Source organism: Peromyscus eremicus, chromosome 11 (genome assembly GCF_949786415.1).
Source record: "Peromyscus eremicus chromosome 11, PerEre_H2_v1, whole genome shotgun sequence".
NCBI lineage: Eukaryota > Metazoa > Chordata > Mammalia > Rodentia > Cricetidae > Peromyscus > Peromyscus eremicus.
Genome location: NC_081427.1, coordinates 19,434,655 through 19,578,833, shown reverse-complemented (window position 1 = coordinate 19,578,833; position 144,179 = coordinate 19,434,655). Strand labels below are relative to the sequence as shown.

The 144,179-nt window shown below is 36.0% G+C and overlaps 1 protein-coding gene and 1 long non-coding RNA gene across 2 annotated transcripts; both read left to right on the top strand.

Moving 5' to 3' along the window:
• The first annotated feature begins 46,488 nt into the window (after positions 1-46,488).
• LOC131921998 (cadherin-10) lies at positions 46,489-98,503 on the top strand. Its single transcript, XM_059276734.1, has 11 exons — positions 46,489-46,554; positions 49,054-49,348; positions 51,112-51,231; positions 51,945-52,112; positions 70,106-70,293; positions 71,714-71,967; positions 77,449-77,585; positions 85,996-86,117; positions 92,505-92,613; positions 95,691-95,942; positions 97,651-98,503. The coding sequence occupies exons 1-11, from the start codon at positions 46,489-46,491 to the stop codon at positions 98,139-98,141; spliced, it is 2,202 nt and encodes a 733-aa protein (XP_059132717.1). The 3' UTR covers positions 98,142-98,503.
• A 3,585-nt stretch (positions 98,504-102,088) lies between these two features.
• Positions 102,089-108,761, top strand: LOC131921905 (uncharacterized). Its single transcript, XR_009382142.1, has 3 exons — positions 102,089-102,167; positions 104,952-105,002; positions 108,636-108,761. It is a non-coding gene; the product is annotated as an uncharacterized LOC131921905 (long non-coding RNA).
• Positions 108,762-144,179: the final 35,418 nt, after the last annotated feature.

Here is a 144,179-nt window from a genome sequence, read left to right as displayed (position 1 = left end):
TGTTTCTGTCCTTTTGCCCTGAGGACACTGCAGTGCAGTAAAGAATAGAATAAATGATTGTGTAATTCTCATTTTTCCTCATTGCAGAGAAAACATTTACTGTCCTACCATTAAATTATGAAGTTCCCTTCCTTCCTTCCTCCCTCCCTCCCTCTTTCCCTTCCCTTCCCTTCCCTTCCCTTCCCTTCCCTTCCCTTCCCTTCCCTTCCCTTCCCTTCCCTTCCCTTCCCTTCCCTTCCCTTCACTTTCACTTTCCCTTCCCTTTCTTTCCTCTTTCCCTTCCCTTCCCTTCCCTTCCCTTCCCTTCCCTTCCCTTCCCTTCCCTTCCCTTCCCTTTCCTTCCCTTCCCTTCCCTTCCCTTCCTCTTTCCCTTCCCTTCCCTTCCTCTTTCCCCTCCCCTCCCTCCCCTCCACTCCCCTTCCTCTTCCCCTTCTCCTTCCTTCCTTCCTTCCTTCCTTCCTTCCTTCCTTCCTTCCTTCTTTCCTTTCTTTCTTTCTTTTTATTGTGACAGGATCTCCCTAGATAACCCTGGCTGTCTTGGAACTCACTAAATAAGACCCTTCTGCACTGTTCCCAAGTTCTGGGAATAAAGGCATGCACTCCCACACCTGATAATAGTAACATTTTAAAACACTACTATATGATTTATCAGAATAAAGAATTACCTTTTAGTTTTAGTCTGTTTTGCTCATGAACAACCATGACATATTTCCCAGTATATTTCATGTATCTATTGAGGGATTTCAATTTCTTATTTTAATTTAGCCTGAAATTTCATTAAATAGCATTTCTTATTTGAAAAAAAGTATTAAGTTCTTAAAATATCGACGTTGGGAATGCTATTCTTTAACTTTTTAATTGTGAATTTGTAGTCATTCATTTTACATGAGACATCACTCACCATGATGTATTTTCTTTACTGTTCTTATTGGATTTAGATAGTAATTTACACTAGTTGCACAGAATTCTTTGGGTCTGTTACCAAGTTTTCATCCATATACACAGAAATATTGTGTGTGACAAATAATTATTAATGTGATGAGTGCTGAGCAGAATTCACAGCAGGATGTTGTGGGATGGAAATTTCAGATCCTTTTACAGATACAAGGATCCTCAAATTCCCTCTTGATTTGTGGATTTACTAAATTACATTTTTGGCAATTATTACATTTCAGGGCTTTTTTTTGTTGTTTTTTTGTTTTTTTGAGACAGGGTTTCTCTGTGTAGCTTTGTGCCTGTCCTGGAACTCACTCTGTAGCCTAAGCTGGCCTTGAACTCACAGAGATCCACCTGCCTCTGCCTCCCGAGTGCTGGGATTAAAGGCATGCGCCACCACCGCCTGGCTACATTTCAGTTTTTAACAAAACAACATAGGACAGAATCTCAAAGAGACATTTAAACGGAGCCTTTTACTGTATTAAGTTTTTTTTTTTTTTTTTTTTTGTGTGTGTGTGTGTGTGTGTGTAAAAGTTGTAATCATAGTATCTAAAGATCCTCTACACTGCATTTTTCCTCTCTCAACTTTTAATTACTTAGTTCATTTGTCACTAGTCATATACTAATGGGTATGTAGGTACCAACTAAATCTTATTAATTGTTTTACTTGCAGTTTTTTCCTTCCTTCTCATTTATCTGTTCTATGATCCCATAGGGAGAACATAGTATATTTAGCTGACCTGTATCCTTGGGTTCCTTTGGGATATGGTAGTTTCCCAAATTTCTGACTTTAATTACTTAGATATTGTCCAGGTTTACCAATGCCATCAGGTATTTTGGATGATATATATTATTGTTGTTGCTGGTGGTGGTGGTAGTGGTGGTTGAGGTGGTGGTGGTGTGTGTGTGTATATGTGAGCATGTGTGTGTGTGTGTGTGTGTGTGTGTGTGTGTGTGTGTGTTTGTGAATTTTTTCTGATGGATAGAGAGTTTGGTTCTAGGTCTGAGACCCAAGAGAACAAGAGATGAAGTCTCCTTCTTTGAACCTCATACCATGACATACACATGTAGGTTCATCGCTTGTTAGTGATGATGACTTTGAGAGCAGGCTAGGATTTTGTGAGACCACCAAATATATCTGTACCAAAATGAAATCCTGCAGTGATCAATATGTCTTCTACATTAAGATGCTATTGTCAAAGATTTAGCATTGCTCTCTAGTAGAAAGAAAAATATGAAAATGGAAACAGTTGGTAAATTGATATCATGAAGTATGCAGTCATAGAAAACAGCAAGAAAATTTGAGTGCTTTGTTCTTATGAAATAATAAATAAATAAATAAATAAATAAGTAAATAAAACAATAAACAAGAGCAGTTTAAATAGATTAATTTTCTTCCTAGACCATGACACAGAATGAGCATCTTTGTCATAGCAGGGTAAATTGTCACCCTCCTAGCTGAGTTCATTACTGTGAAATATCTCCAAGTTCTCCCTTAATAGGATGTGTTGTAGTGCTGTCATTTCCTCTGTGACATTTCATTCTTTTCTTCCGAGCCACCTTCTTCCCTGAGACAGTAAGTTTCCTTCACTGTTTCTTCTGTGGTGAAAGGGTTACAATTCTTCCCATGGTTACTGATTCCTCACAGAGATATATTTTCGTCGGAGGCACAGTTTACTTTTAATGATTTCATGGTCTTTGTTTTTGTTCAGTACATTTTCATCATTACTGTCTAACAGTCTCTTCCAATCTCATTTGTCCTAAAGTATGTGAAGTATCTATGAAAAATGTAAAAAAAAATCATGCATTTTAATATCTGTTCATGACATAAATTGTATGGTGTAGTCATGAGCGGATTTTTGAGAAAAGTGAAATAATTTGCAACTAAGAAAAATTATTTTTATTTCTGGAGTGTTGTCTACTGTATTGATAGCAACATGGCTTATGTTTTACATAGTTTCTCCACCTGATATGCTATGATAATCAATTTTTAAATGTGCTTGAATAACTAGTGTTATTTATGACAACCAAAATCTATTCCTGAAAAGATGCACAAAATATGGACTTCATATGCATATCTTTAACCTCTCAGCATTTCCCCCTGCCTTCTATTATGATTTCTAGCAACAAGTAAAAGCCTAATACTTTCCCTTTCTTCCAGTTTGGCAATAATGGCAGTGTTCCCAAGAAGCAGGAATCAACTGACGTTAAAACATTGTTTTGTCCATGTTCTGCCTTGAAGCAGTGGTGCTAAGGATAAATTGTTAAAGTTCTGAAACATGAGATAATCTTTGTTCTTACCTTTCAATAACCAATGTCAAGTACCAAAAATGAGAAAGCTATACACAGAAAAATTATATACATTTTCCCAATCTGGCCTCAGTGATTCAGTCTATGTAAAAGGCATAGAAGGATTGGAAGTAAGTCTCTTCGAGGTCTCAAAGGAAATAGTATCCCATGATCACAAAGGAACAGTGGTGGTCATATCTGCCATAAAAATAAATATCAGACTTCTAGATCGTTGATTTTACATGAGTAACATGATTCTGTGGCAGAGAGAAGTTAACCCAAGAGCTACTACTCTGCTTTTTCATGAAGAACTAATCTTTAAAAATATGCAAAGTGTGATAGTACCAGAATAAAGCCTAATGTTATCAATAATGATTTAAAAATACCCAGAAAACAAAAGCAGCATGTTTAATAATACCAAAAATATTTAAGTCATGCCGAGCAACAACAGGAACTAATAATAAAAAGATGAATCAATCCGTGGAAATCCATTCAGAATTTAAACATGGTACAATTAGCAGAGGATGTGGAAGATGAGCAGTGTCATCAACATAACAGAAAAATTAAGTATGATCACTGAACACCTGAATAGTATGCACCATTTTCCACATTTGGAAGCTATAATGTGTATAAAGAAAGGTAGAGAAGACATAATCATTGATTGATTGGATATTCTAGAAAGAAACAGCTTTTGAAGGTGGCGGAAATTATGCAAAATGAAACACAATGAAAATGCTTTAATTCTCTCTCAAATTGAAGTTTTTATCATTTACTTTTCTGCTCTAAAAGTTTATGAATTCAATTTAGCTATTGTGGTGTTGAATGCTACTTGCTTATTTTTTATGGTTTATCCTAAACATCACATTATGAACCACACCATTTATCAAAATGAAGTTGTCATGTGTAATATTATCTAGTGGAGGCAACAGAGAGTATTCCTGTTTTTCTTCCCCCATCTGAATAAAGTTTCAGACACTCTGTGTGCACACTGCTTGCTCGGACCCACATGTACTTACATCTTCTGTATTGATGCCTTTCACACTTCGCTGTCAATTAGGAATCATTCACTTCTCTTTTTCTATACTATCAATGCATTATTATTTTTTTTAAAAAATTACCTAATTATTTGTCCTCCCATTGAAGATATTGTATCTTTTCTGTGACAGTTATTTGATTGTTTTTTATGATTTTAGACCATGGTCCTTTGGTTTCTGGGTTTGCTCACACATTTAAATTTGCTTAAAACTGGTGACAGCCAAACTGCCGTCATGGATCCCAGCATCAGCTGTTGATCTTACAGTATTTATTAAACACAGCTATTTCTTTTTTTTTAATCTCTCGAGCATCACTAAAAGGGTGATTTTTTTTCACACCAATTGTATAGAATGAGTAATTGTTTTGCTTTTTTCATGGGAATGTGTGCTGGATTGTGGTGGGGGAGGGCGTGCACATATTAGCATGGGCATATGGAAGCCTAAGGTTGATACTGGGGATATTGGGAAAATCCACCCCCTTCCAGCTTTTTTATTTTTTATTTTGTTTTTATTTATTTATTTATTTTTTTTTTAAGGCAGCATCTCTTAGTTAAACCCAGAGCTCCCTCAGAGGCAGGGGGAGGGTCTTGGAACTGTCTCTACTGAATGTACCAGGCTCTGCTGACTACCCATGGGAGGCCTTACCTTCTTGTAGGAGGGAATGGGGGATGGGCCGGGGCTGAAGGCTGGAGGGCCAGGAGGAGGAATGAAGATAATCTGTGATTGGTATGTAAAATTAAAAAAAAAAAAAAATCCTTGCCGGGCGGTGGTGGTGCATGCCTTTAATCCTAGCACAGGGGAGGCAGAGGCAGGTGGATCTTTTTGAGTTCAAGGCCAGCCTGGTCTACAGAGCGAGATCCAGGAAAGGCGCAAAGCTTCACAGAGAAACCCTGTCTCTAAAAGCCAAAAAAAAAGAAAAGAAAATTCTTGATAAAATTTTTTTTATTCTTTTCAATGTAACATTAAATACAAAAATGTATTTAATGTTTCTATTAAGCAATGAAACTATTCATTTTGGTTTATATTTGTGTTTTTTGCCACAAAATATTGATGATGGTGGACACTTACACAATGTAGGAATTAAAGGCAACCGTCTATGCAGTCAAACATTCAATTATAAGTTTAGATTCTTCCTAATTTGTCTTGCAGTTGCTGGAAAATCTCACTGATAGTCTAGTCCAGTTTATGAGCTTCATATACAGTAAACTCTATGCAAGACAAAAGAAGCAAGAGAAATTACTTTTCCTGTGATACAACTTGCAGGAGGCACAACCTGAACTGTTTATGGCTCTCTTAGTATCTCAGGCATTGAAATCACGCCTGCAACCGGAACATCCAACTCTAGCACAGAAGATAGCTCTGTTGTAATGTCAGCAATGCACCTGGAACTGCAGTTATGACTTAACATGGTGTCTTTATACTCTTGTAGGTTCTTTGTTTCTAGTGGTCCCCTGTAAGGCTTTTATTTATATATAAATGTTTTGGCAAACTTTAATGTTTTTGAAAATTATCATTTTAATTCTGTGTATGTATCTATGGTTATGTGGGGCTATGTGCATATCAATAAAGGTACCCACAAAGGATAGAGTGTAATTCCAGATCAGATAATTATATGTGATTTTAAGCCACCTGGCTTGGGTTCTGGGAACCATATTTGGTCCTCTGCAAAAACAGTATGCATTCTTAATAACTCAGTCACTTCTCCAACCTAGAAATTTAATTTTTTGTAATATGCATAACCATTAGTGTAGAAAATTATAGAACAGACTGTGTCCTATCTATATGTCACAGATAACAGACACATGAAGTACCTAGTTTTTTTTTACCTTTTGTAGCTTTTATATTTCTCTGTCTCTCTGTGTCCCTTCTCTCTCTCTCTCTCTCTCTCTCTCTCTCTCTCTCTCTCTCTCTCTCTCTCTCTCTCTCTCTCTCTCTGTGTGTGTGTGTGTGTGTCTGTCTGTCTCTCTCTCTCTGTCTCTCTCAATGGTTACACCTTTCCAAAAGAAAATAAATACACATTTAGGTGAGCCCACATAGTTCAAAGCAATACTGTTCAAAGTTCAATTGGTCAAATTGAACTCTCTTAGCCCTTTCTAAGAGTTTCAATTCTGTATCTACTATCTTCTTTTCTTTCCTTGCACATCATTAAATATTCACAACATGATTATGGTCCTGAAATATTGCTGTTTTTTTTTTAAATCCCTTTCTGATGTTTTGAAAGAGATGAAGTGGAACTGCTTGTATATATCATCTTTTCACTGCTACATACTATTTACATTTGGGTCAATATATTTTAGCTATACATATGAACAAGCTTCAGTGCACAATTTCATAATGCACATAGGCTGTGACAATCACATGTAGCCTTGTTCCATGTACATCCCTAATCCCTGCAACCTCTATTACTCGCTGTTCTTCATTTAGACCAGTTTTGTTCACTTCCACATATGGGAGAGAATACCAATATTTGTCTTTATTTGGTTTAATTCGCTTAGAACAACGTTCTTTAGTTCCATCCAATTCATTGTAAATATCAAGATTTTGTTCTTCATAGCTGAATAATAACAGTGCATGTGTTTACCACTTTTCCTTTAATTCTTCATCTATGGGTATTTAGGTTATTCTGAAGAGTAACCCCACTAATTTTGAGTTTGCAAAAGCCTCATTATTTCTGACTTTATCTTTTTGCTTATAGTCACAGCAAGAGGATACTTAGATTTGGGGGTAAATCTATCCTTGGTTGTTAAGAAAAAAAAAGACCCTCTCCTTCTTTTTACTATTATTCTTTACTATCCAAAGGATTACTATGGATATCCAGAGAATGATTGAATCCACTTTTCTACTTCTACCCTATTAGTTTCCAGTTCTTTTTAAACTCCCTTTTAACTCCGATTTCTTGTCCAGTTATGAGATCCAAGATAGTCTTGGCTTTTCCTTACTATTGGCCATATTTTGCTGCTATTGTGGCGATCTGGTTTCTGTAGACTGGTTTTTTTGAAAAGATATGGATTTTTAATTTCCATTTTAAAAGCGTCCTTCCTTTCCATCCCTCCACTGGTACACTGTTTCCCTAAGTAGCCCAGCTGGCCTTGAACTCCTGTGACAGCTTCTCCAATGCTAAGATTCCAGGCATATAACATCACACCCTGTTCAGATATGGATTTTGAGCCAGAAATTTTTTACATAAATTTGAATATGCCTTTGTGGATTTAGTGCCTCCCTTTGTGTAATATAAATAGTGCTGTACCGGTGCCAACTCATGCCTATTTATAAAGAGACTATTATTACTCTTTCTATGCCAGCAGATGCCTTGGGGTAGTTTCAAGTTGAGTATGGCATAGCATTGATACCGCAGAAGTTGGAGAACACTGCAAATCTAATCTGCTACAAAAGAGCTACTTGGGCTTGTCAAACAATGTGTCCTTTGTCATTGCGTAGAATTGAAGTTAGAACTGAGGATGATGGTTTGGAGACTGTGTGGTGGCACGTTACAGAGACCCAGGGCATCTCTTCCACCTCCCCCCTTGCTTCTGCCCCTCTTCTAATCGTTTTATTCACTGCAGATCTTCAGGCCAAATCGGAGTTTCTTCTGAGTTATTTCCTTGTTCTAATACTGACCTTGACTCACTTCTTGATAATGATGCTTCCCTGGCTTCTGAGTTAAATTAATTTATTTTCTTGTCACATAATTCCTTAGTTATTCCTTACTCGGGGGCATTTTCTTACTGTTGACCCCTATGGCTTTTAGCATTAATCAATCTCTTCCTGGTTTAATTGAAGCTGTTCCTATTATTTCTGATATCCTGCAGTTCATTTTTCCCCTCGATTCCTTAAAAACCCTTCCCCTTATCTGTAGAGTCTTCAGTCCTCATCATCAGACTGACTGAAGATTCACTGAAGCATTTAAGCAGTGAATATTTTACCTTCTGTATGCCAGTCAAAGCTTACTACTGGCTTTCATATTATTAAGAATTTCACAATAAAGTGGGGTGGTGTTCTTTCCTCTCTCAAACATTTCAATTGGAATACTATTCATAATGAATCCCATGTTAAATAATATACAACCTCTAAAAGAAAGAATCCAGTAGTAGACACACTCTTTTACATTCAGGTTAAATTTGAAAACAAGATATCAGAAACAAGTCTCATCACGTTGTTAGGTCATAAGACCATGAGTCTTCCTCTCAGGAGCCTGTAGTCCCCTCACATTGCATAATACCACGAGCTGAGCCATTTCCTAAATCCATTTAGAAAATATAAAAATGATTTCAATTGCAAATTATTAACCAAAAATAACTTAATTTTGAGTACAAATACTTATGTTGTACCAAAGTATTCCATTAAAATGTGAAAATTTAAACTGTCAGAAACTTTCTCCACATAATCCTGAGAGGTTTTTTAAGTCAAGTTGCCATACTACACTGTGCTGAAACTTAATTATGCAGCCCAGTCTAAACTTAAATTCATGGCCATTCGTATATTGCAGCCTTCTAAGTCCTGGCATGGCCGGTGTGAGCCACCACATTTGTCTAGAGGTTTATTTAAATTCGGGGAATGGATTAGTACAAATTTCACAACTCTACATTTCTTGCAGTTCTCAAGTAATGTGCAATTGTATTTGTTTTACGTTATGCAACTTTTAAGTGTATGTTTGGGAATTACACAAAGATGTGGAAGAAGAGGTATATATGTCTGAAGTGGAAGGCGTTAGGACGCCATATAGTATGCACAGCATCAGCCACCTCCTGCTCTTTCTGCAGCTTAAACATCCTGTCAGAATGGTCATCTGTGGAAGTGAAGTCCTGAGGTCTCCACACCGTTACTTCCCTTGCTGTCTCCCAGCAGGTACTCTGTGAGACACAGCCCTGTGTGAAGCAGGCCTGGGAAACAGAGGACATTCTTAAGAGGATCTCATAGAGCTACAGCAATTTTCAGCCCTGCAAGGAAAATACGGGGCTATTAAATATGTGCAGAGATTTCTGTTTTTCACTAACAGCAAGTGTGAACTTAAGACCTTGATGAAGACTTATTCATGAGCATGATTTCAGTTCCCCATGCATGTAAGTGGAATTAGTGTAGTATATGGAACTTCTTTATTTATCTTTCTATATGTCCATTGCATTCTTTACCTCTGTGTTTGCACCACTCTGAGTTCCTAGCATATTGTTTTTCTTCTATTTTGAGAGCACTGATTTTAGTGTTTAGGGGTGTGTGTGTGTGTGTGTGTGTGTGTGTGTGTGTGTGTGTGTTATGCATCTCTACCCTGTGGCACTGTTTGTGTATACTTATCTCTTCATGTGTGTGTATGTGTGTTTTGTGTGTGTGTGTGTGTGTGTGTGTGTGTGTGTGTGTGTGTGTTGTGCATCTCAACCCATTGGCACTGTTTATGTGTTCTTATCTGCTCATGTGTGTGTGTGTGTGTGTGTGTGTGTATTGTGTATCTCTACCCATTGGCACTGTTTATGTGTTCTTATCTGCTTGTATTTGTGTGTGTGTGTGTGGTGCACAAGTGAAGGTTGCTCTCAGGTGTCTTCCTGAGTTGCTATCCACCTTATTTTTGAGACGAAGTCTCTTACTGAATCTGCACTGGCCAATTAGGCTGGACTGTCTTTCCAGAAAGCTCTAGGAATGACTTTGTCTCTGTCTCCTCGGTACTAGGATTACAGCATCAAGTGCTGCTCCTGGGTTTGTGTTGGCAGTGAAGAATCAGACTTGGTGTTACTTCTCACCTGGCAAGGACTTTCTCCACTGACTTATCCCCTTGCTCAATAGGAAGGGGGTGAAAGGAGACTTCTCTGTGGCTTAATTTCTAATTTCCAAATGCCTAGTAATGTTTTATGTGTTTCTTGTGGTTACTGGTTACTTGTTTCTCTTCCTTGAAGAAATGCCTACTATAGTTGTTTGCTTGGTTTTTAATTAGGCTACTTGTTTAAATTTCTTTCATTGTGAATGCTTTTATTTTTTATGAGTTGAGACTTTGTGCTCTCTGGGCTCAATATTTCTTTACAGAGGTAATATTCTTGCTATATTAACATTTTCCCTCTGGTTTCTAGTTTATTTTTTTATTATTTTATAATAACTTTACCTTAAAAACCATTTCCGTGAATTTCATAGTAAGAAACTAAATGTAAAAAATGCACATTACAGCAAACAATTTTTAAGATATCTTTCTATGTAGTAGACCCTGAGACCCATTGAACTCTTTGCACTGTAGCTAACGCTAAGTACTTATGGGGAAGTCATGTACTTTCTAGCTAGGTGTTTGGATGCAGTTCCATTTGAAACACCGCCACAATCTGTCATTCTATAACAACAGAAGACAAAGTGAAAGGGAAAAAAATACAGTTACAGAAATAAGGTTGTGTTTCTTAGTTGACTTGAAAGTCTGATAGAAATCTTATTAGAAACATTTCTAAGAATCCTTGTGCTGAACACAGTCAACTATAATCTTGCAAATGCTTGGATGGATTTTGACAGAGGCATTGTCCTTCACTCTTATGTTCGTGTATGGCACAACCTTACTACCTAGAAATTTACCTGTCATGCTGTCCAGGCAATCTACCTCCCTACAGGCAAAATCTTTCTGATTTCTCTCAACAAAATCAATATTCCATCACAGAAATGGGCTCATACAGCACCTGTTCTTTTGTATGAGGCTTATTATCTCAGCATTGGACTTTAGGGAAATGTAGGCCCTCCTAGGTGTCAGTGGTTCCTCCCTGTTTGCTGATGAAATCTCTTCAGTTCTGTTGCTTTATCACATTTCGTTAATTTTCCACTCCTGTTAATGCGCATTTTGGGTTTATATGTGTGCCATATTTAACAAATACATAAATGTTCAATTTGGGGTCATGGAATGTCTAGGTATTTGCTTAACTTAATTTTTTTTTAACTTTCTGAAATAAGTGTATGGAAAACTAACACTATCACCCTTAGCATATTAGGGCATCAAATGTTCAGTGATTGTGTTGATGTGCCAATTATTTCAAATTCACCTAAAAGGACTATAGTGGAGTTCCAAAATGTTCTGTATTTGCTTTTAGCTGGTGACTACGAATGCTCAGCTTCTTTAACATAGTAGCTCACTACAGCTGTCTAATGACTGTGTATCTCCTTATGTATTCTATTTCTAAGACTTCTTCACAACCTTTGCTGGGTTGCTAAGTTTTAAATGAGTCAGGAGAGTTAACATAGCAATTATATATGTGATTAGTATAAAAGTCTTAGTCACTTCATTTTTGTAGGAGAAAGTTTTAATTTTGAGGGTCATATACATATATAATCCTTTCATATACATATGTATGCATATGTACAATACTTTCATGTTGGTGCCTTTTGGCATGTTCTACAAATCTTCATTTACTTCAGTACAAGTAGATTATTCTTTGTGAATTGTTTCTAATTTCTCCTCTCTTGGCTGCTATAAATTACAGTTTCAACTTCTCCACATATACTCTGCATAATTTTTATGTACGGCATAATGTTTTTCATTGATTAATTTTCAGTGAAAAATTCCAAGAACACAAATAGTTCTTACAGTGTTTCTACAAATGTAAAAAAAGTTGACCTGTTGCTTTGGGAAATACCCAGATAGTCACACTTTAGTCAAAAGTTGATTGTCGATATATTCGAGGTCAAATTGAATTTAAGTAAGTACACAAACTGATTTACCAAAGGATAGTGTTGTTGTTGTTGCTGTGATTGCTTTCTCCTCCATCTCTTTTCCCTTCTTCTCGTGTCTTGTAACTAATTCTACATCTTTCCCATCTTCATGTGAATGTGGCTTCACCAAAATGTATCTCAGAAATATACTGGATTGTTATTAGATTTTAATAAATATAAAAATGAAAATAGAATGAATTAATACCCTCTATTTATTTTGTTAATCTTGCCCAAGAAAATAGACCAATTTGCCTAAATAACGGAAACTTGTTTTTTTCTTTTTTTTTTTTTTTCTTTTTTTGTCACTCCAAATACCACGTCAAGGTGTATTTGGTAAGTCTGTGGGAATGGCATTCTTTTTTCCTTGCTTACTGCTAGATAACTCCTCACATGTCTGTTCATTTTTACAAACACTTCAGTTCTGAACTTGTTAAAGAGAGATTAAATTAGACTCTCACTTTGAGGATTTAAAAAAAAATGACATTTTGGACCCAAATTTGGGTAAAGAAGCATCTTTAGCAGACGTGAAGTGATGCAGAGTTTCAGAACTTGAGCAAGGGATTGAAGGTCCTCGTACAGGTGTAATGAGATGTGCTGTAAACAGAAGAAATGTGCATATGTACTCCAATGTATAGTGTCTCAGTGTGAGAGTTGATGAGGAGCTAAGTGAAGATGGCATGATCCACAGCAGAGCTGAGTGAGAGAGACTGAAACATGCACATAAAAATGGCATCGCTTGAGAGCGGAGATGATGTTAGATATGGGATTTTTTTTTTTTTTACATACAGGAAGATTGATCAAGTAAATGTGTATGTTAAACATTTATCAAACTTATTTTTTTTGTAAATAAATAAGGAAGGAGGAAACGACAGTCATTTTTAAGGTCTTGCATAGCAACAGGAGATATTAGTGTGAGTTCTTACATTTTGTTATACCTATATTAAATATTAAAATGTATATTATATGCAAATACAAATCCTTCTTGATTGCTGGGACATGTGAAGTCCTAGTAGTAATCAATAGACTTGAATTCCCCGATCTTTTCTTCTAAGGACCATTTTTGACTAAGGAGATTGAGGGACGTTTTTGAAAGGATAATACCCCAAAAGAAGCAAGGGCTCTATAATACAAATTAGACTCACCACGTGCCAGAGAAGAAGGCACTCACAGGACAAAGGTAACTTAAGTACTATGAGCAAATCCATAGGATTTGAACATCAAAATAAATAATCCTGATGATGAATAATTATAGCTCATTGGAAAAGGCAGGCAGACCTTTTTTCATGAAGCTGTAATTCATTAACTGACTAATAGACTAAGAATTTTTAGGATGAATAAATGCTTATATACTTTCAATCTCACTTGAATATATGTTTTAAATGCACGTGTGAACTATGATCCTAGCAGTATGCAAGTCATAACTGAGAGGGCGAAGCAAGTATATTGGGAAAGATAGAAACTGGAACGTTTTGCCTGTTGACAGAACATAAGAACACTATGAAGTTTCTGTGATAATCTGTGTGTCTACAGAAACATCTCAATATGAGGAAACATCACCTCCAACTGAGGCAAATGCTATCATACAGTTAGGAAATGCTTATCATGTTTGCAAACTGTATGAATTTACAAGTCCAAGAAACACTGTTGCAGCTTCAAGGATGCTTAAAAGCGAAGAACACTAAGTGCACTTCATGATTTGAGATCATTAATTTTACAACAAAGGTTACTGGGGAATTCTAGGGATTTAAAAGTAGTCTGAGGGTAAGAATACAAAAAACTATTACATTAGTGATTCATGATGTATGTGTTGAGATTGTGTAAGATAATCCCTTATTTGTGGGAAATATTGAAGTTATTCAGGAATAGTTATGCGTTAAGGTCAAGGCTGCTTGTCAAATGGTGAAGGAAAACTGTTGTGAGGGACGTGAGGAGAAGGAGTAAGGTGGCATGAGGGAGCTAGACAGGGAGAGAGAGAGAGAGAGAGAGAGAGAGAGAGAGAGAGAGAGAGAGAGAGAGAGAACAAGTGCATGCAGTATGTGTGTATGTGTGCGTGTGCAAGTGTATGTGCCATTGTGCAGAGAACAAATGAGGATATCAAATGTTTTCCACTCTTGCTATCTTCCTAATTCTCTTAAGAGAGATAAAGGCTATTGCTGTCTTAGTTATGGTTTCCATTACTGTGATAAAACACTTTGACCAAAAGCAACATGGGGAGGAAAGGGTTCATCATTTCAGGTTGCAGTACCACAGTATAGTCCATCACTAAGAAAAATCAGGGCAGTGATTCAAACAGTTCAGGAACCTGAAGGCAGTAGCTGATTCAGAGACCATGGAAGAATAGTGCTTATTGTCTTGCTCTTTTGCCCAGTAATACCAGCCCAGGAGCAGCACAGCCCACAGTGATCTGGGCCCTGCCACATCTATCATCAGTCTAAAAAAATACACCATGGGCTTGCCCATATGCAAATTTGGTGGGAACGTTTTCTCTCTGTAGGTTCATCTTTCCAAATAACTCCAACTTGTGTGTCAAATTGACATGAAGCTGGTCAGTATATTCACTGACTCTAAAAAAAAAAAAAAAAAAAAAAAAAAAAAAAAAAAAAAAAAAAAAAAAAAAAAATCACCATAATGGCTAAGATGATTGGTCACTGAGTTCTTGTGACTCCTCAAAGTTAAGGATATAAGCTTGTTTGACCGTGCTCACACTGTTTCTGAGGGTTCTGGAGATTTGAACTCAGGTCCTAATACTTTCACAATAAGCACTTCTACTGACTGAGACATTTCTCCAGTTCCCTCAAAAAATTTTTTTCTTCTATGCCAGAGGAAAAATTTATTAGTGTTTAAAAGAAAAAAAATCCAAGACAGGAAATCAGAGGAGAGATGGAAAAGGATTCCTTCACATGGCAGTGGACAGCCACATAGAGGGGAGTAGACATTTAGAGAAAGAGGAAGAAAGCTCAGTGTGTTAGAATAAAACAAGGAGGCACACTTAAGTTCTGACTACTGCCAAAAAGAAAAGAGGAGAGAACAGAAAAATTGCACCTCTCAAAGGTGGGTTGTTGGTCAGCTTTCTACAGTCCCACATTGGGCACCAAAATGTTGTTGGTTGTTTTGCTCTTTGGAAAACCTATTATTCTGCTCCCAAATAAATCACAGGCAGAGGCTTATTCTTAATTATAAATGCCCTGCCTAAGCTTGGCTTGTTTCTTGCCAGCTTTTCTTAACTTAAATTATCCCATCTACCTTTGGCCTCAGAGATTTTATCTTTCTCTATTCCTCTGTATCATTCCTTTCCTTCTTACTCCATGTCTGTCTGTGCAGCTGAATGACAGGACCCTGAAGTCCTCTTCCTTCCTCTCTCGTTCCTTGATCTTTCTTCTCCCAGATTTCTCCTTCTATCTATTCTCCCTGCCTATTTCACCCTCCTCCCTTGCTATTGGCCATTCAGCTCTTTATTAGACCATAAGTGTTTTAGACAGGCAAAATATCACAGCTTCACAGTTAAACAAATGTAACGTAAACAAAAGTAACACACTTTAAAATAATGTTCTACAACAGTGGGCAGACCCAGTGAATCTCATGGCAACCTCATTTTGGGTTGCTTGGATTGTGCTAGGCGTCAAGAGTTCTAGGAGGGAAAAGTACAGTAGCTCATTGAAGGGATACTTATCCTACCTATCTCTTCATCAAGGGTTAAGGTGAGGCCTAAGCCTTGGCTAACAATTCCTCCTCTGAAGGGGTAATACAAAAGCCATTGAGGAGATGAATTAAAGTTGGGGAATAGAAACAATCCACTTATACAACAAAAATGTAGAGATCCAGCTTCAAAGTTGTTCACATGAAGGGAATATTAATGAGTGGGATAGAATTTCAGTGCCCGCACTAATGTACATCCAGTAGCTAGGAGTACACACTTTGGAGAGGCTAAGAAACCACAACCATTTGCTGGCATTCCTGGCTTGAGAACCAAGGGCATTTGGGGAATTTTTGATTTTGAGGTCCCAGTTCTAAGCTTCCTGTCAAGTTTCTGCCCCTGTGTCATTCTATCCTCTGAAAAGGTAATCCTAATTTTCATGGAACTGGGGCAATGGTTTTTAAACTGATCAGTAATTGGTATTTTGCTTAATTTTTTCTAATGATATAGTTTTTTTCTTCATAGTACATATAGATTTATACTGCTTCCAATTCTATCTGTTGAATCCCATCATCTTGTAACAGTTCTGCTTACGTATCTAACAACAACAACAACAAAAAATGAATGAGCTTTCATTGGCTCTGCAGTTATAGTCAGGGAGATGTTTTAGTAGTTTGTTGTTTGTTTTGGCTTTTTATTTTCAGTTTCTGTGTAAAATCCATAAAAAAGAAAACACACCTGAGTCTGACCCTCTCCTGATATGAATCATGTAGTCTATAATATTCTATGATTATTGCCTCATGGCTTCTTCCTCATATTATGGTTTCTGAAGCTCGATGCCTCAGCTTTTTCAGAATGGCCTGTGGATGAACTGATCATATTGGCTGTGGTTTTCTGTTGGGTTTTTATTTTGCTTTAATATCATATCATTCTTTACAGTCTGCAGTGACTCCTAAAATAGGAGGATCTCCTAATACCCTATAACTTCTGCTCACATATGCTATTGAGACTTTGTTCTTATAGACAGTTGTACAGTCTTATCCTTTTATGCACTGTGTGACAGACAGGTTGGCTAGAGGTGAGAATAGTTATTGTAGAATTACTATAGGGAAGAGCAGACTGCAGATGAATACAAAAGGTTCATTTTGAGCTCAACCTCAGGGAAATTAGGTTTAAATCAATTCAAGTGAATTTATAACACTGTTTGGCATTTTTATAGAAATGTGATACTATTTAGAAGTGGCTCATCTTTACAATTCCTGAATAGAATTATGGAAACAATAATTCTTCATGATTAAAAATAATTTTATACCAGACACTTATTTTTAAAGATAAAACATGAACTTTATTGTAATTTTCCCAAGATTTCTGCTTTAAAATTATGTATATTATCTTCCATTTATATTTTTACCCTATGAAATACATTAGCATTATCTTTACAAATAAAATATGTACTATTATAAAACAAATTTTTTTTTTTGAGACAGGGTTTCTCTGTGTAGCTTTGCACCTTTCCTGGAACTCACTTGGTAGCCCAGGCTGGCCTCGAACTCACAGAGATCCGCCTGGCTCTGCCTCCCGAGTGCTGGGATTAAAGGCGTGTGCCACCACCGCCCGGCATAAAACAAATTATTAAAGCTGAACAAGTTGATTGAAACACAGTTGTACCAATAATTACTTAGTATTTTGAAAATGTTCCTGTTAATTTGATGAAACTTTTGAGAGTAAAAGGATTATCATATCTACTCTACAAAGAAGAAATTAAAATTTATGAAATTTTTTATCATATTTATCCATTAGCAAATAAATTTCACAGCGAATATTCAGACCTAGCACAAATTTTATTAGATTATTAGTAAATATATGTAAAACCTCCCAGGAAACTGCAATTTTATGTAGATTTGTTTGGTTGCAAGGTTCTGACTGAATATTCAAATTTATCAACTGTAACTTTTCAGCGTGAAGTTTGTTTACCCTAAGAGCGTACAGAGAACCATTTACAGAAGATGGAAACTTGCATTTTTAGCAACAGTGGAACATGAGTTGCCTAATTGCTGGGGTCTAGCCTTGGCTCAGGTTCAGGTCCTGAGGTGGAGAAGGGGTGTCTGTGCAAAGAAAAATTGTGACTACCAAGTAGATTGCACTCAACTCGCCCTGAATACCTCGAGCCACCTTTAACTTATACTTAAACTGACGTCTTTTTCTTTTTCTTTTTCTTTGTTTGTTTGTTTGTTTTGTTTGTTTGTTTATTTTATGCCAGACTTGCATGAACAGCTTTATTATTGGCTCCTTTTTGACTTTTAAGAAATACATCATAATTTAAGAAACACATCATAATTGTTATAAAGGCCCCCATTGTCTCCTTTTATGCTTCCCCAAATACATTTTCCCACTCCCTACATAACCTTATTCTAGACATAGAGTTCAGCATTTTTGTAGGCTTAACTAAATATCGAGCCAGACTCTCACAGCACTTATGCCAACTGGCAGCTATGTGTGGTTACAAAGTTAAAAAGTAATAGATGTGGGTACAATGCTTTAAGGACAACAATATTCAACCCCAAACAATTTTTTCATGTCTGTAAGATACGCTTTTAAACAGTTTTTTTCTTTTTTTTTTTTTTTTTTTCTGATTAAAAGGGTCCCATGTCTCAATCTCTCTGTCAAATGCAGACCTTGATAAGGCACTCATTCCCTGTCTCACTATACCATACTTTTCCCACTAATATAAGCTCCTATGTATGCTAAGATGGTTCTATCCATCCCATATTTTACATTGTATTTTTCCCCATTGGATCGTAGTAGATCCTATAATTGGTTCTATATGCTTGGTATCCAGGAAACTTACTCTCAACAGTTGGCACTATGTGCATTCCTAAGGCATTTTCTTTATTCCGTGTATGCATGCCTTACTCTCCTTTCCAGAACTGTGAGAAATGGTTAATGTTCCAAGTGCTGTTTTCTCATATGTACCTAACTGTCTCAATTGAGTCAGAAAAGTTTCCAGGATTAGGAGTTGTAATTAGCAATCCAGATAAGACATTTGAGAAGCATTAGAACCCTGCTGAATCTTAGGGGAAAATATTCAAGAAACAACAGAATTTCCAGGGATAATTAGAGCTGTTGCATGTGTGACTGACAAAGTAAAACTAAAAACCACCCAAAGAATAACCAATATAATGAGAGAGAAAAGAGGCTGCAAGCTGCATGGATTTTGTAAATTACTAGACTATCCCGTGGACTACTGGTCCCCGCCAATTGAGAGTCTGTTTCCACAGGTGCCTTGCCCCTAGGAAACCTGTTGCTGATCCAAGACTAGGCTGCATGACTCCCAATACCTAATATTTGAGTTTCAATTTTCCAAAGATTTTTAAAGGAAACTATCATATCTATTCTAGCAAACTACACTTTTGGAAATCAAATTTGATGATGGATGTAAAAAATACTCTAATGCTTGTCAAACCTCATCCAGAGGCTCCCAATTATTAAAACTTTTGTCATACATTAGTGAAAATATATACCACTTTTGTCACAGACTATGTGGTACTTGATGCTATTTTAATTATATAAATAGGAAATGAAATCCAAAGAAATAAAATTTGCAATGTTATTAACAATTAAAATTTCAGCAAGTACAGTGTTCCTGGTTAGTTTCTTTTGTTTCATGTATTTTCTGCCTCTTCAATATTCAAGAACTGTGTAAATTAAAGGAAATATGTAGAATATTGAAACACACAGAAAAGAAATAGTCTCAAATGAAGCATCAGTATGCTATTTTTATTAATCAACATAAAGCAAATGAATCCCACAGTTATTTGAACAAGTGAGATAAAATATTGCTGGAAAAATTACTCTGGTAGTATAAATTAAAAATGAGAAATGAATAATGCATGTTTATAGACTAATAGATAAAATATTCAAATCTGAAAACTCATTTCAGAGTGGTGATTAAAGGGAGCAAACCGATTAAAAGTCACATGTTAAAACATAGGAACTATGTTCATTCTTTTAATTCATTTTCCTGTCAGGAAAAATATACAAACAAATATAGATGATCTGCAAAAGAAAGGAACTCATTTTGAAAAACATTTTAGTCAGTTAAATAATTCAAAATCTGAACTATCCATTTCTCATTTTTAATATTACTTTTAAACTCTCATGTGACATTTCTTTCTTCCAAAACTTTGAGCTTGTTTTCACGGTGTCCTTTAGTAAGGATCTCTTTTCTTTAAAAACCCTCCAGTTTTCATGGAAAACTGCTCTTTTCTTTCTGCCCCATGAAGTGTTTGCAGTGACTAGACATGCTGTGGATTTTATTATCAATACACAGATTTTTCAAGGAAAAGGCAAAAATTTCTGAAGGAAGTGCAGTTGATTAGATATTGATCAAAGATCAATGTATGGATCTTGCAGGTATGCATTTACTTGATAAGAAAATCAAGATAACTCATTTAGGATGCTTATTTTATATACCAGAGCATACATTGATTACTCAAACTTATGTCGGATTCCTGGGTGACTTTCAGAAGACATCAGCCAATCCTAAGTCTGTGTTGAAATTTTTCTAGTAAATATAAAAATGTGGGATGATTTGCTTGAGGTGTAAAATATTAACAGCCTACTTTATTTACCTATTTATTTCTTTGAAACAATGTAAAAATAGTTCCTGTGATACTCACCCTTTAACAGCATTTTTATTTGTGAGCACTGATAAAGTGAACCATGGAAGCAATAGCATGATTTTTTTAAGTACTTTTTTGAAATCATAGTTACAAAATTCTCCCTTCCTTTTTCTTTGTCCCTCCCGTGGCTGATCAGTGAGGACACCAGTGGAATTTTGGACAGGGAAAGGGGGATGCTTCTGACATCAGCCCTAAACTAAGAACTAGGGGCTAATGTGGAATGCTGAGAGTAAGAAAAAAAAATGGTCTCTAGGAAAGAGCTTGCCAATTGGTGAAGCAATACTGAGTGCATGACTTTATGAGAAAAAATAATCATTGCAATACTTTATAGTAAAATTTTAAACTGCACAAAAAGTTCACCACCATTTTGCCCCATGCAAAAAATCATTGCTACTTAAATGATATAATATGTTTGTAATCACTGTACATACATGCATGCATCTGTATGTAAAAATCCTCTTTATCACCATGTAAATAGTGATAAACATGTAAGCATTGTCTTAAATACAGTTAGCCTTGGAGTTTACTCTGAAATTTAAGTTAATTGTCAAGACTGCCTACTCAAAAGTCCTATAAATTTTCTTTCAGCAGTGTGTGGTCTCTGGCACACAATGTACTTGCCACTCTCAATGTAAAAACTAACATTTGTTTCTCCCCTCTCTTTTTTTCTAACAAAGCTTGATTCATTTATAAATGTAGGAAACATTTTATTCTCATGTTTTGTCTTGTGAAAAAGATAATAACTTGAATTGTAAACTATGTTCAAAGTTTTATACACAGCAGAAATTTCAGTAAAGATCTCCAGAGGTTAAAACAATTAAACTTTGTTCTTGCCTGAGAGGTTGATAAGCATTATTTCTTGACTATTTAATCCTTTCTATTCATCTGATTTTGTTTAGTGACTATGCCAGTTTTTAAGCAATTGTTAAATTCAGCAGGGAGGAATTTATTGGAACAAAATCAGTTGCAGATGCTGAAGTAGTTCTTTGTTCTCGGAGATGCTTTTTGGTAACCTCAGGCTTCTTCATCTTTTTCTCCTTCTTTTTTTTTTCTGACTAGAAATTAGCACATCATCTCATTTGCTTTTCGCTTGACTAATGACTAAAGAAGGCAAGCAAACAATTTAAATGAAAACATAAAATTAAGCGATGGAGTTTTAATGGTGTGTTGTCTTTATTTGTGTGTGAAAGGGCTGGGGATCACACATGAAATTAAGCATGAAATTATATGGGATTATTTTGAGGACTTATTTTTTCAGCCAGCAATTGGTGGTGTTTGACTAAAAAATCAAATGACAATGGAAAATCAGATACCATGAAAGAACACAGATTAAGCGGAGGATATTAAAAACAGATACAGGAAAAAATTAGAATTCTATTGGCAATAAAATTAAATTCAAAATGATACCAAAAAAAGCAGAAATTCATAATGTAAAGACAGCTTAAAGAGCCCAGGATGGCTGTGCATGTCTATAGTCTTAACATTTAGTGAGGGCTGCTGAGAATCAATGACTTTGGGGTCAAGTTGAGCTACACAATGAGTTTAATGTCAGCCTCAGCAATTAGAATGAAACCCTGTATCAAAAACAAAATGAACAAAATTCCCCACAGAAATCATCCAAACACTCAAAAACAACAAAAATGAATCAATTTAGGAAATATCCAAGGCAATGAGAAAACATATAAATTGAAGTATAGGAAATAAGAACAAAATTCAAAAGAAGTGGATTTTTTTTGAGACTTTTCTTATATGGCATAGGCTGGCCAAGTACTTATTATGTAGGTGAGGATTACACCCAGGGTGCTGAGATTATTGGGTGTGTCACCCGGACTGGTTCTGAGCCATGCTTCACTGGAACCATGGCTTTCATGAATGCTAAGCAAACATTCTACCAATTGAGTTACATCCACAACCAATGGAATGGATATTTATAGTCCTATTTTATCTTTTGTTTAAAATGGCAGACTATAATACTAACAGAGAAGAGACTCGCCTATACTGTCTCCACATACATAATATTTTTCATAGAATTTTGACAGACACAATGAGATGGTCTTGAAACTCTTAAAGGAGAGAATACCATCAATTATATGTTCTTATTAAACATTTTAAAATGTTAAAATAACTTTCATATTAATATGTATCCATTTGGTTTAAATTTTAATTTAATTACTGATATACATAAAATGTTTTTGTGAATAACTTCAGGGATCAAGTAAATACATAACATTATAGTTGCCATAATATTAGAAAAACAAATTATACTTAACTAATTTCTTCTGTTTTATAAAGGCAAGCATAAGAAATGGGTGATTTAGTCTTAATAGTTATATTAAGTATTTTATTAACATTTTAATCTATTACTAATATTTTCTATCCACTAAATTATTTGTAAGATTTCCTATTCATTAGTTTATTAAAAATCTACTCAATCAAAAACTTTGTTTAGTAATTAGTATAAAGTTTTTAAAGTATTTTTCCATAAAGAAGAATACATAGACTATAACTCTAATTTTAATTAAATCTTATAAAGAAAACTTCGTGAGGTAATATGTATAATAAAATAAGTGCAGTTTTTATCTTCTCTGTAACTTCAAAATGTAGGATTTCTTCAGTAAATATATATATAAATTCACACAACCTGCGCTCTTACATTTCATTTAATAACATAAAGCAAGCTGTGATTGTCTTTTGTGCAATTAGACATAAAGTTCAATTTGCTATAATACATCTGCACTCTGTGCTTGAAAGGGAAACTTTCATTCACTGTGCTTGCCTAATTATACTTGATTATTTCCTTTCCTCTGAGAGAAATGAGTGCAAAACAGGTATGGATTAGAACCAGAAAGAAATATTGATGACATATCCAATCTAGAGGGGGAAGTATGATCAGCTTATTTAGAAGTAAATGTGGATGGGGTCCGCATGCTAATTTACATCAATCATGGTCGTACTACATCCTGATAAGACGAGTGCTGAACAAAGCTGACGGAGAAGTGGGTATTTCCACCTTTAGTTGAACTCAGATTTTTATTCAGTTTAGGTTTCCTGCAGTTGCAGCTGTGTCGTTTAGATTCCCACTCATCTCTAGCCAGCTCCCAACTCTACTATTAACATAAGGAAAACAACCAACGATGTATCTTCCCAGAAGTGATTTTGGCTTCCCCCAGTGGATAAGAGTGCCTAGTGCCAAGCCCAATATTTGTGCCGGGTGTTGGGTATGAAATCTTATCTTCATATTCCCCATTTGTGCTGTTTCTGTTGAAGTTCTCCGATCCCAACAGACATATGCTAGCTGTGCTAGAAGAGAGTTTTTCATAAATCTCTCACATTTCTTCATTTCTGGGTATTAACAACCAATTCACTTAGATTAATTTATACCCAGAGTAATATAAAGATGAAATAGCATACTCCCCAGTGGTGTCTGAGAAACAAAAACACAAAATCTCTTTCTTCATTCCCAGAGAGAATCTGTTTATATTTTAGGAAAACTTGTAATGTCAGAAGTTTCTTTGGGCAGTTCCTGAGTTCAATGTTTGTGAAATGTGACAATGGCCTACTGCATGCTTACTGGATGTCTGATTCTGGATCATACTGCAGACCCTGCCCCTCCAGTGCGAACAATGAAGGTTGGGGATTTTGTTTCATTGAAAACTGAACATTGGTCTGAGGAGAATACAAAATAGAGAGAAAAGAATGTAGAATGACTAAATCACATCCTCCTAAAGGAGAGGGAAAAATATAAAGAATTATTAAAAGAGGGTGTAAATGAAGCCAACGAAACTTGATGTCCAGTAAATCTTTGTAGATGACGGAATGGGATAGATGAATGAAAAGAGGGAAAAGAATGACTATGAATGGCAGAGATAGTAAATTAATGATAAAGTTTCCAAAGCTCAGGAAAAATCACCAGGTTGCAAGTAAAAGGACTTAACAAAATTAAAGAGTTTCATTTGTACATTTACTATCAGATTTTAAAATAAATGATAAGATTTTCAAAATTAACTTGTAATGAAATACAAATTTTGATTACATTTTTTACAGAGTAAAAGTGGACATTTAAAAGAAAGTAGCACAGTGTAATTTTTTCTGCAATAAAAAAGTTTAGTGTAACTAGTTAAGTTACTAACCAAGGTATTTTGAGGCAAGCTCTTACTAATTATCAAAGAAGTGAAAATTCATATGAAGAAAAATATTTTGGAAGAGATAAAAATATTGTAACAACTGAAACTGCAGGTATATAGGGTTCATATTATTTAGTAATACTCTTTGATCCAGCCATGCCTACCCAACACTATCCACTGCTTTTGTACATCATTTGAGTATATATTTAGATCATGATACTAAGAAAGGCTTACCTGTCTGTATCTAGATGAACAATTCTCAATAAATTTCAGTTACACTGGACATGAGGAGATTGGACATATGAGGGCTGGCTGCATTTCACTGTCTCTGTTTTTGTTTGCCATTCACTTTTGCTCTGGCCATCTGTTCTTATGCGGTCTCTGCTTTTCCATGTTGATTCTGTATGTCGTACTTTGGGTAACAGTCTTGTGGCATCAGAGTATCACAACTAACTGTTATCATAGGGACTTGGAGAAGTATACAAATTTAACTTAAAATGCAGAAGCTTCATCACCTCTTCTTACCCAGCCTGGAAAGTCACACAGTGTCATCATGGTAATATTCTATCAACTTCAAGAGACCCTAGCTCGACAGAATGAGCACCAGCTCTTTATATGGATAATATAAAAAGAGCACTCAACTCTTCCTCTTGATTGGAGAGTGCCACCCTACTGAAAGATGACTGTAGAATAAACACATACATTCACAAACTTGAAAGGTTATCATTGGGAATTTAAAACCTGATACGAACATTAAAATTTCAATAGAGATTTTAACAATAGGCAACACAAGGAAATAAAGCAGAAGACATGGGATAAAACCTGATCCAAGACACAAAGAAATGAAAAGGAAATTCCCTTAGGATTAATATTTGAATAAATATGAGTTCCAGAAAGACAGAATGTTGGCAATGAAACTGAGGGGCATCAATGAAAAATTTACTGTTGTTACCCTGGGCAGAAACACTGAGACTGCAAAGTCAAAGGACCTTGTGAGCACATCGCAGTTTTGATAGAAAGGATATGCACAACAAAGAACTATGCCGTAATTAAAATGTAAAAACCGAGAATATGAATGATTCTATAAGCATTCAGCGAGAAATGCATAAACTCTTATACAAGAATCAGACTTTAGAATGACCTCAGGTTTATTTGTGGGGATATAAAAAGAAGTAATGAATGTTATATTCCACGCTATCAAGAAAAAAATAATACCCAGCCTTGATTTCTCTTAACAAAAAAAGCACAGAAGTACTTACACTTATATTTGGATAACACATCAAAATCAAAGAGAAGCAAACAGGAAAAAAAGAATAAAATGTGGACCACTGAAGTGGCTTAGCCTGTAAGTACTTTCTGCTGAGTCTGAGGAACTGTTTTGAGCCACAAAACTGACAGAGTACATACAGAAGTTGTGCTCTGTACACCACATGCATGCTGTGTATGTGTATGCAACTATATTTACATACACACACAGGCACAGTCACATACTCACACAGTTGTGTTTAACGGTTGGAAGACTCATAAAGAACACCACAGGATGACAGCTCTTAACAGTTTGGTTCTCAAATACGGCTTTAGAGACCTCACAGACTTATGGAGATTAGTCTTAAAATACTGGAGACTCTTGATCCTAAAGCTTGGGAAGAACACAGGTAAAAAAGCATATATATCCAGTCCCCTCCTCCCTATACGAAGGCTGAGAAAAGTGTCCCAGCATAGGCCCCAGGCTCCAAAAAGCCAGCCCATGGTGGATTTAGGGGGAAGACTGGGGAGTAGGAGGAGGTAGGATGGAGTATCCAGGGCTGATATGTGAAATTAAGTTAATTATAAAATAAAAATATTAAATAAATTAAAAAAGGATATATATCTAAGGATGTTTCTTTTTCTTTTTTTAATTTAAAATAGATTTCTGTCTCTTACAATACATCTGGACCATAGCTTTCCCTTCCTCCACTCTCCCCCAGATCCACTCTTCCTCTGTTTTCTCTTCAGAAAGAGCAGGTCTTTAGGGGATGATAGAAAAACAGGAAAATAAGATACAATAAGACAAAATTCCTCAAATCTAGGCTAGACAAGACAACCCAATAGGAGGAAAAAAGCCCCAAGAGAGGCAAAAGAGTATATCCAAATCCCACTATTTGGAATTCCACACACAAAACCCCACAATGCTAAGAGCCATAACATATATGCAGAAGACCTAGTGCAGACCCACGCAGGCCCTGTGCTTACAGTTTAAGTCTTTGTAAGCCCATATGTGCCCTGCTTGTTTGATTTGGTGAGCCATGTTCTCCTGGTGCCCTCCATCCCTTTTGACTCCTCTAGTCTTTCTTCTCCTTCCTCATGGATCCCTGATGTTTTAGTCTAGGGACCCTAAGGAGACCTCCAATTTAGACTAACTCTCCACATGTTTTGATGTCAATCTCTGTGCCTGCTCCCATCTGCTGCCAGAGGAAGCCTTTCTGGTGATGACGGGACAAGGCTCTGATCTATAATCCATGAGTATACCAAAATATCATTATATCATTAGGAATCCTCTCTCTCTCTCTCTCTCTCTCTCTCTCTCTCTCTCTCTCTCTCTCTCTCTCTCCCTCCCTCCTTTCCTTTTTCTTTTTCTTTTTCTTTTTTTTTTTTTTTTGTCAGTATTGTTTGGTTCTACCCTAGGTCTCTGAGCTATCCAGCGTCTGGTTCCTAGCCATACAGGAGTATAATGCATGGACTCCCTCTTGCAATATGGACTTCAAGTTAGATGTTGGTTGGCCACTCCCACAAGTGCTGGGAAGGTGAGAGTGCTGGGAGAGACAGCTAGAATCAGGGAACACTGGTGGGTGATGTGGAAACCTAGTGGAAGGGAAACTTTCTGGAATCTACGAGGGTGACCCTAGTGAGTTCGCTGAGTGATGGAGGACATGGAGTCTGAACTGGCCACCTTTTGTAATCAGACAAGGTGTCCAGTGGTAGGACTGGGTTACATTCAGTTGAGGCATTGGCTGAGGAGAGTTCTGTGAAATCCCTGAACAACCGAGGCTGATGCTAAGACAGAAGGTCGCTCTCTCAAAACTGACAGTGGGGCCCCATTGCTGAGAATAGTATCCACACAGTTCACTGAATGCAGAGAGATCAAGCTGGTGCCTGCATGGGACCTACACCTCTAAGTTCTAGTCTATTTGGAGTGAGAAGGCACCCTGAAAACTACAGAAAGAGAAACAAGGACACTAACCCAGCCACAAAACCCTAGACTACCAATTTGTCCTGCCTGTAAGAATTTTTTTTAACTTAGTAATGATAAAAAGGAGACTGTAATATTAGTGACAAATATGTTATGCGATGAAAGAAAGAAATTAACCCTTGATTGTATTGAGGAATAGAACCAAAATCTGTATTATAGTCAACCGTAATCATGTTGACCAAAATTGACTGATTTGTGAAGAACTGTATACTAATCAAACTTAATAGATAAAATTAAAGGATACAACATAATTCCCAAAGGAATATCAGGTTTATTTGAGATCATAAGCAAATTTGAAAGAAAATTATGTTTTATAAAATTTTACTGAAGTAAACTTAAAACCCATTGGCAACTTCACAAAGTTTCTAGAGACAACAAAAGGTCTTCACAAAATCTAACAGTAAACCTGAGCAAACTATGGGGAAAGTAAAATTAGATTGTGGCATATTTCCTGAGGTATCTATTTCTAATTTACCCTCATAGAGAGTGCAGTAGTAGACCGTACAAATGATCCCACCTAAAACTAGTTTGGTGAGCTGGTTAGTTTAATTGGGGTTCATTACAGGGACCTAGGTAAATCTTAATCTCTGAGCAATCACCTCTCTCCCCCAAGCCATTGTCAACAACTTATGTCTAGAGTTAAAGGAAGGTTGCTCAAGAGAATTATGAGTGCTCAGGCTCTTTCAAGAGGAATGATAATAAGTCCATTTTGGGATGATCTCTTAGTTTTAAACATAATCAGTTAGATTTCAAAATAGGAATGGTGGTGTCATACCCAGAGAATAGAGTTTCACCAAAAAAAAAATTATATCAAAAGCCAATGGAATGTACTCATAAAAGGAGCTATAAATAGTATTTAAAGAGGAAAAGTATGCATATATTCACAATCATATGCCTTAAATCTAATTTGTAAAGTGATTGCAATTTTCATTAAAAATTTACCAAGGATTCTTCTTATTATATAGAAGGTTACATACTTATTTAAAAGTCCATGTTGTAACCAGAAAGTCATGTTTTAGAATACAGATGAGGAAGGATACTTGTTTGAATATATTTTAACAATTTTTGTAAGACTTTAGAAACTGGAGTGCTGTAATGTGATAGCGGTGCCCTTCTTTGTTTTGACTGATGTAACATAGCAACTTAAGAGAAAAAAAAATTCTCCCATTTCTGGAAAGCAAGAAGTCCAACACTAACATGTTGTCATGTGACAAGAGCCATTTTGATGCCCTGTCCCTTGGTAGAGGCTGCAGAGGATGTGAGATCAAAAGAGAAGCAAGCATGTCCTTTTATTTACAGGCCGTCCCCATGCTTCTGTGACGCCAGCATCAGTCTCTTTATGAGGGCAGCACTCGTGAGCTCTGAACTCTTGCAGCCTAATCATTTCTTCTAGGGCTTCACCTTCCAGCACAGTTGCAGTGGGGATTCAATTCCCAGCACATGCTTTTTGCTTGAGATACTCAAACAAGAGTGGTGCTGATATGCTAATAGACAAATGGGAGGAAATCAAAACTCTAAAACACACCTCTGGCTACTTTAGACATATTCAGATGACTTAATCCCAACTAAAATCAATGAATTCCAGAATGTCTATTCTATGCAAATCCTGATAAGAAAAACATTCCATGTGGGATGCTTGTTACACTCTCTACTTGTAGTCGAACACAAATGAAGATGGTAAATATCCTTAAATTTCAAACTAAAGCCATAAAAATGTGTAAATTGAAGAGACTGTTTCAAGCCATAAATATGACAGTTGGCTAGTAGATTGTTTCTGTAATGACATGCAGAGTTGTGGAGTGACTGACTGATGAACTTGACTATTAAAATCAAACATTTCTTTAGGACACAAGAACATATCTCATTACTTTTATTGGCATAATTATACTTTGGTGAGGCAGAATATATGAAACATCTTTAAAACTGAGAACAATGTGACAACAGATCAAGAGGACCATAGGGAAAGACAGATATGAACACACACAGGAAGCCTGACAGATTTTAAAAAGTGAGTGAAGTGAGTATTTCTGAGGAATTGCACATGTAGTATATCTTTTCAAGGGACAAAATGTTCAGTGTTTGGACACAGTAGTAACATCCACATTTTGCATTTAAGAATCATCTCCCTGCATAATAGGTAGACTAACCCTAAAAGGATATAAACAGAATTTAAGAGATAAGCAATGAGTGTAGTTGATAGACTCTGGGCACATGATGGAAGCAGTGAAGATTCTGAAAAGCTATTGGGAATTTATTTCAAAGTAAAAAATGATTTGACTATATAATAAATAAGTAAAGCAAAAATCATGAGCAAGCCATGAATGGATTTCTAAATGTAGGTTTCAGCATCAACTTTAAAAGTTTATTTTTAATTTAGTAGATAAATTGCTATGTATCATCAAGGTATTTTTGAACAAAATGAGTTTTAGTAGATTTTTCTCCACAATCTTCTCCTACTCATGCAGGAAGCCCCTCATTTTGGGCCCCAAGTTCCTGTTTTTTTTTTTTTTTTTTGATGGACTTTTAAGATAGTCCTCATTACCTACAAATCTCCAATATTCCAGTCCCAACAACTGAAGGCATCAAATACTTAATATTCCCCCCCATCAGTTATCCTCCTATCCACTCTCCCTTGTTTTACTCCAACAGTTGAAAACATTCTCCAGTAGGAAGGGGGCTGTATATTTCTGTGAAGTAGCTTTGGAGAAATAATCCTCTTCTCTCTTCCCGGCAGTGGACATTTGTCAAGAGACAAAGCCTGAGGTTTTAGACTAGAGGCTTAGACAGCTGTGGAATGCCCATGTTGAAAAACGTATATATTTCCTAGTTCAAGCTGACATTTTTAAAGGAACTTTCAAAAGTCACCTACTGTCTTTCTTGCCTTATTTTGTGGTGTTATGTTTTGAACTTAAGAACCATTAAGCAACAAAATCAACGATTACAGTGATGCTGCAGGAATTGTCAGATTGGCATTTGGTACCCCTACTGATTTGTAATTTAGCACAATCTTAAACATTATGAGATATTTTAATTCCTCAACTGTAGCTGATTTTGTTTTTGTTTTGTTTGTTTGTTTTTCTTTTGTTTTACCTACTTTGGGAACTCTGGACTTGACCTATTATGTCTTCAGAAATACTGTCTTCTTAAACTACAGATTTTCACTTTTAAGACTATGTCAGTCTTAGCACTTCTGTTACTATGAAAAAAAAAAAAAAACAACAAAAACCACCGTGACCAAAAGCCAATTGGGAAGGAAAGGGTTTATTTTCATTTTTCACTCCCACTTCACAGTCCATCAGCACCATCACTGAGGGAATCCAAGGCAAGGACTCATAGTAGGAACTCAGTGACAGGAAGTGATGCAAAGGAGTACAGCTTCTGGCCATGCCTCCCATGATCCTTATATACCCCAAGACCACCTGCCCAGGAGTAGCCCCACACAATGGTTTGGACCCATCCACATCAATCAGTAATAGAAAAGATACCCACAGGTTTGATCACAATCAAATGTGATGGGACATCTCAACTGAGCTTCCTTTTTCCAAAATGACTTTAGCTTGGGTCAAATTAACAGAAAACTGACCAGGACAGACCCTAAATAACTGATTTCCAAAACACCTCGTTACCAGAGCTTGTCACCAGTTACATAAATGCCATTCTCTACATTTTATTTTCATTTTTTATTACTTTATTTTATTTTGCTTTTATTTTTATTTTAAGACAGGGTTTCTCTGTGTAGCCCTGGCTGTCCTGAAACCAGGTCTGTAGACCAGGCTGGCCCCAAACTCACAGAGATCTACCTGCCTCTACCTCCTGAGTGCTGGGATTAAAGACATGTGCCACCACGGCCTGACCATTCCCTATCTTTTCAAAATAATGGTTTCTTTATTTTTTGAGAACATCATAAAATGTATTTTGATCATATTCACTTCCCTAACTCAACTTTACCCAGATACACCCTCATTTTACTACCTACCCAACTTCTTGGTCTTTCTTTCTTTGTTTCTATTGTTCTTTAAGCCCATCTAGTCCAATTTGTTTTACCCAAATAGTTTGGGATGTAGGACCTGATTCAGAGTGTGGTCACACATATAAGGGTCATATGCTTAAATCTTCTCCCTCTTCCTTTCCCAGCAGCTATCAGACATCAACAGCTCCTCAAACTGGGATGTGGCTTCATGATTACATCTGTTTTCTGTGCTGAGATTTTACTTGGATTGAGATTGTGCAAATAATGTGCATGTTGTTGCAATACTTGTGTGTCCATATGTAAAACTTCGCTGCTGTGTCCAGAAAACACTGTTCACTTGTAGCCATCTACCTTATCTGGCTCTTAACAGTCCTTCTGGTCCCTCTTCCTTGAGTATTCCTGAGACTTTGTGGGGTGTTCCGTGATGTAGACATCCCATTTAGGGTTGACCATTCCATAGTCCTATATTCTCTACATCTTGACCAGTTATGGGACTCTGTGTTAATTGCCACTTAAGGCAAGAAGAAGCTTCTATGGTGACAGTTGAGAGATACACTAATCTATGGTGTGGCACTAAGTCATTGGGAGTCATTTTTATAGTATTCCCATTTAGTGGAATAGTAGTAGTAGACCTTGCCCAGGGCCTGTGACCTATCTAGCCAGGCAGTTTCATCTCTTGGAGTGGGCCTTAAATTTAGAGATTAGTGTGTGGTTATTGACCTACTTAGGTTTCTGTTGCTACGATTAACACCATGGCCAAAAGGAACTTGGAGAGGAAAGGTTTTTTTTTTGTCTTACATGTCTCAAACACAGTCCATCATTGTGGAAAGCTGAGACAAGAAATCAAAGCAAGTACCTGAAGGTAGAAACTGAAACAGAATCATGAGAAAATGCTGCTTTCTTGCTTACTCTCCAAGACCACCTTCCCATGAATGATTCTACCCATGATATGCTAGGCCATGCTACATTAATCATTAATTAAAAAAAAAATGTCATAGAGACTTACCAGGCCAATGTGATAGAAGCATTGCTAGTTGAGTTCCTCTCTTCCTGGTTGTTTCTGGATTGATACAGTTAGCAATCAATAAATCAGTTGCATAATAATTACCAAAACACATGTGCCACTATTACAGCAGGAAACGTATCTTGCCAAGATAATTCTTATGATTGTTTGTAGGTTTTGCAGATAGGCAAAACTAATGATTAGGTTATTTTCCTCTAGTAATGTGCACAGTACCATCTAGCACTACAAGAGTTAACCAGTAGGGACAAAGGTTCCAATGAGTACCATGTTGAGAGTTCTATATGTTCTATGACTGATATGTGTTATGTCTTCAACAATAGGGTCTTACTGTCAAGGTATGGACATTAGCCAATAGCTTTGGCAATAGCCTGTAATGTTTGGTGATTCTTCGGTATTCTACAGGCAAACCACTCAAAATAACATAACTCATTCCTGGTACTTGCATTTTTATTTGCTAACATAGGGTGTCTGAATGGGTTATTATCCTCTGGTTAAAGCATTGCTCAACTTAATCTCTTCTTATACATGTGTAAGTATCCGTTTTAGAAAGTTTCTACAATTCCCTTCCTTCTACTTCAATTCTTATTACTTTTACAACAATTTAGTAGTAATAGCCTCACATTTTATTTATTCTTCTTTTTCTCTTTAAGCTTTATTTTTTGACACTATTTGGATATTCTACAAGTTGCCACTGGGAATGGTGGCATGCACTTGCTGATTTAACTAATGCTATATCTGAACATAATTTGCAGATGTTTAATGTGATCCAGCTTCCTGTTGCGGAGAAAACGATATTTAAATTTCCATTTCTAAAAGTTTTATTTACACTTTCACCCACTAAACTATGTATACATCATATTCCAATTATTCCAAATGTATACCTAATGTACACTTAGCTATGAAGAATAACATTATTTTCCCTCCCTCCCTCCCTCTCTCCCACACTACTTCTCTCTCTTATGACAGCATCGAGAGACGTGTCCCAGATTAGCCTCATACTTACAATCTTCCTGCCATGCACCTCTTTGCCAATAGAGAACAATATATTCTTAATGCAAAAATTATAGTAATAACTGTTCCTGTTTTTCACCATGTAATTTTTATAATTTCATTTAACTCAAAGTCTTTGTGGTTTTTCAAATAAATACCATACAATGTATCAAATTTTTCTTCTTCTTATAAAACACTTGCCGAATTTGACTTTGATGTCAACTGATTTCTATTAACAAATGTGTGCTGTGTACTGTGAATAGTAAGAGTAGAAAAGAATAAAAGTGCTATCGTTAGACCCCAAATAAACAGGTGTTACTCTAGAAAAATATTGCAAGATAGTTCAAAATCATTTAACATTTTCAAATCATATATGCATATGTCCCTAATGTTTATGCACTTACGTATAATGCATAGACATTTATAAGCATACATACATACACACATGAAAAACTGTAGTCTGCATACAGAGGACAAGAAATAGAACAGCTACACAATGGGGATTGAAAACGTCACTTATTTTGGTAATAAGGCATACATAAGACTTTTTACAAATGAGTAAGAATTCAAACAGAGGATAAATCAAGGGAAGAAGTTAGAGAGAAGTGCTTGATAAATGTGGAGAATATGTGTGGTCTCTTGATGAAATTATAGCTAGCCCTTAGAGAGTTGAACAACTACCTTTCCTGAAGCATTTCCTGATCTTTTTCTTTGTGGAAAACACAGAAAATGGACGAACAAATAATTCTCAATGAAATAGATTAAGACTATATTTCAGGGGCTCTTTGTACTCCCTCATACAGCAATTCATATCATTTCTGTGTGCATACCACATGCGTATGTTAGCAGTTCCAAGGATAGCTCTGATAATAACCTTTTCTCAGTTTCTTTTAGGGTCTCATAACAAAAGCAAAAGCAGTGACTGTATGCATCTAAACACCATTCTTATTTTTTTTTGTCTCCTTTATGATACCCAGGGAGATCGCAGGCTCCAGCTTGGTCCCTGGGTCCCTTGGTCCCTGGTCAGGTTATATAGTTGATACCCTATGACTTCCAGCAGCTAAGTGTCTCTTTAAGCTATAGAAACCAAAGAGCTTCTAATAAAAATTCTATACCATCACTCTCCAAAACCTCTCAAGCCCCGAAACACTGCACTCTCCTCAGTTTAATATAGAGAAATAAAGTTAAAGAAATATTTACATAAACTCTATGAATGGATGCCATGATGCTTAGCCTAGCTCCTTTAGTGTTCTTTCATGTTTTCTTTCACCATAGTTGAAGTCCCTGTTTAGCTACGTGTAAAAAAATGAATAAATAAAACAATATCTTTGGCATAACCTGGTATCAGTATGAGCCTCTTGAAGGCACATGAAAGAATGTTCCTTCCAGAACCTTTAAAACTGCCTGCTATAAAATCCAGTCTCGTATTTATTTTTGGTTTTTGTAGTTGTTGTTCTGGTTCATTCATTCATTCATTTTTGAGGAGAAAAGAGTTTCTTTGGCTTACACTTTCTGGTGACAGCCCATCACTGAGGGATGTCAGGGAAGGAGCTCAAGCAGACGCTTCCATCAGAAACCATGGACAAATGCTGCTTACTTGCTCACTCACAAGCTTATGCTTAGCTAGCTTTCTTAAACAAGGTATAAACATCTGTCTAAGAATGGTGCCGCCCACAGTAATCTTGGCCCTCTTACCTTCAATTAATATTGAAGATAACCTTCCATACATATGCATACAGACTGATCTGATATAGGCAACCTCACTATTGAGATCTCTTCTTTGGTTATGCTGGCCTATGTCAAGTTGACAGTGTCAGCGAAGTTTGCTCAACTGTCTAATGGGAAAAAAAATCTACTTGTTCTCTGCCTTAGAAAGAAATACCTCACAGTAAAAGAGAAGTGTTTGTCCCAAAGCCTCCTTTTACTGGGCTCTGTCCATTACGCTGTAATCCATCCCAACCCATCTACTGTTTCTAAATCTTATCAGCAGACTTTGAATAATTCTCAACGGTTCCAAAAAGAGCCTTCAAAACTCCTGTATCATCTCAGATTGATCCACAGTCAAAATTGTAATTGCCTCAATTTGTAGAAAATCAAGTGTGAGATAATTTCTTAGTTACTCAAACTAAATCTAACAGTTTTCTGGGGGTAGGGAGTGTTTGGTTGGTTGGTTGGTTGGCTTTTTTTTTTTAATGAGTTCTCTGGGGCATTATTTTATAACCATAAACCAACCATATTTTTGGTGATTCTTCGTAGTCCCTCACACTCTCCAAGCACTGATTATAAATACTCCATTGTCTAATACCTGAATCCTTTATACTCATCTCTGCCCCTGGCCCCAAGAATCGTTTAGAAATGTACTTATCGAGCTAAACAACATATATATGTTGCTTTTAAAAAACATTGTAGTGGTTTTACGATCTTCTTATTGCTCTTTTATCGCCTTTCTATTTCTATTTTTGAATGGAGAATTGTTTCATTGAGGTTTATAGAACTGACCTATGCATTCCTGTTGAATCAATATTTACACAGCATTCCCGAAAGGAACAGATACACACATGGATCATTTTCTGGCTTATTTTGCTAACTAATGTTGTAACTTTGTATCAGGTATTCCATATTTCTTCCTTTTACTCCCCAGCCCCAACCAAATGAAGAACTGCTTACATATTTCTGAACAGATGTTTGCTGGCTTTTCCATGCCTTCAGCTGTGTTCTGAGGCTCCATCCTCTTTAATGTTTATTGGATGCAATTGCCCCTTTGAAGCGGTGCTTCAAGTTCTATTTGTTACAATGTTACTTTCTGGAGCACTTAGAGCATTATGCCAATGTTGTTGACACCTGGACATCAGGGCACATTTGTCACATTCCTGATTTTTTTAAAAATAAATGTAAGGTATCTCAGTTGTTTGAAAGGAAATGGAGGATAAAATTAGAGGTGTATGTTGGAGAATCTACTCAACAGTTTCTGATATTTTAGATTAATGCATGCAGTCACACAGACACAGACAGACAGACAGACACACACACACACACACACACACACACACACACACACACAGACACACACACAGATATTGTTAAATTGAAATAGTATTTACTATAATTCTATTGAATCATTAATCCAAATTCTTAAAGAAATTCAACCTGTTTACAGATTTAATTCTGACCTACACTTCCCTTCCTCAGTCTCTGTACTGGAGCCAAATTCAAACAATTATCAATATCTAAAACATTTTAAAATATTCTGAATATTAAATATCTCCATAAGAGAAGTACTTTGATTTTTCTGAATTTCTTGTCTTTTACTATAAATATCACTAAGTACATCTCACTTTTTACAATTCTTTAATAAACTTTTATTTCCAATCTCTTTAATAATGAGTTAGATATAGGGAAGTATTTTGTTATTTTATATAAAATTCACTTGTTTGTTGAGTGACATGGGAATAAAAAAATGACCCAAAATTGAAAGGTGAAGACTAGCTATGCTCTAAAGATGTATTTCCTCTAAAACCCACATTTCAGATTTCTGACTATTACTGTGATGATGTTAGGGGAAGGGATTTTGGGAGTTGACTGGGTCATATGGATAAAAGAGTCTTGTGATAAGTACTGATTATTTTCAACTTCAGTGACTGGAGAAGTGTCTAGAAGTTTAGTCAATTACAAACCAGGTTTATCAGTTGTGGGGGTGTGTTTGCTGTGACAGTTAGATCATGAGAGCTTGGACGTAAGGAATGAATTGTTTCTTCCATTGATGGACATAGGACAACTTATACAGAAGAGGTGAAAAGCAGAAGGTCAGGACGGGTTTGAACCGTGGTTCTCAAGCTTTTTAATGCTACAACCCTTTAACACAGTTCCTCATGTTGTGGTGACCCCCAACCATCAAATTATTGTTCTTGCTACCTCATAACTGTAATTTTGCTACTGTTGTGAATCATAATGTAAATAATTATGTTTTCCAATAGTCTTAGGTGACCCCTGTAAAAGGGTCATCCAATCCGCAAAGAAGTTTTGACCCACAGGTTATAAACTGCTGGATTAGAGGGTAGTTAACTATTACAGTCTATGAAAGGCATAAGTAACTTGGGTCCCCTGAGTTGATTAGCTCAACTCCACTACACCTTTGCCAACTTAATTTACTGAAAACTCTAAAACACAGAACAAAGAAGTATTTCCTTCATTTAAGTTGTTGTCAGCCAGAATTCCTTTTCAATGACTTTTCAAAGGTCTGACTAATTTGGGGAGATGGTATTGAAGTGAATTTTTTCCTGTGACTGTCTGGCCGTGTTGTTCAAAAGTCTTTGAAAACAGGAAATAATTTGGATAGCCTTTGAGATGCAAGTGAGTACAAGAACCAAACATGTTTGGTGAAAAAAAAAATAAATGAAAGAAAGAAAAGGATTCCCAATGACATTCTGCTATACTTATAGATCAGTGCTTAGCCCGATTGTCATCAGAGAGGACACCATGAGAGCACTGGACACATAGTCAAGTAAGCAGGACTCACAGGGGCTTATAGAGACTGAAACAACAACATGGACCCTGTATGGGTCTGAGCTAGGTCCTCTGAATTTACCTCATGGTTGTTTCGCTTGATGTTCTTATGGGATTCCCAACAATGGGAGTCAGGGGTATCTGACTCTTTTGCCTAATGTTGAGACCTTCTTCTTATTAATGGGTTGCCTGGTCCAGTCTTGATATGAGGGTTTGTGCCCAGTCTTATTGTATATTGTTAGGCCTACTCTTTTTTTTTAAGGGAATAATGAAAGAGTGTATCTGTGAGCGAAGGGACTGGGAGGAGTGGAGGAAGGGGAAATGTAGTCAGGATGCAATGGATGAGCGAAGAAAAAAAGTTTTTATTTTTTTTAAGAAAATTATAAAGAATATCTAATAGGTGATTTCAGTGGGAATTTAGAAAAAGAAAAATCCGATAGAATGTAGACAATAAACATTGCTCATAGAGTTTCAAATGGGAACAAACATTCTCCAGGGAAATAGATCTGGCTACTTATGTTTCACTGTGCTAATGAACTTCTACACACTGGATCCCTGTTCTGAGGCTTTGTGGGAGGCTGATTTTGAAGGTGGAGTTAATTTCATTATAATCCATCATTGAGACTATGTAACCGTTATAGTTATTTGGATCTATTAAAATTTATAATAAGCGTGTGAATGAAAGGCAGAGTATAAATGTTTTAAAATGTTGTGGGTTTTTTCTCATGAAAGAAGCACATGATTAATAAAAACTAAGTGATTTATAACACCACAATGGGAAAAGTGCATCTCAGGAAGGTGTGAAGCCTTATCCATTGCAGGCTGGAGGGTATGAAGATTTGCACTCACTTAAAAGATATTCTTAATTAACAGATACAGAGCTCCACAGCTGCATACAGCAATCCTACTCACTGTGTTTTCTACCCAAGCACTCAGAAATGCATTTAACCATGTCCCAAGGGATTATAGCTAGCACTGACCTGACAGCATCGGACCTGGTAGTATGCATGTCCTGCTCACCTTGGAAACACACAGAATGTAAAAAAGTGTGGCTTCGTGGCACCTTAGCTTCAAACTTTAAAGGAATGCTGAGAAGGTCAGAGAATGGATGTCAGGTTCAGAATCCTGGCGGAAGCAATGCATAGAACTGTGAAACTGAGAGGAATGGAAAAGCTGAATGGAACTCGTGGCACATTAAAAATATCTGAAACATAAAATGTTTGCCAAAGAAAGTGGAATGAGTAAATAGAGCCAAGAGAGAGACAAAGTGGACCTCAGTAGTAACTGCATAGTGCCAAGGTTGGATAAATCTACTTCATGCCACCCTGGGTTTCAGATGTTGGAAATGCCACCCCAGCCACAGGATTTAATTGACTTTGCTGGGTTGCGGTTTTACTCTGTGTTAATCCTTCCTTGCTCTTCTCTTGTGTTCTCTATTCCACCATTTGTACGTTGGTGTTATGTTACTGGATTTTTAATGGTTTTACAGAGGCTTACAGCTAATTTCTGCCCCAAGTCTCAAGAAACTTTAAGTTTGCACTTTTTAACAATGCTGGAAGTGTTAAGACTCTTAAACACTTTGTCACAGTGATTAAAAAGTTGGAATAGCACAAATTCTCATGCATTAAATCAGTGTTCCTTCCAAGTCTCCAAAGGAAACCCTCTCCCTTTTCATACAGAGCTTTACAGAGAATTCTCAACAAAATAATCTCAAATGGCTGAAAGACATTTAAGGAATTGCTCAACATCCTTAGTCATCAGGGAAATGTAAATCAAAACAACTCTGAGATACCAGCTTACACCTGTCAGAATGGCTAAGATCAAAAACACTAATGACAGTCAATGTTGGAGAGGATGCAGAGCAAAGGGAACACTCCTCCACTGTTGGTGGGAATGCAAACTTGTACAGCCACTTTGGAAATCAGTATGGCAGTTTTTCAGAAAATTGGGAATCAATCTCCCCCAAGACCCAGCTATACCACTCTTGGGCATATACCCAAGAAATACTCAATCATACCACAAGGACACATGCTCAACTATGTTCATATCAGCATTATTTTTAATAGCTAGAACCTGAAAACAACTTAGCTGCTCCTCAACTGAAGAATGGATAAAGAAAATGTACATATACACAATGGAGTACTACTCAGCAGAGAAATATAATGACATCATGAAATTGGCAGGCAAATGGATAGAACTAGAAAATATCATCCTGAGTGAGGTAACCCAGACTCTGAAAGACAACATGGTATGTACTCACTTATAAGTGGATACTAGATGTAAAAGGATAACCAGACTGCAACTCACAACTTCAGGGAGGCTACCTCGTAAAGAGGACCCTGAGAAAGACACAGGGATTGCCAAGGACAGACAAATGGATGAGATCTATATGAGCAAACTGGATGTGATGGGGGTAGTGGTAATGAAGGGCAAAGGTGGGGGGGGGAGAGAGCTTAGGGGAGCGGAAGGTCCCAGCTGGATCAGGAACAGAGTGGGAAAACAATGAAAGAGATACCATGATAAATGAAGACCCCATGGGAATAAGAAGAAGCAAAGCGCTAGAGAGGTCCCCAGAAATCCACAAAGTTGACTCCACTGTAGACTACTGGCAATGGTCGAGAGAAAGCCTGAGCTGACCTACTCTGGTGACTGGATGGCCGAACACCCTAACTGTCATGATAGAACTCTCATCCATCTGATGGAAGCAGAAGCAGAGATCCACAGCCAAGCCCCAGGTGGAGTTCCTGGAGTCCAATCAACAAGAGAGAGGAGGGATTATATGAGCAAGAGATATGGAGACCATGGTTGGAAAAAGCACAGGGACAAATAGCCAAACTAGTGGAAACACATGAACTATGAACCAATAGCTGAGGAGCCCCCATGGAACTGGACCAGGCCCTCTGGATAAGTGAGACAGTTGATTAGCTTGAACTGTTTGGGAGGCCCCCAGGCAGTGGAGCCGGGACCTGTTCTTGGTGCATGAGCTGGCTTTTTGGAGCCTGGAGCCTATGCTGGGAAACTTTGCTCAGCCTAGGTGAAGGAAGGAGGGGACTGGACCTGCTTCTACTGAATCTACCAGGCTGAGCTGAATCCCCAGGGTAGTCCTTGCCCTGGAGGAGATGTGAATGGGGTGGATTGGGGGAGAGGAGGGGTGCAGGAGGAGGGAGGACAGGGGAATACATGGCTGATACATAAAATTAAATTAAACATAAAATTAAAAAAATAATAAAAAAAAGTGCTTCTTGGCCCACCCACCCACCCAAAAAAAAACAAAAGCAGCTAGGAGACACACATACACTTGAGAAAGCAAACTCCCACCCCCAGTGAGGAATCTGGCACAGTGATCCTCAGCTTCCCAAGCGTATCAGCTACTTTTTCATTGTGGTAAGACAATGACCCAAATTACCTTATAGAAAAAGAGATGATTTTGTCTTAGGGTTCCAGAGAGATAGTCATAAAGGTGGGCGAGGCATGGCATGGAGAGAAGACTTGGCAGCTGGAGTAGGAAGCAGAGAAATTATATCTTCAACAGTAACTAAAATTCAGAGAGCCAAATGGAAACAGAACGAAGTTATCAACCCTCAGAGTGTGCCTCTAGTGATGCACTTCCTCCAGCACAGGGACTGCTTCTAAGGTTCCATAATCACCAGCTGAAGACCAAATGTTTAAAGGTGTGAGCCTGTGGAGGACCTAAGTGGGCAAAGCCAAGACAGCAATTCTAGAATTGAAAGACATAACTTTGTTTTCTTTGGAAACCGCCCAATCCATAGAATTTGAGTATAACAGACTGAACAAACAGAAAGAAGTTCCAGCAGCACACTACCTATCCTGCAGTGTACCTTAATTTATCTCTTGTATAGTGAACATTCATCACCCAGGCTCTTACATGAAGAAGGTGTTTTGAAACAAGATCTGCTACCCAATCTCTTTTATCTTAGAGACTTTATTTCACAGAAACTGATGATGAGTCTATGACTATGTCAGAAATATGTTACATTTCAAAGTGCCAAGCATGCTTTAATTTTTGTTTGGGAATTTTCCTTAATCTCTATAGATTGCTTACATGTAAAATATTAAAACTGTTTAGCATAAACAAGTACAGTATTAGGTTTTAATTAAGCTTATCGGAGTTAAAAAGTTAGGGAATTGGGAGATGACTTTGAAATGTGCAGCACAGAAGCAGTTGTCCTATTTTCATTAGTTGTCATGGATGCTGCCATGTCCTTTATCTGCTGGTGAATTTACAAGGAACACAGCAGGTTGTGAATTTTTAATAGGCTTTCCTCAAGGAAAGGAAAGGTCAGTATTAACATAAAATTCTTCTTAAAGATTTGTGGCCAAATGTTTCACACCGGAAAACAGGTGTTACTGCAGAACTAAAGCCACGATTATCTATTTTCTTTTCTTTCCTTCCTTTCTCCCTTTCTTCTTTTTTCTTTCCTTCTTTTCTATTTTCTGTCTTTTTCTTTTGTGTTTAAAGAAAACTTTATGTCTCACATAATAAAATAGCAAAATACAAACCCTTACAAAATATTTTTTTCTTTAATAGTTGATGCCATGAGCTTTTGAGCGTATAATCAATTGACCCCATCTCTTTGCACCATCAACACAATACATGACTTCATTCAAATAAATTAAATAAGTATAAATATTGATGTCAAATATGAAAAAAGAAAGAATATTGAGAAAGCAATAGTTCTAAAGGAATAAACCCATGTCCAATTGGTAAATAATTTGGTATGAAAAGTAGTATTTCATCTCATGTATAAGATTAAGAGAATGAAACAGGGAGAATTTGGAGCAATTATGCACAGAAAATAAAGTAAAGTAATAAAGAAAGCTGCCTATTGCTGCCATCTATACTCAGTACAACTGTTGTAGCCATTAACTCATAGCATACCAGTTATTCACACTGGTCCCACACAAGCCTGGCCCTGTCAATAATCCATCATGGGAGAAGGGTGGACTCCTAGGGTCTCATCTTTACTGAACAACTATAGGCTAGTGATGAGGAGTTGTGCACTCCCTGCTGAGCCTACTGGGCTCCATAGGATATCCCCAAATCTGTGGTCAAACATATAGCCCTGGATAAAGCCTATAGGTCGTAAAACAAAATCAGTAGTCTTGAAAATGAGAGATACAAGTTTGTGGTGAATAAGTTGGCACCAAGTTATGAGTGGGTGGGGAGTGAGAGGGGTAGGTATGTGTTATGTACTTATGTAGAATAGTTCAACAGCAAATTATAATTGGTAGAAAAAACTGTGTCAAAGGAAACGAACAATTAAACTGTTGTGAAAAACTAATGCTGAAGATACTTGAACATGGGAAGATTTGATAAGAACAAATTGAAAATTTTATTTATTTATTTATTTATTTATTTATTTATTTATTTATTTTGGTTTTTCGAGACAGGTAGCTTTGCGCCTTTCCTGGGACTCACTTGGTAGCCCAGGCTGGCCTCGAACTCACAGAGATCCACCTGGCTCTGCCTCCCGAGTGCTGGGATTAAAGGCGTGCGCCACCACCACCCGGCAAATTGAAAAATTTTGTTGATTTGTTTCTTTCTGAACCTAATGAAACCATTGCCATCAATATAACAATTAGAAGAGACCTTTGCAACCCATTAGTTTTATCTATGAAATAGTTTAACTACTCACATCTCAGGAGATGTAAAAATTCAGCACAACCAAAATAACAGTTGCCGTTCTTGTCTATTTAATTCGAATATTTTTGAATAATGTTTTATTATTCATACACTAGTATTAAGGTCCTAATTACTCTCTTTTTTTTTTATTCCAGTGTTAGTGGTCAGTTGTGTTCAATCCTTCCTCACTGTAAGAAAAGACAGTGCTTTAAAAAAAAATAATTCATTACTAATGTTAAACCAAATGGTTGAAAAAACGCTTGTTCTGTGTGTAGCTCCTTAAATTGTAAACCCCTGCATTTGTACCTGTCATTTGCATCTCTTAATTATATTCCTGTTGGACAAAGTAGACATCTTTTCATTCTCAGATTCTTAGAACCACAGTCTAAGTTCCAGCCCTCCTCCTTCAGCATTGCTGCCACCGTGCTCAGTTTTCTAATCCAACAGAAACTCCCACGGCATGTGGTCCATTTACAAGAGTTGATTTTCACTCTCTATAGTCCAAGTGAAGGCAAAAATCCAGCTGTGGTTTTTATCCTAAACGTAGCTTTATAGAAATTCAAATCCACCTGTTTGTATAATCTGGTAGAGTGCTTTGAATTGTTGCCTTGTGCATGTCTCTACCTCAGTCTAGGCTCTGTATTTACCTATTGTTCTGAGATAAAAAATTTGTGAAATCAGAATTTCTTTAGCTTTAAAACTGTATTCAGTCTGTATCTGGTAGCTTAGCTATTATACGCTTAATATATCCTCACTCAATCCTGCATGCTTTTCAGGGTTTTCTCTGCGTATTTGATTTGCATGTCACATTTGGGTCTTCCATAGAACATAGATGGAATTTTTCATTTGCTTTTAAAAGTACCTGATTATATGGAAAATTCAAATGAAAGAAATTGAATGAGTAGCCAATGAAAAAGAGAACTGTCTGCTCTGAGCCACAGTGCTGTCTAGCCAAGTGACTGATAATGCCAATAGCGTCCGGTTGTTGTGTTTCTCAGACTGAATAAGGAATCTGTAATGCTTAGAGCGACAGTAGGAAGATGCCCACAGTGTTGCAAATGCATGTAATTGGAGAGTTTCCGAGCAACCAAGTACATTTTTGGATACTAATAACCATCAATCTCTTGACTTCTTGAGAGTGATTCCTGGACTACACACTCGTATGTGACTTCTGAGAGTTTCTTGATTAATAACAGATACTTACTGAGTTTACTCATATTGTTGTTTCCAAATAGCTACATATGCAGGAAAATTCTCTTTGTTCTGCAACTTCTTTTATCTCTAAAATACCTACACATTTCAGATATGTATATCCATTATGTCACTAATGATGAATTGTTTGTTAAGTGAAAAGAAGAATGGAGTTGTATACAAAGTAGATTGCTAAATCTAATGAACATAAGCATTTCAGCAAAGTAAACCACTTTTGTAAATTTAGCTGTAGCTAGCAATATAATGACATATATAATTATGCTTATTTTGGCTTATTTTAACTGTATTTTATGCTCATATAACAACTTTGGGGGCTAGGCAGATGACTCAGTTGTCGTGTGGTTGCTTTGTAATCATGAAGATCTGAATTCCAATCATCAACACACTGTGGTGATATTATGTTCCCCAAAATATTGTGCACACTAATAAACTTATCTGGGGTCAGAGAACAGAACAGCCACTAGATACAGAGGCCAGAAAATGGTGGCACACACACCTTTAATGCTAACATTCTGGAGGCAAAGATCCATCCGGATCTCTGTGAGTTCAAAGCTACACTGGAAATGGCCAGGCATGGTGACTCATGTCTTTAATCCCAGAAAGTGATGGGAGAAAGATATATAAGGCATGAAAACCCGGAACTAGACCTGGTTAAGCTTTTAGGCTTTCAGCAGAAGTTCAGCTGAGATCCATCTGCATGAGGACTCAGAGGCTTCAGTCTGAGGATTTGTGGAAACAAGATCAGCTGAGGAATTGGAGAGGCGAAGTGGCTGTGGCTTGTTCTGCTTCTCTGATCTTCCAGCATTCACCCCAATACCTGGTTTCAGGTTTGTTTTTATTAATAAGCCATTTTAAGATTCGTGCTACAAACACACCAGCATGGAGAAAACTTCTAATTCTGGGATCTTGAGAACTGGCCAGATTAGCCATTTATCTGGAGCAACCAGCTCTAGGTTTCAGAAACTGAAATAGAGAGCAGTAAGGATAAACACACAGTGTTGTTCTCTGTCCTCCACGTAGGCTCACTCACTCAAATATCCATAGATATAAACACTCACAAACATTTTAACATTCATTTTCATTAATATATGATAAACAAACTAATTCTCATTAAGGATAAAGATCTCATTTAAAGAACAAATTTTTGCATTAAGTGGGAAATATCCAGTTTAAAACTCCTATCTTTGAGTTTTGATTATAAATTACCTGAAGAACCAATCTAATTTATTTAAATAAATATATAATTCCTGTTCAATATCTCTATAACTAGAAAATATTGTATCCATATTTTAATTTTCCAGAGTAGAGATTGGCAGAGCTCTTTTGATTTATGCCTATATTTTGCATGATTACTAAAAGCATAACATTTGTAATTATATATCATTTTAATAAATATTTAAAAATTTTAAGAATTGATACAATGTATTTTGATCATATTCTTCCTAGCTGCTCCCTTTAACTCCCTCCAGATTTATCCTCAAATTCCCCCATCTTTATGTCCTTTCTTCTTTTAATTTTAGTGCTTATTTGTACTATTAGCCAATTTGTGCTATTCATGCCCTTCTGCACTGGGGCCATCGACTGGGCCATGGTTGTTCTAACAGGAGCCACCACCCTAAAAGTAAACTTAAACTCCCTCTCCTATGGACCGTAACTGTGCATAGCTCCTCAGTTATGGTGGGGGCTCATAAACCATTGTCAACTCCATTTTAGAATATTGGCTGGCTTAATTTGTGCAGGTTTTACAGAGACAACCACAGCTGCTGTGAATTCATGAGTACAGTCATTCTGATCTGTCCAGAAGAGACTATTTCCCTCTGCTCCTCGCTAACCACTTAAAACCTGGCACTTGTTCCTTGAGGGCATCTCATCTTTGGGGAGATGTTGTGGTACAATGTCTCATGGGTAGCTCAGCCTTGAACCCTCATGTATTCTCTGCTGTTTGATGAGTTATGAGTTTCTACATTAACCACCATCTGCTGCGGATAGTCTTTCAGAAGAAGTCTGAGACCTGCACCAATCTGTGAATAGGGAGGTGCGAATTCAGAGGGCAGTTCAATACTGCGCCCGTTTAGCAAATTAATAGTGGTAGGTTCAGCCCTGGCCCTATGAGCACACCAGCCACAGGTTCTTCACTACATTTGCTAGACTGGGCATGTCTATCACGTCTTCCAGGGAGCAGGTCTTAAATACAATCATAAAAATGGTTGTTTACCCTCAGATGATTCATGCCACTGCTGCATCCAAGGGTGTGATCTTGCATACTGGTCATTATATTGCTTCACAAAGTTCACAGCTTGATAAGAATGCTGACTCTCCTCCTCTTCAGAAGCCTGCACAGCACCTTCCAGTATTATGAGAGCTAGCCAGCAGGGCGGAAACTTTCTAGTCAGTATCAGCTTGATTGCTCCATGTTCTATGATCAATGTGTGGGTGTCTTCAGCAGCAGATCTGACTATCAAGTTCTGATGGGAAACGAAGAGCAGCATAAATATCCTTTCTTGCTTTGGGAGTCTTTAGGACACTTTTGACAGAGATCTTGAAAAGAGATATCCACACCTAATGCTGGGCTTTTTATTTTGCAGCCTGTGACTTCTAAAATGAATATAATCTCCTGTGTAGTGTAACTTCAATTAAACGCTTTTATATGAATGTCCACATATATGAAGCTTTTAAAACAGTGAATTTTCATATGGCCTTTAAAAAATCCTTGGAGTTAGTTACTCTTCCCCAATCCCTTCTCCACCTTCCCCTCACATCTTTTTCCTCAGTTAAAGCTCCTTTCCTTTCCCATTATTGACTTTTACCCTTCATATGAAATTTGATGGTCATTCTCTATAGAAATGAAGAAAGAAGAAAAAGTAGATGCATTATTAAGTAAAAAAAGTGCATTTTATTACAAATATTAAAACAATAATCATGGTATATTCAGTACCAGTTATTCAGTGGTACAATTAAGCCATAGTTATAATCATATTATTTCACAATAATTTCTGTTTTCTTTGTGGACAAGCTTTTTACACAAGCTAAGAATCCCATGACAAGGGGGCATGGATCAATGTTACCTTGGTACACTGCCACATTATCTGGAAGATGCTTAGGATATATTAATCCCCAGTACTCAACAGCCTAGAGTTTATTAGTCCTGGAATGATTTCCAGTTCATTCTCCCAAAGTCTGAACTTACTAATCCATGCATCTGCAAGCGTGGCTGGCTTCCTTTAAGGATATCTTTGAAAAACAGTATAGGTAGAATTTTCCCAATACACATAAGTTCCTGGGCCCAGAGTTTAGCTTCAGCAACGTGCATGCTAGGATATGTGCATATGATCCAAACTACAACTCTTCATAAGATGAAATAATTCTCAAAGTTTGGGTGTGGTTTTGCTATAGACACAGGAAAAACAGTCACAGTCTTGTCTTGAATTCTTTTGTCCTTTTCAGATTTCAAAAAGGTATTTTGACAAGGTACAAGGTTATGGCATATTTTATGTTATGGTTTATTTATTTATTTATTCTTTAGTACATGTATCAATGTTACGTATATATCTATACTCTAAGACATACAAATATTTGCATGGTTGTTGGCACCTTTTATATGAAACCAATTATTATGTTTGTTTATTATTCCCACATTTGGAGTCTGTCTCTTGTATGCTTGAAAGAGTTAGATATCCTAAGATGTTAATACTTACCAAGCAGAAATACAACAGATAATAAGTTGGTAAAAGCTGAATTCCCTGTACAAGGTGAGAGTAAAATAACTTTCCATTTCTAGAAATAGTTGAAAGTACATTGTTTATAACCTCATGGCTGATGTCTTTATCAGGTGTTATCTGTTCATAAAAGTGGTTATATACCAGGTGGGAAGAGGGAGCTTATTTTAACTTGGGAGAGTTAAATTGTTTTTCTGTTTAGAATAAAAAATAACCATGCTAAATGAACATATCTTTTTGGCGCTTGAGTGTGATAGAACTGATAGTTACTCTATTCTGATTCATAGAACTGAGATTACTGAGGCCATTATTTGTGATGGGATTTAAAGGACCATCTTTGAATTCTTTTACCCCTGTGCACCTTTAAACATCATCATGAATATGCTCCTTTTTATTTCCTCTAGCTTCATTCAGACCAAGATAAAGGAGATGGATCGCTCAAATATATTTTATCTGGAGATGGAGCTGGTACTCTTTTTATTATTGATGAAAAAACAGGTGATATTCATGCCACAAGACGAATTGATAGGGAGGAAAAGGCCTTTTATACTCTACGTGCACAAGCTATTAACAGAAGAACTCTGAGGCCAGTAGAACCAGAGTCTGAGTTTGTGATTAAAATCCATGATATCAATGACAACGAGCCAACATTCCCAGAAGAAATTTATACAGCTAGTGTTCCTGAAATGTCCGTTGTAGGTAAGTGTAGTTACAATATGTATGATGGTATGGAAAGTATGAAAGTAATTTCAAATAATTCTTGTAATATTATATTTAATTAATTTAAATCAATTTTTATTTCCTAGCTAAAATACATATATATTTGAATACAGGAGCAATGAGTCAGAAAAGAGTTATTAATCATTTTACATATCATGTGAATTTGTAAATCTTCACCACTTCCTAGTAGACCTCTTCAAAAATTAAGAAAATACCACTAAATTTCAGTAGAAAAGATTAAAATGACACTTTGTCATATGAACTTTCATGGTAAGCATATCAGATACTGAAGACATATGTTTTAGGATTAGAATTGTTTCTTGCTGTCCACAAGAGGCCAAATCCTGGACCCCTTAGAGATACTGAATATTCAGTCCCTTAAGTGACATAGTATGGGCATATGCTGATGCATGCCCTCCTGCATATTCTCATGAAACCTATTATTATCTCAATCATTGCCGTACTGTATTGTTTATAAGAAGCAACAAGGAGTAATTTCTACTCATGTTCAACAGAAATTTACTTTAAAAACATTTTCAATTCTCCAACTATAGACCATTAGAGACTTAGAAATACAGACCGTAGACTGGTACAGCAAGGGTACCTACCAGTGGTAAGATATGGTTTCACGTATGAATACTCATCACAATTTATCAAAAGCCTTTGTTTAGATTACTTACATATTCAAATGAAAGCCTTGATTGTCTTCTACTTTCTTAAATATTGAAATTCCTTTGTATTTTAACATTTACATATTAAAATTATGCTGTTATAGTCTCATATTTAAATATATACACTGAAGCATCATACAACAATTTTGTACAGAAAAACAATATTGAATTGTGAAATGTATAAAATAAAAGGAAAAACTATAATGTTTAAGATAATGGAATGTATTTTAATGTTATCAAATGTGATATATGGATGAGAAAAATGAAAATACTTGATTTTTACTAAATAGTTAATGATAATGTATTCAAAGCCCCTAGAGTGCTTGATAATATTTTTAGTATAAGATATATTTAGTTTCATAGAAAACCAAACTTCCTGAATGTGTATGAACTTGTTTAAATTAATAAAAGCATTTTTAAAACAGCAACTATTGGTATTTTAATAGTAACTATCAAATTCATACATTTCTCAAAACATTTGTTCTGGGAGTGTTATTACACTTCGATAAACCCCAAGGACCCTGGGCAATCACCAAGCATAAAGCCCTTATAGATAATGTGAACTCTATTAGACAGTTCTTAGGAGTTCTAGGAACATAGGGTCATCTTGGATTGTTTCTAAATTTGGAATTCAATCTATTCATAAAATTGCATAAAAGAGCAGATGTTGATTATTTTTAGAGTTAATTAGTGCAGAGGGAGAAAGAATATACTTACTCCTTTGAGATTTAGTTGTGCCCTTTACACAAAACAAGCCTATTATACAAAACTTCATTTTAATATCAGACCTCAACATTTGTAAAGGGACCATGCTTGTTATATTCTGAAATACTGCAGCATTATCTATTTCGTGCACAAGCATGCACCTTTTGGCTAAATACATATTGTTAAGTTGAACTCAAGATTCATTCGCAACACTGTATACCTTTATCTGGATCTATCATCCAACTGTTTAGTTTCTTAAAGCGATCATTTTTAAAGCCCCAAATCACTCAAGTCTTCCATGAAAACCAGCACTTTTGCTCCTCCTTCTGGTACTGTGCAGAACTAAGCTGAGTTTGGATACTTCAGGTACTTCTGTGGTGCAAGTCACGGCTACAGATGCTGACGACCCTTCATACGGGAACAGCGCCAGAGTCATTTACAGCATACTTCAAGGGCAGCCTTATTTCTCTGTGGAGCCAGAAACAGGTCAGAAACGATGTATTGGGGTTCGCTGAAGTTACCATGTTTGTGATCTTTGCAAGTATAAATGGGAGAACCAAGATAAAACTTAAGCATTAACACACGGAGAAGAGTAACAGTGCCATATTTGATTTTTTTTCCTCTGTGTGTGTTCATGTGTGTAAGGACATGTATGCACATCTATGCAGATATATTTGGAGGCCAGCCTGGGCCATGAAGTGTACTTTTCAATAGATACACATGTTGATTTTTAAGACAAGGTCTTCCACTGCACCTGAACCCTAACAATTTGTCTAGACAGCTTGGCCAGTAAATCCCAGAAACCCTGCTGTTTTGCCCTGCAAGAGTTGAATTGGCGGGACCTTGCTGTCATTATTTGGAGTTTGCACATAAAAACAGGCCTTTGGGTTTGCATACAGAGCCCTTCACTCACTTTGACATATCCTCAGTCTGATTCTTGTAAAACTCAAGTAAATAATTGATTGAACTAACAGAAATGTAACTTGGGCTTTATTTGTAAGTTGAGATCACTATAGTGCATATGATATTACTAGGAGATAGCAAATAAAATGAACTTTAAAGATTTGTATGAAATTAGCTTCATAATTTAGCTATATAATTAGCATATATATATATATATACATATCATAAGTGTGATACTTGATTAAATTGGCAGCTGCCACATAGTAGAGTAACACAGCATTTGTATTTTCTCAAAGGTATCATCAGGACGGCTCTACCAAACATGAACAGAGAGAACAGGGAACAGTACCAGGTGGTCATCCAGGCCAAGGACATGGGTGGCCAGATGGGGGGTTTGTCTGGAACCACCACAGTGAACATCACACTAACAGATGTCAATGACAATCCGCCTCGCTTCCCTCAAAGTAAGTGCCCTTTAATGATCAATCTGTAGAGCATAAGATCTAGAGTGAAAAGGATGTTACAAGAAATTACCAATTAGCTAATAAACAAATAGTGATAATTTACTACAAAATTTCCAGCAAAAGGTAAAATTACTTATTTTAGCAATATCTCTTACAAAAATGGAGACTCTGAATCTCCACTACCTCTCTCTATTTCTCTGTCTCTATCTCTATCTCTTTCTCACACACATGCACACACATAAACATATACATACATACACACAGAATGTGTAACAATTACCTAATAACTGCTTAATCCAGCAAAAGGAATATGCTCATTTTAAAAAGCTAATAATTTACAATGGATTTTTTCTCTTCTTAAGTAGTAATAAGGAAGTTCCTAACTTGAAGATAAGATTTTAATAAAACAGCTAATTATAAAGGCTCTACTATAAATGCCAATGAAGCCAGAACTTGAACTGCATTTGCTATCACTATGTGTGAGGAGGTTTTCCTCATCCACATATAGATAAATCCAACGTTAATTAATTCTCCAAATTTCCAAAATCAATTAAGAATCAGTTAAGAATCATAATCTCCTGACCATACAGTGCATGCATAATGCACCTGTTTATTCTCTCTTCTTATGACAAACGTGGTAGATTATATGTGTGCCACATAGACTTGATGACATTGATGTTACTGGATGCTCAGCATTCTGCTGGTTTCCTTCTGTTCCTTCACTAAGTTTTCCATTTCAAATAGAATTTAGAGTTGTAATGAATCAACCATGAAAAGCACGTCATAGTGTAACCTCTATTCTACTATTTTTAATTTTAAAAAAATTTGCAAATTTAGTCACATCATTTCTCTTTCTTCCACACCTTTGTCTTACCCTGCCATGTCCAACAACCCCTAAATTCAATGTTTCTACTTCTATAACCATTGTTTTCACACACACACACACACACACACACACACACACACACACACACACAAATACATATATAGTGTACTCAAAATGTGAGTATAACCTGCTGATCCATTCACTGTAGTCTGCGTGTATATGTTTGTAGGGCTCATCCTGATCTCGATTCTGGACAGCAGCATCAAGGTTGATTACATTTTACTTTTTACTTCAGCTTTAATCTCTTCATGATAAGATAAATTTTGAATCATAAAACATTTTTATGGTATTTGTAACTTTATACAAAATTATAACTTGGGAAAAATTATGATATTGTACTATAATTTTACTCTTTATAAGAAGGGTTGTAATTCTTTCTGTACTGTTAACTTACATTTTCTTGTCAGAAGTTCATGATTAGGATTAATTTGTTTAAAATTGTGTCTGTAGAAGAATTATGAAAGCAGATAGAATTAATTGAACTTGCTTGCCATAGGTCTGTATGTATTGTGTGTGTGTGTGTGTGTGTGTGTGTGTGTGTGTGTGTGTGCGTGTGTGCATACATGCGTGCATTCACACTTGGATGTTTGTATCATATATATAGATTACTTTTAGCCATTTAAATTACATGCCAAACAGAAAGGGATTTTTGGAGTGCTGGTTTTGTTTTTGTTTTTAATCCCTAAACATATGGAGAAAGATATCCATGCACACACTTTTCAAATAGTTATATATATATATAGTTTTATATATATATAATAGTTATAAATATATATATATATATATATATTTGGTTTTTTGAGACAGGGTTTCTCTGTGTAGCTTTGCGCCTTTCCTGGGACTCACTTGGTAGCCCAGGCTGGCCTCGAACTCACAGAGATCCGCCTGGCTCTGCCTCCCGAGTGCTGGGATTAAAGGCGTGCACCACCACCGCCCGGCTTAGTTATATTTCAACTCAATGTTATATGTATTGTTTATCAAGGAAGAGGAAATCTAATGTAAACTTTAATATCACTATGAACATTTTGATAATAGGCACACAATTTAATACAATGTAAAATTTTAATTTCACATGTATTCTTGACCTTTCATCTTGACTCTCTTATCAAGAGAATGAACAGGTAGAGCTGGAGAGATGGCTCAGCCACTAAGAGCCCTTATTGTTCTTACAGAGCATCTGGGCTTGGGTTCTAGCACCTCCACGGTGGCTCACAACAATCCATGATTCCAGCCTCGCGGGGTCTGTTGCCTTCTTCCAGCCTCTGAGAGCACCAGGCATGCATGTGTTGTACCTACATACATGCAGAGTAAACCTCACACACAAAATAAAATAAATAAATCTAAGTGAATGAGCATGCCAATTGAGGGAAATGTACCATGTCTAATTAAATCCAAAACCTGAAAAGAACAAAATGAATACTGAAAAGATTTTTTTCCAAGAATATATATCAATCTGGAGGAGTATTATATTTAAAGTTCTTAGGAATTGTAAATGAAATTTGTTTCTGAGTGGAACATTCAATAAAGTAATTGATAGATTCTAATTGAATGGAAAATAAAACATTTTAAAGCTAAAAATTATCAATGAACCTTTTTTCAATGTGTTTTCCCTTTTAAGTCCTTCATTCAATATCTGCCTTTACCTAATTAAAATTTATGATTGCCATAATTTAGGCTTATTACACAAAATGTAACAGTAATATGACAACAATAATTGTCATGATATTAATTAATAGAAACAGGAAAAAGGCAGCATGCACTTAATTTTCTAAAGAAAAATTTTACTAGACACCATATTATTTATTGGTGTATTTTATTGAATCATGATAACTCAGTATTACAATATCCATTCAGCAATTTATTCAAGATTAAATACACATTAATACCACACTGGTAATAGCAACAGAGATGTTTTGATCTCAATATCCAATTTCTCATGTATTGCACAATAGATTTTATAAATTTTAAATATACTCTGTAACCTACATTGTTATTTTAAATTATAAAGGAACATATAATTAATTTATTTTTATTTTATGAATCTTCACAACGTATCTATTAAGGACACTTACAGCAAAAAGGATATTATTTTGTAGCATAGGAGTATAGGACATCTAGGATGTGAAAACTGATTTTTAGTGTCGAATATCATTTGATTAGATATCCATCATTTTGCAAGTACTGTACTGTCTGTGAACATGTTCACAGAAAACACATTATTGAAGTCTCAAGACTGAGATATGTGTTATATATTCATTTTACTGCCTGATTATTTTCCCAATGTATAAAACAAACAAACAAACAAACAAACAAAACAGCAAATGTTGCATAGTAAAAATTATAATACAAACCAACAATATTTACCACATTAGTTCTCTTTTTAATCAAAAATACTTTATTCTTTCACATAATTCATCCCAAATTGTTTCCTTTCCTTCCACTCCTAGCTCAGCCCTACCTTTTCCTTCACCAAGATCCACTACCCCATTTCCTCTTCCAAAAATTCTATTTGTCATGTTTAAGTGATGAGAAATTTATTTTAAAGACATAATTTTCTTTAATATTATCTTTAAAGAATGGAACCAGTATAACACTTACTCAGAGATGTAAAACTATTTCCCTCTAAGTCTTGTATGAACCGTGCTCCACTTACATTTAATTAATTTAGGTTAACTACATTTCCAGTCCATGACTTCGTAAGGGTTCCTCACTCTTGCGATGGCTTGCTTCCTGGACAGCTCAAGAACAGACCCTGCAGGAGTCTCAGTGGTGTAATTCACTTAGTAGCTTTCTACTGTGGTGAATTAAAATGAGCTCTATATTTTTTCATTATTGTCAGTAATGCTGGGTCATAGTGTATTCTTCATAGAGTGATGAAATAGGGCTAAATAATTCAGTGTCTATGCAGTATTGATTCATTAGTAGAACACATACTCCTGTGTTCACTAATGTTTGTGTTAAGTGATACTTTGCTGTCATTAAATACAGAAGTCAGATCACACTTAAAACTTCTTTCAAGTTTTATGAAACAAATTCAATATTTAACAAATGTATCACAATTTTTTAAACAAGATTACAAGTTCTTTTATCTAAAAATACTTCTCTATGGATCATCACATAACTTCAGAAAGTGAAAACGCACAAATTAGGCTATTTGGTTTCCTGAGACAAGATTTGGACCATGTGCATTACTTATTTTTGTATAGCATTGCAACTGAAAGACAAAGATACCCAAGTGCCCTTAGGAGTCATAGTAACCTGACACAAATTCCACACACATAGGGATTTCCTCCCTTTCATTTTTCCTTATGCTGCTAATCCTGCATTCTTCTCAGAGTGAAAGCTGCCATCCATGTATGTCCAAATGAAGCTACAATGAAGACACAGTAAACCTGGAGAGATGTCCAGCCGTTAGGACAGCAATAAAAACACACTTGCCTTACACATGCCAATTAACACTCAGATTAGTGAGGACTGTAGAGCAACTGTTTTCAACTCGTGAAAAATTCAGTAACGTTCGTTGACTTAAGTTGTGTTTCATTTTTGTACATTAAACCTAACATACCTACTTCACATTTGACTATGTTAGCCCTGCTCATCATGTTTCCTTTATTGTGCCCTATGTTTTCTTTTTATTGAAAATAGATTCTTCTCTCATATGATGCATCCCCACCACAGTTTTCCCTCCCTCCACTCCTCGCATCTTCCCCTCCACCCTCCTTCCCCCTCAGATCCACTCCACCTCCTCCTTTTCTTCTTTCCCCTAAACTTTAAGAAGAAACTAGATTTTTAGATTAAATAGCAGGAACCTATTCATTGAAGGGACTAGAAAAAAAAAAATTGAGACAACAGGATTTGTTTCTGAATGGGATTTTACATAAACAGACAACTTTGTGAAAATGCAATATTGATTTTCCTGCAGCCCAGAGTCAGTAGGCAGGGATATCCAATCTATGGGGTCAGGTTGGTCCCAGCATTCTCCTTCAGTGCTAAGGAATGCCATGTTTTAATCCTTTCAAATACGTTATACGGGAGCTAGCAGCAGAAAGCAGGATCAGGTACTAGAGACTCATGATTTTCTTTCTTTCTTTTTTTTTTTTCCGAAACAGGGTTTCTCTGTGTAGCTTTGTGCCTTTCCTGGAACTCACTTGGTAGTCCAGGCTGGCCTCGAACTCACAGAGATCCGCCTGGCTCTGCCTCCCGGGTGCTGGGATTAAAGGCGTGCACCACCACCGCCCGGCTGATTTTCTTAAGTGATTTGTATGTGGTCTATGACTTGGATATAGTTTTTGAAGGGACTAGATATGCCATGAGGGTGTTGAGACTCTGGTTGAAAGCAAGATGAAGATGAAAATACCAACCTTCATATGAAGGGCTGCAAACATCTCCATGTAACTCAAAAAGAATTAGAGTCTCAACTCACATGGACCATGCAGACAAAAGATGAAGAAGGAGGATATTTTTACAGTCTTATTAATGATGAGTACAGGATTTTAGGAACCCAGACTTCATAAAAACCATGCGGTCTTTCACATTCACATAGAACGGAATCATGGGTATTTTAGCACACATTTTACACTGGTAAATCAAGAACTACTACCATATAAATTTATGTCATATCAGTTTAGTTAAGGCTTATAAGGAGGGAGAACTGTGAACTCCAAAGATCACTGAACATAATTGCAAGACCCCTTTGTTTGTGAGGTATGATGTCTATAGATACAGATAAACAACCTCAGGTTAATGAGAAATGATGTTTTTATTATGTGAAATTCCAGGTCTATGATAAATACACTCAAATGATTAAATTAATTATACTCTGTACCACTTTTCACTACAAGTTACTGGGAATAGGTAGCAAAGTAACTTTTCTCCCTTATTTGATTAATATTAGTTCAGAAATAGAATGCAGAGTATCTCAGAGGGAAGTTTTTATTTAGATAAGCTATTAATAGAAGATATTTTCAGAAGTGCAACAGAATTTAACACAGCTAATAATTGTCAAGATTTCAATACCATTATTTATAATTCTGTTCTAGATATTTCTAAAGACTATACACAACAATAGAATATTGAAAAGCAATAACAATTGGTAAAAGAACCACTCAGAGCCTAAAGACAGTTTCATAGAAAGCATGCTTGTGTGTTTTATATGAATTCTCTTTATTGACTAATGATGTTAGCCCAGTAATTTAAATGTGTGTTAAATGTTTTGTTCAAAATAAAAGAGTGGCAGTATAAAATAATTATAAAGAGCATTATTATAGCTTATACTGAATCTTATAAATGCAAAGTCATTTAATCTTTACAACATTTATATGAGGTGAATATTGTAATTATGGACCCATTTTATGATTTGAAAAATTGAAATTTGTAAGCTAATGTTACTCGATTGTTAAACTAATGTTACTTGACCAATGATACCACTTTTGGGATATAAGAAAAATATTTAAAAGGCACTTAATTTGTAATTAAATTTGATACTTCTAATGACATTTCACCATTGGTATAATAGAAATATTCTTTAACTTCTTTTGTTCATTTTACCTTTAATTAAATCCCTAACTCCATGTTTTATTTATGAATTATGTAGTCGGTTTCATGCATGGCACTGAGAATTGTGTGAACTGCTTTTGACAGAAAAAGGAAATTGATGCTTTTGTTGGTGGTGATTCTCTGATGCTATAGACACGAAATGATGAAACCATCCCTAGGTTTGCCATATTCCTTGGACTGATAGAACAAGTACGTACAAGACAAGGTCTTTCAAGGAACTTTTCTATAATGTACATAGGGATTTAAGGCACGTGCATCACTGAGCTGTGGGACTGACACAATCCCTGCCTGGTACAAGAGAGATTTGATTTAATAAGCGCTGATTTTCACTTTGTAAATAGAGTCAACCTCTCCTCTAGTAAGGATCCCAAGGTAATGTCAGCCCCAGGCGGATCTGCATATTTAAAGTTATCAAGTAGTTTTTCAACAAGAACAACTGTCAGGTGTGTCCTCAGGAAGATGCTTCAACTTAAGAAAGAAGAAAATGAAGCTTAAAAGGTCTCTTTTCTCTCTTTTATTATCTGGGAAATAGAAATACACCTATAAGAAAAGTACTGTATTTGTACTCCTCACATTGAATGTGATTTTAACTGTACACACTAAAATAATTACAAATATTTCCCCTCTCCTCATTTTCTAAGCATTTGTTGTTCAAGAATTAGAAAGAAATAATTCTGGGAAAGCCTTTGATTTAGTAAAAGTGTCTTAAAGTCCTACTATGTGTAGCCCTTGATTGTCTACCAAGATAAATATAGAGAGTGTTAATAATTATAATAATCTTAAATTCTGAAATGTGACACAGGATGGAGCTTTAAATTATTTGCATTTTGGCCAGTTTACAGTACAAGCTTTTTCTCATCTCTCATATTTACTTACTTTACTATTGTGTATTTTTCTTAGCATAAATCCTCTTAGAATTTTTCTTGCTAGAGAGACAGCTCAGTGATTCAGATAGCTTGCTCTTCTTTCAGAGGACCCAGGTTTGACTTCCTAGTATCCACGTGGTAGCTCACAAATGCCTGTGACTCTAGTTCAAAAGGTTCTGACCTAGTTCAAGAGGATGGCCTCCATGGACTCCTACAAGAAGGTTCAGACACATGCACATAAATTTCAAATACATTTGTATTATGAATATCCATACATATAAGTGCATACATGGAGTGTACACAAATGGAGATTAATAAAACGTGAGTGCTATATTTGATTAATGCTAAAGGCACAAGATGATAATTTATTTTAATATGAGACGATCAGGCAAGAGACTAACTTCTAGCATATACCAAAAAATTTCCAAGCAGAAAAGCAAAAGACATTAAGGATTGTCATTGTTGTTGTCATTGTGAGGGAAGACCGAAAAAACAAAGGTGGCATTCAGTGTAAGGTGTGCGGTTTGACTTCGCTGGCCCCCAGGGTTCAACGGGACTGGAGTTGTGTCTGAAGTAATGCTGTAGGGAGGAGGGAAGTGAGATCACAGTGTCTCTAAGTGTGTGATTCACAGGAGTGAGTAACCAGGTCAAGAAAAGATTTGAGGGATAAAAGGCAAAGGTACCAATAAAAAAGGTACTTTGAAGCTTTTGAAGCTTTCTAGAAAAAAAGCTTGTTTGGGGAGAGAGGGGGAAAGGAGGGCGGGATCCAAGCAGGGACAGATGGAGGGAGAGACAGAGATGGATTTCAAGTTGAATTTTTATGTTGCAGAAATTGTGGATTGTAGATATATAAAGGCTGGAGAAATATGAGTCAAAGATGTGTCATTTAAATGAATGGCCATGTAAAATGTCAGTAAAATTGCATGTTTAGGTTGGCAGAACCTGGGGAATGATTCCATTTTCATGTGTGATGAAATAATGCAATTCTTTAAGGGGAATTGTGTGAAAAGCCATGTCTCTCTGGACTACCCTAGTTATTCCCGTGGAATTTGCCTCATAGTAACCTATTTAGCGCTTATCATATGTCATAATGGGAATCAGAGTCCCTGTTTTCAACTGTCTTACAGAATTAACTTTGACAATACCCCCAGTACTGGAATATGGATAAGTATTTGCTGTACAAATATGTTTAGGCCGTTCTTAAGGAGTTTTTAATACAGTTAAATTTCAGGTGAAACGTAAAGGGACCGCACAGTAAGTACAATGCAGTCCTCCATTTATGGCTAATTAAGTTGAGGTTTATCCGACCCATCACAATCTTACATACTTTTGTGTTTCCGTGTGTTGAGTTCTGTGTATTGATACAATATGCTGGCAGATAATTTCAAACAAATGCCAAGATAGATTCTATAGACTCGGAGATCAATGGTTGCTTTGTCACGATGCCTTCCCCAAGGACGTGATGGAAAAAAATAAAATAAAATAAACTATCCAACATGGCTTTTTACTCTAATTTTACTCTAAATGCCCCAAACTAAGGCAGTGATCCTGTCTCTGGTGCTCACAGATTTAGTTTTCTGTCTCCTCTGGTAAAAGTCTTCAATTCGGAAGCCTTAGCAGTTTGTCAGTCTCCAGTGTGACTTTGAAGTCTCCTCTGCTTTCTCCTAAACGCCCATTTAGCACTGCATAATTTCCTTAACTACTCCGCATTGCCTCCAAGGAGCTTTATCTTGTTTTTAATTTCTTCCTGTTAAGCTCATTAAAAAACATCTTTTGAGCATTATACAATAGAATGCTTTATAAACGTGCATAATTGTGTCATTTTTCTTAAAGCAAGTATTGTTTGAGATTATTATACAGCACTGAGATGTTGCAATAAGATTACATACAAAGCAAATAAAAAATTAAACTAATGTGAAATTATTTTGTTGATTCGTATATTTGGAGCATTTTGAAAAATCTCCACCTTGGAAAGTAGAAAGTTCTTATGTAAACGTGATAGCAACAAGGACAGAGAACAAAGGACAAAGAAAAATTATCTCTTTCAACCTCATTTTTTTGTTAGCAACAAAACAAAATAGCAGCTATTTGTCGTTAAGCTCAAAACCTGGAGAAAAGCAATTTGCCCTTGTTCCTCTTCAGGTTGATTTCTGGCATTTCTTTTGTTGTTCTAAAGGATGTCACCTGTCACATCTCTTAGTTTGACTATGCTATCCCCAAAGTCCCTTACTTAAATTGAACTGCCAATTATTTCTAATTTTACTACAAAAACCTAGTAACGAATTTACTAGCAAAATTTTCAATGCTGCCATATAGAAACCTTGTTACTTGAGTGCAGGGTAGAGCACATGAACTGGACTATCAATCCCAAAGACGAAAGACCCACGAGTGCATCAAAGCTGTCTGAAATCTTTGGTAACGACAATTCAGGTGTCATGTGAGGTTTTCAGTATCACTTTGGAAGTCCTCTTATGCAACTTACCACATGGGTTGCTCCATTCTTGGAAATGCCTCCTTGCAATATCACCTCTAGACTTTTACTTGCACAAGTCTTCTCACATCCAGGCCCAGGTGCTTAAGCGGACAACCAAGGGAGGAACATATTTACCAGGAAGAAATATTTATGTGCTCTAATCATTAAAAGAGAAGCAGATGATTCAATCTGACACCTGGGAATGAATTTCAAACAACTATAAATTGGAATTGATAGGAAAGCTCGCCGCATAATTAAAGCTCCATCAACTGTAAGATAAAAAATAAGTAGCATGCAAATAGAGGACTTTAAAAAGAAATGAAAAGAGATGGGTGCCAGGGCTGTATGCCTTTGCCTTTGTCAGTGTTTACATAAGAATCTGTGCTTCTCTCCAGTTCTCTGCCTCATGACTTACGTGGAAATTACCCCAGGAAGGAGAACAGACTGGCTCTCAATTAAAGCAGTATCAGTTTGCATGACAAAGTGGGATATTTGTGTTCAGCATAAGCAACTAGGCAATAAATAGTAGAGTGTTAATGAATCACCCTTTCATATGTTTAGAACATAAAAATGAACTTTGAAAATTTGAAACAGGCCAAATAAAGTTTGACCTAAAATAGGGTCTGAGCAAAGTGTAATTCCAAAGAAAGCATTCTAAAATTATGTATAGAGATCACTGAATAAAAATGCTCCCAATGAGTAAACGACTAATGACATTCCAAAAGGCAATGATGAGGAGTGTTTGAAAACATATGTATCTTTTTATGAAATTCTTTGGTTTATTTGTCAGAACTAAATCTATACTATTTTGATGAATGAACTCGGTCATGATTTTTCAGAAAACTCTAGAACACTTTGAAGACAATTTTATTTAAGTGTTGCAAGAAAATTAATGTATCTGCATATTTATTTACATAACTAATTTCTAAGAAGTCATTAAAGAAGAGAACTGATAATCAATATATCAACAAATTCAGAATAATCCAGCTCATTTTAAACCAATTAAACATATGCCCTTTCCTGCTTACGTTGTCGAAGCTACTAAAAATTAGCATAATAAACACTACCCCAACAATATCAAACCTTGTAATGAAAATTTCTCTATACTAACAAAGAAATGAACTGATAATTTTCAGTACTTGAACAGACATATAATAACAAGTTAAAAGTGAACAGACTTTTGGGTCTAAGCATATGCCGTTAAGCAATCAAAGAAATTCAAGCTGAAAATAAAAATGTAGGACAAATTCTCAGAGACATACCCCCAGTGAAACCCACATGAAATTAAAATCCGTGGAACTAGGAACACACAGCTTCATTTCTCCTCTCCCCCTTCTCTGTCTTTCTCTCGCTCTTGCACTCTTCTCTCATCCCATTTGGGCTCCTACAACCTAATATCGTAAGAAAAATGTGTGTTTGTGTGTGTGTGTGTGTGTGTGTGTGTGTGTGCACGCACGCTCAAAAAAGCATGTAAGGGATAAGGGTACATGCACATTTCTGTGTACAGATGGAACTCTGCTAGGAAGGAGGTCAACATAGGTTGGGGGTGCCCTGCTGTTATTCTTTATTTATTATATGTCATGAATTCTCTCTGAGCTTGTAGCTAGAATGGCAGCCAAAATGTTCCAGTGAACCTTATGCCTCTAACTCTCACACGCAAGTCCTCAGACTTGCTCATTAAGTGGTTTTACCCATGGAGCCATCATTCCAAACTCCTCGAGAAAAAAAAAAAAAAAAACTTAAATTCATCCTAGTGAAATGAATTCATGCCCTCTCCGGGTTTCATCTTTCATAGTTTGAATCCTTATAGACAATATTTTTAAACTGTTCCTCATTTAAGAACATGTGGGGTTAAGATACAGGTCTCTAAAGCATGTATTCTTGTTATTTTCTGGTATTTTCATGTCATGGGTACCTCTGCTCCAACTTGAGAACTGCTGTTTCATTTTCTTCACTTAGCAGGTCAGGTCCACAGTAGCAGTCCTAGAACCTTGGCATGGCTTTTCTAACTTAGGTTGGATAATCTTCTGTGAATTTCTATAGATGGGAAAACCTCCTGTCTTGGGCAGTTTCTCTCTTCTTTGTAGGTAGTGTGTTTATGCATTCCTTGGACCCATGGATCTTGACTTAGCCCTTTGTTTTCATGAAATACATTCTTCGCCGGGTTACTTAAAAACAACCAAAAGTAATTGGCTGAATATGAAACTATCTTTCTTGGGAATATGAATTTAATTAATATGTTGTTTAGGGTAAACATTCAAGGGCCAAAATAATTTTATCATCAAATTTTCATGACATTGCTAATTTTCTAACTTGCTTTTAAAAAATCCCACTGACAATCGAATCCATTCCCTTTTGTGAACCTCTAAGTAATATATTAATTTTATTTATCCTCTAGCTCACTTACTCTCTTGCCAGCTGCTATTAATATTATGTTGATCCATCTGCTATTTTCAGCTTCAGTGATTTTTTTTTAAGATTATAATTTAATTACATTTCTCCCTCCCTTTCCTCCCTCCAAACTGTCCCATATACCCCTCCTGCCTCTCCTTCAATTTCATGGCCTCCTTTTTTTTTTCACTAATTGTTATTGCATACATATATGTATTTGTATAGGCATACCATTCCTAACTCTGAACACTTTGGTCCATATAATTCTACCTGGATGTATGTATTCAGAGTTGATTGTCTGGCACTGGGCACCAATGCTGTACTTTTCTCAGGGATAGCCATCTCTTCTGTTCCTAAATTTACTCAGTTACCTTTAGTTCTTTGTATAGAGCTAAAGCCTCCTGGTCTTCTTTGGTGTGATCATTGTTTTTAGGATAGCGTTTTGATGTGGTGATACTTTATCTGTTCTGAAATGTGGTGATATTTTATGTGTATGTTAATAAATAAAGTGTGTCTGGAGATCAGAGGAAATAGCAAGCCATTTTAAGTAAACACAAAAGTCAGTCTGTGGTAGCACACAACCTTAATCTGATCACTTGGCAGGCAGGGTCTCTGTGCGTTCAAGGTCACACTAGGAAACAGCCAAGCATGGTGACACATATCTTTAATCCCAGTACCAACCATAGAGACCTGGATGTCTGTACAGACAGGAAGTAACAAGGAAGTGAGGTAGCTGGGCTCAGAGCCAATTAAAGGGCAGAACAACAAGGCAATAAAAGGCTGGGTATACAGGAAGTCATGGCATTTTGGAAGCTATAGAGCTGGTGAGGTAAGATGGTTGGTGGCTCTCACTATTTCCCTGATCTCTAAGGCTCTCACCCCTGTATTTGGCTCCGTGTTCTTTATTTAATAAGAGTGCTTAGAAATTCGGCTGCATTTTGGGTCTATATCTAGTATAGGCCACAGTGAAATATAGATGATAAATATCAAACCAAACAAAATTATTCTATAGTCCTACAGAGGCTTAAAAGTCAAGGCATGCCATTAGTGTTCACATAGCAATGCGCTGACTGAAATGCTTCCTTGTAGTCGGTCTAGTCTGTCGATGTATAGTATGAACTTTTAGATTTATATTCTTAAATATGACCTTGTTAAACGTAACACTGAAAATCCTTTCTGGAGGATGTATTGTAGCTGAAAGTTTTCCTGTGTTCTGCCCAGTCCACAGTAGCTCCGACCCAAATAAACACACACAGGCTAATATTTTTAAACAATGGCCATGGCAGGATTCTTGCTAGCTAACTTTTATATCTTAAATTAACTCATTTCTATAAATCTATACTTTGCCACATGGCTTGTGGCTTACTGGTACTTTACATCTTGCTTCTCCTGGCGGCGGCTGGCAGCGTCTCCTCTGCTCTTATTCTTTCCTCTCTAGTTACAATGTCCCACCTAACCTTATTCTGCCTCACCATGGGCCAAACAATTTTATTTATCAACCAATCAGAGAAACACATATTCACAGCATACAGTGTAGTAGTTAGCCATTCCAGCTTTGACCTGGAAATACCACCCCCTTTGAGGCTTCGGTAACTGTCATGCCTACAAGGCAGGGCCAAGAGAGAACCCCAGAAGACCCGAGATCCGGATGTGCCAGCTCTCTTGGTTCCTGGACCCTGGAGGCTGGAGGTAGACACAGCAGAGTTTTTCAGAGAACACTGGCGGACTGCGCTACACCTTTCCCAGACCCTGTAACCTATCCCTTCACTTGTAAGTTACCCCATAAAATAAACCTCCCTTTTAACTTCGTGGAGTTGCCTTAAAAATTTCACCAATAATACAGAATGACATTACATATATATATATATATATATATATATATATATATATATATATATGTGTGTGTGTGTGTGTGTGTGTGTGTGTGTGTGTGTGTGTGTATACATTTGAAATATCAGATGATGTTCTAAAACGTATTAACTTACTTCTATTGAAATTATCCTGTTAAAGATGTATTAGATTCTTATTTAGATGTATAAGATACTTATTTCAAGTATAAATAGTTATCTTCTTTTTGTCTTTAACATACTTATATATTATGATTCTATTATTCTAGAACACTACACTTCATCAAAATTTTCAGAAATATATTTTTGGTAACTAAATCTGTATGAATACCTAGTTGATGTTTTATGTCTTGGGCTGGTAACTTAGAAGAACAATCTAGAACACCTTGTGCCTAAGATTTCAGGAATTATGAGGAAAATATGAGGAAGGAAAACTCATAGGCACTGAAGCCAATGGGCAGATAACTAGTTTCAAATCTCGAAGAATTACAGGGGAAAATCAAATTATTCTATCAGGGGAAAAACAGACTTTGAAAAAAAAATGTTTTTGAAGCTGCACTGGTCACTGTCATCTCTGTAATAATAAAATGAACAAAAATGAATGAGGTGAAAGAAATCTTTCCTTTCAGAATTCTAAACAATAATTATGACACTATGAAAAATCAAGATCACTATCATTAGTTCCCAGCATGCAGTATGCTGGCTATATTACTGATTGATGTAAAAATTAGGGTGAAGATTTTTGATGAGACATGGTATATTTGTACAAACTCAAGGCATTTTCCACAAGAGAGCCATTAATTACATCAATTATAAATAAATACATACTAAGTTATCATTAGTGAAAAATGGCGGGGACACATTTAACCAAGTAATCAACATTCACTTTCTCAGTCACAAGACAACCTGATATCATTCAATGCAGCTAAATACTATGTACAGGGAAAACACTGAGGCTATTTATATTTAACAAGCATGCTTTCATGAAGAGGGAAAGGCATAAAATGCTATTTTTAACATAACAGAAAAGGAAAGCAAAGGCAGATCAAATCACAATGGCTGTTTATTTGGAGAAGTCTTTAAAAATGAGTTTGGTATTGTTGTGGTTTTTCTTGTGTATTTACTTAAATCTTCACTATTCCTTGTTTTGTTTTAAGTCATTTCTTTGGATATTGAGTTATTTTATTATAACATCATTTTACATTTAATACACAAGTCACTCATTTCATTCTTTCCCTGTTCCTAATTGCATAAAGTAATACATTTCCCTCCTCTGTAGTCCTATTTTCTCCCTACACAGTATGCTTAGCTTCCTTTAGTGCATCCGTTGGAAACCTTTTGGAGTTTTCTGCTGATGGTTGTTTTGGTTCTTTGCTTTGGGGTTTCAGTCCTCTAATTTGTTGCCTTATTTAAGCAATAAAGAACTTAATTTCTTTTGTTGTAAACTCTCAAGAATATGTTGGTGGTTATCTTTTCTTCTTGTGTATGTGGGTGATGTACATGTGTGTGTACTTACAATGAGGAGACACAAGCACATGGGAGCATGTCCTCAATATTAAGACCCTGTCTCTTCCTACCTTGATCTGTATGCTGTATAGCACATGCTTTAAGCAATGAGTCTTCTCAAAATTGTCATCAAGTTGTGTAATGTGGATTGTATTGTGGACAAAGATTTTTTTAAACATTGATTAGATTTAGGAAGGCATAGGACTTGGTAAACTAATTATGAAGCTTCTATCACATATGCAACTACTATATATACCCTACTACAAAGAAATGTATATACTGGACAGAAGTAGAAGAAAAGAACTCACTGGGAAGACAATATTGAAAACACACCAAAACCCCATTTCATTTTATACTTTCATGCTACACACACAAAATAAAAACTGAGCAGTGGAATGGGATTGGGAAGAGTGCCAGAAAGCTCTTGTTTGTGGTCATGTTGTTTTCGTCTAGTTTGCAGTGACTTTTTAACAAGCTCACATATGAACAGGCATCTGAAAGGTGTGGTCAACGGAGCCATCGGGCAACTCAGGGTTGAGAAGTTTCAGGGAAAAGAAAGACTGGGAGCAAAGAGCATCAGTAGGATAGTGGCCAAGTCAGTAGTGGAGTCCTGCTGTCAACATTGCAGTGCCTCAAGTACAGACAAAGATATGTAGAAAATCACAGGATGAGGCCATTCTGAATTTCAACATCATGTTGTAAGAAAGACGCTAGTACTGAGAAGTCCTCTTATGCCATTACATGGCCCTAGAAAGAGCACATATCAAGGACATCTTGTATTTGGAGAACTCTATGAAAATATATGGGGATAATGAGGAAAAAATTTATGATATAAGAGTTCCTGTGATAAAAGTACAGAGAATGAAATGGAAAATTCTTTAGCCGGGAAAATACTGAAGGTCTGATTTAATGCAAATCTTTCATAGATGTGACTAGAGGTAAAAGATATTAAGAAAGAAATACGAATGTAATATCAGGCCGGGATCTTCTGATGTATACTAAAGAGAATTAAGTTTATGGGCATGTGAGGCTATAATCAGAAGTGTGCTTGTAGTCAATTAACCCATCAGAAATTGTAGTTTATGACCAGGTGTTAAAATTGAAATCTTGTTAGCGGTAGGGGAGGTTCATGCTGGAATCACAGGCGGGTACACCAAGGGCTTACATATATTCCTACTTTGGTCCTGAATGAAAAGAGGCTTTGTCAGAATTGACTGCTCATACTCTGACACTGTGAAGGACACCTTTTTGTTTCTAACACAGACTGTTCTTTGTTTTTGTTGTCACAAATAGAAATGAGATTCTTATACTGTGTGACTGATTCTGTGGTTTTCTGAGCTGTTTTGATCTGCAGCTAAAGTAAGAGATGTAAATAACTACACATAGCCTGGAAAATATTGAGTACAAATATTCACTGTATATCAGGTGATTTGTTGTGATTATATAAACACATTCAGGTGCCTTTCTGTACTCAGATACCATCTATTCAAATAAAATAAGCTAATTTTCAAAATCAGAAATGCCAGTTGATGCTATTTACACTGCTATATGCAGGACCAGACCCTTGACATCCCACCTTTTTCTGGTAGCTTTTAATAAGTATTCTTAAAATGTTAATTCATCAATGTGTAATATAGAGTGTAAGTTGTACCATATTCTTTTGCAGCTATAGGTCTACAGTCTGTGAGTTCACACAAGCTTGGTTCAGTTGTCTGTATAGATTTCCCCATCATGATTGTGACCTGCACACACACCCCCACCCCCCCCACCCACCCCCACCCCCGCCTTGCTCATATAACCTCTTCCCTCTGTTAGACTGGACTCCTGAAGCTCATCCTGGTGCTTGGTTGTGGATCTCTTCATCTTCATCTGTATCCATCAGTTACTGAACGAAGCTTCTATGATGACAGTTAGGGTATTCACTAATCTAATTACCAGAGCCTGCATGGGAATGGACTAGGCCCTCTACATATAGGAGACAATTGTGTAGCTTGGGGCCCCTGGCAGTGGGATCAGGATTTATCCCTGGTACCTGAGTTGGCTTTTTGGAGCCCATTACCTATGGTGGGATGCCTTGCTCAGCCTTGATGGGGTGATGTGGGGTGTCTTGGTCCCTCCTCAACTGAATATACCAGGCTTTGCTGACTCCCCATGGGAGACCTTACCCTTTTCAAGGAGGGGATGGGGGTGGTTTGGGGGTGGAGAAGGCTTGGGGTGAGCAGGAAGAGGGATGAGATGGGGATCTGTGGTTGATATGTAAAATGGATAAAAAAATTCTTAAATAAAAAGATTACCATATTCTTTTTCAGAGACTTATGAATATTCTTTACATAAATCTCCTTGTTCACTTCTTATATCTGTATGTGTGTTTATATGTATATATGTATATGCATGTACATATATATGAGAAAGAAATGATATATATGTATATGCATAATAACATTTGGATATTTCTTTGTTCTGTACAGATACCATCCATCTTCGAGTTCTTGAATCCTCTCCAGTTGGCACAGCTGTTGGAAGTGTAAAAGCAACTGATGCTGACATGGGGAAAAACGCTGAAGTAGATTACCGCATTATTGATGGAGATGGGACTGATATGTTTGACATTATAACTGAGAAGGACACACAGGAAGGCATCATTACTGTGAAAAAGGTGTTCAGCTTCAGCATAAACAAGCATCCCTGTGTTTAGAAAGTAGAGATTTCATTGTGTACTGTTTTTTCTTGCATTAGCTACCAAAAGAAATAGCGCTGCTGTGTTTGGTTGAGCTTTGTATTACATGTAAATAAGGAGGTTCTGATGCCAGAGAGCCCTTAGACATTCTGACAATATGCTCTTCTTATCAGTAACATGAAACCTGAGATTTGAACAAAAGTTTAAACAGACAAGTTAATATATGTGTAATTATATTTCTTAGCCATGTTATTAAAAGACCACTGTAAATGCAATGTTTTCTTAAAGAGCAGTTAATAACTAATAATGGCAATATATCATCACAGTTGGAGGCATAAAATAGCATGCTATCCAGATGTATGAGCCAATAATTAGAGTTGCTAATAAAAAGAGACAGAATGGATTAGAAGATAATTTAATTGTTCACATTTTCCCTTCTGCTACATAAATTAAATTTTTCTACTAACATATGCTCAGTGAAAGAATTTAAAGGTAGCCAGGTTTTAGTCTAGTTGGCTCCATCATTATAAGAAAAATAAGGCACATTTCTATTTAGGTCAAATTGAAATGCTGCAAAAAAAAAAAAAAAAATAACCATTGAGATACTGGTAACTAATACAGTTTTTCTGAGATTCTATTGAAGGCACGGGACACACAACCAACTGTTACTTCCAGTGACTAGCAATGCTAAAAAACCACTTCTCAAAGTCAGCAAGTAGGAATTACTAACCAGAAAATAGTAATAAAGCAAACAAAAATTTTTGCTTTTCTGAATGAAAAAGATGAACAAAACTTGAGCAGGCAATAATTTTTATTTAATACTGTGGGTCAAAGGATTATATTTTAAAACTGTGATATCTACTCATGAAATTGCTATAATTTTTTTTCTCGTGACCTAATATATTGTTTATCTTGAATATTTCTTATAACTGCTCATATTTGAAATTCTATACAGAAGTTATAGTTCCATGAGCCCAGTACACTGATGAAAATACTTTGATATAGATGTGTAAATGCCCCCAAATGTTTAAAATCATAGAATTTTTGCCTTAAATTGTTGAGTTATAACCTTTTTATCATCAAGCATATGTTCATACAGAAGTGCGTAACTCATCAATCCATGTTTTGTATGGAATTACGACGCTTATGAGATAAAATTAAATAATAATCCCAATTTGTACAATAATTAAAATATTTTCCTATGTCCAAAAGCACTACATATTGGACACCTACAATTATAAATACTAGTGTAGAAAATAGAAAAATTAGAAAATAATGTTTAATTGTTATTTCTTTTTACTAATGAACAACTTTCAGGATTTCAAAGTCCTACTATACTTAGAGAGAGCAGACATCCCATTACCCACAGTCTAATTTGATAATTTTTGTCTTTATGCAGCCACTTGACTATGAGAGCCGAAGGCTTTATACTCTGAAGGTCGAGGCTGAAAATACCCATGTGGATCCACGTTTCTATTACCTAGGGCCATTCAAAGATACTACAATTGTGAAAATTTCCATAGAAGATGTGGATGAGCCCCCTGTTTTCAGCAGATCCTCCTACCTGTTTGAGGTTCATGAGGATATTGAAGTGGGTACAATCATTGGCACTGTAATGGCAAGAGACCCAGATTCTACTTCCAGTCCCATCAGGTATTTATGCCAATGTTAAAGAATAAAAGGAACTGAATTGAAAGGCATATGGGGACCATGAAATTCTGCTTGATTACAAGAGTTCCTCTGTAAATTCTACATACATTTGGTGTGCACAGAGTTTGAGGGATATTTTGACTGAACGTCATGGGCAAAGCACACACCAGCTTTATGATTTTCTAATTCTCGCCTTTTCCATTAGGTTAATTACCTATGTCATGAGTTTGATTCATTAAAATATTGGCTATTCTGACCACTGATGTAGGACAAAAATACATAGTTGAATGTATACTATGCTAGGCATAATTCATCTATGATGGTTGGGAAGATTTTTGTTTCAGTTTCACGTCATGATTGTGTGTGTTTTGTTTTCTTTTATACAGCTGTTTCAAAAAACATTTGAGTATTCCAGAAACATGAGAATCATTTCTGTATTTTCTTTTCTTTTTTTTTTCTTTTCTTTCTATGCAATAAAGGCATATGAGATGTGATAGATACATTAAAATGAGCAATATTCAAAGTTTTTGTTAGCCTTTGAACTGGTGTGTTAAAGAACTATAAATATCTGTGTTCATTGTTCAGCATCCAAATGAACATTTCATTTAATTTGTTAGTCTATTGTGGGTTTTGGATTTCATTCCTTTACCAAAATTCAGGAAGCTCAATTTGCATTTATGTCACCCAGTCAAGTATGAGTTGCAATGTTCGTTTCTGAGTGAACTCTTTTGAGTATGTTTCATGTTCCATGGGACTCTGAGTGGATTCAAATGAACAATTCTGCTGATTCTGCCAGTCCCAAAACAAAATTGTAATAGTCAAAAGTAATATATATATTTCTATATCCCTTATTCATGTATTTTATGCAAATACATTGTCTTATATCCATGCATTCCTCCACAAGTTATATACTGGCAGAAGAAAAAGATAATTGTACATGATAATGAGACAGTGCTCCCGTATGCCAGATGAACTTTGCCATAAATGCCTCTTTTCTAGATGCTTTATCAATATTGCTACATTTTATGGATGTTCTCTTACTTTGAATTTTATTAAAGTAACTAATATAGGTATTTAATTTTCCCCATTAAATACTTAACATTTTCTTGCCAGAGAATCAGCTGAAGTAGGCTATGTCCTTGGTTCCCATTTTCAAAGCAGATTTTCAAATATGGTGTGTTAGTTTTTTCTGTTTTAAAACAGGATCACATAACTCTCTTAGCATTTACAGATAAACTAAAATGTTTAATGGTGATGCTTTTCTAAGTACTGAGAGGGAAAGTACATTTTCGTATGCAGCTGTCTTGGCTAGGGTTTCCATTGCTGTGAAGAGACACCATGACCACACAGCTATTATAAATGAGAACATTTCATTGTGGTGTCACTTACAGCTCAGAGATTTAGTCCATTATTGTTACATTAGGACATGGCTTGGAACAAGGAGACATGGTACTGGAGAGGTAACTTAGGGTTCTACGTCTTTATATGTGGACAACAGAAAGTGAACTGTCTCACTGGGCATGCCTTGAGCATACATGAGACCTCAAAGCACCTCCAACCATGACCACCACCACAGTGACACACTTTCTCCAACAAGGTCACACCTACCCCAATAAGGCAATACCTCTTAATAGTGTCACTCCCTTTTCTTTCAAACCACCACATTCCACTCCCTGGCCCGCAAAAGCTTGTAGCCATATCATAATGCAATAAGGTATTCAGTGCAACTGTAAAGTTCCCCAGAGTCTATAACAGTCTCAAAATTATTTGGAAGTCTAAAGTTCAAAGTCTCTTCTGAGATTCATGCAATCTCTTAACTGCAATCCCTTGCAAAATCAAAACCCAAAAGCAAATCACACACTTCCAACATAAAAAGGCACACATTATACATTATCACACCAAAACATAGGAAAGGGAGCATAGTGAGAAAATGCTGGACCAAAGCTAGACCAAAAACCAGCTGGGCAAACTCCAAACTCTGCATCTCCATGTCCGATGTCAAAATGCTTTTCAGATCTCCAACTCCTTTCAGCTTTATTGACTGCAACCTACTTCTTTCTCTTGGGCTGGTTCCATTCCCTGTTAGCATTCTCCTCAGCAGGTATCCCAGAACTCTGTCATCTCCAACATCTTGGGGTCTTCAAGGCAATCCATACTTCAACTTCACAGCCTCATGCAATGACATCTCTAGGCCTCCATGCAGGGACTCCCCTGACACTTGCCTGGCCTCAGTGGCTTTCCTTAGTCATGGAAGCAATTACCATAGTCCCTTTCTCCTATCTTTAACTCCAGAACCATGTAGCCGAAGCTGCCAAAGTTTGCTGCTTATTGGGGCTAGCACTTGGCCCCCTCGTTTAAATACATTTTTTACTAACTTTCTGATTTCAATGGTTTCCTTCACTGCCTAAGCTTGGCTGTTTTGGAACTTGCTTTGTAGGCCACGGTTACCCCAAACTCAGAGATCTACTAGCCTCTACCTTCTGAATGTGGGGATTTAAGGCATGCTCCGCTCCACTCCACCCAGCTCTAAACTTTTAGCTAAGTTGGAAATTTAGCTAGTAGAAGCTTGCCCTGAGGTCACCGCTCCTTTTATTCCAATTTTTAATCATTTTTCTCCTTGAACACAGACTTTAGGTCTATTACACTTCCTAGCTTCTCCGTACATTTTGTATTTTTATTTGCTCAGCTCTATCCTTTTCATTATAAAGCTTCATCAAAGTTAGCACTAATAATCACTTGATAGTCTATAGTAGGCTGTTTTGAGAGCTCCTCTGCCAATGGAATTAATTTGAAACTCTTCACTTTAGCCTCAGTCATACTCTTCAGACATGGGCAAAAAGCAGCCACATTCTTCACCAGAATATCACAAGACCAGTCTCTAGGCCACATACTAATATACGTCTCCTCTGAAACCTCTTGATCCAGGCAAGCACAGTTCAAATCACAATCAACACCATTGTTTTCCATGTTTCTACTAGGATGGCCCATTAAGCAGCACTTAAAGTGTTCAACTGGTTATCTAATCTACAGTCCAAAGGTCTATATTCCTTTGAACAAAAAAAAAACAAAAAACAAAAAACAAAAAAAAAAAAAAAAAAAAAAAAAAAAAACAAGGTCAGGCCTATCACAGAAATACCCCACTCCTGGTACCAACTTCTCTTAGTTAGGGTTTCTATTGCTGTGAAGAGACACCATGAACATGAAAATGCTTATAAAGGAAAACATTAAATTGTGGTAGCTTGCTTATAGTTCATTTAGCATATAGTTCATCATGGTGGGACATGGCAGTATACAGGCAGACATGGTGCTTGAGAGGTAGCTGAGAGTTCTACATCTGGTATGTAGGCAACAAGAAGTAAACTGTCACACTGGGCATGGCTTGAGCATATATAAGATTCACAGCCCACCTCCACAGTGACACAATTTCTCCAAAAAAGCTACACCTACTCCTACAAGTCCATACCTCCTAAAAGTACCACTCCCTTTAGGGGCCATTTTCTTTCAAACCATCACACCAGCAATAATAGTCTATGTGACAATGAGTTTATTGATGCTGATTGTTGTGTATTTTGACTGTCTTCTACCTTAGATGTAGAAAATGCAGATATTTTTAGATGTTATGGTTTAGATAGAACCTAGAGATGTATATCTTATATGAATACAAGTATATTTGTGTAGATTATAGATTATGCTTCCTATATTCAGGGGTTCATCTTTCTCTTGGCAGAAATTGATAATATTCAGAAAATATTTACTTTTCAAACTAAATCCAGTACACAAGAAAGAAAACACATAAAAAAGACTGAGATTAGTCAGTGATGCACTGTTCTTAGTATGTTTTGTGTAGTAATCAAGACAATTCCTCTTCATGTCTTTTTTCTTCTGAAGTAAGGGACTTCACAGTTTTCTAACGTGCCAAGGATTTCAGTATTTTTTCTTTAATTTGATAACTATTTGCAGATTGTTCTCATGTTTGAATGTATTCTCCACTCAGAAAAGCTAGCTCCTGCGAGTCAAGTAATATTCAGTGAGTGTCAACTACAGCCTGGTGCTGGGTGGAGCAAGATGAGCAGTAGGCTTGATAATTTCATGTCTTATTTCTTATTTTCAATTTGTGATGAAACAACTTAAAATATAGTGTCACAAGTGGAGAGGATTAATATAGGGAGATTTAAATTAGAAGGTTGCAAACAGCTTCTGCCATGAATAATCATGGAAGGCTGTTAGAATGAGATAAAATTTACCTTAGGATTTTTTGAAAATGAGTTAATATTTTTGTGTGTGCATTTTTGTTTGTTTTTTATTGTTGTTGTTCTGCTTTTTTTTTTTTTTTGAGATAGGGTTTCCTTGTGTAGCCTTGGTTATCCTATAAAGAACTCTGTATACCAAGATGTCCTCAAACTCACAGAGCTCCACCTGCCTCTGCCTCCCAAGTACTGGGATTAAAGGTGTTTACCACCACCACCCGGCTAGTGAGTTAATTTTTTTATTTGGAAATTATTCCAGATACAGGGATATAATAATTTGCTTTACTTGATTATGGCAAGAAACCTGCTTTGATAAATATATTGATGTTTACCTTGATTATGCCACCCTGAGTGACAAATGCTGGTATTATGCTTTCAAATGATATGTATCATGATGCCTGCTATCAGTTTCTAAAGGAACTATTTTCATATATTTATAAAACTTTATTCTTTATAGATGCATGAGCATTTCTTATACTGAACTGTAGCAATTTTAGAAGACCTTAAGGCATTTATTTTATAATGATACATGCGATTAAAGAACCTGAACAAAGCCGGGCAGTGGTGGCGCACGCCTTTAATTCCAGCACTCGGGAGGCAGAGGCAGGCAGATCTCTGTGAGTTCGAGGCCAGCCTGGGCTACCAAGTGAGTTCCAGGAAAGGCGCAAAGCTACACAGAGAAACCCTGTCTCGAAAAACCAAAAAAAAAAAAAAAAAAAAAAAAAAAAAGAACCTGAACAAGGGTGAATATCACATATAAAGTTACAAATCATCACAAATTGATAATGTGCTGCTTTGATGAAAGTAATCTGGTCTTCAATTTTCTCATAAAAAAAAAAAACTAAGTTTCTGACATTGACTTTTATGATGTACAATTGTAGTGATTCATCATCAGAAGACTCGGTTACTGAGTACGTTCAGTTGATAATGAAACTACACGTGGTACACACTATTCTGTGTCCCAAAATACATGCAAATTATTTAATTTTTATGGCAATCACCAATATTTTAAATGATGGGCATCTGCAGAACTTACATGTCTATGCAAAATAAAGTACCAGTTCATGCCTTGAGTGATCAATGCTTATCATTTTTAACTAGTGAAACAGTTTATATTCTACATCAGCGCTGTGGTTTCCAATAATCCTGAGTAAAGTATATATCTTTGTATTTTAGGATTTGCCCATGAAAACCATCAGTATTACTGCCCTATATTTTCTTTATCATCTATTTCTAGATTCACTTTGGATCGCCATACTGACCTTGACAGGATCTTTAATATTCATTCTGGAAATGGATCACTTTATACTTCAAAGCCACTGGATCGTGAACTATCTCAATGGCATAATCTTACTGTTATAGCTGCTGAGATCAGTAAGGAGTTATATTTAATGAAAATTTTTATTTTGTGAATATCTTGCTTCCTGCATTTCAACATATTTGTGTGTTTGTTTTATATTAAAATAATTATGTCTATTCAAACTAAATTTCATTGTACTTTTCAAATAATTTTTCAAGTGACAATTTTTTCATTAATTCTTTTATTTGTAAAATAAGGAATAGCTAAACATATTGCAGCTATGGTAAAATGTTTGCTCTGCTCTCTCAAGAATATTGTCATGGTTTGAGTGTTGAATTGCCTAAATCTCCTTTTTATGTCTAGTAGAGATTTGGTTGTAATATACATAATGTGTGTAGTATATATATTTACAAAATCAGGTGCTCTTGCAACTTTTAGGGCATATACATTTAGTATATTATTCTGATTCATTTCAAGTAGCTTTGAATATATTTAAGTTATTTTTCCTCTTGTAAATTTGAGTGTTTGTTGTATTGGTAATATTTGTTTCTAATTTTTTATTGGCCTGTTTCTTTTTCTATTGAGATTCATTCATGTTCTTAATAATGGTATTTACGAATTTCTTTCTCTTTTGAGTATAGTATTCCTGTAAGCATCTTGTAATTCTGGTAGAGTTGTCTGGAATTCTCTTAATCCTTTTTATGGGAGGTCTTTTCTTCTTCTTTGATGGTGAAGGAAACCTTGCTGGGTATAATAATCTTGGTTGTCAGTTATTTTCTATCAGGACGAGAAACACACCATTCCATGTCCTCCTGGCATTTAGAGTTTCTTTAGAGCTATTTGCCTTTGAGTTTACTTGACTTTACTCTCTGTTTCAGACTGTAATATTCTTTCTTTGCTCTGTACTTTTAATAATTTAACTAATATGCCGTAATGAAGTACATTTATTGTTATATATGCTAGAGGGTCTAAATGCTTCTTTCACTTGGATGCCCATGTCTTTCCCAAGCTTTGGGGATTTTTTTGCTTTGGTTTCACTTAAGAGGTTTTCTGTGCCTACACACTTTGTGGTCGTTCACCTCAGGTATGTCAGGAAGTAGAATATTTGTTTATTTAAGGGAACTCCACAGCTCTTCTGCTTTATCTTAATGCTTATTACTTTTCTTTTGTTTCTGATGCTGACAATTCAAATGATGTGTTTTCAAGCTCTGTTATTTTTTCCTTCTGCTTAATCTAGTCTCCTATTGAGAGTGCCAATTGATTTTCTTCCTCAGCTTTAGAGTTTCTTATTTCCTCTGTGATTTCTGTCCAGTTCTCTTTCAAATCTGTTGTGTTCATTAATTTACTTAATGTGGTTTTTTATTCATTTTCTTGTATTTCTATGTTGAGAATTTTTCCTCTATTGAGGTGGTCATCATTTTATCCTGCTATGTGATGGCCTTCTTTTTTATTATTAAGAAATTTTTTTTCATTTATTTTACACACCAATCAAAGCTCCCACTCTTCCCTCCTCCTGCCCCATCCATCCTCCCCTCCCAACTCATCCCCCACGCCCTCCCACAAGAAGGCAAGGCCTCCCATGTGGAGGCACATTCAGTAGAGGCAAGATCAAGCCCTTCCCCTGCCTCAAGGCTGCACAAGTTGTCCCATCATAGGTAGTGGGCTTCACAAAGCCCACTCATGCACCAGAGATGGATTCTGATCCTACCACCAGGGGGCCTCCCAAGCAGATCAAGCTACACAACTGTCTCAACAAGCAAAGGGCCTAGTCTAGTCCCATGTAGGCTCCACAGCCATTGATCCAACTTTCATGAGTTCCCACTAGTTTGGTTTGGTTGTCCCTGCATGTTTCCCCATCATGATCCTGATGCACTTCCTCATAGAATCTCTCTTCTCTCTCTTTGACTGGAGTCCTGGAGCTCTGTCTAGTGATTGGCTGTGAATCTCTGCATTTGCTTCCATCAGTCATTGGAGAAAAATTCTGTAATGACAGTATATTCACCAGTCTGATCTTTGAGGCAAGCCAGTTCAGCTAAGGCATCCTCTCCACTACTGCTAGTAGCCCAGGCTGGGGTCATCCTTGGGGATTCCTGGCAACTTCCCTAGTACCAGGGTTTTCTTTATCCCCATGATGTCTCTCTCTATCATGATATCTTTTTTATTACATTCCTCCTCCTTCCCTGTTCCAGTTCAACCATCCCATTCCCTTATGCTCTCATCCCTTATCCCCTACACTCCATTGCCCACCTGTCATCCCTAATTTACTCATGGTGATCTCATTTTTTCCCCTTCCCAGGGTGGTCCATGCATCCTTCTTTGGGTCTTCCTTGTTAGTTAGCTTCTCTGGAGTTGTGGGTTGTTGCCTGATTATCCTCTGCTTTATATCTAGTTTCTACTTGTGAGTGAGTATATACCATGTTTGACCATCTGAGTCTGGGTTAGCTCACTCAGGATGATATTTTCTAGTTCTATCCATTTGCCTGCAAATTTCATGATGTCAAAATGGCTAAGATCAACAACACTGCAGACAGCTTATGTTTGAGAGGATGGAGAGCAAGGGGAACACTCCTTCACTGTTGGTGGGAGTGCAAACTGGTACAGCCACTTTGGAAATCAGTATGGCAGTTTCTCAGAAAATTGGGAATCAATCTACCTCAAGACCCAGCTGTATCACTCTTGGGCATATACCCAAGGAATACTAAATCATACCACAAGGACACATGCTCAACTATGTTCATAGCAACATTATTCATAATAGCCAGAACCTGGAAACAACCTAGATGTCCTTCAACTGAAGAATGGACTAAGAAAATGTGGTACATATACACAATGGAGTACTATTCAGTAGTGATGGCCTTCTTAATAACTTCCTCTAATAATTTGTCTTTGGTGGGATCAGTCCTGGGTTGGATTCACAGCTCTATGGGAAGATAGGTCTAGGTAGAGGAAAAAGAAGTTCGTGACATGAAGAAGTTGGACATTGCATTTCCCTGTTCATCAAAATCTAGTGCTGGATGTTTCTCATTCATGTTATAAAGTCCAAGGATAATCTTATAACATGTTTATTTCCCTCATGAAACCTGGTATAGCAGAGCTAAAATTAGTAAGCAGAAAGCTGCAAGCTCACATGCCCACAGCAAGGCAGCGTGGGGACATGGATTGTTCTTAAGGACATTAAGTTAGAATTTCTCTTGCTAATTTTTTATTAACCTCATCTTATTGAAGATCCTGGTCCTTGGAGATTTTTGTAATTTTAAAAAAGTCACAATGCCAGAAGCAGTAAACTAGGCATAAAATTCATTATTTGATTTCTAGATCTAACACTGCATTCTATGCATGGTTTAAAAAAAAATCAATAGTTCATCCAATTAGAAAATGAGAAGTTAAAGTCTGAGAACAATATATTTATAAAACTGCAGCAGATATTGCTCCCAGAGAGGACTGCATCATTATGGATGCCCCTGTCATTCTTTAGTGGACTGTTGAAAATCATTATGGGTCCAGATGTGACAGCACATGCCTATAATCCCAGCACTCAGAAGGCAAGAAGGATGAATCAGAGTGATATCAGGGAGATCCTGCCTCAAAGAACAAGAGCATGAGCAAACCCTACAGAAAAAAAAATATAAGAGACAAAAACCATTAAGAAATTTGAGACGGTGGCAACAGAGCCTTACATCAAATGTGCAGTCTGTTACCTCATAAAGAAACTGGAACAGTCACATACCCATGCTCGTAAAAACCTCACAGTGCCCAACCCCTTGCTGAACCGATTATAAGGCAGAGCAGCCCTGTAGACTTTTAACAAGAAGCTTTAACTTTCAACTGAGCCATGGTGAGAATCTGCCTACAAATTCCATACATGTAATACTGAGTCTACACACAGCCATCATGACAGAGCTATGGGAAGCAACTATTGCAGACAATAACCAGATCCCAGTCACCTAGAGTCACAGAATTGTGCAGTCTAGTCAGTTCACCATTCAAAACTTCCAACTAAAGTAATGGATTAAGCTTCATCATTCTAGCTGGGGTCGAAATCATGCTTTGTTTAGGGAGTTATATATGGTGGTGTCTCTTGAGGCTATCAATTTAAAAACACATTTTCTCCCATAAGGAAAACTTCCATTTCTCTGTCTTCTCCTGTATCTAATGAGATCCAATTTGGAGCTTCTGGAATCTGATTGTTTGTGCTGTCTGCTCAGCTCAAGATCCTTATTCAAGCTCACTGAGCTCCGAATTGCATTTTCTATTTCAGATACTTTGAGAAATTTAACTTCTAAAGCTAGTTGAAGTAATTATGATTCTGTAAAAAGCTTAGCCAATTACTTCTTAAGAGCTAAGCCTATTCTTGCCCTTAAGTGAAATCAATCTGCGGAATGAGTGCTAGAAATGCCCACCTGCCAACCACATGTAGCCAGGGTCCCATTATGCTGTTCTGGGCATTCAGTGCAATGAGGGTGGAAGAAAAGCACATACAGGGAATTGTTTCACTAGACTTTAAACACTGGTTTGATGGTAAGTGTGTCCCTCACGAAGCCCTGAGCAGGACAGAGGCATGTGTAAATGAACCTCTTCCCAATGTGTTTCCAGGTCCGCCTCTAACACTTTAATTCCACATTGCACAGCAAAAGTCACATCATGTGACAAGTGCGGTCTGCCTCAGGTAATTATTTAGTGCATTATAGCATGGCATAATTCTTTCCCCTTTTTAAAATGCCAGGTGGAAAATACAAAACTCTAAAATTAATGTTACAATCAGTGACTTCATAATAAACTTGAGATCTTAGAATACACAGGAAGCCAAGGAGTTCCTATAATTACATCTAAAAACTGATCATATTGCATATATATATATATATATATATGCATATGTCATATATCATATATATTGAGAAAACATTGTTCAATGCATGCAGAGATGTTACATCTTTTGAAAGCCCCAAGTTTCAAGAGAATAATTCAAGCTTGCCTCTTTTTGGATGATTGGAAAAGCTTATGCATGCATGGGAATGGCCTTACTTGAGGACATACATCCTGAAAGCCTTTATTGCTCATGCCTCCTTGTATTACTACAGTTTCCCTGAAGGATTCTGAGGGAAATTCAGGTGGTAAATATAAGCCAGCTGCTATTCAGTATAATTCTTCCTTGGAATGCTTTATACTTTTATTTATACATAAGCTGTAGCATCTGCCAGCAAAAAAGATTAGTGTAAGCACTGTTTTCTGAATAGATGACTCCAGGCCTTATGCTTTATAAAGCACATTCATCCCTGTGGATTTAGCTTTTGATTCAAAGAACCTTGAGTTATTCGGAAAGAGGCTGAAGAGTCTTCCTATTGTGCTAAAGAAGGGTCTCACAAAGCAATTTCTTACCTATGAAACATTTTTGGCTCTTTTGACTCCATTTTCATAATTAGCAAGTAGAACTTCCAATATGAGTTAAATCCATTTCAAGAATAATAAAAATAAATATTTTGCATATGTCTCACTCTATCAGTAGTTAGAACATAATCTAGAAACATACCTTTCCATTCTTCTCCATATGAACCAGTAACTAGAGAGGTAAGGATCCATTCATAGCTGGATATACCTACCTCTAAGTATTAGCCAACTATTAGGAACACTGAAGAACAGCATTTTTTTTCTTTTTCTTTTTGTTTGTTCTGTTCTGTTTCATTTTATTTACTTCTTGCCTATGTACTCATCAGATCCATGTAAATGGAGGGAAACTATTATCACTGTTCACATCTTTTTATTATGTAAATTTTATTGATAAGAAAATTAGCACAAACTCCAAAGTAACAAAAGGATATGAAGGTATGTCAATGATCGTAACAATGTTTTCATGGAAATATTTAACATATCTTGAGGTCTAATCTCAAAATTGATGCTTTGTTAAAAAGTTTCTTATCTAATTTTCAAAGAATTCCTGTGAGATGGGAAGTTCTACTTGATATTTTTTCATAAACTGAGGAAGAAGAGAGCTGGAGTGAATATACTGACCAAAGTCAAAATATGTGAGTGTTGAACTTGAGAGACAACACAGCTCACTTGACTCTGAGGCCAAAATGCTCAACTCTACAATGCACTTACAGGTGTATTGTATGCATCAAGAGTTTGAAAACTCCTAAAATAAATTTTGCCAACTGCATGCATGTGAGTTAAAAAGACATGGGCAAGACTAAAAAGATGTTGAATTTAAGTTGATCTTTTCTTTTTTGTGGAAAGAAGAGAAGGTAATTATACTTCAAATTATATAGAACCCTGTAGCCTTTCCTTCATAGTCTATTAGCCTTGTGAATCTACCTGATCAGAAACCAGCTCTTCTTTGTGTAGGTTCATTAATTTATTAAAAATACGGTTATATAGAAGGGGTGGTAAACTCTTTCAAATTGTAACATATACTACATTTGCAATGAATAATGTTTTTTTTATTTTTGTATTTGTAAAACAAAGAAAAATATTAGGAAAAATGGTAAGTATCACTAGAATAAGTAATGGTATACATAATCATTTTAACCAGATACTTAACAATGGTGCCAAACCTTATTTCTTCATTTCATTTTTAGACTGTCTAATCTTCTCTTAAATTTTTATTATTTTATTAATACACAAAAGCATGAATTTCACATATTAATATTACTGTCGACTCTTTTATATGTGTATGTCGTGCATTTGATAATTTTCTTTGCTATGAACTTTTGACATTCTTGATTTTTAAAGTACACTGTTTTCTTATTTCTGTGATATCCTTACTGTGGAATAGCACACTAGAATATACCTGTCTCTTAAGATGTATTAATCAATTCTGCTTATCCTTCCTCCATCCCCTACTCTCCAATACCTCTGAAAACCACCATGATTCTTCAATGTTTTGACTCAACATATGACTTCAATCATGTAGTACCTGTGTATACTTGCTTTACAACAATTTCCAGTTTCATCCATATTCTTTTAGTGATTAATTTTATTCTGCTTATAATTCTATTATTCTGTTGTGTTTACAAACCTCATTTTCTCCCCCCATGCCTAATTTGATGGGCATATTACATTTCTTGATTCTTGTGAATAGTGCTGCCTTGGACATGATGTACAGACATATTTGAACATGGCTTTTCAGCTTGTGGCTGGCCTCATTTGCTTGCAAGTTTAACTATGTTCATATAACTGGCGTTATAATTTCTGAATGACTTTAACTTGAATTCATAGTGTAAACCATTCAGCTATCAGGACTGCCTGGAATATACATGGCAGACATAATGGCATTATGAAAAATACAAGGATTATACTAAAGCCAAGTTAAATAGACATGTTTTAAAATTTCATTCATCAATAAAATAATAACTAAAATTTATCTTTCTTCCTAACAAATTAGATACTCTTAATTTCACCATGTTTAACAAAACAGGCATGATGAATGTGCTGTTTTTTGTTTGTTTGTTTGGTTGGTTGGTTGGTTGGTTTTTTTATGGGCCGGTTTAGATAGAATAAATTGATATGCAAAGTCACTCTTGGAGCCAGTGTGATGCCTCAGTAGGAAAAGACACTTAGTACCGAGCCTGATGGCCATAGTTCAATCTCTGGGTCCCACAGAGTGGAAAGGAAGAACTGGATACCACAGTTATCTTCTCTTTACTACATACCTTGTGGCATTCTTAGGAACATAAATATATACACAAATGTACATGAAGTAAATGAATAAAAATCAAATAATAAGGTTCTGTTTAATGGTTTCACCAGAGAATATGTCAATGAAATATTTGAAGGATGGTATTTCACTATATTTTTTTTCTAATAAATGGGTTAGATCAGTAGGTATGTAGTCCAGTTTCCAAATGAAGATTTTAAAATAGGTATTAGAAAGTGTTTTCGTTATAGAAGTATCAAAGTGATAGATTTTAGGAGTTTGTGATCTTGGCCAAGTATTTTTTTTTCAGAGCTGAGGACCGAACCCAGGGCCTTGTGCTTGCTAGGCAAGTGCTCTACCACTGAGCTAAATCCCCAACCCCCATGGCCAAGTATTTAATCTATTTCAAAGTGTTTCTCCTTCATTAGAGAGAAGAAAAACTGTGGTCGGGAAGTATTTTATGAGAAGAATCAAAAATCAAAAATAAAAAAGTTGGTTAAAAATTAAGTAACATGGCCATATATAGCAAGGATGTAATAAATAATTATATAATACAATCTCATCATTGGACATTAGGGACACACATAGAATATGAACTCAATTACACTGCATTGTACTTTTAATAGGAATTCTCAAAATCATAGTAGTACTCTTGTGCCCAATAATAACAGAATTCATGACTGCCTAACTAAGCTCTGCAGTAATTTTCTGTATTGCCTTTGTTCATTATATCAGGAGAGTGGATATGATGTTTATTTGTACGTGAGCACTTAATGTCCACAAGATGCCTATCTAAATTGAATTCTGCACACAACTCTGTTTTCCTAAACATTGTTTTCCTTTCCTCTTTCTAGACAATCCTAAAGAGACAACGCGAGTGTCAGTTTTTGTGAGGATTTTGGACGTTAATGACAATGCTCCGCAATTTGCCGTGTTTTATGACACATTTGTATGCGAAAATGCCAGACCTGGACAGGTGAGCAGCTGTGCAACTCCAGTTCAGGATGCTTTTGTTGTGTGCAAAATGTGTTTTTGTCAAAATCTTGGAAAAGATGAGACAACCAGTGTTAGGAACACTTCTTTATATTCTCATTAAAAGTTTAGAAAGTGGTTGATGTTTATAAAGTTGAAAGTATTTTAATAGGTCAGATTTCACAATTCCTTTCCAAAGTTGTAATGCAAGAAAATAATAATGACATCTTACTCTACAATAATATAATTAAAATTATAAAATAATAAAATATTGTCTCTCCCATAAAATTGAGATGTTGGAAATAGCTTTAAATTTTAAAACTACAAATCAAGAGCAAAAACCAGAATCTGCTCTATGACTCTATATTAGCAACCCTTTCAAGAAATAGAGGGTGGTATTAGTAGTTTTTAATCTCTATTTATTTATTTATCTGTCTATCTATCTATCTATCTATCTATCTATCTATCTATCTATCTATCTATCTATATCTATCTGTCTATCTATCTATTTATTATTTTTACTTTGTTTATTTGTTTATTTATTTATTTATTTTGGTTTTTCAAGGCAGGATTTCTCTGTGCAACAGTCCTGGCTATCTTGGAACTCACTTTGTAGACCAGGTTGGCCTCAAACTCACAGACATCTGCCTGCCTCTCCCTTCCGAGTGCTTTGATGCATGTACCACCATACCTGGCATAATACAGTTTTTATGGTCCCTGACAGCTCTAGTCAGATGGTCTCTGCTATCCATTCTCAAAAAAGCAATTAAATAGGCATATAAGAGAGAAGGACAAAAAAACAGGGTTTATTCAGCATGACCAGGTTGGAAGGAAAAGCAAATACAAAAGGGCCAGTGATGCCCAACTGGTCCACCTTTGAGGTACTAACATGAGGTTTTGTTTAAACAAATTTCACTGAATATGTATAACAAATAAGTACCAGTCAAGTTTGGCCCTCCCCATCATTGACACTATCTTGTCTCAGTTCCAGTTTCTCCTGTGATTTGGTATGTGTGGTTGTCCAAATTATGTGAACTCATTTGGGGAGACAAGTTTCTCCTGTGGCTAGCACCTGGTTTCAGTCTTTTCTTCTCCAGCATGAGATGTCTGGGAAATTTCCAATTTCTTGGTGACTTCTCATTCAGTAGTCTAATAGCATAAGTGTACAACCCAAATGTCTCCATAGAATATCTCCATTGCTACAGGATGGTGACTGTGAGACCGTGGAAATGCAGAGACATGTGCACAGGATCACTGAAACAGTCAGTGTTGGGTTGTAAGTGAACATGTTTTGAAGTAAGGCAGCCTCAACCGTTGTTCTGGATTCCCTGTGTTTTTCCTTGGTGTAGCAACACATAAAATGCTTAATGACTTCATTTTTGTCCTTTGAAGCATTCTTCCTACATCAGCTTTGTTTGGAATTATTTAAATCATTTCCTCAGTGGACTCATTTTGTTTTTTGAAAAGCTCCAGCATACATGGCTGAGAGAAATGCTCTTAATTGGCTTGAGTGCTATCTTCACAGAAGGAAACTGCATATTATAAATAATAATTGGGAATCAAAACTATTTTATCAGAGATAGAGAAGGCATTGAGAAACCATGTCGTGTTTTGACATCATTTAATGCTTTTATAAACATCAATGCCATTGCTATATTTTTATGCAAATTGCATTGTCCAATAACTCCAGCTCTTCTTGTGAATATTCTAATGAGAATTCAATAGCTTGTCTATTGTTTGAAAGGATAAAATTACTGCAATTGGATTTTTTTTTACTTGAAATGTTATGGAAATGTTTATTTCTTAATATTTAAATAACTCAGGTGCTTCTAACTTTTTTAATGAAGCAATGCCTATCCTAAAAATACCATTCCATCCAGTCCTTGGCCTATAGGCCCAGAATAATTTGTTGAAATCTTTTCTGCACATAGTAAATTATCCACTTTGCCACTACTGTATGCATTTCCCCCTCCATGATTATTCAATTTGATTTTTAAAGAGATATCTTTCAGACCAGTTGAGGCATAAATACTGATATACTGATGTATTCAAAATATTCAAAATAATGATGCATATTTTCTTCTGCTTCTTCTCTTGTTCACTGTAGCTAACCCACAAATGTCTCAAGATTTTCTGTATATTTAAAAAATAATTAATGGAGGAAAATAATAAAATAATTGCTTTAAAAAGCATTTACCAAGTCTTGACAACCTTAATATGAAGGCTGTGACTAATTCCTTTCTAACTGGCCACTTGTGCACATATGTCCAAGTTAACTCTTTCCATTCAGTCTAGCTTGTTTTAGTCTGACTGCATGAGACAGGTTTTTGCTTAAGCAAAGCTTTTATATGTGAAATCCTTAGCAGAATCTGTTGGTGTGTGTCAGTATTCCCAGCACTTGGGAGACTGAGAGAATGACATCAGGAGTTCAAAGTTCCCCCACCTACATTGATAGTGTGCTCAAGGACAGCCTGGGCTACATATTGTTTCTGAAAAAACAATACCATGTAGGAAGTGGGAGGGGATTGGATTCAGAATTAAAAGTCATGGCATCCAAGTAAGACAAAGTGGTTATTCACTAAATTTCCTCACTAAGCCCCGGGTGAAATCCACTTGCAAGTTAGGTCTCTCCAGCTCCTAGGAAAATAGAGTGCTAGGTTTTCTGGATATACTTGAGCTATTTATTAAGTACCTTAATCCAAACAGTAGCCCTATAATTTAAGTGTTCTTTAAGTAACACTTAGATCTACAGCATGGGGTATAATCCCGCTCATTTGGTGTGTGGACAAATGGGTGAGTCAGAAATAAAACTGCAAGCTACCACATTTTCCTTTACATCCCTTTCCTTGGTCTTGTCAGTTCCTTGACTTAAGAAAGGGGCATTTCTTTCAGGAGGGATGCAGCTCGTCACTGATATGAAGCTAATTGCCTTCTTGTGCACCTAATTGTGCTACTAAACTCACACACCCTTAAAAAAAAAAGTTCTTTCAGAGTGAAGAGAGTTGGCTTGGCTCTTTTCTTATCCATTTCTCAAACTCATGTGCTCTCCTTCAGCTGGGGAGTATATTTTCATGTCCAAGGCAGCAAATAGGCATTTACATCTCAAAGAATCTATTTGAAGGAGTCTCCCTCCCAGGGAAAGTGATGTATATATTTACTCTTCAGTATCTATGGATGTTATCAAACAAAATTATTCAAACTGACATCACATGTCAATTCAAGAGGCAGCCAAGGCTTTGTCAGACCCAAAGTATGCAACGTACATTATCCAAAGAGCAGTGTTCAGGTACATCTCTCACAACCAGGAATGGTGTGTTTGACCAGAACAAAGGAACATTTTTCACCAAGAAATACTTGTCTTCTCACAGAAAAAGTTAAATATTTTGTAATGTAATCAGTGCTTTTCTTTGTGCGTCTAAGAATCCACCCAGCATCCCGCCCACGCTTCATTATATTTGGATCATTAAAACAGCCTTGAAGTTCATGTAGGATGCCCACTGTATGTTTTCCTTCGCATACTTGGAATAAATATTCAAGAGAACTCAGTTTGAGTTTTTTTGGGTTTTTTGTTCTCTTTTTGTAGCATTAAGATGAAATAAAATAGTGAGTCCTTGGTGAGCTACAGGAAATCTAATTTTTATTTCGTTTATGAGCTTGTATTCTAGAATGATAGAGATTCAGCTGTGGAAATTTCATTCATTATCCCTTTAGTACTAGCATATTGCCTTCTATAACACAATCATTCAGTTAACCTCTAATAATTAATTTTTTGGTGCTACACCGTTTAATCAATATACACATTTCATCGGAAGAGGTCATGTAAATTTCATAATGTGCTATACACACATAAAATTAAGTGGACATTGGTCCTCAAAAATATATTATTTTCTTCTATAAAATGGACTGGAACTTTAATTTGAAATCACAGTTACAAATATTATTTTGAGATCCTATAATTTTTCTTTAAAGGATCATTAGTTCCACTTTTATATTGCTAATGTATACATACATATATATGTATATATTTGCATTTGTTTGTATTAACCTTAATCTTAGTGACTAAGAATTTCCATTGGTCTTTCTTTTATTATTTCATTTATTGCATTTATTTCTTCTTCAATACACTAATGAATCACAAATTTAAAAAGAAAATTTTCAAAACATGATTGAAAAAGGAAAGTTAGGCAAGAAGAAACAGATGAATAACTGTTTAAACTGTGAAAACTTAATAACTTTTAAGGACCGCCTGTCTGCTACCATTATTTGTACATTTTGTCTTGAATGTATTCAATTATCTGTTTTATATTTATTCTATTATAATTCGTTTCTCTTTATTCTTATTATAATAAATATTTAGTCATCCATGATTTAATACTGTTTTAAAATAATTTTAACACTTAAATGATTACTCTTGTTCATTATTTCTGGAAAATAATATATTACTTTGTGTGGTTTAATTAAATTTCTTGAATTGCTTTGAAATAAATAATTAGAATTACAATAAGTAGGCTATTTTTACTGTTATTGTTATAACATATTTTGAAAGGAAAGTAATTTAATATAATGTGATAATAATTTGCTCATGTTCCTAATCATTTTACATAATGTTTTAAGCTTATAATTCCTTGGTAAATCAACAGAAACTCAAGAATTTTTTTTCCAAATATACATACAATGATAAACTAATGTTTTAAAAGTATATGCTTCTAACTAAGCATAAGTTTGAAAGTTTATACAAGCATTAACGAATGTAAGTTTTTGATATGTTCCTAAAATTAATTTCTTAAAACATTATGCATGTAAATGGAATATAATCAAGAGAATATCCATCTAAAATACATACATATCTGTCCCTGATGCACTGTCACATAATGAAGGTGACAGATGTCCATAGCAAGATATGTTTTCAACTTCAAAAGTAGAAAGTTTCTTTTTTTCATTTAATGTATTTGTTTATTTTAAGTGTGGTGTGTGTGTGTGTGTGTGTGTGTGTGTGTGTCTGCATGCCATATGTGTTTCAGTGCCCACAGAATCAAAAGGAGGTGTCACATCCCTTAGAGCTGGAATTACAGATGTTTGTGAGCTGCAGGTTCTCTGGATGAGTAGCAAGTGATCTTAATCACTGACCCATTCTCTATCTCCCTAGAGAGTTGCTTAAAATGTCTATTCTTTTAAAATCAAAGTTGATCCTTAAAAAAGCCATTCCTCTATGGTATGGATATATTCAATCTGAAACTATATTTGTAAATGAAGTGGATAATCTTTTTCTTTTTAATTGAAAGACTTTCTTTGGAAAAACCATTTGTTACCTATAGTGTTTCTATTTCTTTGTTGTTGTTTTTGAGACAGTCTTTGTTGTTCTGAAACTCTCTTTGTAGACCAACACACGGGAGATCCACCTGCCTCTGTCTCCTGAGTGCTAGGATTAAAGTTGGGTGCCACCACACCCAGCTGTAAAATTTCTATTTCATTTTAATATTTTCATAGTTCTTTTGGCAAGGCAAAACCTACCACACAATAAGTTTCTAAACTGGATGAACTCTTCTAGATCATTGCTTTAACTTACATCAAATAACCCCGTTAAAGCAAGTACTTCCCCTCTCTGTTCCCTCTCTACTCCCTGCTCTCTGCTCTGCTCCAGGCCATCTCTCCCTCCCCCAGGCCTGGCTCCTCTCTCTCTCCCCCTGCCCCCTTTCCTTTCTAATAAAGCTCTCTGTAACTCTATAAAAAAAAAAAAAAAAAAAGCAAGTACTTCCCTAAATTTGTTTGAAAACCTCAAATAATGTCACATGGCATTTTGAAAGACACTAGGTAAGCTTCCACAAAAGCAAAGTAATCATTACAAATCGAGTTTACTGAAATATATGTGCATGAGGATCAAAATCAATTTACTTCTAAAAGTTTTGTTTTTGAGATTATAATCTAATCATGTCTTTCCCCCCCCATCCCTTTTTTCGTTCTGAAATCTTACCTCTACTTGTTCTTTCAAAAGTTCATGGAAGCCGGGTGGTGGTAGCACACACCTTTAATCCCAGCACTAGGGAGGCAGAGGCAGGCAGATGTTTGTGAGTTCAAGGCCAGCCTGGTCTTGAAACAAACAAACAAAACACAAACAAACAAAAAGTTCATGGAATCTTTTTACATTAATTGTCACTACTTGCAGCTCTCTCTCTCTCTCTCTCTCTCTCTCTCTCTCTCTCTCTCTCTCTCTCTCTCTCTCTCACTGTGTGTGTGTGTGTGTGTGTGTGTGTGTGTGTGTGTGTGTGTGTGTGCACTTAAGCATAACCTGCTCAGTTTGTGTAATGCTATTTTTAGTATGTTTCAAAATGACATATGTGATCCCTATCCTACCAGCAGACATGTGATGGCTGTAATGTTCTCTTTCCTGCAGCTGATACAGACCATAAGTGCAGTTGACAAAGATGATCCCTTAGGTGGACAGAAGTTTTTCTTCAGTTTGGCCGCTGTTAATTCTAACTTCACAGTACAGGATAATGAAGGTCATTTTTGAACTCTTTTTCATATCTAATATAACGTCAATGGGAATTTACCCCCAAAGTAATTATTTCAATATAACAATTCATTTATTTATGCTTCCTATCAACTTAATGATGTAAGCATAAAAACCTGTTCATCTCCATTTGTAGTCATGTGTTACTATAATATCTTGTTTGAGTTTATATACTCTCTTAAATTTAAAATATTAAAATCAGTTATAAAACTGTGGGTGTTCAGAGAAAAATTAAATGTTGAAATGTTTAGAAGGGCTGCAAATAATTAGTTGATATTATAAACATGATAGAACGTGAATGGCTGTAGGAAAGAAAGATTCTGTGCATTTATTACACAAACTCTCTTGGGACGTAGTGGTAGCAGACGTACTAGAGCCAGTTAGACATAAAGGAAAGTAGTGGGGAAGGAGAGAAAACCACAGAATCTTCCAAAAGCATTTGCATGTTCCTTGTAGTGACAAGCATGCTACTGTCCTTTGTAAAATACAAATATTATCTCTCTGAAATCATTTTTGTTCCATAAAAGGCAGAAAATATTTTACATAAACATTGTGAAAATGACTATCATTTTTAAAATGTTGATAAATATGTATCATGAGAACTGTACTACTGTAGAGTATACACATGCCCACACAGACACATGAGTGTGTGTGTATGTGTGTTATTAGAACTCATTTATATTTTTTGTATTTCATAACAAATCATGACCTTAGCTCATGTTGGTAGAAGATATATTTGCCATACCATGTCTGCAGATGTATTTCTAGTAAATCGCATAACCACACTGGCAAATACACAGTACTTTCTTCACAGTGTCTGAGAAGTGTTAGCAAGGCCAAGTGGCTGTATTTCCTTAAGGTGGTTTTCGTGCATCATAAAAAAAGCTTAAGACATTGGATCATTTTACATCACACTAGCTACTCACCAAGAGATTGCATCCAGTAGAATGTTCACATAAATGAGACAAAGAAAAGTTATCCATTTGAGACATGTGCTTTCACTAAATCTTAAGATTTAAAATGTCCTTGTTTTCTGTCACTCTAGACACATAGAGTAATTGGATTAGAAAAGAGTAACGTAGACATGGCAGAGGATATACAGAATGTTGAGCTGAGTCTGAATTTCAGATGAACAACATCCAGTATAATTTCAATTTGTTGAACCTAGCAACCTGAACATAGACTTCAGATTACAGCTGTCTGAATTGAATCCTCAGTACTAAATTGACAATACCTGTTTCTGGGTTTATTTAATTTTGATTCTTTTCCTGTGAAGCTGAGCACTAGATGTTAAAAAGTGTGGTAGATTAGGATTGGTACTAGCATAGCACTACTTTCCAAGGTCCCGGAGAAACCACTGAAGACTCACCTTAGTTAAACTTTAACATAGGTTATGATTTTGTTTTACTAGAAATAATTATTGAACCTATATAAATTACTCAAAGCAAGGAACAAACGTATACAAATACCAACCTGAAGAGCTCACTGAGTTGCATTCCATTTAATTTGGTGGAATATTTGGTCTAATTTATATATGCCATTGTTTTCTGTTTGGGATGAAGGTTTAAAGGAACTATAATTATAGAGAAATTAACTAAAGGATACATTTTTTGTGAATGTTTCCTCATGTTTATTCACATGTTCATCTTAAATATCTTATTTAATGATACCAATCCTTTTAAAATTAATTTATTTCTGTGGTAAGTTAAATATATATCATGTTTTTTTTTAAATCTAATTCTTCCATAAAATTTAAAGCGTAAGAGGTAGTTTAAAATAAAAATTCATTTTGGTTCTTAAATGTGGCAAAAGCATTACAAAATTAAGATTTAAAGTTCACAAAAAGACAGCTAGACAAGAAGATTCTCAAAATGCCCACCTATATGTACATTTTGATCTGTATGCTCCTTTGTTCCTATTATTTTAAACTTCTGCTTTCCTGACATAGTTAACATTTCCCTGATAATGTAGACAGCACTTGTTTTAGATTCAGCCACTGAACCAGGGAGCAAGTGCCACTTTCTTTCTCTGTCCTGTTTGTTTCACTTACAACTGATTGATTGTCGTTTCTCTATTGGCCTTGCAGATAGCCCTTTGAGAACCAAGTCTACATCCATCTGACAGAAAAAAAACAAAACAAAAGATGAGATAGAAACTAACATACTCAGTGTTTTTTAAAAGCTGGTTATTTGAGACTAGAAGAAATTACATCTACCTTCCCCCACAATTCACATTTAGGAGAATTGGATTACTTATCAGATTAGGGAAACTTTCACTAGCAGAGTAGGAGGCCAACGCATGGTAAACTTCATTAAAATTCTACATTTTTTGAAATGTGATTTGACACTCCACAACAGTGATAGCAAGGTGCTCATTAATCATATACATGATATATTTGTTTATATATTACATATAATATAATTTCTTATAGTTTTACTTTAATGGATGGAAGCAGTGTTCAGAAATATTTAATATTTGCTAATCTTTGATTATATATCTCAATCTTAAGGCATCTTAAGATTGAGCTGTATCATATTTTCTTTATAATTATTGAAACATATTTTGTCATGTGAAAGCACACATTCAGACAAGTGTAAATTTAAACAATTAAAGGGATTATTTTTCTTGATTAAAAACTTATTTTTTTAGCCTCCAGACTATTTATCATCTGTGCAGACATCAAAAATGAATTTATATGTTTACCTTTATGGGACAATCACTTGAAACCTAATCGTCAATGCAGTCTGGGCATAGAGCTGCAATCTGTAATCTCAATACTTGAGAGTGTGAGCAGGGGAGCTGATCTTAGTCAAGTCCAGCCAGTGCTACAAAGCAAGATCCTTTCTCAAAATAAATGAAAAAAATAAATAAACAGTAATACATAGCACTAGCTTCTCTGTATTATCTAGGAGACCTTGCCTAGTTTGAATTGTGTTGTGCATATTGAATACAAAAAAAAAATCCCAATTTATATAAACTGATGATGATTTTTATTTAAAACCACGGTTCACATCAAAACACATCGACTGCTCCAAATTGCATGTAACGCTTTGTCATTGGTTTTAGATAACACTGCCAGAATTTTAACCAGAAAGAACGGCTTCAACCGACATGAAATAAGCACCTATCTCCTGCCTGTGGTGATATCTGATAATGACTACCCGATTCAGAGCAGCACGGGCACCCTGACCATCCGAGTGTGTGCCTGCGACAGCCAGGGCAACATGCAGTCCTGCAGTGCCGAGGCCCTGCTCCTCCCTGCCGGCCTCAGCACCGGCGCCTTGATAGCCATTCTCCTCTGCATCATCATTCTGCTGGGTAAGAAGGGTTCGAGAACAGTGTTGTTGAATGGGAAAGGTTAGCACCAAAGCACACCACCACCCCTCAAGTTTAAAGATTCCCGCAAATTAACTGGTAAAATCCGTTAACAAAGAAACATTTTATCCAATCAGAATACATAGTGCTGAAAGGAGGCTTTACGGTAATAGAAGTAGTGGGACTCTATCTGCAGGAAGTAGATTCAAATATTCATAAAAATACACATCAAAAATGTCCTTCATGACAGTATACTAAATGAAATAAAAGCAATAATGGTAACACGAGCCCCCATCCCTAACGTGGTGGCTATCTCTGATTGATAATTGCTGACAAAGGAAAAATTATTTTCTCCAACAGAGTCTCCCCCAGCCTATGAATAGATGGCCAATACAAATGGAACTCAATGAGATTTTTCAAGTTTGTGGTTTTTTTTTTTTTTTTTTTTTTTGTCTCAATGCTTTGTCAGAGTGCTTTTTTCTTTTTACCTTATAGGTCTTTTACTTATTATATTATGGTTTCTGATTTTTGATGGGATCCCTATGTGTGCAAATTTGTGTGTCTTTGTAAACTAAGGAAAAGCAAAATGAGCTCTTCTGAAAAGCCCAAATTATAAACTTAAGAAAAACAACCAGAGCATTTAATGTTAACAAATATAAATAACAGAAAACAAAGTACATTTTGAGTAATAGTGATTTCTACTTGCTTTAAACACATTTTCTAAATAGAGATATTTAAGGAACTAAGGTTTTCCCTTGTATTTTCCACTTGAATGAGTTCACATTTTTCTCCAAATATCTTAAATGATCAATAACAAAATGTCTAAGGAGAGTAAATAGAAAATGAAACTCCACCAATGACATTTGCATTAGCTTTCTCCTACAGGTATGTGACTATCATTTTTGTGATGTGTTTCTTCTGTTGTACATATTTGCTTGTTTGAGATGAGTTTCTGGGACGATCACAATTGTGTTTTGGAGTTAATTCAGTGTGCTATGAGTTTACGCTTTGATCTGAATTAATCTGATTTAACAATTTTGTTGGGAGTTTTCTTAAAGGGCACGGATAAATTTCCAAGGCAAATATCAGATAAGTTTTCTAAACAATGGAGTCACCTTGTCCCCAGTCATCAAGGCCTTTTGGTAAAGTTAGCAAAAAGCTGTGTAAATCCATCAGCAAAGCTGTGGAGCTGAAATTACTAGTCTCAATTGTGTGATGAACATCACTTCCTCTAATTATGTAAGGAAGTGATAGAATGTGTGGGCTTATCATCATATCCTTTTAGTAAAGTGGAATTCAATTTGACTAATTTTTTGTCAGTTCTTTGGTGTGGGGTTTTGACCCTAGAGCCTTGAGCATTCTTTACAACTGAGCTAACTGAAAGATAATTCCTTCATGTAAGTTTAGTATTTAATGCAAAAGATTAATATTTTCCATACTGTCAGGAAGATACTTTAATTCTCCGAAAAATAAATAACAAATAGTCATCATAGTTAAGGAATAATCTTCATTGTTTGAAAAATGAATCAGAAACACCATACTAACCATCACAGCTAAACCCTTCTCAGCCTCTGAACAAAAATGTCCAAAAATCACCCCAAATTCTGGCTTCCCATGCAAGATATAAACACCTTCCCACAGTGTAGTGCTTGAGTTCTGGATTGGTTGTTTGGGGATGAAGTTCTAACGCGTCTTCTTGTCTTTGTTCAAGTTATAGTAGTCCTCTTTGCAGCTCTGAAAAGGCAACGCAAGACCGAGCCTCTGATCTTATCCAAGGAAGATATCAGAGACAACATCGTGAGCTATAACGATGAAGGTGGCGGAGAGGAGGACACCCAGGCCTTTGACATCGGTACCCTGAGGAATCCTGCAGCTATTGAGGAGAAAAAGCTCCGGCGAGATATAATGCCTGAAACGTTATTTATACCACGGAGGACTCCTACAGCCCCGGATAACACGGACGTCCGGGATTTCATCAACGAGCGGCTCAAAGAGCATGACCTGGACCCCACTGCACCTCCCTACGACTCACTGGCTACCTACGCCTATGAAGGAAACGACTCCATTGCTGAATCTCTGAGCTCATTAGAATCAGGTACCACTGAGGGAGACCAAAACTACGATTACCTCCGAGAATGGGGACCTCGGTTTAATAAACTAGCAGAAATGTATGGCGGCGGAGAGAGCGACAAAGACGCTTAGCCTGGCACCAGAGTTCTGCTCCAGGAGAAAAAGTAACTTTGCGGATCTTGTCTCCACTTCACAATATTTGATATTCAGGAGAATTTTTTTCCTGCCACTCAGCACAAGTTTTCCACTTATTTCTTAATTTGTTCATTAATTATATTAATTCTTTCCTGTAGGATGTCTCATGGAATATATACAACATTTTATTTAATCACTTCCAAGAGCCAAAGCTATGGAAATTCAATGTTGTCCATCATAGTAAATAAAAGAAACCTGATCAGGATAGTTCTCCCGTAAGCAACCTCACGAACAAGCCGCTTCTGTTAGATACACGTCTTGCCCTTGCAAATGAAGTTTTGAAAAGGCAAAGAAAACATTTAAGATATATCCTGTTCTGTACATTAAGTTAAAAAAAAATGTACATGTGGTATTGTAGGTGTGATATGCAGCCTGGTATATAAGCCTTTGTGCAATTTCATTTCATCAAATTCTATCTGCTAATGTTTTATATTTATATTTTTGTATTTATTTTTAAAAAAATAAACCAGTTTTTACAACTACTTTGTCTCTAGCTTTTCTTTTCCATAAATTTCTTTTCTTCCTCCATAAATTAAAATCTTGTTACCAAATCAAATTAAATACACGAGAAGAAAAATGCTTTATAGGCAATGTTGAAAGCCTTGACCAAACAGATATCACGGGTAAGCACTGCTCTTCTGCAATAAATCATTACACTGTGATATGTGCAAAACTTTCACACTAAAAGCATCCATCAGTTATAAACCACTTATAATTTATTATTTTAAAAATTTACAAGAATGGTGCTCTAACCCCTAAAGTCGCAGAGTCAATCACACTTAAATTGTTGCCACTCTTGGCTCTTGTGCTAAATACACTGGTGGTCCAGCATTTTCCTCTCACCCACATTTACTAAAATAGTATCTGGAAGAATAAAACATTTTCTCGTTTTTGAATGACGTTTGTGCTATTGAGGTTTATAGACAATACTACTACGAGTTCACACACTTCTTAGGCTGGAATAACCATTGAATGGAATTATATTTACCCCCCATGGTGACTTTGAAAATGCCTAGTACTGACAGTAATGACACTGAATATTCCATTAAGATGCAGCTTCACAATTATGTCAGCTTTCCGAGATGCATCACACATTATGGTAACAAAGCCTTTTTGTGTAAGAATGACTTAATAGACAGCAAAAGAACAAGTTGAAAAACAAACTTTTAAGTACTGGTGGTAGATCATCAAATGTTACTGAGAATTCTGGAGGTGAGAGCAATATTATTACTTGTTGTTCAAGTCCTACTCCATGATTTATTTGTAAATGGAATACTTTACTAGTAGATACAGAAGTCACAATCCCTGCTGAGTATATTGTAAACAATACCAAAGATTCATTGCTAATTAGTGAAATTGCTGTGAGTTGAGTAGGTCTGCGTGAGATGTTGATAAATCCTTAATGCAGAACTAATTATTTCAGCCTTTTTTGGATGGTGACTTTTTTCTAGCTTCCAGGCTGAAAGGGCCCATACTACTCTACCCACTGATGCTTCCGTTTGTCTAATAGTCTGATTATGAAAGAGAGACAACCCATGAGGCTCAATTAAAATCACAGCCAAGGAGGACACATCAGGCTGGATATTAACACTTCATTTGACAGAACCACTAGTGTATATCATACATTGGCTTCCAAAAGAGACTAGGTTTAAGAAAGAGAACGTTTCCCTTTTGTGCTGATTTGAAATGAATAAAATGCTGTTTCCTGGAGAGATCAGTCATTAAAAGAATAACAAGTTGACAAAAGAAAAGAAAAACAAAGGCCTCCTAATGTCTCAAATTGGTCATAAGTAAAAATAGAATTTTTGTTGGGATTATTTCTACCTTTTCCACACAAGTAGTTCCTTGTGTCAATCTTAGATATCAATAATGTAATTCTTATGTCTATAATGCAATTCTTATGTGAAGAATTTTAATTATCTTCATTCAGAAATGTCAAGTGATGTTAAATTGTTCTGGCATTTACTTAGTCATCCATTATTTTAAAAATCAGGAATTGTGACAGTAATCTCTAGCATATCCAAAATTAACTTCAGATATGGTCTTTAGTAGGATCGATGGGCAGGCTTATTTGCCAGTTGTGGGGAAATTGGTCAGTAGAAGACCACCAATATTGTTATTAATTAAGATGGTATGTTAAAGTTATTTCTTGGTAGCCATGAAATTCAGAACATATGTTATAAAAATCTATTTCTAGCCTCTCAGTCATCTGCTGGTATTGTGCTTGCACAATGGAATGGCCAGAATGTAGTTTATTCCAACATTAGTTTTCAGTGTCAATGGGGCTACTGTCTCTCAAAATATTATTAATGTAACTGAAACAATGTAGGTTTTTCATTTCTTCATCCATATATATCTTCAATATAAATTGTTTATTGAGCATCTATTATTAAAACCAAGGAATGTTCTAACACCCAGAGATGTAATAAATTATATATAATTCTTCTATTTATAACTGTGTATTTCTTTCACTTGTAAAGTTAAAAGATGGGGAAAACTATATTGTAATGAAAACCACTGCGTTTATAAGAAACTATCTAGCTCTTATGATTAGCTTTTCTAGGAAAAGAATCATTCTGTTCTCTTTTTTTCCATGACTTATATATTTAGAAATTTGAAAATGACTTCTGAACTTTGGAGCATTAAAAAGGCTAACCAAGTATAGTTTCTCCTTGTAGCAAAGTATCAAAGGTTATGAAATTACAAATTCATGGTCTTAAATTGAAATTTCTCTCTCTCTCTCTCTCTCTCTCTCTCTCTCTCTCTCTCTCTCTCTCTCTCTCACACACACACACACACACACACACACACACACACATATATATATACAGTGTTACATAACTTCAAAAATATTGGGCATGTACTGGTAGGTTAATCAACATATACTACAACTGATTCAATATCTAGGGTCTTTCAAAATAGAAGAGGCTAATATTAGAATTCATATGTCTTAATATATCAATATATCTACATAAGTTTCTAGGTATAATTTATTTCTACAATATGTGCACATGTAACTATGACTATGATGAACCAATTCCATAAAACATTCAAGGATATCATATGTTTTAGAGTTTATGAGTAGATACAAAACCTAATGTGTATGTATGTGTTTTTATGTACAATTTATCCATTAAGTAATGTCATTTAAACACACATAGGGAGCTGAGTCACTTCCTGTAGTCCTTTTTACACTATGAGTCCTTGTATCTTCATACCAAAAGCAGCAATAGGGAATCTCAACAATCACGTCCAACTAATTCACTAGTTGTGAGTTAATAGTTACATCTTGTTTGTTTTAAGAGAAAAATGAATTAAAGTTCATAAATTTTCAAAGGATCCTGAAAAGATGGAATACACACAGGCCTTTCTCCTGGAAAATCATGTACAACAAATGTTACATATGAGTGCATATGTATGACACAACAGTATATCAGATTAATACAGAGGAATACAACTAACGAAAATATGATAAGAATGGTGCTGGCTTTCAGTCTAGGAGTGTTCAATACATAGTACCTACCTAGTTTGTGGTAGTAATTTACATATTTATCTTTCATCATTACAAAATTACCTTCCTGTGAAATACATTTGTCCAAAACAGAATTGGGTCTTGTTGAATCTTGTCATCATTCTTACCAGTGTCGGCCACCATTCTTCCAATCAGCCTACTCACAAGTATTAAGCACCACTCTATCATTTTTTGTCACATATGCAAATCATTTTATCTTTAATCGCATTAAATTGCCTAGCACTTTAATATCCCCACCTAATGCATTATGAGCCGAATAACTATATTCTTCCTCATGTGGATGTACCCTCCTTGTAGCTGACCTCATAATTTCCTCTATGACAGCTACTAAGATAATTGTCTCAAAAGCTGTCTCTGTCTCTTCAGAAGTGCTGTTCACTACCCACTCATCTATTCTAACAAAACATCATTGATCTTTCAAAAGTTAGAAGGTAATGTAAAATGTTATATTACTTTGTTTTTTAAAATCTTCCCTAGAACCTCCTTCGCTTAAGATTAATTCTAAATTACTACTAAGGATTAATAAATCCCCCAACCAGAAGACATTAAATCTCATTACACAATTAGTTGCATTTGTGGGTTTCTTTTCCCTCATTACTAAGAGAACTTTTGTTGTTATTTTAATGCTTGCTATCACACAATTTATGCCTGAGGTTTTCTGGGAATCTTACTGATGGCTGCTCCTAATAGGAATAACATATATACGACATGTCAAGAAAATAGCTATGCATTTCTCCACCAAACATACGAGCCTGTTGCACTTATATCTACCTACTGCTGGGAAGCACTGTCCTCTAATGAGATGCTCACTCCAAGTCCTTGGAATCCTTAATGGTCTTGTATTTTATTTTATTTTTTAATGAAAATTTTTCATATAATGTACTTTGATTATGTTTTCTTCTTCTCATCCAATTCTTCTCATATCTTTTATAACTCCCTATCCACACAATGTTGGGTTTTTCCTCTTTATCTCTTTCAAAGCAACCAAAAATTGAAGAAGAAAAAAAAAGCATTCAAAAATGTGTCCTATCTAATCTAGTGTGATCTTAAATGTTACTGAAAATAGCAACTTTGATCCTTTGACCTTGTCTAATATACAAAAGTGTACACCTCAATATTTCCATTCTCTTGTCCAAGACAACTCTTTCCACAACTGCTGGAAGTAGTTAGTCATCTTCCTAACTTTGCCCTTTCCTTTTATCTAGTTCTCTAATTATCAAGGTCAGGAGAATGTTTCTCAGAGAGTTTCCTATGTGATTGTTTCCTTCTCCTAAACTCAGTAATGATTTCTGGTTTTACTCAAAGAGATGAGAAGATTCTCAATATGACATGGGTCTCTCCCTTCCTCTTGAGCCCTTCATCTACTCTTCCGTTTACAAACCCACCTTTCCACCTGCTTTTTCATTCCTTTCCTCCATCATGTGTTCACACTGACCACCCCTTCTTACTTTCTCTGTTTACATTTTGATCAACTAGTTAAATCAAGGTCTGCTCTATTATTTTTACATTATGGAATTTGTAATGCTGTGGCCGGCAGAACTGAAGTTGAATGACATTGCTTGCGTTTTGATATATCTATATATTCTTTTAGATTTTAATGACTTTTTTCCCTATGGCTAATTTCTTTCTCATTCAATTACAATATGTTTACAAAAACATGAATTTTGTCAGCTTTTCCCAATATATAGAACTGTTTCATTTACAGATGCTCAATAAACATTTGTTGGAAGAATTTTTAGAAAGTATTTTATTATTTTACTTAAGAGCTAATTCTTTGGAATGCACATAACATATTAAAGGTTTATAGGACTCCTTTCTGTTTCCACAGTGACCGACCTTCTCAGACTGATAGGATGTGCCTTAATGATCCCTTCACTTTCTGGCAACCATTTTGGATATTATTTTAATAATATACGTTTCTACATGCCTTCAGTCATAGCTACTGAGACAAGAAGATCACAAGATCTAAGCTGTCTTGGTGTTCAGTGTGAGTTCAAAGTCAATCTGGCAACCTTGTTTCAAAAAGAGGAAAAATAGTAAAATTAAAAACACAAAATAACTAAAAGTGTAGCACAGTGGTAGTTTCATTGCCTAACATATACAAAGCCTTTGGTTCAGTCTTCAAAAGTGAAAAAGGGAAAAGAACCACTTACAGTAGTTTTAACAGGCATGCAAACCTCTGAACTGTTTTCTGTGAAATAAAACAATGTACAACTATTTTAGAGGGCACACATGTCTAATTGTTTTCTATGAAATAGTATTGCAAAAGTTTTTAAAATCCAAAGATCATATTAATGAGAACTCCACTAAAATAAATGCTAGCATCAGAGGATGGTTATCACTTCACATAGAGTTCTGGTGGCTTGGAATCTGTGTCAAAATTGGGGATATTAGGCTAAAACCGTGGAAAGACTGTATAGTGAGACAGGTACTTCGGGAAAGTATAGGAAAGATCACGAAGAAAGGGAAGTTTTGAAGTCATCTCCACATACAAATTTTTATTTGTTTCATTCAAACCATAATATCTGCATACATTTAGAGCTTATGGATTACTTTGTACAAGTTTCACTTGCAATATCACCAAGATCCACTGAGATATTGATGTTCGAGGAGAACCTTCAAAGCTACAAAGGCATGGACTTTAGAGACTAGCTTGATTTATAAATCTAAAAGAAACGAAACACAGAAATGACAAAATAGCTCCTGATGAGTATATGTGCTTGGAGCCCTAGAGACGCTGTTGATTTGTAAAATAATGAAGTAAATTTAGAGAATCAATAATATATTTTAAACATCTTTCCCTTTTAAGTCACTAAAACCACATTGAAAAATCTAAGTATCAACAACCTTGTGTTTGTTTCATTGAATTCATTTACTGTATGCATTTTATTTTGCATGAGATTCTGTTGCAAATCTCGTTAATTACTTACAAGTATGTATATAATGCTTACCTCCATGCTGAATCAGCTATTAATAGAAAAGAAGAGGGGAAAAGTCACTTTTCACAACTATGATTAATGAAATTAAAAGTAAAGAAACAAAAATAATTTTTTCCAGATATGAGTTCTGATTCTTGCTTTAAACGGTTCTACTTCAGAACATATGCAAATTAGCAAAATGGACATTCTTTATTACTTTAATAGGAAGGGATTAAAAAGATTAGGAAGCACATAATGGAAACCTGGTAGACTATGTGTGAATTTTTTTTTTTCCAGTTGTGGAATTATCCTGAGTTGGGAACGTGACATTTACAACTCCACAGGAAGGTAACACAGCAACTTCATCCCCAAATTTATCCGAACAAACCTCCTACACATTGTGAAATATTTAGAAGCAGGCCTGAGATTTTTAGTATGTTTTTTGCCTCTTTTAACAATCAAAAAGATTGAAGCTGAGTTTTCTTCTCAGCGTGTACCCAGCCTGTTACAGCTTCATTTTATTTTCTTTGCTTTCACTACTAATATACTGAAATTTTCTTACATTATTTTCCCAAAAGTGATCTCTTCTAAAACACTGTGTTAACACGACTAGATCTGTGTTATATAAAAAGCTAGACAAATCCAGTGATTATTTCTGCTGGTGTTTTAATGTTTATTTTTTCTTTCTTTTTCAGAATAGGCCTTTAGCTTTATGAAATCCCTGTGTGAAATTTTCATCTGAATACATGATTAAATTTCAAATTTCTTTAAAGGGGTTAAAATATTTAAAGTTGGCTGCATTTGTGATTGTGTGAGCAGCCCCAAGATTGTAGGTGCATTTGTGATCCCAGCGCATGATCATTACAATATACTGACAGGTCTATGTAATTTAGATAAAAGAAACTCCAAATTTATCATTCCATTTGCTTAAAACACTTAACCCTGATAAAACTCTAGTCCCCATTGCATACTGGGCATCTAAACAGCTATTACATAAATACTCATTGAGTGACTGATTATTCTTGGCATTCCAATGCTTTGTTTTCTAATTTTGGCAGCATGGAAAATGTCAGGTTCCATACCTTCCCCACCCTCAACCAAAAAGGCAACATGTTTCATTCATATCTGAAAAGGCATATTCTAGAAATGTCACAGCAACCTTTAAAGATGACAGTCTCTGCCTAGGAATTCTTGACAGCAACTATACACAATTATGCCAGCTATATATCGAAATTTTCTTACATCATTTTTACCAAAAGTGATAGCTTGAGAAGGCATGTAAGGATTGGTTGGAAGGAAGCAAAAGTTTGATGCATTCTTTAAAATTTTATTTTTAATATAGAAGTAGAGAAAGTGGAATTCCATTTTAAGTTGTTTAAAATAGAAAACTGAATGGTCTCAGATACTTAAAGGTAAACTTTTTTTTATAACTTTTCTACTTGAACGTTTTTATAATTATAATATAGAATATTGGCTCCAATTTTATCTCTCTTCATATTCAATTGGAATGAAAAAATGAAGACAAGCACAAAAAAGGGTACACTCCAAATAATTTATCATCTTAGTACTAGGATAAACTTCAATAATAGTATCACCCACATGTGTGCTTAAAAAACTTGCACATTGAATGTTGACTAATTTATTATACGGGAGTTAATTGAGGATGTATAGGCCTGGTGGTGGTGGTGGTGGTGGTGGTGATGATGATGTTTATGATAGCTGGAACTGGTTTGCATTCTCTGTTCCAGAATTTACATTGTCTTTTATAAAAGACATAAGTAATTGTCACAAGAACTCAATATGGTAAATTATATTATGCTCACTTTCTAAATGAGGAAAATTTAATGTCTGAAAGATAAATGAAATTGCTTAAAGTCCAACTACTGCTAAATGAGTTGAAAGTCAACCAAACTTAGTTCTAGGTGGAACTCTTACACCAATAATTAATACTGGGGAGAATTTTTAAATGTCAAACTTCATCTCTCAAGATATTAATGATAATGAATAGATTGTTCTCTACAGTGCTAATTTGAATGATTTTTTAATTTAAAATGGTAGCATATTACCATTGTACATTGCCACTATCTAGTTTATTAATGATATGTGAATTTGTAAGAATTTTGGTCATCATAGGTCAATTTTCATCAGAATTAATATTAATAAATATACATTTGAGAATACATTTAGAATAGTAGGGACTTTTTCTGTTATAATTTAACTTATCTTACATTTGGAATTGTAAAACATCATACTGGATACATTCATACAAATCTTTGGTAGCTAATGAATTAGAAGTAATTGCATTAATGAGGAAAATTATGGACAATACAAAATGTTTTTATTGGCAAAGGCAAAAGGATCCTGGGTCCTTGCTAGCCAAATAGTCTATTGAGTTGGTGAGTTCTAGCCTCAGTGACGGATCTTATCTCAAGAAAAAAAAAATGGTGAAGTGAGATTTAGGAATACATTCACCTTTTGTCTTCTTATTTTTGCTTGCTCACAAACATGTGTACAGCTCTTCCCGTACATTCGTATCCACACAAATACACCAAAAATACACACTAGATAAGAATGATTTTTATTTCCTTTATTTCATTTAAACAATTAACACCAAACTCAAGTAAATATAATTTGCTAGTGTGCACCTTATACCGTGAACAACTCAAAATAGCACTCGTGTGTGTTTGTTGTTATGGGGAGCAAGGAATTAAAGACAGGTATAAAGATGAGTCCTCTTTCACATCTCCTAATTTATTATTTGGTATGAAAAACAGAAGAAACATGATACAGTTCTATGATGAAGATATAAAAAACAAGATTAGGTTCAAGAATGAAGAATTAGTTTTTAACGTAAGATTATAAATTTAGTTTTAACATAACATTATAAAAGTAATATCATCAAGTCAATATACTGAATTTAATTTTGAATTATAGAGAGTGATGAACAGTTTTCTCATTTGTGTTGTTTACTTAAGTAATATTCTAACTACTGTAAAATCATGTTTTCTCAATCAGTGATTGATTTTTATCTGTATACTGAGTTGTTCTTGCTATCTCTTACAGTATGTCTAGGCTAAGGGGGGTTTTAGTTGTTTTCTGTCATGATGCTACATATCAAATCACCTTCACAGAGCAGAGTCTTTCTTATGAACAGAAATTACTGCTATATAAATATATGAGTTTTTCCATGTGCATTTGGTTATTGCATTTGAAAACTGTATGATGGAATACCATGGTCTTTAACACACATTTTCCCATGTGTATTAAAAATGGGAAATATCAATTAACATTGTCAATTAAAATAAGCCTTCAGAACTTACTTAAGGATTTGAAACTTCTCAGTTGCCCAGTTGAAATAACACATACACATAAACGCATGTTAGTGTGCTCTCATACTGTGTTTTTCCAAACACAACTGCACGTTTCTTGTCTGCTCTTGAGTTCAATTTAAAATATGCAATTTTATGTAATGCAGTGACTCCCAATACTAATTATGTCTTAGATTTGTTCTGTTCCATTGCTGGGTGAGGACACTGCTCATTAAGGCTTTCTAAAAAAATAAAAAATATGAACAAAAAGTCCACTTCATTTGAGTTTATACATGCCCAAAATTTAAATAAAATTTAGCTGATTCCTCTAGGCCAGAATCTCTCTCTCTCTTCTCTCTCTTCTCTTCTCTCTCTCTCTCTCTCTCTCTCTCTCTCTCTCTCTCTCTCTCTCTCTCTCATCTCTTTCTCATATCTTGGAATACCAATGTCAGGTATGAGAAACAAAGGACAATAAGACAATGAGGAAATATTTATTTGGAATTTATATAAGGAAAGGGAAATATTAAAAGTTTAAAATAGTTTTTTCCCACATGACAATTATCATAAAAGTGAGTTGGATTTAAGCATTAGGCTGCCATCTGTCTCTACACACTAGGCTTTTAATCCTATCTTATCTGTGAAAATTAAATCTAAAATTAAATTAATTCCTTAGGGAAAATGATTATTGATGAGAAGACCATGCTTCAATGCCAGATTGAAGGATCATGACCAAGAAGTAAAGAGATCGCTGAAAGTATGAAACTTATTTAAATATGAAATCTGTTCAGGAGTGGAAACATGACAGGCTCAGTCTCAGCCTTATTCACTCCTAGATTTAAAAAAAAAATTGAATCAAGAAACTGATATCAATGGGATGATGGTTTCCAAGGCCTCAAGAGAACCAGTTATTGAAAAAGTGAACTTGAGAGGCTTGAGGAGTCATTCAAATTGGAATTAGATAAGAAGTATGGTTAATTTTTGCCACTTAAAAATATACTTTATGTGGACTTTATCAATATATAGGTTTTATCTCTTCTTAATTCTATACTCTTGATGGATTGGTTAAAAGAAATACAGTTGATTTTGGGTTTTTGAACTTTTATTTTATACAATGAAATGAAATTTGTAATTGAAAATTTTTCAAGAAATTTAGATACATGTAGGAAAAAGAATAATTTTATGAAGGTATATTAACTGCACACTTGTAACTTCCTATACTTTGGGTTTTGTAGATGGAAAACATTGAGGCAGACTGATTCTTTAAGATGAGGGAAGAGTATTGCCAGCTAGCTTGCTGAACTTAAGGACATCAAATTGAAAAATTAATATAAAGGCATCCAAAGATTCTTTTCAGCAAATATGCCTAGATTTGAGAAAATGTGCAAAAATATTTAAAATTAGTTACATATATATTATCATATATACAAAAATTAATTTTTTCTCAGTATGATGGTTTTTAAATTAATTATAAATTTGCTTCCAATTCTTAAATATAATTTTTGATGACATCCTAATGCATCAAATATTTTAAAATACATATGCATAGGATAACAACATGAAATTGGTCTGTAAATATTGAATTTTTATTTGAAAATTATATAAATAATATATTTGAAAATTATGTAGTATTTGATCTTGAAGTACTGACTGTTATAATGAACAAGTTAGAAGACATTTATTTAATTGACTTGCTTTATTTTTTTTCATGTACAGAATTAAGTAGTATAGTACAGAATTAAGTAGTGTAACTTAGTAGTAGCTGGTCTGAATTGATAATGTACCTGTTTTCAGTGACAATAACTTGTGACCAATGCTTGAAATTTCTTAAGTAAAACCAGACAATATTCTTTTCACCCTTGTTGAAAATTTACTTTACAGGAAGATGTATGTGCTTATCACTAGTATATATAATTTATATTCAAATTATAGCAATAATTAGATTCATGCTTTACAGGTGGTTTAAATGGAGATCATGCACTTGTTGCTATTCTCACAGACTATATATGTTCTATCACCTTTTATATACACAAAAACTTCTTCCCTCTTTTTCCAACTTTCTTCTTTTCAGCGGCATCTTGTCTATTTTATACAGTACATAAAATACTTGTATATTTCAATGATTAATTTTATTTGTCCACTTGCCTAAGTTAAAGGGTGAGCAGAAAACTAGAAAATATGGTTATAGATATGTCCAGGAGTAAGTGTATGAAAGAAAAGAGCACTTGGATTGGGAAGATGAGTAAAGATCCTTCATCACTGATGGTTAGGATTAATCCAAACCAGTGAAGGCCTGCATGGTTCTGCAAAAGGGGAAATATGCTTCTGTTTGGATATGCACTTTCTTAGACATCATTTCTTTTGCTCCCCAGAGCTTAAGATGCAAGCTAAATTATAATACTAGCAGACCTACATCTCCAGCTTGCCGACTATAGACTGTGGAATTTCCCTCCTTTCCTAACTGCATGGATAAATGACTGTTAAATCATAGTCTTCACCTCTGTATCTCCAACATGCGCATATAGAGACTTGTCCCAGTTTAAAATGCATTTCTTATTTCTGTTTCTCTAAAGAGTCTACATGAATATATATATATATATATATATATATATATATATATATATACATACATACATATATATATAAGCATGAATATATATATAATTTAAGCAAGGTCAGCTTACTCAGTGTGTATACCAGTGAGGAATATGATTGTATCTCACCCTGCAATTTCAAACTATAGATCCTCATGGAAGGGTAGGGCCTTATCTACCAATCCATGGTGTAGAGTTAGTAGGCTGTCTCATTCAGGTCCTATGAAGATAACCACCATCCCTTTGTGGATATAACAGCCATGTCATATTCAGGAACAGAAACTCATAGCTGTAAATGTAACCAACTGTCTTATTAAATAAGAAACACAGAATCAATGCAAAGAAGAAAGCCGAGGTCAGAGCTAAGAGCTAAAACCTTACCCTTCCTCCTGCGGTGGTCCTACCTCTCTGAAGAGGTCTTATGGTCTAAATCTACTGGAAGGCCAAGGATGGTGGTAATAGCCTGTATTGTTTGGGGTACCTTTAGGGCTACCCTAACCACAAAATTATATGGTGGAATTCTGCAACTAGCTCTATAATTATAATTTAATAACCTAGAACTTCCAGGAGGAGCAGCATCCACCTATTATACCTTTAAAATTTATTTTTATTTTTTTGACAATATAATAAGTTTTTATAGGATTCTTTTTATGCCTTTTAGTTTGATTAACCTAGTCTAGCACTTGTTCCTCCCCCTACCCACCCACTTCCACCCCACCTAACCCTTTCTACTCTAATTATTTCCCTGAACTCACCAGCATTGTATCTTTATGCTAAAATCAGCTGATTTGCAAACTGAATTCCATCTGCTTATTTTATTTCTTTATTTGCTTTTCTTATATAAAGAGACATGCTGCTTTCTAAGAATAAAACATAGTATAATTTTTATTATCTTGTAAGGATGATGCATAATCTACTAATCACAATATTAGACACAGATTATTTATGATACCCTTCATAATATTGGTAATATTACTTTCTGTACCTAATATATAACTGGCGTTTTTAATTACATAAGAATGTTATTTCCATATTCATTAACATTATCACATGAACTAAATCAGATTTTAGTAGTATGTGAAGGTAAAGTAGTGAATTATACTGACTGACTTTTGAAAGTTGATCTATTCTAAGTAATTTACTGATGTGAACTCACTCAATTCTCATAACATTTCAAAGACAGAGATGGAATGAATTTACCAAAAGTCATGTAGATATTAATTTGTCAAAATAAAAATTGACCTTAAAGTCTATGTGTTCTGCTACTATATTTAATAATAGTTTTTGGATAATAGTTACATAGATATAATTATTAAAAGGAAGGAAAATAAATACAAAGTAACGTATCTTATACATAAAGATATATAAAGATTTCAAAACTCCTAGGTCTCTGGGCTGTCCATTCTCTGGGTCTCTGCCCTCCAGGATGTGTCAGCGACGGGCACCCTCTCTTAATATGGTTTTGAAGCTGGACCAATCATTGGTTGGCCACTCCCATAGTTTCTATGCCACCTTTGTCTCAGCATATCTTGTAGGCAGGGCAAATTGTAGTCAGAGGTTATGTGGCTGGGTTGGAGTCCCAATCCCTCCACTGGAATCAGACCAGAGGAAATTAAACCAGAGAAAGAGGGAGAAGAAGGATTATGAGAGCCAGAGGGGCCAAAGACACCACTTACAAAACAAACAAAAACACCTAACCTGGGCTCATAGAGGCTTACAGAAACTGAACCGCCAACCAGAGATCTTGCAAGGTGGCTCACCTAGGCCCTCTGCACATAAGTTACAGTTGTGTAGCTTAGTCTTCTTAAGGGACTCCTAACAGTGGAAACAGAGGCTGTCTCTGACTCTGTTGCCTATTTTTGGGACCTTTTCCTCCTTCTAGGTTGCCTTGTCCAGCCTTAGTAGGAGAAGAGTTGCCTAGTCGTATTTCAACTTGTTATGTTCTGGCTGGCTGATATACATGGAAGGCCTGTGCTTCTCTGAAGAGAAAGAAGGAGTGGATTGAGGGGATGGGGAAGCAGGAGAAGGAGAGTTTGGGGGGAAGGGATTAGAAGGAGAGGAGAAGGAGGAAAACTGTGATAAGGCTGGTAAAAAAAATAGTAAAGAAAATAATATTTCAAATCAGGTGGTGGTGGTGTACACCTTTAATCCCAGCACTCAGGAAGCAGAGTCAAGTGTATCTCTGTGAGTTCCATCGAGGCCAGCCTGGTCTGCAGAGCTAGTTCCAGGACAGCCACTACGGTTACACAGAGAAACCCTATTTCAAGGGAAAAAAAGAAAATTGAAACATTAAAGCTATAAAAGAAAACAATAAAGGCAAACTGTCAAGCTGTCCTTTGACTTTCATTCCCAAGTTGTGATTACTCTATTATCATCTAAAACAGGAAAGAGATGCAAGACGCTCCCTCTTGGCAAAGAGTCTCCTTTCTGCCACTTTAATTAATATATTATAAGAAAAACACCATAACGATTAAAATCTTACTGTCGATTTGTCAAACATTTAAACATATGACTATTTTTAAAATTGGTGGTATTTTTTTCTAAAGAGCAAAGTTAGAAAAATTAGCAGCCCAGTGTTCTTCTTAATTTTTATTGAATTCTTCCTTTCTTTAGGCCAGTGGTCAACAGAAATCTATGAACACGAATTTTCTCTTATGGTAACAATGGCAAAAATAACAGAATATTATTACAGAAAATTTTAAATTGAATGGAGTAATCAGATTTAAATTTGCATACTAAATAAAAATTATCAATGAATCTTTTTGCTATATGATTGTTACTTAGTCCAGTATTTACTGAATTAAAATGCAGTAAAATGGATTTTTAAAGTACAGGTAGATGACATTTATTTCAATGATAAACATTATTTTTTAAATACAATATTTCAAAATTCAATGACATATTTTGACTGGTTTTCAAGATTGGATCTGGATTTTAAGTTCAGTGGTATTTTCCTAGCATGCACAAGACCATATTCATAGCAACAGAAAAACATATAGGTGAATTAACTAAGACAGATCTTTATGACTGACAAATTCTGTCACAGAGTTTCTTGTCTCTTTTCAATGACTCACCCATTCTGGTCCTCTGGGATGTTTTGTCTTCTCCTGATTCCCAGGCTTGGAAATTTGTAACAAGCCTTGACCCTTAAAGATTCTGCATAAATCAACTAATTTCTTACAAGTCTTCATTTCTGTAGACACTTTTTTCAGGGGTCCTGGTTCTCAAAGACAAGATCAAATTGAGAGGTTGTGTCCAATTCTTATGCCTCAGACAGGAGGGGCTATGGAAACCATTTGGGGGAACCTGGGTGTACACACACACACACACACACACACACACACACACACACACACTTTTCTTCCCATCACTCAGGAGCAACAGGGTTTAGTAGTTCATGTTTGGGATCATGTCAGCACAACATATGAAGACTTCAGACCATCCTTAACTAAAGAGTGAAATTCTGTCTGACCAAAAATCTTGACCTGCTATGCATTTACTTTTGTGAAACAAGGTCTGACTGCCTGGCCCATGCTGCTCTGGAATGTTCACTCCTCCTGACCTAGCTTCACCAAGTGTGCAGATTACAAGTACATCCCTCCACCCCATTATACTTCGATAATTTCTATAACATTTTTTTTCACCCACAACAGGAAGCAATCTGTCTTGAAAGAAGTCTAATAGTCTTAATCATTCTTCATAGTTTCATTGGACAGCTGTTGTGAGTCAAAGAGAATTTTTTGCCAGTGTAAAGTGAGCACATGGGAGATATCAGGTGAAGGCATTTGACTAGCCATAAGGTGAAGCTGACAGATGCTACTCTGACTAAATTAGAGTCTTCTGGTGCCTATATATGGTGTCTGGCATGACTGTTTATAAGGCAGTGTCTTCTCAAGTCCCAGTTGTTTCAAAGTTGCGACCAGAGGCTATGGTTTAAGTGACAGTGTGATGGTATCCACAACTGGAATAGAGTTGAAGTATGAGGAGTTAGAGCAACTTTGGCTATCATCATGACATCTCCCTGGAACATGGAGAAAGTGGTAGTTTGATTGGCAACCTCTCTATTTTCCACAAAAGCAGGTCTGTGGGAATTACAGCAATGACCTCTTGATCTGACCTGAGACTATCCCTGACCTGGGGCAGTTGCTCCTGTGCTGAAGTGCAGGGTTGCTCACAAGTAGTAATTGCAGAGCTTGGCTACTTGCTGTCATCACACTTGACAGCTACAGCCTTTATCAGCGAAGACAAGGTATTAAATGCTCATCAAGGCCCAATGTAATCTTAATATATGACTATGGTAAATTTTGACCAGTTCTTAACCCATTGCTACTACCTTCACAAGACAAAAATATACTCCAAGGAAAGGTTCATGGCTACTGTCATCTCTGTTATTATGAGAATACAAAACATTGTAACCACTTCAGAAGACAATTTGTCAGTTTCTTACAAAGTGAAAGCATCTCCCAGGTGAACATTAATATACTAATAGTAACCAAATTGGTTGAAAGCACATCAAGCAAAGCCTGCACAGAGATATTTGTGGCCATTTAGTCTACAGTAGATGAATCAATATAAACAGGCAATGGAGTGAGGGCTATTCCAACTTAAATGAAGCACCAACATAGGAAAACACAAATCTTATCATGTGTACGACTAAGTGAAAGGCACCAATCTGAATATTCTATACACTATGTGATTTTTAACTTTGTGAAATCATGGAAAGAAAAGAGTGAGAGCAAATAGAAAAAAATCATAGATTGTATAAGTGGGACAAGAAAAAGGGGTGAGTAGAGAATACAGTGTGTTTAAAACCAGTGAAACTGAATTTTGAGCACTCTAATAGTGAATATCTGTCACTGAAGCTTTATCAAAAACCCATGGTAAACTTAGGTGACAATTGCATATCATTATGATATCATCAGCATTCACACACTTGGCACTTAAATATAAGAAGAGTGGAGATGACTGGTATTCATAGGGCAGGGACTGAATTATTTGGACTGTCCTCTCAATTTCGCTTTGAACATGAAACTCTCCAAGACGTATTTTCTGTTATACAAATGTGGTAAAATATTTCAGCAAGAGAACATATCAGAAACAAATGTAAATTAAGAGGGGACCACTATGTCAAATGTCTCTGGGCTAACCTATGAGAAGTAATGTGATTAATGCGAGTTTTATGAAACAGAGAAAATAATGTTAGCAGATATTTTAAGAATTGAACACTACGCTACATACATTAAGTTGAAATGCATAAAATTACCAAAACACAACATCTTAACAGAGAAAAAAATAAAATTTATATAGCTCAACCTAATTTTTATGTTCAGGGTTTCATCTTCCTATAAAGGTGTAGAAAGAATAAATGCAATTTCTACTGAGCATTGGTTAATAAAATGATTCAAATGAGGATGAAACCAGTGGATTTTTTTATTGTGAAGAAAAAAAAGAAGCTAATACCCAGAAGTAACGCTTGGAAAACAAAAGGAAGTAGAGATTAAAATATGGAACTGGGAGTTCCCATTCTCAGCAATGGGTTCTGTCTTTATGTATATATCCAAGAAGTATTGGAGTAATGCTCTTTGGGAGCAATATTAATTCCTACGTTGAGGGGATTGGATGTGTCAGTTGAAACCTGTGCACACACATTCTGGACTACTAAAAAGAGCATGGGGAATGAGGTAGAAGAATTGTCGGTTTGGTAAAGTCCAAGAATCAGAAACAGAAGAGCTGAAAATATAAAAAGACTTGGACATTGTCTATAGAAATGCTATTCTCTGGAGTCATTAAATGTTCACAGAAATTGAGGTTTAATTTATACTTTACAAGTAATTTTGTCTCCTGTGCAATATTCTTATTAGGTGGACATTTTAAAGAAGGAAATGGTCACTGAAACGAATTTCAAAGAAAAGTTACAACATGATGGGTTTGGAATACTTAATGTAGAGATAGTAGTAAAATGCATAGACAAAATACCCCAAATTGTTAAGCAGGATCTTTAAAATAGCAGTTAAAAATATAGGAAGATAAGGGGAAAGAGAAAAAGAGCATTAAGGTTTTACATAGAGACACTGAGGGAATATTGATGGTACTATTTGAGGAAGAGAATTGGTTTCAAGAAAAGAAACAAACATCTAAATTAGGAATAGATATCGTTACTAAGTTAGGCAAAATAAAATAAAAATGCAATATACAGAGTGTTCATATTAATGTGAGTATATATTCAGCATTTGGATGGTAGTGATAATGAAACAGTTAGAAACATAATAAATTGAGTACATACACTCTACTCACAGCAATCTGTGACTGCAGCAAGCATATTGGAAAGATGAGAATAAATGTATGGATATCTTGATAAGCAAATAAAAGCTGATGACTGGACAGACGTATTAAGAAATACTAAGGGCAACCTCAGAGTTCAGAAAGAGAGGTGCTCAAAAAACTAGCCAAGGAAACTTCAGAGAGCACGTGGAAATGATCTTTATTAGGAAACACAAAGATCACCAAGCATACCATGCTGAGAGAATCAAGGGATGCAAGACACAGCAATAAGCTTGGAAATATTTGTTGTCAAGGTGACTAATGGGGGAAATAAATTGGAACAGCAAGGCCATTAGCGCTTTCCTCTTTCTTCTCAGTACCACAAATAGTGGTACTTGATCTTAGCTGAAGAAGTGGATGTCAGAGCTGGGAACAAAGACACAGAGATGGTTCTTGGGAAGTAACTGTTCTCAGGAGGTAGGGACATCTCACACCCACGTCAAAGGCCCTGGCAGGCACATAAATCCCAGGAACATAGATTGTCTTTTTCATATATATGGTCAAGGAGTGATCACAAAAGTGTGAATTTTGACTGGAATAAGACAGTTGAATAAGAAATAAGATGAAACTTTCTAAATGAAATCAATGCCAACAAACTAACAAAATTAAACAGAATGTAGGCAGTTTAGACTGGAATTTCAAATAAATGTAATAAAATTGTCCAGAATAATCTTCTGGTGTTGAAAATAAAATATTCAATAATGAACTTAGAGACTAAAGTCATAGTTTCACAAATAAATCATTTTCAAAATTATAGATTGTATTACATTTTTATATTCTATAGCTTTAAAACACATGTCTCTTTTGGGTGAGAAAACTTGGTAGATCCTTCATTTAGTGGCAGTCTTTAATCTCTTCTTCATCCTCCTTGTGTTCTTCCTTCTTCTGTCCCTTTCCCTCTTGTTCATCACCTTTTTTTCATCAACTTTTCTTTCCTTAAGATCTAAGGACCCCATCTATGCACACACTCTTCATGCTTCCACTGGATGCATCTTTTGGATCTCTTTCTGGATCCCCTGAAGCTGGGTTTACAGGGCTGTGAACTGTAGGGGCTAAAATCTCAACTTGTGTTCTTTGGAAGAGCAGTGAATGTTCTAAACAACTGAGAAAACTTTCCAGCCCCCAATAGCTTCTACTAAGTTAGCATTTATTTAAGTTAAAAAAAAATGCACCTACCTATTTTCCAAACAGTGTTAACCACGTAAGAAATACCTTTTAAAATATCTTAAAGATACTCTACAAAATTCCTTAAACTTACATTTCTGTTTGTTAGCATACAGCTTTGTTAAAAAAAAAAGTAAAATCTTCAATTTCATTTTTTATATGAAACTATCTAAATGCACAAGGCAACTTTAACTTTCATATTGAAGCTTAACTTTTTCCTGTTTTGACTGTATCTATAGCCTTTACATTTCAGTACTTGTTTCTAATACTAAACTCTAATCCTGTCAAGTGTGACATCCTTGGAATGGGCACCATTTTTGCCACAAAACAGGAGACAGGACTGGGAATATGACAAATATTCAATGGTTTAAGAATGAATGTAAGAAGGATTGCTTACAGACTTGTTTAAAATATGCTGTTTTGTTTGAATAATGCAATATCTTTTAGAAATGGAACTTTAAAACAACAAGTGCCGGAGCCTGGCAGGCAACTCAGTGGAAGAGTACTTGTCTAGCCATCCGTAAGTTATGGATTCAGGAATGCATAATGAAACAAAAATCACCTCGCCGAACTAATCTATTTTGTGGAAACATGAAGAAAACCTGAACAGTTACAGTCAAAGCAGTCATAAACTAGCTCCAACTAGCGAGTATATAGAAGTTGGCTAGTTCAATGTGTTTAAATTGCGGAGTAGAAAAGTACATCCTTCACATCCTGTTGTCATTCTTGTCAGATTCTTCTCAATGTATGCAGAGATTTCAGGAGATTGCTCTTCTAAAGTTATTTAGAGATTGCCTGACATCTAGTGGACACTCACCAAATGCTCGCTAAGTTATATTAGAAAACGATAGGAACAGGAAGAAGAGAGCAGCCTCCATAAATATTTACTGCAGCTTAAACAGTCTCGCCAATAGAAGGGAGAGGCTGGTATCAGTCATTTCCAGGGTAAACACAGTAGAGGATAATACAGAAGAGGGTTCAGACAGAAGCATTTTATTACAAATATGCACAGATACTTTAAGAAAAAGACTGTTTCATAAATGATACCTGGAGTTATGATTTAACAAATGACAAAATTACAGCCTTAATAAGTGCATATAACATAGTGATGGTATGAATCAGAAAATGGGCGGTTTTGATGGGAATGGAAAATATTTTTTATATCTAAGATATTTTAAACAATTCTTACTTTATTAAGGCACAAAACCAAAGAGAATCCGCCGTTCATAGACAGTTCCTGAGGAGAATTATGTAAAGAAATTCATGATTCACCTGTAATAGCTTAGAGTATGTGTAACAAGATCAATAAAAATTTTGACTTTAGAATATGCTGCACATTATTTTAAATGAAAATCGCTTTTACAATTATAATTGAAGTGAATTTCCATTTGAAACCTATTAAAATGCTATCTTTGTAAATGAACTTAACTATTTTTGTTTTTCACAATACATGGTCCATACCCCCCCCCTTTTTTTTTCAAATGCTCTCTGCTATCGAGCTGGAGGAATCTTACAAGTAATGCTCTCACAAGAATTGGGGTCTGATTAGGTAATTTCACATTAACTCCAAGAATATCACTGGGCAAGTCCTCCTTCTCAGGGTTTTGTATATTGTCCTGTTTTTAATGCAATATTATTTATTACATCTTTTAGAACTCTATACATGTACATATTGTATTATCAACATATTTACCTCTACTCCTCCTCTCATTGTCTCTGAACTCCTCCACCATGTCTCCCCTCCTATCTATGCATTCTCTCTGTCTCTGTCTCTGTCTCTGTCATCTCCCTCTCTGTCTCTGTGCTTTCCCCTCTGTCCCCTCACCTCTCTCTAATTACCCACTGAGTCCAGTTAGTGCTGACTGTATATGTAGGAGGACAAAGCCTTTGACTGGAGCATGGGCAATCTATCAGGATACACCACTAAAGAAAACTGATTCTCTTTCCCCCAGCAGGCACGAACTGCCAGAAACTCTGCAGCTAGGGATGGGGACTCTTGAGCTCTTCCATCCTCCCACCCTATACGTGTGGCTGATTCTGGTGAATGCCTTGTGCAAGCAACCAAGTAGCTGTAAGTTCATGGGTGAAGCAGCCAAGTGACATTCATTAATGCAGTATTGCAGTGCTCTCCATAAACCTCTGACCCTTAATCTTTTTCCTTCTTCTTAATCATGCTCACCTAACTTTTGTGGTATGTGTTTGTGATGTCCCATTTGGGGACAAGCATAGTCCAATTTATAAAAGAAAGTTATCAAGTGTTCTTTTTTTTTTAATTTTCAGTATCAACATTATTCAAACAACAGTATTCAGTAGAAGATGTTTCAATAAATATAACTAGGTATAACTTTACTGTTCTGGTGTTTTATTCTTCTGTTCTCTGGTCATCCATTCTTCATAGGCCTGAAAACATGTATGGATGCAAACAGAGTTAATAAGAGGACTCTAACAGTGAGGGGAGTATATTCTGGATACTTATGTGCTTCTGAAAAATGATGAACTTCCTGATATGTGATTCTGTGTCACACAGTCATATGAAACTCTAGAGTATTAGAAATAAACATATAAATCAGATTTTATTGGGAATTGATTTCCCTTCACACTAAAACACAAATTCTTGTTCTTTATAGTTTGATGAAAGTACAAGCTTCCAAATTTGCCATCGTTATATTTTAATGATTAGAATTTGTATCAACTTGACAGTTATAATATTTAAATTTCTCAAAATATCAGATCACCATATCAAAATAAAATTAGATAGCCGCTTAGTTTTCTTGTATAAAAGAAACAGATGGAAGGAACACATGGATGAGATGCCAAGAAAAAGAAAATTACAATGTTTATCTTTTGTAAAATGAGCAAATAAGATTTCAAAATATTATTTTTGTTACTGTAACAAATAAAAGTTCTATTCTTTTTCTTCAGCTATTTATTTTAGATTTGCTTTAAATTACCCCATAATCAATATTGACATGTATTGATATCATTCAAAATACCTATCTAATCACTTAATGACTCAAGAGTTATATACATTTTAAAGTTGATATTGAGACACATTGAACAGAAAGAGAAATGACTGAGTCTAATGACAATATTAAATATGGCAATCCCTGAAAAAAAATCTATCATTTTGTTTCATCATTAGTCTAATATTTAAAGAGATCAATGCACTTGTGATAATATTTTACGGTGCTGACCAACTGTATGCATAGTATATACACTAATGAGATTACTTTGCTTCATTTATATCAATAAATTTCTGCATAATATTAGGAACCAGGAACTTAGTCCACAACCCTGAGTCAGCTGTGGCTCACTGTCAAGTGTGACAACATTAACACAGTGCATGCTCTACAATCACGGTAATATTCTGTGGAAACCACAGAATCGGCTTCACAAAGAACATAGAGTCTATCTAAAACTTGAAAGAGAAGTTGGATGTTATGAATAGATAAATGTGGAAAGATATTTTAAGCAGCAGAGATGACACTTGAAAAGGAAGGAAGCTAGAAATCGATTTTTTTTTCATCAAAGCCTTTTCCTTAAAGAATGAGCATGTTGATCTTTGCCTAAAGTCCTATAGGATTAAAGCTATATCGATTCAAAATATACTTTCTTTATTCTCCACTACCACTCTTCAGAATGCTTCTATCAGATACTTTGTTTTAAAATTAACTGTGGCACAAAAATATATATTCCCCTCTGTTTTCAGGCTTTCTTTATGCATGCATGCCTCTCTCTGAAGGTCTCTGTTCTCCTTATCTTCTACAAGATGATACAGCACAGGTGTTACCCAATCCTTAATATGTACTCACATGTTTGAATAGCTACTGATCTTTCTCCTGAGTCAGGACCACTGCACATATTTTGATCTATATCATGAAATGTCTTGCTCTCAATTACCCTACTGTGACAGTTAATTTTATATGTCCACTTGAAAGCTTTACCATGCTTGATTTGTTTGGTTCAACCTTAGAAGCATTGAAGGTGTTGTCTGGATGTCTTTCGTTGAAGGAAAAAAATAAAGGTGAGCAGCAGAGGCAGAAATAGAACTATCACACAGAGCTATTGAGTTGTAAAAAAAAATCACACATAGCTCTTATTGTGGTGCAAGACACTAAATATATTGGATGAGCTAAAGTTTCTGTTTTCACTAATATTACTCTACATTTGTTGTGTGGACTGCATGATGTAATGTCTCATTATAAGGTACTCCAAAATGTAGTGCCTTCTTCCTAGACTAATTCTCTACCCAGCTGCAAGAATGATCCTTGTAGAAAGCTCAAATAATACTAAGAATAAAGCAAAAAATGAGGAAATTTAAGTAAATTTGAGCTGTCCCTCAGCACATAATTAAAAAATAAACAAATGCATAATATTCATATAAACTATAGGTGCATATATGGAGTTTTAAAGTTCTATATATCTGACTATATGAAATAATAAAGCCAGTATCTGTCAAATAATTATTCCATATGTAGTAAATACAGAACAAAAATAAGATTTAAGCAAAATTTACCTCATTTCCTTTTCCCAAACTTTAATAAAAGTTTGATATTTAGCTTTGGTCTCTTCATTTTTCAAAACTTTCTTCCCTTTTATCACTATTAGATTAATGGTAGCTCAGTAGTTACTTGAATAATCCACACTATTTCATGCCTCTGGGTTTTCTCATTTGCATGCACATTTCTGTCTGGATGCTATGTGAAATGTTTGAAACGGTGTAACATTCTGCTGAAAAGCAGACTTGTACAGTAAGATTTCCTCAGCAGCTCCACCATCTGAAGAGTGTATCATCTCCGTGCTACAGGCATTGCACACGCCCATATCTACTACAGGATGAATCGTATTCTGTTCTGGCTACTTTTGTCCATTACTTTAGAGTCAATACGAAGCAAAATGAGAACAAAGAAACATCCTATTTGTCTTTTATTCAAGTACTCACATAAAATGAGTATTTTTTTTATGAACACATGAATAAATAATAGTTAGCAAATGGTAAAAATGGTGTTTTTATGATTGGCAAAATTGTAATTAAAATAGAATTTTAATTTATTATTTTATGGTGTAAGTTAGGAGTATATAATAAGAACTAGGTTAAGAAAAATGACACTTAATGTAATATCTGTATTATATTAATTATAGCCACAAAGGGCTTTATATTTTCCTAAGAAAGAATAAAACCTGTTTCATGTAATAAATCCAATGGATAATTTAGAAACTTTGAAATTCAGTGCATAATTATACAAACTTCTACTTTGCTTTATCTTTGACCCGAGTCATAAAAATAAAGAAAAAACAAATTTTCTAACTCCAGGCAAAAATAAGTAACCTACTAATTACCATGACTCAATTATATCTATACATATGAGATTCTGATTGTAATAAAGAATATTGCATAGTCCTAATTATTCAAAAATATAGAAAACAGATTTGTGCAAAAATAGTGTCTTTATAGAAGTCATAAAATAAGGCATAAAATCCAGGTTGTTGGCAATATCAACGTGTAAAATGTTGGAATATCAACATGTAAAATTTCACAGTTTTCAAAATGTGACTTGTTTTTAATTATGTGCATGTCTGTGTGGGGGTATGTGGGACAATCATACTTTACTTTTAGATGTAGCTATGTGTAGTCAGAATATATGAAATAAACCTGTATGTCATTCCCATGATTTCAAAGATAAAATGCTGTTAGATTAAGAATTTAAATTACTCCTACAACTATTTTTAAACCAATAAAAATTCTTTTGCTGAGAGTTTCAGGACTGCATTGTTCAAGTTGAATATATACCTATATATGTTCAGATACAATCAAATATCATGATAAAGTTTTGGTTGGAGCACAACCATTCACTTGCACATATTTTGTTGACAGTAAGTCTTTATTAAAATAAAAATATAATCATCAGTAAAGTAAGAGCAGTGCATGATGATTAAGGAGAATGACATGATGAGACCAGAGCGGAATGCTTCAGCCTTCAGAATGTGGCATTGGTTTTCTCCCTGACCTTTCCAACTACATGCTCCATAGAAATACGAAAGCAGTTTTCAACGTACTGTATGGAATAACTCTGGGTTACTAATAAGAATCTTGTCTCTGTAGAGAAGAACATATACTCATTACGTTGCATATTTTCTGACATTTTGAAGTAGTCAAGGGATATTTTTAATTAATTATTTATTGAGGAAGGAATATCACTGAAGTAAAAGATGTCAGAGGGGAAAGAGAAAGGACAAAATCAATATTTGTGACATTATTTTTAACATGATTTCTAAATTAATGAGTAGGGCTATTACATTTTCTGTTCTGCCTTTGCAGTATTAAAGTTCTTTGGTTATAATCTCTATGTAGCTGTGGGTATGTAGAGGCATCTCAAAGCCTCTCAAATATGTTTAATAAACAGACTTAAAATCAACTTGATGCAGCATAACTTTGAACAATTATATAACATAAACACATACCATGTAGATGCCATAATTAGTTATTTCACTAATAAATAAGTCAAGCAACCTAAAATTAATTATGCCATTATTTATTTTGAGAAACTGGAAAACAAAGCATTTGTCTCCAACTCTCTTGATGAGTCAACAGAGCAGAATAATAAGGCAAAGTAAGGATCAATATAGCAGTCATAGAAACAAATAAACAAGCACAAATAGCCAGTAGAATTTATTAACATGATGAATTTTTATTAAAGGTCAAAAAACATTTGGGCTAAACATTAGAACAAATGAAATGCCACCACTCTTCCATTAGAATCAAATAACTAATACAGGGAGATATTTTATTTTTTCCTTATTTTACCGTCGATTTAAAAAGTAAACAAACTATTTTTTTTAATAAAATGTTAGCAATGGATGGCAGAAGCATTTAAAAAAAAAAGGAACATTCAGTTGTTCATGCGCTGCCTGAGACCTCTTGCCTGATTAGGACAATGGATTTTCTTTACTTTAGGTCTGTACTGTTAGGCGATAGGAATTACTGCCTGAGATATTGTACACTGTGTGACTTCCAATATACCAAGAGCAGAGTAGCTGTAAATTGCAGGAAATCTATTTTGAGACACCATGGGGGAAAGTTACAATAAGACTGATGAAGGTTAAATAACACATATATTTTGGGCAAAGCTACAAATCTATAGTAACAGGAACCGGTAAAAGTAGGTAATGTCTGCTATTGTAAAACAAACAAAAGCTTGTTTGGAGTTGGCAAGGGTAAAGTGGTTTTGCACAGTGATGAAACCAGGGATGACTGAGAACTTCCTTTCTGTATCATTTATTGTATCTGTCACCCATTTTATTCTATGCCTAGTTTTCACTGTTTGTGTTTATCTACCTGTAAACTGCCTTCTGCTTCTTTAAAGAAAAGAAAACCCCTTAGGGGAGTCAATGGTACAATTTCCTAAGATAACATGTGTGCCACTAATCTGCATGCAGTAGTGACAAAATATTTCAGTGATAATAACAGCTGTTTGTAGAAACTGTGATTAATGAGTTGAATAAAAGTTCACAGTGCAAGTAAATCTCTGAAGATGCCCTACCAAAGCAGAGGGCAAGACCACATTTGAGGAAAGGACACATGAGGATAGAGTCATGCTATGCAGAAGGTGTTAATCACCACAGTGTTCGTTGAATCATTAGTGAAAATAAGGATTCCTTTCCTACTCTATTTGATGTCACTTGTTCATTCAGGATATGTCCTTTACTTTGGCATCCTTTGTGTTGATTTTCAAACATATTCTACTATGTTTGTCATCAGAAGGTGCTTCTCCATGATTCTATCTCATTTTCCCCTTTATTAGTACCTATTTATTATACAAAATTATCTGTTTTATACATGTGTTATATGTTTTCACTATATATATAATTCTATTTCATTCTATTTTTCATGTCCCTCTTCTTTCCTAATAACCTTCCTCTTCCTGCTGTCATCACTCACACACACACACACACACACACACACACACACACCTTTATTGTACAAGTGAGAAAGATGTAACATTTTTCTCTCTGAGTTTGACTTGCAAACGACACTGTATTTCAATTTTTAACTCCAAGGTATTTTCTTATTTTATTGTGATATCTTTGTAAAAAACTTTAGAAGATAGTAGTATCTTGCTTGTGTTGAGGAGATAAAGTTAAAGTCTGGCCCAAAGTATAGACAAGCTTCATGCAGTCCACCTGATGGTGTTTTTCCAAGGTTTGGAGCTCCTCATATGTAGAGATACCCCATGTATAAGTTCAAAGATGATTTTCCCATTGCACCCAAGGACAACAACAGTAAGTGGAACCCGGCATAATTCTGAAAGCAGGCTGCCTGTTGTTCTGTGAGTAATAAAGTCTTCAATCTCTACCCTATAAACTCTGATATCTGGCAAAGTTTCTGAAACTGTGGAAGAGTAGCTTTATAGGCTTTCCCTTTGTAAGGGTGACCTTTCTGATTATTCATCCCGAGAGGAAAGTGTATGGAGATTATATTTATAACATTCAAGTTCACTAATAGCAGAAATAATTGCCCTTGAAAGAATAAATTATCTGAATTTCAAAATGTCCCTTTGGAATAAGAAATTTCGTCAAATATATACTTCTGATATATGTCATCATCAGTAAGCCCCTACTAGCTTACATGCTAGCTACGTATTCTGACATTAGCATCATTCTTCATGCTCCGTTTTGGAAAGTGACTCACTCTATAGCTCACAATTGCTTTGAACTCAGAATCTTGCATCAGCTCCCTGGGTGCTGGCACACCATTTTTCCGTCATCACATAGCAGTCAGCAATTTATAATGGCTACAATTGAATAAGTCACTACTTTGTCTTTGATGAGATGATGCATGTCCAGCACTAAAAGGCAAACCCTGAAGAAAAAAAAAAAAGATTTAACTATGATCAAATTTAACAGAATGGTGTGAAGCACTTTTGCTTCCAAAATACTACTTAAAATTATATTCCAGGCCTGATTTCGATCAACCAACACTGAAAATGACACACTGTTGACAGAATAATTTTCAAGTGTCAATTAACGGACTGCTCTTGAATATTGGTGCCTTCTGTGCCTGCTACAGTTGTGGCGAAAGGGCAGACATGGATCTTTCTTCAGGAAATGGGGTCCATTTTCTGGATAGTAACTGTAATTCCTTTTGCAGGTACTGTACACAGTAAAAATCTCGCTTCCCTGAGATATCTTTTCCAATGACGTATTTTCAGTATTAAAGAAATCTTCGTGTACAAAAATACTCAGAAGAACCCAATGACCACATCAATATCTCAGCACGGTTACTGCTCTCTCAGTCTCATTTCCCATCTCCAGTCTGATTTCCCTGTCAAAGATACTGAGTGCAGTTTACAACTTAAAGACAATAGATCTCCTTGCAAAGTCTGGATTCAAAGTCCTATGAGAGGGAAAGCAGAAGTTTGCAGCTTGTACATTATGCTCACTGGGACTGAAGGATTGTGCTACCCACCTGTCATTCTTTTCTGTCTGTCCTGTGCATTTGCTCTGTGTTATGATAAATAACAGATACAATTGCTCTAAAAGTGCATTCTTTGTGTTTATGGTCAACTTCTTTATTTTATAGTTAAAGAACAAAATGATTGACCTTTAATTTATCTGTAGTATAATTTATGCTAAAGATGATGTCTATTATTCTAAATACCACTGGTTGTGGTGGCTTATGCTAGACGGATATGCAGAAGTAGTGCCAGGGAGATCATGAGTTCAAGGCTAGACTAAACTAAGTAAATAGATAAATATGCAAAATTATTGACTGATTTTCTACAGTGAACTAAAGGGGAATTCTGTTACATAATTTCTAAATCTCCTAGAAATTACTTTTGGGAATTTTACACGTACAAGCAACAAATTTTGAATACACCCACCCTGACTCCCTCGCCTCTAACTTCTCTCTTTTTTTTTTTTTGTTATTCTCTGAAAGAGAAGCTTTTTTTTTTAATTTTTATTTTGCAATACAATTCAGCTCTACATATCAGCCACAGATTCCCTTGTTCTCCCCCCTCCCGCCCCCCTCACCTTCCCCCCAGTGTGTCCCCCATTCCAATCTCCTCCAGGGCAAAGCCTTCCCCACAGACTGAGATCAACCTGGTGGACTCAGTCCAGGTAGGTCCAGTCCCCTCCTCCCAGGCCGAGCCAAGGGACCCTGCATAGGCCCCAGGTTTCAAACAGCCAACTCATGCAATGAGCACAGGACCCGGTCCCACTGCCTGGATGCCTCCCAAACAGATCAGGCCAATCAACTGTCTCACCCACTCAGAGGGCCTGATCCAGTTGGTGACCCCTCAGCCATTGGTTCATATTTCATGTGTTTCCGTTCGTTTGGCTATTTGTCTCTGTGCTTTATCCGACCTTGGTCTCAACAATTCTCGCTCATATAAACCCTCCTCATTCTCGCTAATTGGACTCCCAGAGATCCACCTAGTCATGGATCTCTGCATCCAGATCCCTCAGTAGTTGGATGAGGTTTCTAGCACGACAATTAGGGTGTTTGGCCATCCCATCACCAGAGTAGGTCAGTTCGGACTGTCTCTCGACCATTGCCAGCAGTCTGTTGTGGGGGTATCTTTGTGGATTTCTGTGGGCCTCTCTAGCACTTTGTTTCTTCCTATTCTCATGTGGTCTTCATTTACCATGGTCTCCTATTCCTTGTTCTCCCTCTCTGTTGTTGATCCAGCTGGGATCTCCCGCTCCCCCCAGCTCTCTTTCCCTCGACCCTCGCCCTTCACTACCCCCACTCATGTCCAGGCTGTTCATGTAGATCTCATTCCATTTCTCTGTCATTGGGCGATCCCTGTAATCCCCACTCCTTTGTCTTCACAGCTTCAGAATTTCTAAATCTTTGAATGCTCATCATGAATATTTAAATTTGTTTCTCAAACCTAATATATCCTTTTTTCCTACCAGAATGAGTTAAATGTTATATGTTGGATTTGATTTAAATTTACACCAAGTTCTTTCATTGAAAGTGCACATATCTATCTCTTGCCTCAGAGATGACTGGAGGCAATAGCTTTAAGTGCCTAGCTTAATATATCTACATTCATTTGCAGGTCCTCAGTGCCAGAGTTGTGTATATCACCATTCTGCATGCTTTAAATGTCCTCAGTGTAAAATATAAGTCTCGTGAGACATGTACTTGGCATTAGTCATGATCAATTTATTAACCTAACCTTGCAGTCTTTGCCTCTCAAGATTGGATGGAAAAATTATAGCCTATGGTCAAAAATTTAAGACTTGGCCTGGAATAAGCAGATAATGAGTTTGTGTTATTTGAATAAAAACTGATGCTCACTCTAGAAGAGAAGTTATTAGAAGAGTTTGCTTTAGTTAGTGTTAAAATATTTTCTTTTGTTTATTCCTTATCTTTACTATTTTTCACAGAGGTCCCAATACAGTTGCTGTATTTAAATTTTCATATTATAGCATAAAGTATAGCAAAATAAATACATAGTAATCAAAATTTTCATAAAATAACATTTTAATATGTGAAATATTGCTATGAATATAAGAAAGTAGTGAAGGGCGAGGGTCGAGGGAAAGAGAGCTTGGGGGAGCGGGAGATCCCAGCTGGATCAACAACAGAGAGGGAGAACAAGGAATAGGAGACCATGGTAAATGAAGACCACATGAGAATAAGAAGAAACAAAGTGCTAGAGAGGCCCACAGAAATCCACAAAGATACCCCCACAACAGACTGCTGGCAATGGTCGAGAGACAGTCCGAACTGACCTACTCTGGTGATGGGATGGCCAAACACCCTAATTGTCGTGCTAGAAACCTCATCCAACTACTGAGGGATCTGGATGCAGAGATCCATGACTAGGCCCCAGGTGGATCTCTGGGAGTCCAATTAGGGAGAATGAGGAGGGTTTTTATGAGCGAGAATTGTTGAGACCAAGGTTGGATTAAGCACAGAGACAAATAGCCAAACAAACGGAAACACATGAAATATGAACCAATGGCTGAAGGGTCACCAACTGGATCAGGCCCTCTGAATGGGTGAGACAGTTGATTGGCCTGATCTGTTTGGGAGGCATCCAGGCAGTGGGACCGGGTCCTGTGCTCACTGCATGAGTTGGCTGTTTGAAACCTGGGGCCTATGCAGGGTCCCTTGGCTCGGCCTGGGAGGAGGGGACTGGACCTACCTGGACTGAGTCCACCAGGTTGATCTCAGTCTGTGGGGAAGGCTTTGCCCTGGAGGAGATTGGAATGGGGGGCAGGCTGGGGAGAAGGTGAGGGGGGCGGGAGGGGGGAGAACAAGGGAATCTGTGGCTGATATGTAGAACTGAATTGTATTGCAAAATAAAAATTAAAAAAAAATAAATAAGTAAATAAAAAAAAAAGAAAGTTTCAACTAAACTATACTAGGAATTATTATTTTCCCAGCCTTCTAAAAGTGTTTCTGATTAAGATAATCTTATCTAAATAAACTTTCAAGTTCTCTCTCTATAGTGATATTAAATCAGAAACTTTAATTTGGGTGCGAAAGAACTAAAGTTCCTATTCATAACAGCAATAAAAGGAATAGATAATGTTTAAATTTACTTGCCTGTTCATCTTAAAATTCAGTACTGTGCATGAAATCCTGGCTCAAAAAAATAACACAAAATGTACTTATGCCTATAAAATGTTACTATCATCTCATGTATTAATGTTGCCAAATATTAATGCATTTTACCTTTACCAAGTTTACTCTCATAAATCCCTTTCTTAAGTTAATTTCACAGCATTGAATTCACTATAAATACACAACTCTGTATCTTTTCGTAAATCTGTCTAAAGCAAAGTGTCGTTTGCTGCAGTTTTACATGTTAAACTGTTGTAAAACATGAGTAATTACCAACTATTTTCAGAATTATGTATTGCTTAAATATACCAATATTTCAAGTAATATTTTAATTGTTTTAAGACATAATTAAACTTGTATGATACACAACAACCCCATAGATCCATACCTAGAACTCTCATAAGAATTTATATAAACCCAAGTAAACAGTTATCAAAATAAATTATCAATTATACTTGGAACACGGATCAGTATCTCAAGGGAATGGCAATTATTGTTTTGTTTAGCTTTGTACTGATAGTATCATCCCAGTACATTTTACTAATTTATTTTCACCTAAAAACTTTAAATATGTCATAGTGAGTGACTTTTCTTTTTGTCTTCTCTCTCTCCTTTTTTTTTTTTTAGCTCTGTGTGATTCCAGGAGCACTTCATACATTTTGGGCAATTATTCCCAGAGATTTCCATGATGTAAAATTCCTTAGTAATATACTGAATCAGACTTCATTACATATATAACTTTTAAAGAGGTTTTTTTTAAAGAACTATAATTTTATTAAAAAAACAACAATAACACAGCTGAGTGGTTGTGGCATATGCCTTTAATCCCAGCACTCAGGAGGCCAAGGCAGGTGGATCTCTGAGTTCAAGGCCAGCCTGGTCTATAGAGTAAGTTCCAGGACATCCAGGGCTACACAAAGATAAACAAACAAACAACAAAAAAAGAAAAGAAAATTTATTATTAACATTTTACGTTTATTATTAACATTTTTCTTATGTCTGACTACAATAAGGCTTCATTATTTCAGAACAATGCTTAATAGGTCAAACAAAGTTACATATTGCCTCTAAATTTGATGTCACATGGTAACAGAGCACTGAGGTATATAAATTATTGCATGCATAACTTAATGGTAAAGAACTTAATCTACAGTGACAAGGAAAGATATTGATCCTCATTAACTGTTACCTTAAACAGAGGAAATAAATTCCATATGGGATATTCCTACAATAAAACTTAGTAAATTTGAGCTACATTTCACATGTACAATTCAGTGTTAAAAAACCGACATATTGTACATTAACTTCTTATGAAAATGAAAGATTATCTAGAATTGATCATTTGTTACATTACTATCTGCTGTAGAAGTGATAACACATAGATTTCTTAAAGGCCAAGCCTGCCAGAAAATCAGTTCAGAGAAGCTTCTTCCTGCAGCAGATGGGAACAAATACAGAAACCTACCGCAAGACATTAGGGAGAGAGACAGGGAGGCAGAGACCTTGGAACACACAACTCTAAATGAGATGTCTCCATCAATTCTGTCCCATCAGAGTTCAGGGAACCCTGCAGAAGAGGGGGCAGAAGAAGAGGCTCCCCCTCTGAAGGAACAGAGGACACCAGCAGAGTAAAGACCTCTAAAACAACTGAGCAAAGCTCGTATGAATTCACAAAGACTGAACAGCATGTACAGGGCCTACACGGATCTGCACCAAATCATCTGTTTTATCTATAGCTTTCAGTTTAGTACTTTCATGGGATGCCTGAATGTGTAATGAAGTGAATCTCTGATTCTTCAGCCTGCTCTTGAGGTTCTTCTACTTTTCTGTTGGATTGTCTTGTTCACCATTACAATAACCTGGAAAAGACACAAACTGTACCCTGCAGGGAACCAATCAGAATAGAGACAAGTACTAAATGCTCTAGAACATAAAAGATAGTTCTGTATATAAATTGCCAGTTTCCTTGCAGCATCATTGGTACCAATCCCTGTTTGACAAGACTTCTGTTACCTCACTGCTGCCCAATCAGTAAAATACCTGCCGTAACTGAGCTCAGTGCACTTCCTGGTCCAACGACTGTGTCAAAACAGACAGAAAGCCAAAGCTTGAGTTTGCAATAAAGGCTCTTTGCTTTTGCATATGAACTGGTGTTATCTCAGGAGCTCGTGATGCAGGCATAACAGATTCATTTTGACTTATTGTATTTTATTTTGTTATGTTTTATTTTCTCCTAGAAGCCTGTTCTACTCTAATGAGAGACAGAGAGTAGATCTAAATGGGAGAGGAGTTAGGAAGGAACTGGGAGGAATAAAAAGAGGGGAAACTGTATACAGATTACACTGTATGAGAAAAGAATCTTTGTTTAATAAAAGGGGGAAAGAAAAACAAAGAAAAATTGTATTTGACCAAAAAATATTTCAATAAAGGATTAATTCTTAGACCACAAAATAAACCACTTAGATTTGTAGTCACTGTGTTTAATAATTACTTGAATTGGAAAATAAATAGATGCAATTTAGACTATTCTTAGCTACAATTAAATATCAAAAAAACTGGAAATTAAATTTGACTGCATCATTATAAATATATGCATGGCAGTATAAGAGGAAACAGACAAAATATTGTTTATCAGCAAAATTATAAGTTATTATTTTTATGTTTTTAAATTTTATGGTTTAAATTTTGTTTTATGTTATGAGTGTGTGCCTGGTGCCCAAGGTGGGCTGGCATCAAATTTCCTACTGGAGTTACAGGAGGTTGTGAACCACTGTATAGGATCTAGGAACTGAATCCTGATCCTCCAAAAGAACAATAATGGATCTTAAGTCCTGATATATCCCTCTAGCTACAAGACTAAAAACTATTGATGAATACATTTTACAAAGAAAAAAACACTTAAAATCATTGAACTAATAATATTTCCCACAAAAATATGAAAATATAATATAACCTCAAAGAATATTTAATTCTGTAAGAATATTTAATTAAAGGTTAAATAGTATTTCCTAATAATAAAAACCAAATATATAGTACAGACATCAAAATCAAAAAATATTATTTTGAAACATTTTAAGCTGGAAATATCTCAAATATAGATTTGTTAAATGTATTTTATTGACAGACATGACAATTCAACAATTTCAGTTATAAATTTTTGTATGTCTTCCCCCTAAAATGAACATATTTTCACCTGTAAGCTTTGATGAAAATCTTCTGGGCAGGTTCTTAATCACACTACTCCAATGATTAATAATTACCCATTGACTATAGAATAAATCAAACAATTGCACATTTAAGTCATTGAAAATATTTTGGAAAATGAAATAATAACACACAAGTATAAAAATAACTTGTATCAATCTTTTGGATGAATTTTGAACAAATAAGCCACACCCAGGAAAATATACTGTTTTCTGAAGTTCATATACCACTCAGAACTAATTCATCTTACAAGACGCAGAATAGTGATAACCTTTGATCTTTTTGTGGTGAAAATGTGACTATAAGAAAGACTCATGTTACTGTTGAAAGACTCATGACATTGCTGTCTATTCTGAATGCTGGTTAAAGTGGCCTATTTTATTTTAAAAACTATAATAATATGACAAATACATTATTCTGTAAATATTTTATTAATATGTTCATTAGCCAGGAAACATGTTGTCACACCCACTATAGTTTTCTTCACTTAAACATGATTCTGCATGTATCCCACTGACAATCATATAACATTAATGGGCTGTTGAAATTCATAATGTTACAATGTCTAAATATGCCTGTAGTTTTGAATTACATATGTTGGCTTTAGAATAAAATAATGCAGGATATTTAACCAGTATAACTGCAAAAATACAGCTATGACTCCATGTGTAGGTTACAGTTCTTCATTAGACAGACATTAAGAAAGTCTCTTTGGAATTAAATGGGTGTAGTAGGTGGTTTGCATTAGGCCAAACTGTGTGTGAAAGAGGAAAAGAAAACTACGGAAACTGTTAAGGAGGCAACAATTTTACTTTGTGGATTTTACTTATCTGGCACTGTTGATTTGAGGACCTACCTCAACATTTTACTATGTTTTGTAGCAGTTCTGAAATTAACATACAAATATATTAAGCCAGTGAAATGGTCATTTTAGGACATATTGTCCTGTCAGCAGTAAGAAATGAATGAATTCTACAAATATAACTGTGATCTCTTTAAAGCAAACAAAAGGCACAGTGACCCCTTGTCGTATGACTGTTTAGCCCCTGAGCCATGAGCTGAGAAGTTGATTACATTATTCTACTTCAGACCTTGGTGAGCCATGCGCTTGATTTGGCTGGGCTCAGTCTTCATTGCACTAACAGAAGCCTGTCTCATAACCAGTTCAATCACCTTCTAAAGCACATTTGAAGTGCCACACAATGGGAAGATACAGCATCATCCTTACAGATTAGTAAAGTCATCAAATCAAAGATTTTAATGTATAGATCTCTGATGAAAGTAAGAGGGCAAATCCATGGGAAACAGAGAACATAGTATAATTCTCTTTGCCATTAATCTGAATTACCCCTTTGGAATTTTATGCGTGTGCAGTTGTGGCATCTTCAAGACTAGAAATTCTCTTGAGGTAACCAAATCTTAGCAAAGGACAGAGAAAGAGCTCAGGTACTCTGTAAACAGGGGATATAGTTTTGTACAGTTTGGATATATGTTGTTTCACAAAAAGACTGTGTTCAAGGCCTGCTATTCAAGTTTTCCCTCTGTTTAGAAAGATGACTATACCACGAGATGATCTAAAGACTCTGCCTTGATCAGTGGGTTAATCAAATAACAGCATCCTTGGGAGATGATTGGAATCATGCAGTGTGGCATAAGCCGAACACCCTGGCTGTCATGATAGAACTCTCATCCAGTGTCTGATGGAAGCAGATGCAGAGATCCACAGCCGAGCCCCAGGTGGAGCTCCAGGAGTCCAATCAGCAAGAGAGAGAGGAGGGATTATATGATCACGAGATATTGAGACCATGATTAGAAAAAGCACAGGGACAAATCTCCAAACTAGTAGAAACGCGTGAACTGTGAACCAATGGCTGAGGAGCCCCATGGAACTGGACTGGGGCCCTCTGGATAAGTGAGAGAGTTGATTAGCTTGAACTGTTTGGGAAGCCTCCAGGCAGTTGAGCTGGGATCTGTCCTTGGTGTTTGAGCTGGCTTTTTGGAGCCTGGGGCCTATGCTGGGACGCTTTACTCAGTCTTGGTGTAGGGAGGAGGGGACTGGACCTGCCAAAGCTGAGTCTACAAGGCTGGGCTGACTCCCCAGGGGAGAACTTGCCTTGGAGGAGGTAGAATGGAGGGTGGTTTGGGAGGAAGAGTTGGGGGGGGGTGAGAGGAGGAAGGGCCGGGGAATCCGTGGCTGATATGTGAAATTAAGTTAATTATAAAATAAAAATATTTAAACATTAAAAAAAAAGAAGACACATCACAAAGGGAAAATCTTTCAAGAATGTTTCTCATTTGTACTCTTCTTTTATGCTTTTTCTCACTCTTGGCTTCCATGATGTGACCAACCTCACACACGTGCTTCTACCACGATGCTCTCTGCCCCATCGAAGTCCAGAAGCAGTGAAGCCAGCCAAGTATAAACTGAAGCCTCTAAAACTATGACAAAGTCAAACTAACACACTGAAAGTGGGCTATTGATTATGAGCAACACAGGTGATAAAACTAGTCACCATCATGGTAAGAGTAGATAGTTCTAAGAAATAGATATGCAGTACACACAGACACACACACACATACACAAACATACACACACCTGTATATATATATGAATTTTATTCACTCATAAAAAGATTATATTATTTGTAGATTAATTGATAGAATAAGAGATTATCCTGTTAAAGAAAAATCCAACATATGAAAACAAATATCATGTTTTCTACATTTAAAGAGATGCCATGAAAGTAGAACAGGGAATCTTTGTGAAGAAGAAACTACCAGTGAGAAGTGAGAGATGAGACATTAGAGAATAATGAGAAATGAATCATCATGAGATGTTGGTACCAGGAACACATATTGGTTTGTCCCATTTAATAAGAAGTATTGTATCCCATTGTAATGGTTAACAGAAGTGTTCGTCTATCCTGATCTCAGGGGTGTGTGAAAGCTCAGGATCAGATCACTCAGAAGTAAAGCCTTCAGGTAAATTACCAAGAGCAGGAGACAAAGGAAGTAGGTTGGGATAACTCAAATGAATAGGGATGGCTAAAGGTGAGACCAAAGGCTGGAAGAGAACAAAGGTTCTATAACAGAGCCTGATTACAGATTTCCTCTCCCCAAAATGAAAGTCCACAAGCATCAGAAAGCAGTGGCTCCTTGAACCTGCATAGAGAAATAAATGAGATGGTCTCAGGAAACGGAGAAACTCTTCTGCTTAAATGTTGCAATCTGGAATTCTTGATTACCGTTGCCCACTGCACAGCTGTTTAAGTCTATCCTGCCTGTGACTGAGAACTGCAAGAGTACTAAGGTGTACCCCTCAAGAAGCAGAATTTGTCCTATAAACCCCTCTGGCAGAGGAACTTAGGCTATCTATGTTTAGAAATTGGTATGAAGTGATAGAAAAGTAAAATTTCTTGTATGCCTGGAGCAGAATATAGTCATCACCATTTGGACTACCTTGACCCCCAGACTTCCTACTGTGCCATAGAGACAAGTGGGTAGGGATGCTGTCTTCTTTCATAATTACATTTTTAGGGGTATAGGGTCAGATTCCCTTCAGAAGGCCTACAATTGCAACATTGCTAAAAATCTAATTAGAAGGTTTGGATCTCAAAGGGACAGAGAAAGAAATGACAATTACTTATTACATTTTCTGAGGTAAATGCTCTATGGCAAAGCAAGAGAGAGACTTCGGTGGTTAGGCCATGAGGATTTTGTCATGGCTGGAAGTAGGCATCTAAGGGCAGAAAAATGACAGACCAATATAACAAACAACAGAAATGCTAAGCCCTCTCTGATGTCTTCCTTGTTGATTTCTCTTCCCACCCCACAATAAATATCATGTGACATCCCCTTGTGGGCTTCTCCTCAGAAATGCTAATACATCATGACTTCCATCCATCTTGTGAAACTGTGGAGGCTCTTACAACTATGCCTGGCGTGCCGTTGTGGGAGCATCATAACATGATGCAGCAGGCAACATCTCGCTGAAGGAAAATGATACTGTTCTGTGATGCCACAGATGTTGTAATCTGGCATTCGCTTGGTGAGCACAGGACACTGGATTTCAGCTGTCTGTGGGTCTCTGCTGAGGAGTCCTTTGCTAGATCACAATCGCTCTAAATCAGTTGCCATAATCGTCACTGTGTCTGCTCTATGCTACTGTTGTAATTCATCAGTTGTGTCTTCGGGCTTTTCTGTGTGGCACTGCCAGCCCACAAATAATGACATTGAGACTTATTAATTATTAAACTTCGGCCTTTAGCTTAGTCTTCTTCCAGCCTAGCTCTTGTAACTCAAATTAACCTGTTTCTATTTATCCATGTTCTGATACATGGCTTTTACCTCTCTCCCATTCTGTGTGTCTGACTTGTTCTGCATCTTCCTGGCATTTCTCTGCCTCTCTTCTTCCCAGAGTTCCTCTCTCTCTCCCGAAATCCTGCTGATTCTCTTCTGCCTAGCTATTGACCATTCAGTGCTTTATTATACCAATCAGAAGGTGCCTGAGGCAGAGACACCTCTTTACAGTATACAAAAAGATGATCCCACAACAGAGTTGCAGTAGTTTTAGCCTCCAACTACATTCTTCATTCTCTTCACTTTCTGAAATTTAACACACATATGTATACACACACACACACACACACACACACACACACACACACCTTGGACAATCTTTTTATGCATCATGGAAAGAAACCTATTAACTTTCAGACTCAAAATACATACTTTTGAATGTTACAGACTCCTATGCCTGTATAATGTGTGTGAGATGTAAATAATCACAATCCCAAGTACAAATGTTATATTTGCCATAAAGTAAAATATTATATGAATTTATACTTCATGAATTACATATTATCACATAATATTTGCATGCAATATTATAATATCTCAATATACCATTTATTTTATTTTATTTTATTTTATTTTTAGAGATTTCATTTGGGTTTCATGTTTAGCAATTTCACATGATATTACTGGTGATTTATAATAACTGCTAAAACCTGTAGTCAATCATTGATGCTCTTTCAATTATTTGAATATATTGGGCATAAATAATTAATTTTTTTAGTTCTCATTTTAATATTTTTCATTACTCAGACTGCAACTTACCCTTCAGCCCATACACAGAAGAAAATGGATTTTGACATACATTTTCTCCCTTTCACTCCATTTTGTGGTGGTAGGAGAAATGAAATGGGAGATTACATAATGTAGGATCAGTAGCATGTTAGGAATGAGCTAAGACTCTTCTATAAACCACTCATTTCAACTACCCAAACACATTGTGTTTATTGGCCCTGCTATCAATATTTGCAAACAGATGAAAACTTAATCCAAAACAAATAAAGGAAAAAAAAACAACTCACTAAGGTTTCCAGTTAGAAAACTGAAGAGTGAGGAATTAAGCTCAGGCCCATTTGACTTCAAAGGCCATAGCTTTTTGCTCTACAACTTATCTCCTTCTCCATTACAGTATTAAAGTTATCAACCAATGAATGCACATGAACTTAGCCATATATATTATCCTGACATGTTTATATATTTTATTAGCATTAAAAGAAGCTAATGGTTATTGCCATATTACTCAGATATATGCTGCATTGCCTTAATGGTTATTGCAATATTAATAAGATATGCAGAGGATTTCTGTAGTGGTGATTGCCATGTTAAGAAGATGTATGCGGAAGTTTATAGCCTACAATAATAATAAATATGCTAAAGCAAAATACTGTCATGATGCATATTCTAAGAGCAACATTGCTTAAATGGTTATGGACTACAAACGTAATTTTAGAAAAGTTTTAATGCTTATTAATTTGAAGTTAAAAGGATAGAGTGAAGATGCACTTGGATGATCTTTCTCTCTCTGGGCTCACCCTGACTGAGTCTGTTCATGAGAATATGCTTCTTCAGACATACATTTAAAATATTCTTTCTTAAATTATGATATAATTACATTATCCCCTCCATTCCTTTCCTCCTTCTAACCTCTTCTATATATTCCCACCTTGACCTCTCTCAATTTCATGGTTTCATTTTAATTGTTATCATACATACACACACACACACACACACAGAAACACACAAGCACACATACATGCAAAACCTGCTCAGTCCACCACATAACACTCCATATATAGTTATGATTTCAAGACTAAATAACCAATTTGGAGGTTTATGGGGAGCAGAAGAAGCCTTGAGTGAATGTGTGAGGAGTGAGTGAAGTCCAATGTGAAGATATATTGTAGATATAAGCACAGGCATGTCAAGGACCTCAATATTTCAGACCAAAAGAAGTGGCAAAACCTGCCCTTAGTGGAGCTCTGAGTCATGCAAAGCCTTCCTCTGGCTGCAAGTATAAGTGTTTATTAATGACTATGTATGAAGAAACTACACACCACAGCTTCTTTGTTCAGGTTTACTGCAACCTGAGACTGCTTCCTTACAGAGACCTCTTGCCTGGATTATCTAAACTCGCCTCCTTGTTTGGCTGCATACCAGGAACTCACATCCTCATTTTTTCAGTATACAATAAGCCCATCTTTTCAATCCAGATGTATAGAACCAGCACATAGATTTTTCTGAGTTATTGCTGACGTAGCTGGTCCATCTCCATGAGAGTGCACATGGTCCACACACCCAGCTTTCCTGTGTGTGTGTCTGTCCTTTCTCCATCCCTCTCTAAGTCCATTTAGGTCAATCCCTGAAGCCATGCAGAGTACTGCAGAGGCTCTTCCCTGGGGAAGACTATTTAATTCTACTCAGGATTTTTTGGTTGCCTACAATTCTATGTCTAGGGTTGAGATCTCCTCAGCTTTCCCTCTTCTATATTAGCATTTATATCGCTGTCATTATTCAGGACTGATTTAGACAACTATGTTGATGAGACTTCATGGTGTAACTTCTCTGAAATTTCTAGGAGACACAATCTCACAGCTAACTTCTTGTTCCTCTGACTCTTACAGTCTTTCTACCAACTCTTCCACAAGTATCTCTGAGCCTTAAGTGAGGGACTGTGCTGCATATCTATCAACTGAGACTGGGCACCACACAATCTCTTGTTCTCTCCAGGTTGATGAAGTATGGTTTCCTATAATGTTCTCCTTTTCCTGTGAAGTGACATTTCTTTGATGAGGGGTGAGAGCTATGTTTAATCTATGTGTATGTCTTAGCTGTGATTCCTGTTGCTGCAACAATACATTATAAACAAAATGCAAGTTGGGAAGAAATGGTTTATTTGACTTGCACTTCAATATTGCTGCTATCACTGAAGGAAGTCAGGATAGGAACTCAAACAGGGCAGGATCTGGGAGACAGGAGCTGATGCAGAGGTCATGGAGGGGTGATACTTACTTGCTTGATTCCTTTGGCTTACTCAGCATGGTTTCTTATACAACCCAAGACCAGGAGCCCAGAGATGACACCACCCACAAATGGGCTGGCCCCACCCTCACTGACCACTAATTGAGAAAATGCCTTTTAGCTGGATCTCATGGAGCCATTTCCTCCACTGAGGCTCCTTTTCTAATGACTCTAGCTTGTCTCAAGTTGACACACAAAATACAACCAGTACAGGGTATAAGGATTAATATTTACAATGCAGTTAGGGTTTATACTGGCTTAGTAGAGTGGCAGTTGTATATTCCTCTCCAAGGTCCATGATTTCTCCAGCTCTTGATATTTGGCTAGGTTTCCAGTACCAGCCACAATTACTCTCTTGTGAGGGCCTTATGTATTATTAGAGAGCTGTTGGTTTCTGAGAAGGTATGTATGCTACAAATGCACCATTAGGGTTATTGTACTGTACTGGCTATTGTGATTCATTGGCATCTTTTCTGGGTAGAACTATTAGTTGCTTTTGTCCCTTGGAAACTTGCATGGCACCTTCTGGTACCATGAAAGGTAATCTTTAGAGAGGAGGCTTTCAGATCAGATCAGCTCAGGTCATCTGGGTCCTGTGTCCAAAGTGAATGCTGTTTTCAGCAATAAGGTCTTACTTCCCACACCTGGTAGGCAACTAAAGACAACGGCAAGAGCCTATAATATTTTCAGAGTCTGTTCAACAATCCTGACCAACAACTCAAAAGTGGGTTTCTCATGCATTCTGTTGGGTTTTTTGCTAGATACTCTATGGCTCTTGGAGGAAGCATTGTCAGCTCAGACGGGTGTGGGAGCCCACAATGACTCCAGCTTGTGGCTTGTTTCCAGCTTGACTGAAGGTCAGAGAGTCCTACTTTGTTTTGCTCTACAAGACTGTATATAATGGGATGTTAGGCCAAAGGCGTGGTTACCAGGTGTCTTGAGAATTAAGGAGGTGCTTACATTTGTTTGTTTGTGCCTTGAACCATGGTGTCCTTGAGATGGGGAGGTCTTTTCCTTTGAGTATAAAAAGACTGTGAGAAATAAATTCAGAGCTGCTATGGTATTGACTCAGAGCCCTTCAAAAACTATCCTGTGTCTCTTTTTCTTTCACATCTACATTTCTGTTTTTCCTATCTATTATTTCTCAATCCTCACTCCCATATTCAGGACTGTTTGACAGGTCAGGCAAAGCCTAGCAGATGGGAAAATTTCATCAACAACACATGTCAATTGTAGCACGACTCTTACAAGTTCTTATGAATAAGAACAAACCCAGGGCCTGGTATTGGGGTCAACGCTGAAAGATCACAGAAGCAGAACAAGCCACAGCCATCTCACCTTGCCAATTCCTCAGACTGGATGCTTCTAAGCTGAACTGTGCTGCTCAAAAGCCTAAAAGCTTAACCAGCCCTAGTTCCTGGTCCTCACGCCTTATATACCTTTCTGCTTTTTGCTATCACTTCCTGCAATTAAAGGCGTGTGTCCCCATGCCTGGCTGTTTCTAGTGTGGCCTTGAACTCAGAGAGATCCAGATGGATTTCTGCCTCTGGAATGCTAGGATTAAAGGTGTGAGTGCCACCACTTTCGTGCCTCTATGTCTGTCTAGTGGCTGTTCTGTTCTCTGACCCCAGATAAATTTATCAGGGTGCTTGATATATTGGGGAACACACTATCACCACAGTGAATGTATACAGAGACTTACATATATTATACAATTGTTTGTGACTTCTTCAAACACCTTTCTGTTATTTTACCTTCCTCCCTCCTTCTTCTGTGTTTATCTTCCTCACTGTGTTTTATTAAAGTCATGTTGTTTTCCACATCCCCACCCCAAGCCCCTGCAAATCACTTACACCCTCATAATCCCCTCTCAATTGTCTCTTCCCTAGAGTCCCTTTTGGTTTTCTTGTTGCTGAAGTTGCTCCTACTTGTCTATTCACATTTGAAGACTTTGAGCTAGGAACTACAGAAAGGAGGTAACACACAATGTTTGATTTTTAGTCTGGGTCATCTTCAACGCTGAATAATATTTCAAAGTGTATATGTACCACAGGACAGTATTTCTCAGATAAAGGAAATCTAAGTTCTTTTTATTTCCTAACTATTATAAATAGAGTGGTGAAGAATACAATTGAATAAGTATCCATGGAGTAGTATGTCATGTCATTTGGACATAATCTAAGGAGCGAAATAGCTGGGTCATATGGCAGACTTGTTTTTAGCTTTGTGAGGGTTTTCCACGCTGATTTGCAGAGTGGCTGGACCAGTTTGCAATGCTACTAACAGTGAATGCGGGTTCTCTTTTTTTCCACATCCTCTCTATTATGTGTTGCCAATTGATTGTTTATTCAAACCATTCAGAAGGGGATAGGATGAAGTCTGTGTTGTGTTAACTTGTGTTCTACTTACTAAGAATGATGAACACCTTTTGAGGTATTTTTTAGCCCTTTCATATTTCTTCTCTCGAGAACTCTGCTTATACACATAAAACACTTTCTTTTAATTGGTTCTTGAGTAAACAAATGTGTTTTGTTTACATGGACATGGTTGCATCAATAACTCAATGCCTCAAACCCATAAGAATGGCAAAGCCTTATTCCAGAGAGGTTCTGAGGGATGTAAAAGCCTTCCTCTGGTGTAATATATATGAATGATTGACCAATCTTAGCAGCAACTAGCAACTTCGGTTTGCTCCTCCCAGATGACTGTAACCTTTTACTGCTCGCCTACAGAGACCTCCTACTGAGACTAGCTAAGTCTTATTGTTGTGCTGTACATAATAAATGCACTGAGGTTCCTGGTTGTTTGGGGAGACAGTGCTGCTCCATTATACCGAGCACAGACCAACTATTCTTCGCTTTTCTGTACATGTGTCTCTTTGTCTGTTATTTTTTCCATTTCCATTCCCTCACTGCCCCAGTCAGGTCTCCAGGACCGACCTGTGCAGGTTGTAGTGAGTGGTACCCAATGTACTAGCACCTGG

Excerpts from the sequence above, each read along its gene's own strand:
- LOC131921998 (XM_059276734.1), top strand. The coding sequence starts at position 46,489 with ATGCCCTTCTGCACTGGGGCCATCGACTGGGCCATGGTTGTTCTAACA. Across the intron at positions 51,232-51,944 it reads CTCTGTGGAGCCAGAAACAG|GTATCATCAGGACGGCTCTA; the intron begins GTCAGAAACGAT and ends ATTTTCTCAAAG. Across the intron at positions 70,294-71,713 it reads GCATCATTACTGTGAAAAAG|CCACTTGACTATGAGAGCCG; the intron begins GTGTTCAGCTTC and ends GTCTTTATGCAG.